Here is a 144,179-nt window from a genome sequence, read left to right as displayed (position 1 = left end):
ATCGGCTAACAATTTTGCAGTCAGAGTGCGTGGGATAACAAAGAGAGCGTTCCTGCTGTCATACGAAACGGGCATCCAAAACCATAACTCCAGGTGTAGGTCCAGTGTGTCTAGCAATGAGACAGGTTGGTTTCAGGCCTTAACTGGCGTCCCTCTCATCAACACTGGCACAGAAGAAGAACCAGCTTTCATCAGAAAACAAAACAGATCTCCACCCTTCCCTCTAATTAACTCTCGCTTGACACCACTGAAGTCGCAATTGGCAATGGTTTGCGGTCACTGAAAGGCACAGTACAGGGCGTCTGGCTCTGAGCTGTCCTTGAAGTAACCGATTTGTGACAGTTCAGTGTCTGAGTGCAGTGCCAACGGCGTCTCAAATTGCTGCTGCATATGCAGTATGATGCGCCAGAGCCATACGCCGAACACGGCCTTCCCTCTCGGTGGAAACGTGGCTGTCCGGAGCCTGGTCTTCTTGCGACGGTGTAGTCTTGTGACCACCGCTGCCAGCAGCCACGTACATTGTCTATATTCCTGCCAAGCCTTTCTGCAGTATCACAGAAGGAACATGCAGTTTCTCTTTGTCCTTTCGCGCGGTCTCGTTCAAACTCAATGAAGTGTTGATACTGGCGTCTTTGTCGCCTTAAGGTTTTCTTGGCTATCATTAAGTCACCACGTCCAATCTCAAAGCGAATAAAGGTACACGACCGTAACACCATGTAGTTAAACCAAACTTGATTGCATCCGCATATTGGCGTTACTAGAGCCACTCTTTTACCACTGGTGCGAAATTGGAATAGACATCATCTTTCAGATGTAGAAACATGTCTTCCAAGTTTCGTTTAAGTTCAGTGTGTTTCGGTTCAGTGTATATTCTTGCAGCGCATACACTGTCGAAACATTCCACAGAAAAACTGTCTGCGATTATGATTTGGTTATTGCGTCAATCAATACAAATTGTTTGACAGTTCAAAGCCGATTCTCCGCCAGACTTCATGTTTCACAGACTCTCCCACCCACGACGTAGTCCATCGTCTGGAGCGCCCTCTTCCGTTCGATCAATCCGAACTGTCTATGCTATCAGACACATTGGAGATAGCTGTTAAACTTTAAATGAAACGCACGTTGAACAGATATTACAGATTCGTTCTTTGCAAACTGCAGAATACAAAACACTTCACGCTCACGAGTCGCCACTTTGCACAGGTGTCGTGTGTGACGCTGCAAGTGGAAAATCTAGAAAGCAGTACTTGCGCATGCGTTTATGTAAAAATGTTTGAGATATTCTTTAGTTGTGACTTTGAACCAACACACTATTACGCTTACATCTGACACAATTAAAATTTGTAGCTGAGACATTCTTTTATGAACACCCTGTATATATCAGGAATGCGCTGGTTCACAAACCGTTGCCTCACATATACTACTTTGAGACTGGGCGCATTGTCATACTGATAATTAAAAAGGCATTGTCTCCGAATTTTTCTGTATAATTTCTTTTTCTCCTCAAATAAAATATTATAGCATAATTACTTTTTTTCTAGTAAGAATGAAAGCGAAATTATTGCAATGAGTTGAGCAAAGGGATAAACCAACATAATCAGTGATCGCTGATTCGTTATTAACGGGATGATCATGACTTTGGATCAGTATTACAGAGCCCGAATGGACTCTGAAATTCAGTCATTATGTGTAAGGCTTCGGACTTCGCGTGATAAATTTACAATGAAGGCAGGTTCTATTACTCACCATGCGATATGCGTTGAAGGGTGCTGTAACGGTCGCCGGTCAGTGACAATGACTTTATTAGCACTGTCCAGCTTAACTCTTTGTTGTCAAAAAAATCTGCAAAATAATTCAAAAAAATGGTTCAAATGGCTCTGAGCACTATGGGACTCAACTTCTGAGGTCATTAGTCCCCTAGAACTTAGAACTATTTAAACCTAACTAACCTAAGGACATCACAAACATCCATGCCCGAGGCAGGATTCGAACCTGCGACCGTAGCGGTCCTGCGGTTCCAGACTGCAGCGCCTTTAACCGCACGGCCACTTCGGCCGGCGCAAAATAATTCAAAAATCAGTGTTAGAACAAGGAATCATGATATAATTAAATAAAAATACCCTTCCAGATTGTTTTATTAACCTAAGAAGTACAAGATCTAGAATATCACCATCTTATATTACCTGCTGTGACAGAAGGGGCGCGAGAAACACAAACAGTTGTCCAGTTTCCACACTCGTACCTTACAAATGTTTATATGTTTATGTTATGTGGGAATTCGTAAGGCTGTGCAAGATATAATGTTTTATTATACCTCCACTGTACTCAGAACACAATACTGCAAAACACCTTTTCATTGCCGGCCTTGTAGCAGAGCGGTTCTAGGCGCTTCAGTCCGGAACCGCGCTGCTGCTACGGTCGCAGATTCGAATCCTGCCTCGGGAATGGGTGTGTGTGATGTCCTTAGGTTAGTTAGGTTTAAGTACTTCTAAGTTATAGGGGACTGCTGACCTCAGATGTTAAGTCCCATAGTGCTTACAGCCATTTGAACCACCTTTTCATTCTACCGCTTTTACCATTTTCTTACGTGCAGTAAGGGGACCACATCATAATCAACCAAACACACACCATGTTGTAAGACCACCTCTTCCGTACTTCAGTACTAACATTAAACCTGAAGGCATGTAAGTTTCCTTAGGCATTCTTCAAACCCAAATTCTTCCGTCCGACTGCCACAGGGTGTAGCGTGATTTATCGCTCCAAATCACTTGTGTGCAGTCATCCAACCACAGTCTACACCACCTAAACTGTCGCTTAGTAATGACTACACAAATGTCTGGCTCACAAGCAGCTACTCGGCTGTTGCACCACATTCCTTTGAACTCCCTGTATACAGTAGTTGTGCTAGCTGGGCTTATGGTAGCACTGATTTCATGCGATTTCTTACAACCATTTCCAGCTTTCAGTTCATGAGCCGTGTGGTCCTGATTTAGCTGGGGTTTTCCTTCGTTCATTACCAGCAATCGACTTGGGCGGCTTCAGAAGGGTTCTCTCGTGGATTTGTTACTCAGTTGACATTCAGTGAAATTGTAAGTAGGCTGTTTAGGTTTTTATGTTGGCAACGCCACGTAGGGCTCTGTATGAAAATCGCTGGCTGTGCTGTGTGGAGTCTGTGGCTGGTTGGCATTGTTGGAATATTCGCTATTGTAGTGTTGGGCAGTTGGATGTGAACAGCGCGTGCGCATTGTGTAGTTGGAGGTGAGCTGCCAGCAGTGGTGGATGTGGAGAGAGAGATGCCAGAGTTTTGAGCGGACGATCGGGACGTGTCTGTCACAAAAAGGAAATTTGTTTAACTGGATTATCAAAGTCTTTCATTTGCTAACTATGTCTATCAGTACTTTGTGCCTTCAGTAGTTAGAATCTTTTATTTAGCTGGCAGTATTGGCGCTCGCTGTATTGCAGTAGTTAGAGTGACGAAGATTTTAGTGAGGTAAGTGGTTCATGAAAGGTATAGGTTATTGTTAGTCAGGGCCATTCTTTTGTAGCGATTATTGAAAGTCAGTCTCCGTTGCGCTAAAAAAATATTGTGTGTCAGTTTAGTGATGATCAGAATAAGTAAAGAGAGAACTGTCTGAGTATGTTCAGTTTTACTCAGCTGTCTTTTTATCAAATAACGTTGAAGTTTACCAGCACAGTAATTCATAATTTTTCTAAGGGGACTTTTCTAAATGTCCACATTCGAGGTCACTAACCTCTTCCGACCAACTCATCAAAAAAATTAATATTTTGAAAAAGAACACATCCCGTTTGCATTGATGGTGGTTGGCATATTGTAAGCTATTATTTTCTGCACAGTCATTTTCTATGATAGAATTATAAGTGGTTTCGGCCTTGAAAGGACATCTGAAAATGTTGTGGGCAGTATTTGATAAACAAGTCATCATGTGAAACTTCCTGAAGATTAAAACTGTGTGCCGGACCGAGACTCGAACACGGGACATTGGCCTTTCGCGGACAAGTGCTCTACCATCTGAGCTACCCAAGCACGACTCACCCCCCGTCCTCACAGCTGTACTTCCGCCACTACCTCGTCCCCTACTTTCCAAACTTCACAGAACCTCTCCTGCGAACTTTGCAGACCAAGCACTCCGGGAAGAAAGGATATTGCGGAGACATGGCTTAGCCACAGCCTGGGGGATGTTTCCAGAATGAGATTTTTACTCTGCAGCGGAGTGTGCACTGATATGAAACTTCATGACAGATTAAAACTGTGTGGAAAGTAGCAGACGAGGTGCTGGTGGAAGTAAAGCTGTGAGGACAGGTCGTGAATCGTGCTTGGATCGCTCAGATGGTAGAGCACTTGCCCGCGAAAGGCAAAGGTCCCGAGTTCGAGTCTCTGTCGGGCACACAGTTTTAACCTGTCAGGAAGTTTCATATCAGCGCACACTCCGCTGCAGAGTGAAAATCTCATTCTAAGTCGTCATGCGTTCTCAGCTGAAACTGTAGTTCACAACGCATGTTCACTCGTTCTTCAAATGCCGCTCATAGCAACCAAGGATGGTTTTTGAAGACCAAAACCGATTATAATCGTATAATAAATAAGTGGTTGTGTCAAAAATAAATATAATGCCTTAAAATAAATACTTTATCTTCAAAATTTTAAAGTATAAACTACCTGACTAGGTTACAATATTTACTAAAGTTTGGCTTTGTAAGTAGGCTGTTTAGGTTTTTTTATTGGTAACGCCACGTAGCGCTCTTTATGAAAATCCCTGGCTGTGCTGTGTGCAGTCTGTGGCTGGTTTGCATTGTTGTTCGCTATTGCAGTGTTGGGCAGCTGGATGTTAACAGCGCGTAATGTTGCGCAGTCGGAGGTGAGCCGCCACCAGTGGTGGATGTCGGGAGAGAGATGGCGGAATTTTGATAGCGGATGATCTGCTCAGCTGTTTGAAAATCAACTAATGTAAGAGATTTATCTGCATAGCAATTCATTAATTTTTCTGAGGGGATCGTTTCAGCTTAAAGTACCTACAATCCCCCCGCACCCCCTTCCTCTCTACACCATCCACCTTGGTGTAGCGAGGATGAAGTCCAATAGCCTTCTGTTGCTGATAGCTATTGTCTTTGAAAGCGAGACAGATGGCTGGAGTTCGACGACGCACTTTCTCCAGTTATCTGCTTTCTAGTTATGATACGGCTTAGTCACATCCGTCAGAGTGTAAACACTTCACATCGATCAATGTCTGCTAGAAGTGTCTTATTATGGTTCAAATGGCTCTGAGCACTGTGGGACTTAACTTCTGAGGTCATCAGTCCCCTAGGACATCAGACACATCCATGCCCGAGGCAGGATTTGAACCTGCGACCGTAGCGGTCACGTGGTTCAAGACTGTAGCGCCTAGAATGTTTTATTATGGGTATGGTTATTTAATCACTTATAAGATGCTTGGCGCGTGTTAAAACACGAAGAGTATGGACGCTTCCACGCACTCCAGGAGACACTGGTGAGAAATGTAAGATTTAACCCAGGACACTCCTTCACAGTGTTGTGACCAGGAACTTGATGCCACTACCTTTGCCTTTTTTCCCGCAAATATTTATAGTGAGGGATAACACGATGATTCCGTCTCCCGCCTGTACTCTTATTGTTCTATACCGGTAAAATAAAAGGCTATTTATTTCATGTGTAGACAGCCGAGGAAGAAATATACGCTTTTATCCGTTGCCAAGTACGTAACGGCCCAGGAAGCCAGCAAAGAGCAATTGTTAGAGCTGGTAAAAAGTTCTTGCATGATCCGAAGTGGCCACCTATATGTTTAGGGTCATATTGCCCGAGTGTGAAATAGGAAGAGGAGGATCAAATGACCCTTCGACGATAGGTTTATTAGAGACGAACCGGGGAGGGAGACCGACTATATCACTTTGAAAGAAACTGTCCGGTTACGAAAACTGACAACGGCCGGGAGAGCGGTGTGCTGAACACATGCCCCATCCGTATCCACATCCTGTGACGCCTAAAGGCTGAGGATGACACGGCGGTAGGTCGGTACTGTTGGCCATTCAAGGACTGTGCGGACGGTGTTTGTATTTTTCGTTTCTTTTTTTTTTGCTTTTTTTTATCGTGGCATTTGAAAAACTGAATATGGGTAACCAGACTAGAATCTGAACCGCGGTTCTCGCGAACGAGAAGCCCAGTCGCTTAACGACTACATCACCTCGCTCACTACGAGCTTCATTTAATGGCCCCAAGATGATGAAGCAGGTGTGATACTTATTTACCTATTGCTGAAGATGGCGGAAGTGTCGCTTTCAGAATGTTCAAGGCATATAAAGAATTAGCTTTTTGCCCATGCTTTCTCTTCCGTACGTATGTCACATATACTTCACACGTATCGTGCATATCACATACATTTAACGTATTTCATCCGTACCTCTAGCGAATTTTGCCTGCAATTCCATCTGAATTCTGAGGAAACTTGTAATTCTGCCAGTAACTGATCGTCGCTTCGAGACAAAGGATTGTCACTGCCACTGACATCTTTTATGACGTTTCTACATGTCATCATTCCTCATCGGTAGCAGGGATACCGTACTCCTGCAGTATTTTTACACAAATAACGAGTCGCGTGTATGCCAAATTTGCTTTAAATTGATGCAGACGTTCCTGAACTATGCTTTTATGTCACGCTTTCTCACCCCAAACTCTTCGTCTTAAGGTGAGTCTTATTGTCACAGTAATTTTTTCTAGACTAGTGGGTGTCGTGACGAATACAGGGATTAGCGACCACAAGGCAGTTGCTGCTAAGCTGAATACCGTAACACCTACAACCATCAAAAAGAAACGAAAAGTATATCTATTTAAAAAAGACGACAGAAATACTCTTAGAGACAGTCTCCATTCCTTCCGATCTGATCACGTAAGCGTAGAGAAGATCTGGAATGATTTCAAAGAGATACTATCGACCGCAATTGAGAGATATATACCACATGGATTAATAACTGGCGGTACTGATCCCCAATGGTACACAAAACGGGTCATTATTGCAGAAGCAACGTAAAAAGCATGCCAAATTTAAAAGAACGCAAAATTCCCAAGATTGGCTAAGCTTTGCAGAACTTCGAAATATAGCGCGTACTTCAATGCGAGATGCTTTTAATAATTTCCACTACTAAACTCTGTCTTGGAATCTGGCAGAAAACCCAAAGAAACTCTGGTTATGCATAAAGCACATGAGTGCCAAGACGCAGTCATTACCTTCACTTCGCAATAACAACGGTGAATCACTGATAAATCTAAATGTCGTGTGACGACAGCGCCACTAAAGCTGAGTTATTAAACACGATTTTCCGAAACTCCTTCATCAAAGAAGACGAAGTAAATATTCCAATCAAGAACAACTGCGAAGATGAGAAACATAGCAGTAGATATCATCGGTGTATCAGAACAGCTTAAATCACTTAATAAAGGCAAGGCCTCCAGACCAGATTGTATACCAGTCAGCCTCTTAGAGTATGCTGATGAGATAGCTCATTATTTAGCAATTATGCGCTCACAAAAAGTTCCGTGCCTAAAGACTGGAAAATTGCTCAAGTCACACAAATACCCAAAATGGAAGTAGTAATCCGCTGAATTACTGGCCCATAGCATTAACGTCGATTTGCAGTAGAGTTTTGGAACATATACTGTATTCGAACATTATGAATCACCTCGAAGAAAACGATTTACTGACACATAGTCAGCACGGATTCAGGAAACATCGTTCTTGTGAAACACAACTAGCTCTTTATACTCATGAAGTAATGAGTGCTATCGACAGGGGATGTCAAGTCGATTCCCTCGACACCGTTCCTCACAGGCGTCTTCTAACCAAACTGCATGCCTATGGAATATCGCCTCAGTTTTGCCACTGGATTCGTGATTTCCTATTAGAAAGGTCACAGTTCGTAGTAATAGACGGAAAGTCATCGAGTAAAACAGAAGTAACATCCGGCATTCCCCAAGGAAGTGTTATAGGCCCTCTATTGTTCCTGATCTCCTGATCTATATTACCGACATAGGAGACAATCTGAGCAGCCCTCTTAGATTATTTGCAGATGATGCTGTCATTTACCGTCTTGTAAAGTCATCAGATGACCAAAACGGATTGCAAAATAATTTAGATAAGATATCTGTGTGGTGTGGAAAGTGGCAGTTGACCCTGAATATAGAAAAGTGTGAAGTTATGAGTACTAAAAGAAATCCGCTAAATTTCGATAACGCGATGAGTCACACGAATTTGAAGGCTGTAAATTCTACTAAATACTTAGGAATTACAACTGCGAGTAACCTAAATTGGAATGATCAGATAGATAATATTGTGGGTAAAGCAAATCAATGACTGCGATTCATTGACAGAACACTTAGAAGGTGCAACATATCTACCCAAGAGAGAAAGAGACTGCTTACACCCACCACACTTGTCCACCCTATTCTGGAGTATTGCTGTGCGGTGTGGGATCCGCATCAGGTGGGACTGACGGATGACATCGAAAAAGTTCAAAGAAGGGCGGCTCATCTTGTATTAATGCGAAATAGGGGAGATAATGCGATAGACATAATACGTGAATTACAGTGACAATCATTAAAACAAAGGCGTTTTTCGTTGCGACGGCATCTTTCCATGAAATTTCAATCACCAGTTTTCTCCTACGATTGCGAAAACATTCTGTTGGCACCTACCTACACAGGGAGAAATGATCAGGGCTGGCACAGAAAAATTTAAGTGCTCGTTGTTCCCGCTCGCCGTTCGAGAGTGAAACGGTAGAGACAGCTTGAAGGTGGTCATTGAACCCTCTGCCAGACTTAATAGTGAATAGCAGAGTAATCACGTAGATGCAGATGTAGTTAGCAGATAATACATGTCTTCAGGGTTTCAAAGTGTTATATCGATATACGTATTTGCATTTCCTCCCACTGTTCCAAATATAGAGGTGAATCATCATGATGAGTGTCATCAATAAGTCTAGTGACCAAGAAAGCTGTGGATTCTATACTAACATCGATCTTGACACCATGAAACCTGCAGGGCAGTCCACAAATCGGTAAGAGAACGATGGGGTGGAGATTACTTCTGAACAGTACGTTGTGAGGCATCTCAGATATGCTCAATAATGTTCATGTCTGGGGAGTATGGTGGATACCGGAATTGTCTAAACTCAAAAGAGAGTTCCTGGAGCCACTCTGCAGCAATTTGGTACGTGTGGGGTTGTCGCATTGTTCTACTGAAATTGCTCAAGTCCGTCGGAATGTACAATGGACATGAATGGATGTACACCTACATCGACGAGTCAGACAGGATGCTTACGTACGTGTCACCTGTCAGAGTCGTATACAGACGTATCGGGGGTCCCATATCACTCAAGCTGCACACGCCCCATACCATTACAGAGCCTCCACTAGCTTGAACACTCCCACCTGACATGCAGGATCCATGGCTTCATGGGGTTGTCTCCTTACCCGTACAGGTCCATCCGCTCTATATAATTTGGAACCAGACTTTTCCGATCAGACAACAACCTTACATTCATCAACAGTCCAATTTGACGTATCAAGATGAGTGGTAAAGCTTTGTGTCATGCAGTCATCAAGGGTAAACGAGTGGGCCCTCGACTCCCAATGTCCATATCGACGAAGTTTCGTTGAATGGCCCGCACGCTGACACGTGTTGATGGCCCAGCATTGGCATCTGCAGCAATTTGCGAAAGGGTTGCACTTGTGTCACGTTGAATCACTCTCTTCAGTCGTCGCTGGTCCCGTTCTTGCAGGATCTTTTCCGGTGCCAGCGATGTCGGAGATTTGATGTCTTAACGGATTCCTGAAATTCACGGTATACTCGGGAAATGATCGTACGGGAAAATGTCCACTTCATCGCTGCCTCGGCGATACTGTGTCCCATCACTCGTGCACCGACTGTAAAACGAAGTTCAGATTCACTTAAATCTGCCACTGTAGCAGCAGTAACTGATCTAACAACTGCGCCAGACACTTGTTGTGTTACATAGGCGTTGCCGACTGCAGAGCCATATTCTACCTGTTTATGTATCTCTGTAGTGAAATACACATGACTACACGGGTCTCTTTGGGCCTTCAGTGTGTAACGTGTCACGTATACATAAAATTTGATTGAAACTGTTATTGGAGTTCCTGAGTTAAGCTTCTGTAGTACCTCGTTTTCACTCCCACCCCTACTGGTTGTAGGTGTTTCTTTTCCCCGCGACTCACCATCTTTCATTGTATTCGTATGAATGGTACAGGGACGCATAGAAGAGAAACAAACGAGAATTCGTTTTATATATTCTAGATCTGTGTGTGTATAAATGGATGTCTCCAGTAGTCTCCTCCTTATCCATCTCAGTTTCTACAGTGACTGTGTGTATGTGAAGTAAATTTGCCCATGATACTTTTTTTTCTTTTTTTTTACATTCTAGTGGTGAGTTCGCCAATATCTTTATAGGTTAGCTGTTGTTTCATGAAGTCAAATAAAATCGTCAACACGATCGTCACCCACAAGATGTTAAACGATTCACATATAGGGCACTCGACGAGAAGGGCACAGCGTTTACAAAACAGTATACATTTTTATCCCGATTTATACACAAGGTAGATTCTCCCTTTGGAAGAAATCATTAAGCGATATTTTCAGCTTTCTCACAGCAGCACAGAACTAGTATCCTGTATACCAACTGGGAAATGGGCATTAACATCAATCATCGTGTCATCAGCTGTAAATTTCGATACATGAAAGAATTTTTTAAACATAGTTTCAGGTCATAGCACCGATCCATGAAGACGGTGTGTCAGCTAACTCTACTATGTTCTTTGCCGAATATAGCCGCCAAATATTCTTCTGCTTCAGCAAAGCTTCCTGATTCTGTTTTAGTACAAGGATTAGATGAATTTAAGGATCTATTTTGCATTTTGTAACCTTTGTCTTCTTTTGCAACTCTTTACTCCTCTCCTGCATTTTCAGTTTCAGTATGTGCTCGGCTGCAATTTCCTGTGAAGCTGCCAATGGCATTTCTAGGTATGCTCGTTCGTGCTAAATGTCTTAACAGCACGAGACATGCTGCTGAGCCTGTCATGTTTGGAGATTCGTCGGATAACCTTCAAAAATTATCGGTCGGAACGATAAAAGACAGTACATTTTATGATTCATATACAAAAATCGGAAATCAGTACCTATCATTGTAACCAAAGAGTACAATATTTCTGAAAAACGGTCTGAGTTCAGAAAATGGCACACATGAAGGCCACCGCAAATTGAAACAGAAAACGTTTAATCAAAAGACTTTACTGGCCTGTGGCGTTTGTGAATCTCTATTTCGAGCTACAAAAATAAAACCACAAAATATACATACAATCAATCAGGCGGGGAGTACAGGTTCTTAAATGGTGTGATTTTACAGATCTTCTGCAAATGCAATAGGCCTGAGAAAGAGATCCGAATCACACGAAGGCACAGAAACTTGAATATCTTTACCATGAGGTGAGTTTTCCTGAACTGTACATCTTCTACATTTCACAATTCCTAGTAAAGTAGGTCGCTGATGTGAACGAGGAAGAATATATGCCTCGGTTATGAATCGAAGAAGCATACTTCAGGCTTCACCGAAATGTCTTTTCGTAAGTACTTCGGGAAAAGACGCAAGTGCTAGATGTACCTCCAATATCCTTTAACGGATTGACGCTAGGCGAACAAGACGAGCTCTTTCCAGTTCAAACTTTGCATTTCCTGTTTGCCATTAATCTGTCATATATTCGTCTCATAGATTTTCATAGGCTTCCATTTCTTCCAGTATCTCTTTAACGTTTTAGAACACTACATTTCACCTGCTTCCAGATTTTCTGATTTCCCCGTGACAGAAAGATTTTCTTCCATAGGTAAGCATTTAGTAGTATCTTTCCCATCGTATGACAAAATTTGGTGTCAGCAAACCTCTTTTGCTGCTGATATTTATTTAGGCTGTACCTGTCTGCGGTCGATGTCGCCCCGTTGCAGCAGCTATCTTCCAAATTATGTTTCTTAATAACAGCAGAGTTCTTCTACCCCTTGCATGCTTACTTTCCTAACCTTGGTACGCAAACTGTTAAACATACGAGTATTTCGTAAGCTGTGAGTAGCATATGCTTCAAATAAAAATATCAAACTGCGCAAGGAAATCTTGCACAGTGACCGAAAAACAGGACTCAAAAAGTTGTGAGGAAAATGAAGCATGTGAATGAATGCAGTGAAAGTTCGGTCCCAGCTTCAGGTAACATGAAATAAGAAGCACTTGCGTTAAGAATGTGGAATTACAAACACAAAACGCTGACATCAGTGGCTAGAATATGTCATTCCTAACTGAAACTCTCAGTCTAGGACAGCCAAAGGACCGAAAAGTGTCATCCCTTTGTAATGATTACTGTGTAACTGCTGAAGATGCTTTGGGAGTGAAAGAGAAAAGTTGAAATTTATTCCTAAAATACAACTTAACTGTGATAGATAGAGATGTACTGCCTAACGCAACATATTAAACTTTGTATCGTACCAGAACTCGAAACCGGATTTACCGCTTATCCCAAGAGGTCGCAATACCAATTATGGTTCTTGGTTGGGTTGTTTGGAGGAAGAGACCAAACAGTGAGATCATCGGTCTCATCGGACTGGGGAAGGATGGGGAAGGAAGTCGGCCGTGCCATTTCAAAGGAACCATCCCAGCATTTGCCTGGAGCGATTTAGGGAAATCACGGAAAACCTAAATCAGGATGACCGGACGCGGGATTGAACCGTCGTCCTCCCGAATGCGAGTCCAGTGTGCTACCACTGCGCCACCTCGCTCGGTTTTCCAATTATGGTATCCGAGCACGCTGTCTGGCTCGTTTCATACTTCCATATGTCATACATCTTCCTGTTTCTTCTGACACATTATTAATTCATTTACCCACACTCGCATATCTTGATTCCTGTAGAGAGTTTTAGAATCGATACCAGACGAGAAGTCATTGACTATTGCTGTAAATTTCTATATTTGACACTATTATTCATCATCAAACATAAATACATATATATATAAGATGAAGACTGGCCCGTGACGAACATGACAACGATAGTCTATGACGTCTCTCTGTCTCGATTCTAAAACCCTTATGGGAATCACGAGATGTGGGAGTGTGTGTAAATGATTATAAATTTATGAGAAGAAATAGATAAGTGTGCAAAATATGGAAGTTTGAGTCGAGCAAGGGAACGTGCTCTGATAGCCTAAGCCATAAGGTGACCGCTAACAGGAAGTGGAAAATCCGAGTTCGATCCGAAGTCCGTCAAAATTTTCATATGTCGCTTTAGGTAGTACGTCTATACCTATTATAAGTATATTTCATTTCAGAATAAATCTCAGTGTTTGAAACTGTAGTTCGTGATCGCACATAAATAAAGAGAAAAGTGCCTGATGAATGAGCATTTCAATTGTCTAACAGCTTAAGACAGAAACGCAAGTAGTGGGAAGACGTTCAGCTAGGTGAATTTGGTAAGGAATTTCTATCAACATCTCCCAGTTGGCGAATTTTCCTCTTAGTTCATTTGCTGACTTTCTCAAACTAACGTCAGCTCTAGGCTGTCAGAACATTCATATGAGAACTATCGAAAGGTAATTGTTAGAACAGAAAATTACCTTAAATTCTGGACTGGGATTTGAACTCAGATCGTCCCTTTCTCGGGATTTGACCCCTTTTGGATGGTGGAGTTCCATTGTTTCATTGCTTTCCCAATTCCTCAAGGTCTCCACGAAAGGTAAATGTCTGGGTCTGAAACCTGTTGTCCACAGCGCATGGTTTAACGGCTAGCGTTGCTGCCTCTGGATGACGGAGTCCCGGGTTCGATTCCCGGCCGGGTTGGGGATTTCCTTTGCCTGGGGACTGGGTGTTTGTGTTGTCCTCATCATTTCATCATCATCATTCGTGAAATTGTATACACTGGACTGTGTTCATATTGAGAATCTGTTCGGGTGCTGATGATAGCGCAGTAGAACGCCCCATAAACCAAACATCATCCTCATCATCATGAATCCTGTTTTGCCTCAAAACTTTAGGTTGTGTCGTTTCAAGGTTTAGTAAGCACACATCTAACTACAGGTGAAAAATAATTATTATTCTTCACATCTCGCTGTGCATTATGAGCAATAATTAATTATTGGTGTTGGTGTTTCACTGCCAGTCAGCCACAGAGCTGATCATCATATCTTTTGAGGTTCAGAGATGCCAGTGACAGCCACTGGTGAAAAGGAGTTCGATAGCTAACGTCCTTGTGTGTGCAGTCAACAACGATATGTTATGCGTGTCTTCGACTCCCAAACAGCTGAGGGCTTTTCTCTCACGTTATTCTCAGGTCTCACACACCTACGTATGTCCTTACTGGTGAAATGAAGAGATATTATTTTAACGACTGTTCATCGCCAGAAAAGGACAGCGGTATTTCCGAATTCGAAACTTCTTAAGGCAAAATTATTTCGTCTCGACATTTCACTTTCGATCACGTCACTTCTGGTGAAAAATTTCGATTTTTAATATTTTATTGTGACATTTCACAATCTATTAGGAGCTGGATTCTAATCTTCTTCCGCTACCCAACATTACGCCACGTCAAGTTCAGGCATTCGCACAATTTGTTGTTTGTGAATGAAACTACTTTTAAGATCTGTAATGATTAGTCTGCAGGGACTATAGGTCCTGGGTGGGAGTCCTAGATCCCAGTCCAGTAAGAAAATTTTCAACGTGTGATTTCAAGCCGGCCGGAGTGGCCGTGCGGTTCTAGGCGCTACAGTCTGGGGCCGGGCGACCGCTACCGTCGCAGGTTGGAATCCAGCCTCTGGCATGGATGTGTGTGATGTCCTTAGGTTAGCTAGGTTTAATTAGTTCTAAGTTCTAGGCGACTGGTGACCTCAGAAGTTAAGTCGCATAGTGCTCAGAGCCATTTGTGATTTCAAGCTGAAACTTGCTTTTCGAAAGGTCACTTATTGTAATAAATTTGAGTTTACAAGCGATGTAGATTGTCTCATCTCTAACAACGGTTCCTAATATGTGCAGTACTGTAGTATTAAATTACAATTGGGTTGATTATCACATAGATCAGTGTTCCGTAGTGGTCTCTTGTGGTGAACAAGTTTGTGTAGTCATATCTCCGTAACGAATAGAGATTAGAGGATCTGCAAGACAGTCACGTTATGCGGGCTGCGAGAATATAAGACGGAATGCAATTCAGATACTGATCACATACTATAAGGTGTCCTTTTTCTGATCGATGCAAGTCCCCCGAGTTCCGGCCGCTTTGGAAAATTTATGATCGTTGTCAACCTTAGCTACGTAGCAATATTGTATCCCGTAGCAATAAGCAGCCATTGCGAAAATAGTGTGTACGGTTTAGCACAGAGGAAAAACGAGCGAACGGTTTCTACCTTGTGCTTCTAGCGGCTCTCCATCAAATACGCATTAATTAATGACATGTATATTTCTTTTATAAGCTATAAGTTAGCTACCCTGGGAGGAGAAGGCGAGTTTTGTCTCAGCGGCCAATGTGCTACGAGTCGATAGCAAGTCCTCGTACCCTGCAACCTCCCCAAAAAGATCGCCTTGAAGTGTAAAATAAGAAGTTCGGATACATTTGAGCATGATCGTACCTCTAGTTAATGACTTATAACGGTCTAGATAAGTAATTGTTAAAAGTATGGCTCTGAGCACTGTGGGACTTAACTACTTTGGTCATCAGTCCCCTGGAACTTAGAACTACTTAAACCTAACTAATCAAAGGACATCACACACATCCATGCCCGAGGCAGGATTCGTACCTGCGACCGTAGCGGTCGTGCGGTTCCAGACTGTAGCGCCTAGAACCGCTAGGCCACTCCGGCCGGCAATTGTTAAAATGTTTACAAAAAATGCAGTATAGAATTGCACGTTATGGTAGTCGTGTTTGAAATGTTTACAGCCAAATAATATAACGTAGTCGTTCTACTCTGTTCCACGTTCAGAAAGGACGCTGTTAATTTCTAACCGTGGTCATTCTTTGGCTGAAGACATCTTAGGTTCCACTGCTAGTGCCTCAGTTCTCTGGACTTTGAACACTCCTATACACAGTATCTTCCGCTCATCTTTCAACCTCCCCCAGTAGGCCGTCGACACTGCCTTCCTAATAATGTGTTCCACAGCCCGGAAATCCTATAACTGAGTCTCAACCAAACTACCTCCAGGTGCAACCAATGGCTTCAGTGTATCAAATCCTCGAAGTCCCAAGCAATAAGTAAAGGGCGAACCTCCCGAAGCTTTCACCCCACCCATTTAACTAAGACACTGAAATACCCAGGACTAAACTTCGAACGTTAACTAACGGGGCAACCGCACCTACTAACTGTGCAAGAAAATACCCACAATGGATTAAAACAACTAATAATCCAAATTGTTTCTTTCCATCATACGCCACTGCTGCTAGACCACAATTAGACTCATCTTCTCGTATGTCAATGACACCAGAATTTCCGCACGAACAAATTTTTTTCACTCTCCCCACATCGCGAAACATAATGCACTCCGTCCGTCCTTCATTGTCCATTTACTCTCCCCTCTCTAATCCTTATTCATTGATTTCACCCTTGTTTTCCATCACGTTGAATGTCTTTGAATTTCCATCACGTCCTGACACCAACCACTCTACAGTTTCATCCGTGATTATGAAACCTCGAATTCCACTCCGGTTGTAAAAACATCCCTCGCCCTTCCCCCAACGTCACGATAATATCCCAACGAAACTTAGCCACATCCCCACACATCACAGCGAAACATACCTACATACCTGTCCATTCTTTCACTGTTGACATAACAGAATACCCCTTTTCCTTCTCACATCAGGTCTAAAGCCCCGTCTTTCCAGTCCCACGTTTTTCTCTGATCAGTCTCTCTTTATAACCCTTTTCACATACTGTTCATATATAACGTTAAAGCGTCAACTCAATCAGCTGTTTTTGCTTCATCAATTTTCTGACTAGTTTGATACGGCCTCCAAGAGCAGCACTTCATCTCAGAGCAGCACTTGCAACCTACTTCCTCAATTACTTGCTAGATATTTTCCAATCTCTGTCTTCATGTACAGGTTATTTCGTGATGTTGTGAGGGATGTTCTACAATCCTGTTCCTTCTTATGTCAGTGTTTTCATTTATTCCTTTCCTTGCCGATTCTCCTGAGAACCTCCTTATTCCTTGCCTTATCAGTCCACCTGATTTTCAGCTGGCCACCGGCCGCTGTGGCCGAGCGGTTCTAGGCGCTTCAGCCCGAAACCACGCGACTGCTACGGTTGCAGGTTCGAATCCTGCCTCGGGCATGAGTGTGTGTGATGTCCTTAGGCTAGTTAGGTTTAAGTAGTTCTAAGTTCTAGGGGACTGATGACCTCAGATATTAAGTCCCATAGTGCTCAGAGCCATTTGAACCGTTTGAATCCATCTGATTTTCAAAATTCTTCTGTAACACCACATCTCAAATGTTTGTGTTCTCTTTCTTTCTGGTTTCTCCACTGTCCATGTTTCACTACCTGGCATTTCTGTGTTCCAAACATATATTCTCAGAAATTTATGCCTCAGATTAAGGTCTATGTTTGATACTAGTAGACTTCTTTTGGCCAGGAATGCCCTTTCTACCAGTGCTAGTCTGCCTTTGATGTCCTCTTTGTTCCGATCGTCATGTTATTTTCCTGACTAGGTATCACAATTCATTAACTTCATCTACTTCTTGATCATTAATCCTTATGTTTCTCGCTGTTCTCATTTCTGCTACCTCTCGTTACTTTTGTCTTTCTTCGTTTTACTCTCAGTCCATATTCTGTAACCATTAGCTTGTTTATTCTACTCAGTAGGTCCACTCTTATTGTTCACATATTATATATTAAACATCTTTCTCTACAGTTTGCCCCTATTTTACTGAGAATTTCTAACATCTTGCACCATTTTACATTATCGAACGCTTTTTCAGCTCGACAAATCCTATGAACGTGTCTTTATTTTTCTTTAGTCTTGGTTCCATTATCAACCGCAACATCAGAATTGCCTCGCCGGTGCCTTTACCTTTCCTAAAGCCAAACTGATCGTCGTGTAACATATTCCCAATTTTCTTTTCCATTCTTCTGCATATTATTCTGGCCAGCAACTTGAATGCATCAGCCGTTCACCTGATTCCTCGATAATTCTCGCACTTGTCGGCTCTTGCTATCTTCAGAATTGTGTGGATAATGTTTTCCGAAAGTCAGATGGAATATTGCCAGCCTCATACATTCTACACACCAACGTGGGTAGTCGTATTGTTGCCACTTTACAACACGATTTTAAAACTTCTGATGAAATGTTACCTATCCCTTGTGCCTTATTTCAACGGAAGTCTTCCAAAGCTCTTTTAAAATCTGATTCTAATACTGGATCCCCTTTATCTTGTATCTCGACTCGTTTTTCTTCTCCTATCAAGTCTTCCCACTCGAAAAGGCCTTCAGTGTACACTTTCCGCCTATTTGCTCTCTCCGCAGCACTTTACAGTGGAATTCCCTTCCCGCTCTTAATGTTACCACTCTTGAGTTTAATTTCACCGAAGGTTGTTTTGACTTTTCTATATGCCGAGTCATTCCTTCCTACAATCATTTCTTTAAATTTCCTTTACTTTACATCCATGATCACAATTTTTTTGCCAACAGACTACCGGTTCCGGTCTGTAATGACAATCTTAACATCTGTTTTATAAAAACTTGTCCTAATGTACTGCAGCTATAGAGGCATCGTCAGCATTAGGGCATGTTTTTATAAAACATATCTGAAGATGTCGTTATAGACCGAAACCGTAGTCTGATCAGAAAAATTTTTTGATCATAGACCTAAAGTAAAAGAAATTTTTTAAAGGAAATTTATTCTATATTCGAGTCACTGTTTTATTCGCGACCATGTCGCAACTGGTGAATCATTTCTTTTTAGATTTCTTCACTTTTTCCTGGAGCCATTCCATGTTAGCTTCTCTGCACTTCCTATTTATTTCATTGCTAAATGACTTGATTGTCAGTGTTCCTGAATTTCCCTGCACATTTTTGTACTCCCTTTTTTCATCGATTAATTGAAGCTTTTCTTCTGTTACCTATGGTTTCTTGGCAGTTACCTTCATTTTGCCTACCGTTTTCTGTCCAACTTCAGTGATTGCCATTTTTAGAGATGTCCATTCCTCTCCAACCTCTCCAACTGAACTGCCTACTGAGCTTTTCCTTATAGCATTGTCTACAGCCTCATAAAACTTCAAGCGTATCCGCTGATTCCTTATTACTTCCGCATCCGACTTCTTTATACACTGAATTTTCGGACTATCTCTTACACTTCAGCCTATTATTCATCACTACTAAATTATGAGCTTAGTCTATATCTGCTGCTGAGTACGACTTACAATTCAATATCTGATTTCGGAATCTATGTATCACCACCTAGCCTAACTAAAGCCTTCCAGTATCTCACGGCATTTTCCAAGTATACCTCATCCTCTTCTGATTCTTGAATGGAGTATTCGCTGCTGCTACTACCTGAAGTTTATGGCGGAACTTAATTATTCTTTCTCCTCTCTCGTACATAGTAACATGTCCATATTATCACTTAACCCTTTTCATCTACTCCTTCATCTGCAACGGCTTTCCAGTCCTCCATGACCATAAGATTTTCATCCCCCTTTACGTATTAAATTACCGGTTCAGTATCCTCATATACTTTTTACATCTCTTCATCTTCGTCTTGCGGTATATCTGAACTATTGTCGTCGGTGTTTGTTTGCTGCCGAAAATAATGAGAACAACGTTATCACTGCACTGTTCAGAGCAACACGTTCTCTGTCATATTTTCCTATTCATAAGGAATCTTACTCCCATCACACCATTTTATGATGCTGTTGGTATTACCCTATACTCATCTGACCAGAAATCCTTCTCCTCTTACCGTTACACTTCATTGGCCATCCACTACATCTAGATTGAGCCTTACCATTCCTCTTTTCAAATTTTCTATTTTCCCTACTATCATCTGACTTCTGATATTCCGCCCACCGACTCTTTGTGTATTATTCATTCGTTGGTTATTCAGTCTTTTTGTCATGGTCACCTTTCCCTTGGCAGTCAACTTACGGAGATCCGAATGGGGGACTAGTGTGGAATCTGTTGCCAAAGGAGAGATCATCATGACACTTTTTCAATTACAGGCCACATGTCCTGCCCATAAGTAGTATGTGTCTTTATTGTAGTGGTTTCCAATGCGTTCGGCATCCTCATGCCGTTAATCATTGCTGATTCTTCCGCCTTTATGACAAGAGAGTGCCCTGAATCTCTGTCCACTCCTCTGTTCTCTTCGACGAGACCGTCAGCAGAATGAGGGCGACTTCTTATCCCGGAAGTTTTCAGCCGCCATTCCTGAAGATTTTTTTTCAGAATTTACGCGGTGGTGGGATTCAAAGCCGGGATCCAAAATATTTCGATTGGTAATCAAAGACAGTACCCCTAAACTACGGCTGCAGCTATGTTGTTTTTGTGGTCTTCAGTCCTGCGACTGGTTTGATGCAGCTCTCCATGCTACTCTATCCTGTGCAAGCTTCTTCATCTCCCAGTACCTACTGCAACCTACATCCTTCTGTATCTGCTTAGTGTATTCATCTCTTGGTCTCCCTCTACGACTTTTACCCTCCACGCTGCCCTCTAAGGCTAAATTGGTCATCCCTTGATGCCTCAGAACATGTCCTACCAACCGATCCCTTCTTCTAGTCAAGTTGTGCCACAAATTTCTCTTCTCCCCAATTCTATTCAATACCTCCTCATTAGTTATGTGATCTACCCATCTGATCTTCAGCATTCTTCTGTAGCACCACATTCTCTTCTTGTCTAAACTATTTATCGTCCACGTTCCTCTTCCATACACGGACACACGCCATACAAATACTTTCAGGAACGACTTCCTGATACTTAAATCTATACTCGATGTTAACAAATTTCTCTTCTTCAGAAATGCTTTCCTTGCCATTGCCAGTCGACATTTAATATCCTCTCTACTTCGACCATCATCAGTTACTTTGCTCCCCAGTTAGCAAAACTCATTCACTACTTTAAGCGTTTCATTTCCTAATCTAACACCCTCAGCATCACCCGATTTAACTCGACTACATTCCATTATCCTCGTTTTGCTTTTGTTGATGTTAATCTCATATCCTCCTTTCAAGACACTATCCATTCCATTCAGCTGCTCTGCCAGGCCCTTTGCTGTCTCCAACAGAATTACAATTCTTCTCGGGTATGCAGCCGGATCATAACGTCTTCATGACACAATATTTCCGCGGTCCAACTGGCCGCCATCTTCAGGTGAGAGTGCTGGTGCAGGAACTCGCCGGAACTGACTTCCTAGCGAAAGCTGCGGCCCCTATATAGGCCGCAGAAGACCCACAACGCGTGCGCGAGAAGGTGCCGTAAGTGCCCCCTAGCGCAGTAAACATACCGCGCCGCCAGTGGTGGAAATAGGCGAAATCGAGATATCGCTGTCAAAAATTAAAAAAAAATTTTTATTCCGACGATCGAAACAAAGACCGTTGTTTTTTGATGTCAGATAACACCGGGTCCCAAGTCTTACTTAAAAGATAGCCCTTGTCTCTATTAAAAAGATTGTCAGATAAACGAATCTCTATATATTCTTTTAAAACACAGTCCCAATAGCGAGATGCAGGGGCAACCATTTGTGTCTTGTCATAGAGCATTCTGTGTCCCTCGGTGAGACAGTGCTCCGCCACTGCAGATTTCTCAGGTTGAAGCAGCCGTGTGTGCCGCTGATGCTCAACACATCGGTCCTGAATGGTCCGGATTGTCTGCCCAATATAAGCCTTCCCCCAGTGGCAAGGGATCTTGTACACACCGGGCTTCCTCAAACCCAAGTCATCCTTTACAGAGCCAAGGAGCGCTCTAATCTTGGCTGGCGGACGAAAAATACTTTTGGTATGGTATCTTTTCAGAATTCTTCCTATCTTCGAGGAAATGCTCCCAGCAAAAGGCAGAAAAGCCACCGATTTGGAGGTATCTTCTGGTGGTTCAGGCGAAGGTCCAAACTGGAAAGCACGACGGATCTGTTTATCTGTGTAGCCATTCTGCTTGAACACAATCTTAAGATGGTCCAATTCTTGTGTCAAGCTTTCTCCATCTGAAATGGCATAAGCTCTTCTCGCCAACGTCCGCAGGACCCCCGTACGCTGGAACGATGGATGACAGCTAGAAGCATGCAGGTAACGGTCCGTGTGCGTAGGCTTTCGATAAACACTGTGTCCCAGTGTCCCATCATCCTTTCTGTACACCAGAACATCCAGAAACGGAATCTTTCCATCACTTTCCACCTCTATGGTAAACTTGATGCTAGGATGCAGGGAATTAAAATGATCTAGGAGGCAGTCAAGAGCTTCTCTCCCATGAGGCCACACCATAAACGTATCGTCAACGTACCTCCAGAAACAAGTTAGTTTTAAGGACGCCGTCTTCAGCGCCATGTCCTCAAAATCTTTCATAAAAAGATTGGCGATTATTGGGGACAATGGGCTCCCCATAGCCACTCCGTCAGTCTGTTCAGTCATTAAATAAAAAGTACGTCGACGTCAGCACGTGGCGACAAAGCCTGGTTGTTTCCTCATCCAGTTTCTCACCAATTAATTGCAAGGATTCTTCCAGAGGAACCCGGGTAAAAAGCGACACGACATCAAAGCTCACAAGTAAATCCGAGGGACTAAGAGACAAGGACTTCAATCTCTGAATAAACACCATAGAATCCGATCGTGAGTAATTTGGGTGCTCCTACCTACAATCTAGCCAAGTATTTAGCATCTGTTCTTGGCGCCCATGTCGGTAAATGCGAACCATTGGAAATGTGATGTTCGTAGCTACATCAGAATTACAATGTAATCGACGGACATCAAAGTTTTTATTTCTTCTCCATGGATTTTAATTCCTACTAGGAATTTTTCTTTTGTTTCCCTTACTGTTTGCTCAATACACAGATTGAATAACATCGGGGATAGGCTACAACCTTGTCTCACTCCCTTCCCTACCACTGCTTCCCTTTCATGACCCTCGACTCTTATAACTGCCATCTGGTTTCTGTACGAATTGTAAATAGCCTTTCGCTCCCTGCCACCTTCAGAATTTGAAAGAGAGTACTCCAGTCAACATTGTCAAAAGCTTTCTCTAAGTCTACAAATGCTAGAAATGTGGGTTTGGCTTTCCTCAATCTATTTTCTAAGACAAGTCGTAGGGTCAGTATTTCCTCACGTGTTCCAACATTTCTACGGAATCCAAACTGATCTTCCCCGAGGTCGGCTTCTACCAGTTTTTCCATTCGTCTGTAAAAAATTCTTCTGCAGCTATATACAGTGTTAAAAACAATGAAATACACATTTCGGTGGTCAAATATGCATCAGAATTGTTATACAGGAATATCTAAAATAGCAACTCTGATGATGAAGGCTTTACGTTCGAATCGAGTATTTTAGTGCTGTTTACACTGTAAAAAGCTGACTTATCTGATATTTTAACGTTGACTGTGACAAGCATGACCCCATACTCATTGTGAATTAAGTGAATCTGCTCATTACCTACAACATTAATTTTTACATCTGAAAATAGAAATGAAAATCTTCGATATAAAAACTACTGTTTTAATAATATTTAAGAATTGTAAATATTTTTTTATTTTATGAACCAGACACCACACTGTGCCAGTATGTTTTATAAGCGCTCTCAGCTGAAGAGCTGAACTGTTCCACTTCCGAACCACACTCGCCGTGACGAGGGACGAAATGAATTAACGATAGCCTAAACATAAAAGTTAGTTTGAAGATTACGACTGTATAGCAGTCCCAGAAGATTGTGCGACCGACGATATTGTGACAGCAGTTCACAATTCCCTTATCAACTATCGCCCTCTGAAATTATGAGATCTTGCTGACATTGTAAAGATTCCGCGTCCAAAATATTTTACATGAAGCTGTGTGTGGGATTAAGTCTACCCCTCAACGGGTGCTACATCTTCTGACAATAAACCAAATACCCATCCGAATTAGCACTGTCCACGAATGCTTGTGTGATCTCATTCTGATGAATATTTGCAATGTTTTATAACACTATATGAAACATGGATACATCCTTATTCGTTAGAGGCAAAGAATCAGTAATTGGTGGATAACAGAAATTAAAAGTGCACAAAAAATTATCCTCGCATAAACCAATCTACTGTACGCGAATCTCTTGATGTGTCATTCGCAGAGCCACCGTCGACTATTACACTTCACAAACAGACAAACTGCAGAATGTTATTCACACTAACTGCTCACTTAGTAACGAAAAGAGGTTTCGTTCCGTCAGCATAATGCGACGTAGTTGCTGATAAACTCACTGGTCGTCGAAGTACATTTACAGTCACCATATTTGGTTGTCGCTGATTAACTTTGCTTCTAAAACGTAGAAAAATGACTGAGTGAACAAAAATTCCTATAACGTGATGAGGATAAAGTTAAGATAGAGGATTTTTATATAAATGGACAAATTTCTATATTTTGAAGGTATAAAAAGTTTGGTAATGCTTTAAAATTAATATATTATTTTAGAAAGCGTCAAAAAGCGAATATCAGTATTTTGTATCGTTTATTTCCTTTTTCATACAGAAGCTTATCGAATGACCTCTGTGTAACCGCATTCAAATCATTCCTTACATTTTTGTCACCCATCACCTTGATTACCATGCAGAGTATTTACGATACAGGCGCTTGAAGACTGCCCTGTGAAGTGTTACAAGAATTCATTTTAAGAAATTATACATATTTTATTATTTTAAGAACCAGACAAAATACTGTGTTTATATATTTTATAAATACTCTCAGCTGAAGAGCTGAACACTCGCACTTCCGGATGAACTGGGAATAAGTCTAACAAAGAGATCCTGAAATTGAAAGCAGCTTCACGATTGTATAAACAGTCTGCTGCATGTTTTTTCGTTCAAATCGACAAAGTGAAGTAATGCACCAACATATTATACGTCTGCTATATCAGTTCAGAAACACATGTTTGGCATCTAATGAAAATGACCCACATGAAGTACGTCTCGAAACTGCATACTTGGGTGAAACCATCGAGAGATTCCTCGATACGGAATTAAGACATCGGTGATAATAGATGTTTGAAGTAGTTAAGCTAACGAGCATGTCACAATAAGAATTACTGTATGCACCTTCCGTATAATGTATTAGTTACAAAGAATCATTGTGCAAGTTAGTGCTCGAGTTGTTGGGTACTATGAGCAACGTGAAAATCAATTTTACAACCATTTTTACGCATTTGTACGGTCGTGGTTTTCTATCACTTCGCATTGGGAACGAAGCAGATTTCAGCCCCCGAAAAAACCTGACCTTTTATTTATGGGATGCGGAAGCGGTTGTTGTTACTTATGATGTTGGGAAGGATAAACCCAAAATAAATGAAATACAACGCAAGACTTACGGGCGAACTGCATGGAGAAAATGTGATTAAGAGGCATGCATTGAAAATAGAACATATACACACAAATTATTGGCGTTAAACGTCTATGGTCGATAGATCACATCATATTGACGCTTTCTGGTGACGCTAATCGCCTTTTATTATTGGGTATGTCCTGAGAGGCAGCAGGGGGTGGGCACTCTGCGACGTGGGTACGTGATGTGTTTGCCTGTGACCCAGTCATCTACTCCGTGTGAAAGAGCGCATGGCGAGTGAAATTAAAGCTCTGGTTCTTCTCTGAAATATCTTCATTCGCTTAAAGGCATTCATCATTCTCAATGTTTTCAATTGAAAGTCACTCGATCAGTTTACTGAGGTGAATAGTAAGCAGAACACCTAGGTAGTAGACTCGGCGGGCTCAGTGAAATGTCGTCGATCCACGTCTGACGAATTCTAAAGGAGAGTCTAACGTGACAGAGAGGCGTCAGCGAACATTTGGACTCTATCAAAAGTTGTTCCTCATTACGTGATCTATCACCCACAGACGCTTGCTACATAAACTTTGAAGGACTCTATACTTACAGAGTGTCTGTCCTGGGAGTCGTCAGGCGCATTTTCTATGGCAGGCTCGTCCAAACTGTGCCCCTGGGGCGCTAGCACCCGCGCTCGCACACGGCCAGCGCCCCGAGCGAATTCGTGCCGAACCGTGTCGCTCAGCTGGCCGTGCGGACCGCTCAGCCGCCCGGTGCGCCTCGCCATGCCCCTGTACGCGCACTTCTTACGGACGACAGACCGCAGCGCCATAGACTCAAAAAATGGTTCAAATGGCTCTGAGCACTATGGGACTCAACTGCTGAGGTTATTAGTCCCCTAGAACTTAGAACTAGTTAAACCTAACTAACCTAAGGACATCACACACACCCATGCCCGAGGCAGGATTCGAACCTGCGACCGTAGCGGTCTTGCGGTTCCAGACTGCAGCGCCTTTAACCGCACGGCCACTTCGGCCGGCGCCATAGACTCACACATCGCCAATTTAAAGAATTTCTGGATGATATCGAAGCAGAATACCCGGACATCCCCTACCACACCGAAGTAAGATGGCTGAGCAGAGGAAAGGTGCTTCATTGGTTTTTCTCCTTGAGGGGGGAAATAAATACGTTTTTGGAAATGAAAGGACGTCTAGAAAAATTACTTTGTGATCCTAAGTGGGTGGCGAATTTGGCTTTTTTGGCTTTTTTGATGAGTGACCTTACTGGTCATTTAAATACTTTGAACATTTCATTCCAAGGCGAAAATCACTCTGTTGTTGATTTAGTGCAGACGATTCAAGCATTTAAAAAAAACTTATTTTGTAAGAAAAACAGTTGCTCGAGAAGAATTGTGGACGCTTTCCTGCACTAGACAGTGTTAAAATGGTTCAAATGGCTCTGAGCACTATGGGACTTAACATCTATGGTCATCAGTCACCTAGAACTTAGAACTACTTAAACCTAACTAACCTAAGGACATCACACAACACCCAGTCTTGACGAGGCAGAGAAAATCCCTGACCCCACCTGGAATCGAACCCGGGAACCCGGGCTTGGGAAGCGAGAACGCTACCGCACGACCACGAGCTGCGGACAGTGTTAAAGAAGATGTGGATTTTTCAGATTATGTTCAAATCATTTGCCAATTACAAGAACAGTTTGAAAACAGATTTTTGGAGATAAGTGAGCTTCGGTCAGTCTTAGATATATTTGTTCGCCCGTTTTCCCTTCGGGCAGAGGACGCGTCACAAGTGCCTCAACTAGAGCTGATTGACCTGCAGCGTGACATCCGCCTGAAGGACCGCTTTCTTACGTGTAAAACTTTGAATGGCTTTTACAGCTGTCTTCCAAGAGAGAAATATCCTCATTTGCACAAGCACGCGGCCAAAGTTCTCTCAATGTTTGGTTCCACGTATATTTGTGAGCGTTTTTTCTGTCTTTTAAAGCTTGCTAAAACTAACAACCGTTCATTACTTGGCGATAAAAATTTGACTAATTCTTTGAGGTTAGCAGACTCACGGAATATCGTACCAAACCTAGACAAAATCGATTCCTCGAAAAAGAAAAACGTGAAAAATGATAATTGTCTTCTTTATCAATATTGACTGTAAGAATTAAAGAGCTTTATAACCTTAATTCTATTTTTAATAAGTTTTCAAACTTGGTCAGTTAAAATTATTACGTACGAAACAGCAAACTAAGGATACGATATCTAAACTCGGAAAAGGGATACAAAAAGCTGTACCACGAAGTACAGGGTGATTCAAAAAGAATACCACAACTTTAGGAATTTAAAACTCTGCAACGACAAAAGGCAGAGCTAAGCACTATCTGTAGGCGAATTAAGGGAGCTATAAAGTTTCATTTGGATGTACATTTGTTCGCTTGAGGCGCTGTTGACTAGGCGTCAACGTCAGTTGATGCTAAGATGGCGACCGCTCAACAGAAAGCTTTTTGTGTTATTGAGTACGGCAGAAGTGAATCGACGACAGTTGTTCAGCGTGCATTGGGAACGAAGTATGGTGTTAAACCTCCTGATAGGTGGTGTATTAAACGTTGGAATAAACAGTTTACAGAGAATGGGTGTTTGTGCAAAGGGAAAAGTTCTGGACGGCCGAGAACGAGTGATGAAAATGTAGCACGCATCCAGCAAGCATTTGTTCGCAGCCCAGGAAAATCGACTCGCAGAGCTAGCAGAGAGCTGCAAATTCCACAATCAACTGTATGGAGAGTCTTACGAAAAAGGTTAGTTATGAAACCTGAACGTCAACTACCCGAGGCGATGGATCGGCCGCCAGGCAGCCCGTGACAGAGCACTTCATCACTGGCCTCCAAGAAGCCCTGATCTTACCCCCTGCGATTTTTTCTTATGGGGGTATGTTAAGGATATGGTGTTTCGGCCACCTCTCCCAGCCACCATTGATGATTTGAAACGAGAAATAACAGCAGCTATCCAAACTGTTACGCCTGATACGCTACAGAGAGTGTGGAACGAGTTGGAGTATCGGGTTGATATTGCTCGAGTGTCTGGAGGGGACCATATTGAACATCTCTGAACTTGTTTTTGAGTGAAAACAAACCTTTTTAAATACTCTTTGTAATGATGTATAACAGAAGGTTATATTATGTTTCTTTCATTAAATACACAATTTTAAAGTTGTGGTATTCTTTTTGAATCACCCTGTATAACAAAAAATATTTATTTGTAACTACTAACAGTAAAAATGAGACTCTATATCCCTTACATAAAATTATTTCTATAATAGAATTACGTTTGATCCGACCGCGGAACAGTCCAGCGTAGAGCAGTGGTGTGCCGTCTCACTCGCTCCACAGCTCCCTCTCTCGCTGCTATGCCAACACCAGCACACGGTGGCGGACGGGGCGCTGAACTACACTGCAATGCGCCCGCGGGGCGCAGTTCTTGGATGAGCCTGTTCTATGGTGTTATTCAGATATACGCAGCTTAGCTTTCCCAGTGTGTAGCTAGAGTCAATCCAAAGAAATATTGCTCGTCATGTCTTTTTCATGCGACGCCTGGGTCGACATTTTCCCTTTACAACGAAAATGATTTAATCAACATTTTACGTTCCCAATTAGATACGACGGTCCCAGACTAGTCTACTATGATATTCCCTTTAAACATACATATTAACAGGGAAAGTAAAACACGAGAGATAATCAGTACTTCAGCTGCCACAGTGTAGCTAAGTCGCTGCTGCATTACTGGTTACCTTTCGTGTTTTACGTTCCCTGTTAATGTTTACCACTAAACTGAATATCGCACTAAATTAATTTGGAACCACTCTATAAAATGTGCACGTCAAATATCAGCTTAAGAATCACTTTATTTGTAACGGGAAACAAACCAACGCTTTTCGTCGACGCTGCAAGTTACATGACTCCCAGTGGGAAAGTGAAACTGCAAATATCTGTCAAACACCAGAAAAAATGCCTGGCGCACACACGCACACAAATTGTGCTTGATTTGTGACCGCACGCATCGGTACACCGTACTTAAAAACGATGTGAAACAAACGTTCAATTCACGCTTTTTAAATGCAGAGAAAAGAGTTTAAATAACGTTTTAAGAAGTCTAATTTCAACACCCTCTGCAAGGACACAGTGTCGTAACCTCATTTTTTACAAATAAAGCATCAGTTTCTCCGTAACGAAGTTCCAGTTTCGAAGCTCCGTAGTTTAAGAACCACTGCTCAGAATGACGTCAAATTTGAACAGCATATTAGTAACTCAAGGGGAAACATCATGGAACTGAAAATAAAGTTGAGGAACATTTTACCTGTAGATGGTGCTGTAAGCGTCTTAAGGTAAATGGGGTAGGCTGCAAATGTCAGATGTATCGCAATACAACGGCTATGGTATGAGTTGCGCATTACATCAATCATAATGTTCAATGCGCATAATTGCTCAAGTTCAGCAGTTAACAATTGTAGCACTGTTAATTAGGTAACCCCAGCCACCATCAATGTCTTGTCATACTGGATGGGAAAAAAAATCATTCTTTGATTATCTTAAGTCCAAGAACCGCATAAAAAGCAAAATGACATCGGTTTCTAATTGTCGTGAGCCCAGCGCAAGACATGTTCACTATGCTGTTCACTGTTTCCTGCCAGGAGACGAAATAGCGAAACCGCACGTTTCACAACAGGTCCTAGTGTCTCGAGGGTCATGTTTGTGTAGTGCGTACATTCAATTCAACTGAACTGCTGAACACATCTTTCACATAATCCTACAGCCACAAGTCACACGGATTAAGATCAAGTAATCCGGATGGCTATGTTGTAGGGAAATGACGGCCGACCATTCTAGCATTTCTGAAATTCCTCTGCAGTGCTCTGGCTGTGCAATGAGCGAACGCTAACCATCTTCCATAAAAATGATTCTGCCCGCACATAAGCGCTGTTGAGGGGTTGGAATGACGTTGGTGCGGGAACGACTCTCATAGCGTTTACCAGCGGCTGTAGAGTTTACAGGATCCACAGGACCCATGTCCTCAAAGAAACCCGGCCCTACAATAAACAATGCCGTCAACCCGCACCACACACTCACTTTTACAGAATGAAGTGGTACCCGATGATGTACGTTCGGATTTTCCTTTGCTCTTATTCTGCAATTGTGTGAATCGACATGTCCTTGGAGATGAGAAATGGCTTCGTCTATCTATAGGACGTTCCATAGCCATTTACTGTCATTTTCCATGCGAGCGAAAAATTCTAAAGCTAACATCTGTCTTGCTGGCAAGTCAGCTGGAAGCAGCTGCTGATCATGAGTAATTTTGTGTAGATAGCAATGCAAAATGTTTCGTATGAATCTGTGCAACGTGCTGGCAGGCGTGTCTAAAGTTCGGGCAATTCGACGTGTGCTGATTGGGCATCTTCGCTCGACCACTCCTGTAAAGCTGTGGCCACGTCTTTAACATCGGGTCAGATCAACTCTTTCCTCTCACTGCCACACTGCGCTTCGAAAGAACCTGTCTTTTCAAATTTAGTAATCATTTTCTCCCAACCGTCAACAGACACCGGAGCAGTGCCTTTTTTCAAACCCTTGTTTGTCCGTAACTACTTCAGGGTTACTAGAGCACAGTCAGTGTTCGTGTAAAAGAGCTTTACCAGTAGCATACTATCCTTCATGGAGACAATCACGTTGTAAACATAGTAGACAAACTCAGGAACAGCCGTGTGCCATACGTCTGTTGGTGTGCATACTGTGACGCTTACAGCGCTATCTATTAGTCCAACTTCCGTTAGTTTTCTCGTGGTGTTTCCCCCTGCGAAAATAATTTTATGTTCAAATTTGACCTCAGCAGTGGTCCTCTCTCAACAGCATTTTGTAAGTGGAGCTTTAATTATCAGTCCCCTGTCTGTTAGCGTGTCTCTGTCTTTTTGTCATACTGACTGAAGTAGAAAATATTTACTTTCTGTCTTCGATGATTGCCTCTTATAAAATTACGTGTATGATTTATTATTCCTTCCAGATGGACACAAATCTTTGTAAATGTCGTAAATGAGTTAAATAAAGGAAATAGACCATATAAAATTAAGTGACACAAACATAAAAAGTATTTTTTACCTTCAAACAACCATATTTAACAACTTGTTTATAACTGATTAACAGAGAGCCCACTGTTGTCAGCATGGCACTTCAGTTCGTGATTTAACGCAACGGAAGGACCAGATTTTTTCCCAAATAACTACTAATGTCATGAAGAACTGAACATAAACACATAAATGACAACTCCAAATGGATATAGGTTTAACTAGGCGACAGCCTCTCCGTCTGAAAGAACAGGATGGAAACATTGCTGGTGAATTTGGTGTAGGACATCGTCAGTGTCAAATTGGAAGAATAACCATGAATTAATTGAAGACTTTTGTTTCAAAATGATGTCAAAGAACAGTATAGAGACCATTAGGCAACCCGTTAATGAATAAATGGATAACTCAACGATGAAAATTTCATCTGATTTAGTGCGGCGAAGGAGACTAGGGGACAGATTTCAAGACAAGTATTGCAGGAGAAAGAAATAGGTATCAATAAGAAGTTTTGAAAAATTAATTCTAACTTCATGCCGGTCAAATTAAGCCACAAAGGTAGGAAGACCTCAACGAACATATCAGCTATCAATGAATGGTGAAATTCTTTCAGGAGACACAGAAGTTGATGAAAATTTCAATTACAATTAGAAGTTTTGTTTTCTTTGACAAGTTTCCTGAATTTCCAGATTATCCCATGGTGTCATTTGGACCGAATAAAGGAGATTGCACTGTAATTTTAATGCCTTATTTATGCAGAAGCGTAATATCTCTCTTCAATACTTGATTAAGAAAAACTTTTTCGCTACTATTGTTAATTCTAATGATGTAGCTTTCGCTATATAATGGGTAGGCTCCATTAAACGGAAATTACTAATTGTCTTCTCTGTTTCTGTGTTCAAGTCAATATAGAGACGATGTAATATGGTTTTCCCGATTATTCATAAAAGTAATAAAAACTGAGACAGATGATGTTCAGTGTCCTAAAATTTCTTTTTTCGACTATCCATCTTTGAAGAGAGGAACGAATATGGATCAACAACAATAAGCTTTGTGGTTATCAGGCTTAACAGTACAAAACATCTTGCTGACGTGGGGAACTCTAAAATCCTGTGTTAATTTTTCACTTAGATTTTCGTTTTAATTTTTTGTGTTTGTAGTTCGAATGAGGCAAACGACGTTGCGCCTATCTTCAGACTACCGTGAGGCAGCAGAGTTTGCAGTGAAGAGGAACTTGCAGGCGCACACAACTTGAAATACGCTTCCTGACAAAAGCATTGAAGCGCCAAGAAAACATCGTCGAATGTCAGTGTAATTTCGCACAAGAACACAAAATCGGTGCGGTTTATAGTTGATAAGAGTTACAACTCTCTGTGACAGAGCATTATTTTCTTTCGATCTTAATGTTGCTATCAGGCCTGGTAGACTGTGCAAGGGATGTAGACAGCATCAGATGCTGAGTGATCATCGTGAAGCACACGAAGATTGCACGTACTTATGTAAGAACTTATAGAATTTGAAAGTCACCTCATTGTGGGTCACCATTTCGTGGTCTGGTCAAATCGTTCAGCAAAACGATTTGTGAGGTATTGGTATTCGACGGTGGTCCGATGATGGACTACATGGAAATGTGATGTCTGGCATGATCGTCGCAAAGGTTCCAATTGATCACGTCTGATTACTACAAGGGAGGATCGCTGCAATGAGCACCGAGCACTTCGTAACCCCTCCACATCTGCTCCTGGCATCGAAGTAATGGACGCCCTGCCGCATTCTTTGTCATCGCACCATTGGTGAGAGACTAGCAACAGCCATACTAGGGAATTAACGTTCATGTGAAAGCTGCCGTTAAAACCACAGCATAGAAGGTTGCGTTAGGAGTTTGGCAATTAACCGCGGTTCTGCAAAACCCTGGATGTTCATCATTGGTGATGGTGGTGGTGACCTAGAGAGACGTTGCATTCATCTATAAAGGTACAGCGGAGCTAACGCTGACATCTTTGTGTGAGGAGTCGTCAATTATGGCTTCAAGTCATGGCTGCTAATGATAGAAGAAATGTGAGAACCTTCGTTTACTCCTTGAATATACGAACAGAATATTCACTGACTACCTTCAGCCGTACTGGAAATGGTATGCTGCAGAGGGACTGTATTCCATGGCCGTACAGAAAGACTCGAATTCTTCACTGGTGAACTGGGTACAATTTTCCTTAACGATGGCTGTAGGCAGACCCTCCACGTCGAAAAGCTATTACAGAACATGGGCCATTTGTTGTGTTCCTGTGCTGTTCATCCTGATGACGTAAGAGTAGCTTGACGGGGTGTTCATGAGAATTAGTTTGTACCCAGGAAAGGTCCAGTGGAATAGAGATGGAGCCTACTTCAGACCAAAGCAAAGGAGGTACAACGGCGCTCAGTTCACATTTTCACCTGTGATCTGGACGTGTTTACCTGAACCTTGGATCGCGAAGCTCAGCTGCCGGAAAATATACAATCCCATGAGGTTAACGATTGTATGTAATTCGTTACTAGAAGCAAAGCCTGTAGTTTTTTTGTTTTTGTACTTGACAGTCACAAGACAAAGACTTTTGATTTGAATTACCTAATCATTAAAGCTCGATAGCTTGCCTTGAAAAGTGGATAGTTGTGGACCACCAATAAAAGCATATGTACCGCTGTTTATGATACTTTTCGAAAAATTTGTGTCAATTTGACATTCAATGTTGCGCCCATACTAAAGTGCTATATTGCCTTGAGATAAACTTCGTGTGAATTCCTAAGGGACCAAACTGCTAAGGTCATCGGTCTGAGAAAGAACTCTGGAAACATTGTTTTCAAAGTTTGATTCAAACACATCCATCATACGGTCATCTTAGTGTCAGGTGAAACTAACTCTCAAAATAGTAAGACAATACACCCCTCTTTACCCATATCCTTATCCAGCAAGAGTTGTTCCACCATCCTACATACCAGAGAACCAGCACTTCGTAATAGGAAAACATGTTTCGTTACATCACATCAACAATTTCCAATCCCAATAGTTAATAAGCAAAGTCTTTTATGAAGATTTGAGAGTTTACTTAGTTTACTCAGCTTTTCATGTTGAGAGGGATCCAGTTCTTCTTGTCTAGGGTCTGTTTCTCGAAGCTGAAAATTTCACATCAAGTCCTTATGGCTGATTTTAACTAAATACATTTGAAGATTGTTGTTGCAGCATTTTTATGTAAATATATTTTCTCGCATTTTAGTACATCATACAGTATTTTCATACAAAAATACAGCAATACGTTTTATTACATCGTACGCATGCTTACGACTCAAATACTCTGCGGAAATCACATTATCCCAAAGGGTTTACAAATTTTATTAACAACTGAACTTCTACTAGTTTCCGCTACATTATAAATTACAATTACTATTTCATAAGTGAATCCAGAAATAAAGATAGTACACAGTACAGGATTCCATAATTAATAACAGAAATTTTAAGTGTGCCAATAATTCGTAATTTCAAATGTCTCTAAGAAAATATTTTAACTGTATATTCAGAACTAGTACTTATCGACTATAACATCGAAACTAACATATTTTATAAAGTAATTCATTGTCATAAATTTTAGCTTGAATATAACATACTGTGTATAAAATTGTATGAAATTTTCAGAAAAGCAACTGAGGTAATACTGACCTGCCAAAATTTGAAAAATAATACTGGCATAGACAAGTGCTGTTGAGGGAAAGTAATGCTAGAGGAGGATGTCCCGTTAAAAGTTGTACCTATTTTTATGGGTAGCACACAACTTTTCATTTTATTATCAGTAATGGAGTGGAGTACGTTCCATATTGGCAATGAAAAATTGGTCTGCTGCACCATATGGAATGTATTACCAACAAACTGTTTTTCTATCAACTTAATAGCGTAATGAGGTAAGGCATTACTGAAATTTCCAACAGAAATTTTCGAACAAGAAAAGTTAAAAAAAAATATCCATATGTCCAGTTATTACCTCCAGAAGTAAATAACCGTTCAGGGACAATCATTAACCATGTGGCTGCTCAGCATGTGGTGGTCCCTGTCCTCAAGGGCAGTTTACTTGCGGAGGTAGATTCTGGGCCACTGGCATCTCTTTTCCGGCTGTTGCTAATTTGAGTTCAGACGGCGTAGATGATGATATATGAACGAGAACTGGCTGCCAGCGTTAAACTACTGATTTCTGAAGAAAATTGAACACTTTGCTGCACCGATGATGAACTGTGCTGAATTGGCAATGAACTTCGCCGATGAACAGTCACTGACTTGCTGGGTTACGAGTTACTAAGCCGCACACATTACTACATAGAATCCATGCGACTGGCTGGTGCTGCAGGCAATCACGTGCACGTGGACCCCGTAAGAGGTATGGTATCATATTTGTCATATTTGTGTGCGATTCTCGCAAGGGGAGTGGTAAAATAGTGCGGTCGCTGCTGGTAGGCACAAGAGCAGAAGTCCTCAACGGTGTTGGCCCACCTCGATGGAGCCAAACTGGCACACAACTGTGTCCGAATGATGGGCTACCCGGCGGAGGTATTGACATGGGATGCAACAAGGTGTAATTGTTTATAGAGATTGTGTGCACCACAATCTATCTCTCTCTCTCTCTCTCTCTCTCTCTCTCTCTATATATATATATATATATATATATATATATATATATATATATATATATATATATATATAAATCACGATTGTAACTTCCTGACGACGTAGCCGGTCAGAGTGGCCGAGCGGTTCTAGGCGCTACAGTCTGGAACCGCACGACCGCTACGGTCGCAGGTTCGAATCCTACCTCGGGCATGGATGTGTGTGATGTCCTTAGGTTAGTTAGGTTTAAGTAGTTCTAAGTTCTAGGGGACTTATGACCACAGCAGTTGAGTCCCATAGTGCTCAGAGCCATTTGAACCATTTTTGTAACTTTATGAGTCCTACCGTATGTGAAAATAACAACAACTAGAAAGAATGGCGTAACTGCGTGTATGTTGAGCATTTTACAAGTCGCGGGTGTATCCGAATGTACCAGTGGGCTGCATGATGTGTGTCTCATTCTCAGTGAAGAGCCGTCAAACGAACTTAAAAACAAAGCTTGCCTCGTCGACCTCAAAGACTGCAGTATCATCATACGAGTGGATTTCTATACCAAAAATCTGTTATGTCGTACTATGATATTTCTGTCGGACAAGGTTAGGATGCTGTAACAGTGATGCATATGCCGGATCATAAAAAAGTCAAAGAGAGCAACAGCCCACTGCTGGATCATGTGACAAGTGCAGACCGTGCTGGAATGGTTATCACCTGTAGATATACCATTGAAATCATTGCAATCCATATGAGTTTGTTTTCATCCACAGTTCTATAAAATCTGCTACACGCTGGATTGGTGCCACTCGTGTCGTTGCTTCTACCTACCGTTACTGGCGAGCCACAAACATCTCAGATTAAAATAGATTCGTGAATGCTCTCTCAGATGTCGCGAGTAGAGAGACATGCAGTTCAGAGGAGCCCCCATTCAGCTGGATCTACTTGAAATACCTGACACGCGTGTACTCTATCCTCGATTTGGCAGCAACATAAAAATCAAAGGCAGCCATGGTACAGAGGAACAGTGGACACACTGTGTGGTTGGCTGCAATGTACTCTGCAAAATCTTAAAAGCTCCAAACGCCGTTTTTCAGCAGGATAATGCTCAGACACCCGCTGTTGTAGCCGAGCGGTTCTAGGCGCTTCAGTCCGGAACCGCGTATCTGCTACGGTCGCAGGTTCGAATCCTACCACCGGCATGGATGTGTGTGATGTCCTTAGGTTATTTAGGTTTAAGTAGTTCTAAGTCTAGGCGACTGATGACCTCAGATGTTAAGTCCCATAGTGCTTAGAGCCATTTGAACCACTGATAATGCTCAGACACTCTTGGCGAAGAATCTGAACGTTAGTGTAATTCTTATGGAGGAATATTCCCTATAAACATCTCTAGGACATTTATGATATTGCTGCTGCATGAGCATTAGCGGTCGTCTTCACAGTACGTGGCGTTTCCACAACACACGGAATGGTCATATTTAGAGTTCGTATGTAGCATATCCCAGACTACGAAGGTCGAAATTATGCAAGTGATTTGCATTCTGAACTGAGTACTTCCAATTGAGAAATGAACGTTTTAGTGGGTCAATTTCTTCAATGAACAATGCAAATAAGTACATGGGAGGAAACTGGTTATGTTTCAGAATAAACAACTGAATGCTATATTGGAATGTAATCGGGTATGAAGTGTTCACAGCTTCTACATTTCATGGCGGTTATCGAAAATGTAGCATTACGTGTTACAGTAGCTTGCAGGCATGCATTCAGCTATTGGCGCAGCAGGATTTAGTGTCAGAATCCAATTTAAAGAGGAAAGTTTCGTAATCGGGCGCAGTAGTCACTAAGTGGCATTGTTGGGGTCCTAACTGATGTGTCGTTGCACACAAGATAACAGGAATATTAGATGAAATTCAGAGAGATTTTATGCATTGAGATTGATGATCGTCATTTAATAAAATATTACGAGCTTAAATTGTTTTATGGATTGGAAGGAAGAAAGTGCTAGTCTGTCACGGCATGTAGGAGTCCTGCAAAGCTTCGAGTGCAGAAGAGATACCAGTAGAAGTAAGGCCATGAAGGCGGCTTGTGAGTCTTGATTGGATAGTTCAAAGGGCAAGACGCTTGCTCACAGACGGGAAGGTTCCGTGTTCGAGTCTAGCATACAGTTTTAACCTGCGAGAAAGTTCCATGTTTTCACTACTCGTGTCTGCATCTATACTACAGTCTGAGGCTACAACAAAGCTTGTCTGAATGTATCACTAAAACACTGAGATTGGTCCTTCGAATATTGTCAGACTTTTTGATCTAATGATTGATTTCGATTGAGTGGGCACACCAGCCCTATAACTTCAAAGAAAGACATTATTTCCAACAGACTATTTGTCTGAAATACGTACTACATTTTTCGTTACAGGCTTCTTTCTAACTTAACTTGATTTGAAATGCATAAATCTATGTGGAAACTTCCCCTCATAATTTTTTTTATCAGAAACGAAATACTACAGTAATTCACACACGGTATTACAATCGAAGGACATTACTCCGAACTGTGGTCAACCATAAAACTCCTATACGCATCTAGGACCAACAACTCTGTACTCTGCTTACACTTCTGTGGCCTGCAGATTTTAGAGAACGCAGCGAGCACTTCATTCTGTCAACCTCAGATTTGTATCCCCAAATTTAACGCATATGCCCAGTATTTACTCTGTCAAATACTTAATCAAATATCCTCCGTCTTCTCTCAGCTACATGTCTTTCTTCTTTCATTTTTTCTGTCAGTCACGCCACATTCTTTTCGTATGTCTTCATTACCTTTTTCTGTTTCTAGTGCCTTTATCCAGCGTTTGTGTAAGGTGGCATTGTTATTAACGGATTTCGTATGGGTAGTTTGAGGGACAACCGGACAACCTTGATGTCACCACCCTATAATCCCCCGGGTACAGAATACGTGTACCTCAGCTATCTGCATGCAGTGATGTTCATGTGAAAGTGGGTGGAAGTTGTCTAAATGTATGGGGATCGTGTAACTGGGGCGGAACCTGGGTGCCAGCCCGGTATTCACCTACTGCGATGTGGGAAACCGCCTAAAAACCTCATCCAGGCTGGTCGGCTCACGGTCATTCATTAATACTTCGCTGGCGGATTCGATCAGGGACTGGTACACTTATGCATCCCGGAAATGAAGCTTCAGCTGGCACGGCTATCCGGGCATGTCGTTTGCCTTCTTTACATATGTTTTAATCACATTACCTTTTCCCTCCATCTTTCACTCCTCTCCTCGTGGTCATTTCTTATAGAACCTATACTTTAAATATATTTGCCTGCAGTTTGTCTTCACTCCTGTCGTAAATGAAAATAAACTGTTTGAAGTGTGCCTCGGATGCTATGCCGAGCTGTTGTTTCCATTTTGTGAACAATATTTCGAAGATCGAGAGCCGCCTGCCAACTAGTGTGGTTGGAGTCAAGGCAAGAAGTACATGTAACAGCATAACTCGCAGCACCGAAAGATGACGGCTGCCGGTCGTCAAATATAGAGCACAAAACTGAAACAACAATTCGGTATAACATACGGAAGTATGGTATTAAAAAATCCCCCGAAGAAACCTGAGATATCGAGGGTAAACTGTGTTTTTTTTTTCCTGCAATGTTTATTTCAAGGGACTTTCTAACTGCTAGATTCCGCATTAATTGTAACTTACAATATAGTTGTCATAATGAAAGTGAGATTAAATATTTGGAATGCCTGGTTAGATGTGAGATGGGCTGGAGATCCTAATCTTACTTTAGGTAACTCAATAGATACACAAACAAAAGAAACCAATAAATAGATTGATTTCTTCGACTATCTTTTCATGTATAAATGTGCGCAGCATGTGACTTTCGATAGATAGTTACGAGAAGGAATTACCCAAGTCGATCTGTGCTCTTGAAACTGAGCTGAAGTTGCAGAGTGGGTAATAAGGGTAGTGCTAAGGTAAGCTCTTTTTGTGAAAGAAAATATTCTCCATAGTAGGCTGCATAGCTCTCCTTTATTTATATGTAAATTGAAGGGGGGTTATTGCTGTCGGCTGCAGCGGGACATATCCGAAAGAACAGACACCATGCATTCATGTAATTTCCTTTATTCACTCTGCGACTTGCGAATTTCGACTGTAAATTACTTTCTAGCACTTATTCGTAAGTAGTACGCCATATTCCCTACGTTTTGTGGCATATAAGCGAAGAAAACATTCCATGCATTCATCCAGCACTGTCCGTTACAGTGTAGTCACAAAGAACGCCTGGAAACACACTTCCCAGCAGCACAGCTACGACAGAATGGTTGTCGGCCTGCCAGTCTAAACATTTCACACACAGGGTCGTGCACAGTACATGTAAATAAGGTGGATCGCTTTTGCAAACAAACTATTTATTTCCTGCAGTATTATCATTATTGCCGACTGGAAGCTTATAACTGCTATTCTTCAAAATTGTGAAGTTGTTCAGGTTGATCAATTTGAGCTTGTCTGCAGTTTTCCAAGGCGCTGAGGCGTTTGCCATCCAGTAAAGTCTGCAGAGAAGGAAATAGGTGAAAGTCGGAAGGGGCAATAACTGGCGAATACGGTGATGGGATTTATACGTCCCACTCAAAAGAACACAGCTTTTGATAGATCACTAAAGAGGTATGTGGTCAGGCGCTGTCGTGGTGAAAGATGACAGCGTGTCCCAAACCCAGTAGTTGGAGCCTTGAGATGATCCAACAGCGAACAGTATGTCTCGGATCTTGGAATCCAACCAGATACGCAGCAGAACGTTTCTCGGGTGCAGCCCTGGCTTAGGAATCGATAATGGTAGTTGCCCTGTCTTGCGACATGATATACTCTTCTGAGTGATATTGCTCAGGATCCACTTCTATCTCCATTTACCAACCGTTCCATAAAGGGACTATCTTACTGTGTGTCAATAAGGAATCACAGATGATCATGCACTGAATCAAATTCGCTTCACTAAGCTCATGAGGAACCCATGCATTACGAATATTTAAATAACCCAGCTTCTTCTAAATCCAGGCTAGAGTAGCACGAGCGACATTGACCTCCAGAGCGAATACCCGCGTTGTCATTCATGGGTTATTGACTATCAAGTTATTAAGCCGTTCCACGTCCCTTATCGCTGGCCGTCCAGATCGAGGTTTGGCTGTTGGAGCGAAATTTCCAACAATAAATCAACTAAAGCTCTTTTGACAGGCTCTAGCCGTTACGGTATCGTCCCCGTATACAGAAAAAAATCTTCTGCCGTTATCGCGTACGATAGTAAGGCAGCATAAGGTGTTGGAAATGTTCCTTCTTGCTTTCCATAACTTGTAAACAAACGTTCGCATTGTTCCATCGAACGCCAGGCACAAACACACAATGACATATCAAATGGCTTGTCAGGTCGTTTATGTCTGTCTAAAATGTGTCTGACATTTGATTTTTCCGCGCGAAATAGAGACGATAGCGTGGCGCCACTGTGCACAGTAAAGGAAGAGACCTTTATGCGCATCCGTGAGTTTTGTCCCCGCCTTCCAGCTCGTCAGTCGCAGCCAGTCGGTCGCTGAGTGAGGTGCTACACAACGTGTTCGTCGGATTACCGATTCTCTGAAGATGACTGAACGTGTTGAGCAAAGTCACTGCATCAAATTTTGTCAAAAGCTTGGTGATTTCTAAGTGAAACAAGTCGTAAGATTCAGCAAGTGTTTGGTGAAGATGCGATAGGTATAATTAAGGAGTGGTTCAACCGATTCAAAAATGGCCGCAAATCAGCGGAGAGTGACCAAAGTTCTGGTAGGCCCCAAAGTGCTCATAGTGCAGCCGTCATTGAGAGGGTGCAAAATGTGATGATAACAGTGACAAAGGAGTACTATCAAGAAGTTCTCGGGCGACTCCGTGACGCTGTTCGGCGCAAAAGACTAGACATGTGGACGGCGAAAAACTGGCAACTGCATCACGACAGCGCTCCCGCACATTCATCCTTCTTGATCCAAAATTTCTTGGCCAAACATGGAATTACAGCCTTTCGCCAACGTCCCGAATCTCCAGACATGGCTCCTTGCGACATCTGGTTGTTTGGAAATAGAGAAGAGATAATGCGAAACACGACGACGGAGCTGAACACCATTCCAAAAAGAAGACATCCACAGGTGTTTCCAGCAGTGGAAGGATCGGTGGACTAAGTGTGTGCATGCACATGGAGGCCTACTTTGAAGGGGATTAGGATCCCAACCATGTCAGGTATTCGAAATATTTTTTTCTGGCCAAAGGTCTGATACTCTTTCGACAGGCCTCGTACGTCTTAGGGGCGGTTAGGCAACTCTGTTACCCTGGGGAGCACAGCGAGTGCAGGGTTTGCAAGTGGTATAGATGGAACGTGTGAGTAAAACGAACTAATTTATGAGACAGCTCAGTACATCTGCTTTGCTGACTGAGATCGAAAACAACGCATTAGAAGCAGATAACTTTTTCATATTATGTGTTAACTACAAGATTAACATTCAGACTGTGTCAATCGCCCAACAAATAAAGGATAGCTACATAGCCTACAATGCACAATGTTTTCTTTCACAAAGTTCTTGGAGGCTGTGGGCCCACATTTAAACTAAAGAAAGTGCTTCTTTTAGCAAGACAGCCCAGTGTAAATGGTATCTTTGTTTGAATTATGTTGTAATTGTAGTCTATTTTACTAAAGAATTATATTTTTATTTATTTCACGGAGATGTAGGGAATCCGATGTTGGTGAACGACGCACAGATAGTCTCGTGGCCAAGGAAGCCAGCGTATCCAAGACCTCTCCTGGCGGGTGAGGTGTACTGTTATGTCGAAGGGATCGAAGAGAAGACTGTTAGGAGTTAAAAAATTCTCACCAGTGGCTGAAATTCTCATTTGCTTTGCCGTGGTAGACCCCTTCGGTCGCAGGTTCGAAACCTGCCTCGGGTATGAATGTGTGTGATGTCCTTAGGTTTAAATAGTTCTACGTTCTAGGGGTCTGATGACCTCAGGTGGTAAGTCCCATAGCGCTCAGACCCATTTTAACCATTTGCCGTAGTAAACACTGATACCTGTACCAGTGTTCAGCTTAATTAGCTGCCTAGGACAGCGGATTTAATCACCACAAAAATTAGTATCCGTTTTTATACTACTATTGTAGGGTTTATATATGCTTAAGGACCCAGTAAATCTCAGCATGTGTTTAAGATAACGTTTTTAAAAAACTATTGGAATAATCGATTTAAACATAAATGATCGCTTTAGCATTTTTTAGGTGGTTGACTGGAGTTCAATGTCAAATGATTGACGCGTTCTCTGTTCTTTCAGGATCCTAGTCACTACTTCCCTCTCAGCATTTTGCAATCTGTCATATCGTCGTCTACCACTAGGTCCAGTGCAGGCTAGACTAATTGAACTACATTAAACAGTACATTTAACCGTATGGGATGGAAATGTCTCTTCGATTTGTCAGTCTCAAACCTTTCCCTGAGCAATATCAGTTTGTATACATCTATATTCATGCACCGGAAATGTAGCCATTCAAATCGTCGTGGTTATCGTGTCTGATATATTTAATATCTACCAGCCGCGGACAGCCGTATGTTGCGAAGTCACGTTCAGAGATCTTAATTTTATTTTGTAGCCAACAAGTTCCATGCCCGGCTCAGATGGTGGCGAATGTTTAATGTGATACACAATACGAAGGCGTCTGAAACATATGGAATAGTTCATCAAATCCGTTATATTCGCCGGCCGGGGTGGCCGAGTGGTTCTAGGCGCTAGAGTCTGGAACCGCGCGACCGCTACGGTCGTAGGTTCGAATCCTGCCTCGGGCATGGATGTGTATGATGTCCTTAGGTTAGTTAGGTTTCAGTGGTTCTAAGTTATAGGGGACAGATGACCTTAGAAGTTAAGTCCCATAGTGCTCAGAGCCATTTGAACAATTTTCGTTATATCCGCAGCAAAGGTGCACCAGATTGTAAAATTAACCTTAAACTGAACCATTTGACAATTATAAAATGACATTTCTCGTCCTGGATTTACTATGACAAACATATATATAGTCATGTAGATCAGCAACACATTGGTTTTCATATTGCGTATTAACGTTACTATTAACAGAAATGTTTGCTGCTGGTATTAGTGTTAATAAATGAAGTGGAGGTTTTTATTCCATATTGATGAAGCAAAATTTGGACGTACATCCACCAAGGTCTCCTGGGGTGGAAAAATAATGGAAACAATAAAAACACACTACATTGTCATATCCAATACGGTGTAGGAAAACCGTTGGCATTCAAAACGGCTTGAAATCGTATTGCAATGGATAAATACTGGTCCCGTATGGTTTTTAAGGGAATCTTATCTCATTCTTCGTGCAACATAGTGGCAAGTTCGAGAGTTCGAGCAACGATGATGCAAGCGGATAGCGGTCACGCAACCTTCTCTCCAAACTAGACCACTAAGATCTGATGCCCGTGGTGCTGAAAGGAGATGCGACAATTCAGCATGCTCATGAAGCAAGTAATGGAATATTCGTGCTGTGGGAATAGCGGCTCTGTCGTCTTAGATCAAAAACATCACCACTGGAGAACAAACATCGTACCGTGGGATGGATTTGATCAGCCAAAATAGAGTCACATGTACCTTGGCAGTAATTCGAATTTGTTGAATACATATGGGACCCATGAAATTCCAGGATATGCCTACCCAAAACAGCAACGAACCCTCGCCGTGTTTTACTCATGGGACGCACACTAGACCTGGAGTTGGAAACATTATAAAACAAGACTCATCCGACAAAATGACGTTCTTCCATTGCTCCGTAGCCTAGGTTTTATGGCTTCGTGCACCATGTTCTCCTGTTACTGACATTCGCGTCACTGATACTTGGCAGTAATTCTAATTTGTCGAATAACTATGGGCCCCGTAGGAGATGCGACAACATTGCGAAAATATTTTGTTGACACCCACCTACGCAGGGAGGAATAATCATCATAACAAAATAAGAGAAATCAGAGCTCTAACGGAATGATTTAGTTGTTCCTTTTTCCCACGTGCTACTCGAGAGTGGAATGGTAGAGAAGAAGTATGAAAATGGTTCAAAAAAATGGTTCAAATGGCTCTGAGCACTACGGGACTTAACATCTATGGTCATCAGTCCCCTAGAACTTACAACTACTTAAACCTAACTAACCTAAGGACAGCACACAACACCCAGTCATCACGAGGCAGAGAAAATCCCTGACCCCGCCGGGAATCGAACCCGGGCGTGGGAAGCGAGAACGCTACCGCACGACCACGAGATGTGGACGAAAATGGTTCGATGAACCCTCTGCAACGCACTTAAGTGTGAATTGGAGAGTAACCATGTAGATATAGATGTAGATAATTGGTTTTGGAATTCCAGCTATCCCCAGCACGTGGAGCTCCCTTCATGTTGTTTTGAGGCTGACAGTTCGTGAGTGCAACATTCAGTTCTGCAAGGACTTTTGCCACTGTCGTCCTCTCATTTTTCGTCATAACCTTCTTCAATGATCGCCCGTCACTATCACTCAACGCACACTTTCGTCCACGCTGTGACTTACCGGAAGATGTTTTCCGTTTTCCGTGTGTGCGGCACAATTCTTCGATATGGTATCTCTTGAAACACCAAACACTTCGGCCCCCTTGGTTACGGAGGCACTCACCAGACGAGCATCAACAATTTTCTTACTTTCCAATTCACTTATCTCCGACATAATCCACTCACAATGACACATAACACTGTTCCTACCACGACCCACACTTGAAACGTGCTGAGGACACTGCACAGTTACAGTTCGCGGTCAGACACAAAACCATAACTTACAGGCATTTGCGTTCAAACATTCAAAAATTGATTTCTTTCGGTGTTTTCACGATTTTGTCCAACCACTGGAATGATATAACATTAGCAATAAACGCTAGTACTAGAAATAAATAATATGGTTATGTGGACTCTAAATGACTAATTTTATGTGATTTCGAAAATAATTCCCTTCTTCGTCAGCATATCCATTTCGTTTAAATGATCAACAGTAGTCTGATTGGTCTGAAACAACAGTATAGATGATTTTGTTTTCTTAAAGATCGTCGGCCAGTGTGGCCGAGCGGTTCTAGGCACTTCACTCTGGAACCGCGCGGCCGATACGGTCGCAGGTTTGCATCCTGCCTCGGGCATGGATGTGTGTGATGTCCTTAGGTTGGTTAGGTTTAAGTAGTTTTAAGTTCTAGGGGACTGATGACCACAGACGTTAAGTCCCATAGTGCTCAGAGCCATTTGAACCATTTGTTAAGTCCCATAGTGCTCAGAGCCATTTGAACCATTTTTTTTTCTTAATGATCAAGGAACACTCTCATTATATTTGAACCAAATATTTGATGAAACAAGCAGTTGAATAGCAGTCGAAGGGCGAGAATACGACAAGACTTTTCATCTATGTCAAAATGATACAAATTTTGCACTCAGTGTAGAATCAGATTTAATTACCAACAGATATTGGGTATTACGAAATTGATTACTGAAATTATGCGTAATCTCCAGTTCCCACTGCTGCAGAATTTCGGAAATGTGAATTCCTTTATAAAAGCATTCTAAGCTCAAAACTGAAATATTTCGAAACTGTATATAACATCTACTTGATATCTGTAATTAATCTAGTCGTTCTGAAAAATTCCTGAGTATGCAGAACGCTACGATGCCCTTCAAGCCGTTAAAATACGATACCGCAATCATTATCTCAGCCAGGCACCGAAGCCGAAGACGTCACGACTTTCCTCTCTTTATTGTCGTTTCGTTCCGGCAAAGCAGGACAGGCTATCACCAATGCGTAACTGATTTTAGCCATACAACTATTTTATAAATTCGGTAGATTGAAATAAAGATTCAAGTGTGCCATTGCTGATGTGCAAGAGTGCGATTACAGTGCTTCTGCGGATTGACTGGAACATGATGATAAATGGATTTATGACCAATTGTTAGAGTGTTATCCTTAAAACTTGGGTGGAAAAAACCTGAACGGGGAGCTGATGCTACGATTGATGCCTTGGACAATGCAATATGTCAGGTGAGTGTTTGCAATTATTTGGGTAATAGGATGTCTTTTACTTTGTGAAGGGGTTAGTTGTAATAGGATTTAAAGATGCTGCACATGGTATGATTAGCGAAAATTGTTTAAAGGTCTCGGGAATGGTGGAAGTGAAATACGAGTATGCAGCATTGGCAACCCAGTGAAGCGCACTTTCGGTAGCCTGTGTGATTTGGCGACAGACTTTATATAGAAGGTCAGAGAAGAGGATAGCTGGATGGCATCCTTCGCACTGTGGATTCAGGCGAGGGTTTGTATGGAGTGTCAGGTCATTAGGACAGATGGGGACAGTCATTTTATGTTTTTAGGATCGGGGTTTTAGTTCGGGTGGGTTAAGTTGAAAGTATTACTTTGTAACCGGATTACAAGTTAGGATATTGTTTTAGGAATGAGGTTAGTTCATTTCCTCCAGTTCTTGTTTTTAGTAGTCATATGTCCTGACTATAGTGAACGTCTCTTAAGCACTGAGGTTGCCTTCAATGATGCTGTGTACGTTACCAACAGGCGCTATACAAATGATACCATTTGTCAGAATAGCTCCGAAACAATAGTGTTCTTACATAATTTAGGGTACGACGAATTTCTTTCTAGTTCTACAAATCAGAATGTAGTTCCACCGTAATACAAGACAAGAAAACGGCGCATCACGAAGGAATAAATCAAATGGGACAAAAATCGATAGATGTGATTTACGTCTACAGACCAAAAAATGAGTAAAATATGAGGAAAACTGGGTGACTTATGCAGGAGAAAGAGCTTGGTAGATTGAGAAAGTCAGTAACACGTTGGTCCATCTCTGGCCCTTACGCAAGTAGTTAGTCGGCTTGCCATTGACTGGTAGAGTTGTGAATATCCTCCTGAGGGATATTGTGCCAAAAGACGAAGAACACTAACGGATGTGGAAAAATTTGTTTCATTTTGTTGAAAATGCTTCTTCATTCAAAATGAAGCAAATTAGTCGTAGTTTGTAACATCTGAGACCTCAAACCCGGAACGAGTTTATGTACACTGTGACTTGCCTAAAATGGTAACGAAAGTGCAAATATGCTGGTAAGTTGGAAGACAGTTAGATGATGATATCTGTATGTGATCATATAATTAAAAAATTTAACCATTTCTGCTAAAGGGCCTGAAAATAAAATCTTAGATCATTGTAATAGTTGGTTTTGTACTTTCTTTTGTTTTCCAAATTGCTACACAAAGATAAAGAAATGGAAGGGCTAAATATAGAGATTTGTAGTGGGGTTCATGCAGAGGTTCAGAAGCGGTGGATTCACAGAAAAAAATTTGTCTGCGTTTTCACTGAGCACTGCTCGTTGGGTATAATTGAAAACCTCACGAGATTCGGAAAATAAGAGGTAACATTGTGATTGTTCAACAAGAACAGCAAGTACATACCTAGCTTCCAAATGTGTGCCATATCCTCACTTTTATGACTTATTTTAGTTTCTGTTCTTGCTCCCCTTCTTCTCAGCAGCCTAAGCACTCTGTAGTAACTCATACAGTGGATAGTTTCTGTGATGAAGAGAGATTATTTCACATTTGTCTTCCCCCCAAGGGGCTCACGGTTTATTCGTGAGTTCATGCGTGGTGCACACGGGGACCTGAGTTATTGCAGCCCAGTCTTCTTTCCATGGCTGCATCTGCTTCATCCCGCCCTCCCCCCATTCTCACTCCTTCCCCATTGCCCCCTCCTTCCCCTCTCTCGGCGTTCTGATTTATATAGACCTGGCTATCCACCTGGTTCATTGTATTGCTTGCAATTTTGTTCCTTCTGCCTGTTGTTTCATCCTTTTTGGCGTTTAGGTCCCACTTGACGTTAGTTTCTGTTTTCAGTATGAGCCATTCAGAGAAAAATCCCTCCGTAGCATCTATGGTGTGGATTTCTCTCCCACCTTCCTTCCCTCTCCCTGCCCCACTGTAGCCCCCTTCCACTCTAGCGTGTAGCTAGTCCGTGTGATAGGGCTGTTACGTATCCATCTGGATGAGCTCCCTCGCAACACATGGATCACGCTATTGACACCTGAACTGTTCCCTCCCAATGTATGCCAAGGGCAGGTTGCTTGTCTTCATGGAGCATAGGAATTCCCAACAATGGCTGCTGTGCCAGATGGCCTTGCTGTTGTTGGGTAGTGCACATGGGGAGAATCCTTGATGGGAGTGGGTGGTATCAGAGTGGATGCTTGGCACATGAAGGGTATCAAGCTACAAAACTCTGGCCATTCTCAAACGGCCATCTTCTCAACAAGAACAGCAAGTTACACCATGGGAGGAGGGCCAGGCTCACCCTCTTTGAATGAAATACTTTCACCGCTACCTCATCTACACCAGGACGGATGGGGACACATTCACCGACATGAAGCCACTGTTTCCTTTTTTTTTTTTTTTTTGGGAAAACATTGAGCATAAGTCTCGTCAAGTAGAGTCTCTTAGTAATATGTGGTTGGGCTCCCTGTTGATCAACTCCTCTTCTACCGCCCAATCTGCAGCTTTTCATGCTTGTGGTCTTCTTGGCAATGTCCCAATGTCTATTACTTCTCACCAATCTCTGAGTATGGTCCAGGGAGCGATTTTTCATAGGGACCTCATCTTGCAAACTGATGGGGAACTCCAGGCTAATCTGGAGCGATGTGGCGTTCATTTTGTTAGGCATGTGCAAAAGGGTCGCAAAGCCAAATGCTTCGATACTGGTGCCTTCATTCTGGCTTTTGAGGGGGGTATCCTTCTAAAGAAGATCAAGGTTACGTGTGACAAATGTGAAGCCATATGTCCCACCACCCAGGAGGTGCTTTCAGTGCTTTGGGCATATGTCTTTCCATTGTACAGGGTGGTGACTGGACACCCTCTCTGTGAAGGAAGCCTCCACATTGCGCCACCTTTGTATGTCAATTGTCGTGACCGCTACTCCCCTCACTCACCGGATTTCCTGAATTGGAAGAGAGAAGATCCAACAGTACAAGTCCCTGCAACACCTGTCTTATGCTGAGGCTTGCCAATGGTATGAGGGACTCCATCCAGTGTCACTATCTTCATTTTTTGCCTCTGTTGCACTGTTACATCCTTTCCCCTCTTCCCTCTTCCTCACGCCAGCCCCGTATTCTCTGCCCTGTTCCCCCCCCCCCCCCCCCCCCAGCTATGCAGTACCCTGTAGGTGATGACCACTGACTGAGTCACATGACCACCTCTCGGCTTCTTTACTCTCCCATCCAGGCGCCACTCTCTCTCCCTGTCTGAAGAAGTGCCTGCATTCATTGGCACCTGCCAGTGGTGGGACTCGCCTCCCTGGGACCCCTCTCCCTCGTGTTTCCAAGGCCAGAAGCTTCCTACCACAATTTAGTCACAAGATGCATGATCTGTGTGCCCCAAGATCGCATGCTGTCTTTCGGTTCTGAATCTTGCAGACACCTGTACACCCTCTGTGCACTGCGCTCCTCTACGTCTTCAAGAGAAGAAGAAGAAAAGTGTTCCCAGACAAGGTCTTACCCCCCCCCCCCCCCCCCTCACTGGCCCCAAAGGTGCCACCTGCTCCCCTCATAACCTGACATCTTATTTGTGGACGTCACCCTGTCCTTGTTGATGATGACCTCTGACCGAGCGACAAGACCTCCTCTCAGCTTCTTTATTCTAACCTGTACTCTCGCCACATAATCATCCAGTGGAACTGCAACGGATATTGTCGTCACGTACCGGAAATACAGCGTCTTGTCTCCTCCTATTCTGTGTTCTGTCTTGATCTTCAAATGGTTCAAATGGCTCTGAGCATTATGCGACTTAACATCTGAGGTCATCAGTCCCCTAGAACTTAGAACTACTTAAACCTAGCAGTGGCATGGTTCCAGACTGAAGCACCTCGAACCGCTCAGCCACACCGGCCAGCTCATTATGTTGAATTGTCTACCTTAATAAAGTTGCTCACACCTCTGTTTCTCCTCCTTGTGGACTTCATTGTCCATCAGCCACTCTGGGGAAGTGCCACTTCAGAGGGTACGGGTCTCCTAAGTGACCAGCTTATAACAGACTTAGATGTGTGTCTCCTCAGTGATGTCTCGTACCCACTTCAGTGCTGGTCATACCACCTTTACTGCTGTCAGTGTCATGATCTCCTCCGCTGCTCTCGTTGCTTCCCTACATTGGTCATTCCATGATGACATTTGTGATAGTGACCACTTTCCAGTGATTCTACCGTTCTCCTGCTGCCGCCAGGAGGCAGACCACCACGTTGGGCATTCCACAGGGGCAGTTGGCTTTTATATATGTCTGCCATGCACTTCGACACCTCCCTCTCGAATTCCATTGATGCGGTCATGCAAAGCGTCTCTCCCACTACTCTTCATGCTGCTGGCACTGCTGTCCCACTATTCACAAGTCTCCCTCGTCGTAGACTGGTAACGTGGTGGACCGAGGATGTAGCTGTCGGGCTGCAGCGATTTGAACGACACCCTTCACTTACTAGTCTCCTCGTTTTTAAGCGTCTCCATGCTAAGGCACGTTACATTCTGAAGCAGAGTAAAAAGGAATGCCGGGAGCAACATGTTTCCTCTCTGGGGACGTATGCCTCTTCATTGCAGATTTGCTCCAATCTCTGCAGTCATCTGGGTCGACAGCGACAGTAACTGTCCACACTCTTAACCTCCAAGGTGCACTGTGCACTGATCCAGTGGTCCTTGCAGAACACCTCGTGACACACTTTGCGATCATATCAGCATCCTCTTTCTATCCTGCTACATTTCTTCGGCAGAAACGCCGAGTGGAATAGACCCCCCTCCCGCCCTCTGTTTCAACCTGCACCATCCTGAGCCAAATGAACCCTTCAATGACTGGCAACCCTCGCCGGCTCTTACCTCTTCACGAGACACAGCCCCAGGCCTGGGTTCCATCCGCAACCAGATGATCCAACATTGGATGTTCCCCAGAGGCAACATCTCCTCAGAGTCTTCAACCGCACTTGGTTTACGGGTGATTTCCCACCGCAATGGTGAGGTATTATAGTTATTCCCACCCTTAAGCCCAGGAAGTACCCAATGACTGCTGACAGCTACCGCCCGATTAGTCTGACAAATGTACGTTCTAAACTGCTTGAGAGGATGGTCAGCTCCAGATTATACTGAGCACTCGAATCTCTGGGCCTTTTGTCCCTGTATCAGTGTGGATTCTCGGCAGGAGGATCTCCAGCTGACCATTTACTCATATTGCAAACAGGAATTCCACAGGCTTTTACTAACTGCCGGCACCTTGTCACGGTCGTCTTTGACCTAATTGAGATACGACACGGCTTGGTGCCATCACATTTTAGCTACCCTCCATGACTGGGTCTTCTTCGGCCCACTTCAAATTTTTATCCGCGAGTTTTTATCTCACTGGCTCTTATGGGTTGGAGTTGGCACTTCACTCAGCGTCTCTCAGATTCAGTAGAATAGTTTCCCACAGGATTCTGTCCTAAGTGCTGCACCCCTCTTCATCGCCATCAATGGGCTTTTACCCTCTGTTACGTCTGTGGTTATTCCGGTGTTGTATGTCAAATCTCTCTTTGTGCAAACGTGGAGTGACATCTGGTGCGGTATTGCTCCTAGTTATAAACTCCGGACAGTCAAGGAGTGTACTGCAGTTTGGCATTCTTCCTGCCGCTCCTTTCGGAAGGAGTTCGCTGTTTTATGCCGTCTACGCATTGGTTGTACTATGCTTACCGATTGTTTCCTACTGCGTAACAAACTACCCCCACAATGTGGTTGTGGAGCCAGACTGATGGTATCCCACATAGTGGTGAATGTCCTCTTCTTTTGGCGCTTTATAATATCGTCTTCCAGATTCCTTAAATTTAATATTTGAAGATGATTCACGGATGGTTGAACTGGTTCCGAGTTTCCTTGCTGAAAGTGGTTTTTATTTCCAGGTATAAGGTTTTGCTTCACTCCCGGAGCAGGAGCAGGGTGGTTGTGGTTGGAACCTTTCTTCACGTCTTCTCGGTCTGGGACCCCATTACCACTCCCCCAAGGAAACACCTTCCTTTTTCCCATTTTTTAGATTCGGTCTCACCTTTTATACCTTCTACTGTGTGTGTTTTAGCTTCATTATTTTATAATTTAACGCCCCTGACTGGGTCCGTCCACTTCTAGCAGACCTTATTTCTTCTGTGAGCAACTTCGGAATCGCGGGACCGATGACCTCGCCGTTTATCCCATGCACCTTCTCAATTAATTAATCAGTCAATCACTGTTATGTCATATAATTATTTGAAGACCTGAATACCTAAGAGCAGAGCACTAGCGCATGTTATTACACTTTTGTGTAATCTTTGATGTGGTTTTGTAATTAACACTAGTTATCATATGGTTGCTTGCATGTCGTGTGCCTACGTACCGAAAAGAATCTGTTTGTACACCTGAAGATGCTCAGTTATGGCTGAAATCATAGTTTTTGTAAATTAAATTATGACTGTGCGAGTATCCGAACATCTTAGGGTGTAAGTTTTATTGATAAAGAGTGGGCGGTTCCATTTTCAAGTGTCGAAAGTTAAGGCGTTTTAAATAAAAGTGCAATATGCGTTTTACCGTAGTGTACATAACCTTAAAACTAAGTTTATCATGTAGAAGATTTAAATAGGATTTTCCTCAAAACTTTCATTAAGCACATGTGTTTCGAGATATAAATTGCGGAAAATGATTTTAATGTTACCTAACGTGAACTTCTTCAGAAAATTTATGTCATCTTCAATAACTGGTTGGAAACATAAATGGTTTTGACTATAAGAATAAAAATGAATTCTAGGCATTTTGTTGTTACTAATTTCATTTTAATTTTTCAGCTTATTACTATTTTGTTTTGTTTCTCCAAGTCTCATTCATATTAGTTGGTAGCTTGCCATCGCTATAAACATGATACTTTTATAAGAGAAATACCTAAGGCTTCAGTACCGAACTATTATCATTCTGATTTTAAAAATATAACACATTAGGGATGAAATCTGCTCGGAATAATTTTTATGCAGCAGCTCTTTCAAAAGTGTCATCTAGTGAGGCCGTAGAGATTATTATACATCTTTATAAAACTTTGTGTTCGTAGTTGTTCTCTGTTCAGTAATTAGATGAGCTGTTACACGACAACGTATAGGTAATGAATATTTCATTTAATAACAATACTTAAATATCAGAATCTTTGTTTCTCAACTGAAACAACATTTTATTTGATGAAGTAGGGCTCTTGGTTCCATCGGCCTGGAACTTCAGCCACTGGTTCGTGCCACTGTGAATCAGACATGAAACATGAAACCATAGGCTGAAGCGGAATTAGTCGGAATAAAAAAAAAATTGCTAACGGGTATCGTTTTTTTAGCAGTTTCTACCAGTTTTTGAACGCAAAAGCCACAACAGCAACAGCAGTTCCTTTCTACGGGAACGCTGTAATGGTTAAAGGTCACTAGAATTTATTGTTAACACGAATATCTTTCGTTGTAAGCTGGACTAAACGTGATGTGGAACGTGTTTACTAATAATACTACATTATCCGAGACGAAAAAAGCAGTTTTGGAGACAGTATACAGAAGACTGACACAGATAAAATACATTATATGCTGTTCTGTCTTTAAAAAGTGCTGAACCTACAATTAGTGCTTTTGAGTTTACATGCGTACGTGTTAATCGCACTAATAAAAGACGTATATCAGCGGCGTTAAATTAATACATACATACGATTGACAACTTAGAGAATAATTCTGTCACTGTAGCAAATATTCCTACGAGCTAGTTGTTAAAGCAGAGCTGGGATAAAAGTTTTACAAATATCTGTGTAGTTCTAATACACGTCAAGTATTAAATAGTGACTGAATTTTTTCAAATTCGGTGATCGCCGCAGAAGTTATCATAACAGTACCAAAGATGTAGAATTAATGATAGTACAAAGTATTACATTTGAATTTGACATATAACTCAACAAAGAGTCCCACGTGTAATATGGTACTGTGGAGGCAATTTCCTTTCCTATTTGTCTCTCTCGTTTTGTGGCATAAATATTTACTTTAAATGACAGTATTTACAGTAGTAAATGAAGAATTCTTTTGCTGTAGTAGAACACTGTCTGACACATAGAAAATAATCAGTTGAAGCAAATTACAACTACGTAAGTGCGTTTTTACAGTAACGGACGATTAATGTCTTCCTTTGCAATACATACAACATTATACTGTGTTTGAAATTCGAGAAAATGTAACATACATATAGCTATAATAGCACTCTCTCAGATCTTTCAAGGTGACACGCAAGTTAAGTTTTCCAACAAGGATTTTGCGAGACGGAATAAGATCTTGTGATTCCCTAGTGGTACGTAATATCATCACTTTTGATAACAACAGATTAGATTATTTTGTTATCATCAGGAGAAATGTCGGCGGTATTATGTATACGTAGACGGAAAAGTGTCACAGAAGAAGACGCAGTTCCTGGCATTCACTATGATTTGTGTGATTGGGTCCGTGTTACTATTCCTTTCAGCCAACCTGTGTTATGGTATGTACTGTGTAGTTACTCCTATTACATAACGCACTCGTGTCAAAGCGTTTTGACGATCCTGCGTATCTTTAATGTGTTTGAGCTAATCTGTCCGTACCAACAAGACTGACGTATCAGCAGGCAAACACTCAAATCGTCATCCGCAAAGCAATCCACTCTGTGCGTACAGGATATTTAGTAAGTGAATTAACATTTTTTTGGTTTTCCATGTTTATGAATGATACCATCCGTAATAACGAGGGTGAGGCAATTATTGTCGGCAATTTAGTTATATTTTTGATTATTTTGGTAGTACTGTCGTTTTACGTTGACGACGCATGCTTTGTTTATTTGTTGTTATATATTTGCAATTTTCAATCTGCTACGTTAGTTTCGTTATTACTGCCGTGCTGTTAATCATGGCAGCTTCCTGTCTGTTTCCACCAAAGAAGAGCAACGTTCGGTGAACCTTTTTTTGTGGTTGGAAGGGGTATCAACGGCCGAAGTTCATCGAAGACTTTCGCTACAGTACGGGAACAGTATTTTGCCACAACAGAGTGTCTACGAATGGATTGAAAAATTCCGAAAAGGTCGCACAAGTGTTACACACGATGAAGGAGCCGGACTACTGCAAATAAAGAAACCATTGAGCGTTCACGTGAAATGATTCTCTTAGACAGACGATTAACTATTGATGAAGTGGCACATCGTCTCCAAATTAGTCACAGTTCTGCCTACAAAATCATTCACAACAGACTTGAGTTTCATAAAGTTTGTGCAAGATGGGTCCCAAAACAACTCACACAGTTACATAAACAAACGCGCATGGACATCAGCAAAAAACATTTTGGATCCCTATGGTAACGAAGGGGACAACGTCTTACAGAGGACCATTACTGGTGACGAAACTTGGATCCATCATTACGAGCCGGAGAGCAAACGGTAGAGTATGGAATGGAAACATCCAAATTCGCCGTGCAAGAAAAAATTCAAGACCCAACAGTCCGTAGCAAAACTCGTGCTTACGGTTTTTTAAGAGTCACAAGGTCCAGTACTGGAACAGTGTGGAGAAAGGGGCGCAGCAATAAACAGTGCACGTTACAGCGAGATACTTATTGCCAGGCTAAAGCCTGCATTCGAAGCAAACCCCGATGATTGCTGTAAAAAGGTGTTGTTGCACGACAATGCTCGTCCGCATACTGCTGCCCGCACTGCTGAAACGCTCCACAAACTCAAATTTGAAGTACTGGATCAGCCTCCATATAGTCCCGATCTTGCCCCATCTATCACTTGTTTGGCCCACTCAAACAGGCATTAAGGGGCCATCGATTAGCCTTGGACGAAACAGTGAAAGAAACGGTGCATTCCTGGCTCGCAGCTCAACCGAGAACCTTCTTGTATGAGGGCCTCAAGAAGCTTGTACAACGATGGACCAAGTGTGTTGAAACGCAAGGAGACTATGTCGAAAAATGATGTTCTTGTAAGTTTCCTACTTGATTACAATAAAATTTTATAACTACTCTGCGGATAATAATTAACTTACCCTCGTACTTTCAAGTTTATGTTATACATTTATTCTTCGCTGCAGTCGTAGAGGCAAATAATATTCTTACACTCATACCTCCAGATGTCAGACACTCAGTTCGGTACCAAACGTTGTATGTCGATAGATTATCAACCAAAAGACCTATTTACTCCGTGCTATGTGCTGTCGTTTTGTAGAATATTCGTAAACGGCAATTAAAAGTAACACCAGAACTACGAAGCACAGGAAAAGCGTATTTGTGAGAAGTCATTTTGTAGATCTCTCGTAAGTGAGTTGGTTGAGCTTCATACCAAATGTCCTGCGTTTGAACCTCTGCAGACGACAAATTTTTTTAACAGTTTACGCGTGAAACTCTTATATGGGAGAACATTTTCCTGGCATGTAAAAGAACTTTCGGAGTTTGTAGCAGTGTTCATTTGGCAGTCTGCTTTCACTTCGTTAGTTGAATGTAGCAAACCTGTAGAGTAAATTTGTATAGATAGGTGTGATGTTCTGTCGGACTTGTGGGGCAGAACAGACACCATTCATGATGAAGCAAGTAGTGCATTTGCAGTTTCACAGAATAAACGTAAGGAATTAGAAAAGTTGCATCACACGTGCAGAAGTATGAATAATAATAATAATAGTAATAGTAATAATAAAAGACTGGAGATGGCAGCGCCGCCGTACATCAGATGCGCACGTTATGGCTAGAGTCCCGCGTTTGTGCACACAGACAAATGGGTCTGCAGTTGCTACCAGTTTGCACGCAACAGCTACAGTTGTTGTGCGACATGAATCCATGGAACGTTATTGACAGTCCGGTCGAACTGTTACATAGCAACTGTTAGGTATGTTAGACAACGGAAATAACTCAGGATGAGAGAAACTGAACGGCATTCCTACTGGGCGTAGATGATCAACGAATGCGTCGAACGTCATCGAGGAGGAAACATTAGATACTGACGAGCTCACACCAGGTAAAGCGGAAACGTTCATTTGTGACCAAGTGAATGGACTAGAGTTGATGTCTTGGATATTGTCACTAGAAGGCTCCTCAGGCGATGGAAATGATGAAATACCACAGAATGAGAAAATGGTAGTGTCTTACTCAAGAAACGATGAAGTTAAAATGCTCAGATATTGGCTTAACATCAAAATGCAGTCGAAGCCAAGCCAGAAATTGGCACATCACACTATTCTGCAATGAAAAGAAGATTTCTCAAAATATTTCCTTGCACGGTGTATGTTGTATGAATGGGAACAGCAGTGAGCAAGTGGACAATTAATGTGTGTGAAGGAGAAGTACAAACATTTTACAATGCATGTGATGGAGACCTTCGAACACCATCGCCAGGTAGATCGACGAGTTACGATGTAGACATCAAATTGCGGGCTAAAACAGAAGCAAGCCATTTACATTTCAGAAGATTTGACACGCGTGACATTTGTGTCTTGAGCTGCAACGCTAAAAACAATATTGTAAGCCGTAAAGTCAAATCTTTTTCCGCAGTGAACATGTGTCACAACTGAAACCACATGCAGAAAACGGTAGAGACATGGCAACAAGAATCTCGTGCACTCATGACTGCCTATACAGAGGCAAATATCTACAACGCCGAAGAAAGTGGATTCAAAAAGGAGATGGCTGTTGGCCGCACTCTTGCAACTAGATGTTCTACAGATATTGTACGAGTAGGTGTTGTACAGTCCGTTCACAAGTAAACGCATACGTACACAATTATTCATTGCTTCCACAGACGGGTAAAATTGCTCCAAAGCTGTTTTTGGTCCTTCACGACTCTCGTTCTTTGAGTACTCATACACATCAGTCCATGTTCCCAGCACCAGATTTAATCGTCGACTCTCTCTCCTCCGGAAAAATGACGAAAAAACTGTTCAGGACATTTCTGCAAGAAGTGATAGTGGAACAAACCAGTGGAGAAAACTTCTGCAAATGCTGGACTCTTACGGGGTACACACATACCCAAGTGTTCTTCAGGACCTGCACGCACAAAATAACCTACTGGAAGACAAAATCACAATTTACGTAATTCCAGCAAACAAAACTTCCATTTTTCAACCACTTGATCTTCATGTCTTCAGAATGTACAAGCATATGACTCGTAAAATGTCCGTTGCTGCTCGAGATTCTTCGGAAAAGATTTGTCTATAACAATGGAATAACGTTCTTAAGCTACAGTCCCTCACATGCAATCAGTTGTCTGCTCCAAGTTTCTATAACTGTCACCGTCACGGTTGGATAGTGGCTAAATCCGTTGATGAACTCAGAGCCTCTGAAACTTGGACTAAGTTCCATTTCAGACACTTGCTTTCACTCTGCAGCCTACAGGATGGATGCCCAAATGTGGGATTCATCAAATGTGTTTGGTGTACGAAAGTAATTTGTTTCATACACTTCTTCGTATGCAACCATTATTGCGAAGCCTTTGTTGGTGAGTGAATGACAGTGTGTGTGAGTGTATTTGTCTGGTAGTGTTTGCATTGATTTTTGAACCTTATGTTCTTATTATTCATCTTATTAGTTTATTTATTATTACGAGTATTAGTTTTATTATGTGCATTATTGGTTCAAATGGTTCTGAGGATTATGGGACTTAACATCTGAGGTCATCAGTCCCCTAGAACTTAGAACTACTGAAACCTAACCTAAGGACATCACACACATCCATGCCCGGGGCAGGATTCGACACTGCGACCGTAGCAGTCGCTCGGTTCCGGACTAAAGCGCCTAGAGCCTCTCGGCCACAGCGGCCAGCCTTTATGTGCATTATTATTAGTGTTCTTATTACTATTACTTCCAGACAGCCGACCGCTGTCACCGAGCGGTTATAGGCGCTTCAGTCCGGAAACGCGCTGCTGCCACGGTCGCAGGCTCTAATCCTGCCTCGGACATGGATGTGTGTGATGTCCTTAGGTTAGTTAGGTTTAAGTAGTTCTAAGTGTAGGGAACTGATGACCTCAGGTGTTGAGTCCCATAATGCTTAGAGCCATTTGAACCATTTGAATTTCCGAACATATGATGCAATTGTTTTCTTATTTTTCTGTTCTGATTGTATATTGTGTGAAACTGCAAATGTACCCTATAGATCTTCTACTTTCAAGGAACGGAGCGAAAGCACACTGCCAAGAGAACATCGTCGCAAACTACAAACAGCCCTTTTACATGTCTTAAGCATGTTGTACCAAATAACGCTTTCATGCACAATACAGTAAACAAAATTTTTTTCACAGGGATTTGAACTTTGCACCCCTGGTAGGACGATCTAACGCTCTACCAACTTCCCTACGGAGTCCCTACAGTTCAGTAATTCACAGATTCACAGATATTGGAAAATTGATTATTCTGTTCATATCTGTTGTTGGGATTTGCACAATAATATCCTATTTTCCTAATGTGATTTCCTGCTTATAGGCTGGAAATTCTGTCCGTTACTGTCTCTGTATCTATTTCACGAGTAAAATTCCTCACCGTCAACTTAGAATTCTTGCAGTAAATTTTGAAAAGCCTCGATGTCACCTTTACAGCAGTCAGCCAAAATAATGGGTCGCAAGCGTGTCGGTAGTTTAGTCAAACGAATTGTTATTAATTCTTGTGCAGCATGTGCTGAAAATAGTCTACCAGTTTACAAAAGTCCGATTGTTCAAAATGCTGTAGCGCAATAATACTGTTTTTGACTCTGTCTTGTGTTGTTTCAGATCGGTATGCCGACAAAAATGAGTGATAAAATTCACCTTTCGTTTGGCCTACTTGTACGACTGCTCTCGTTCTTGTGACTGGTACAGATTCTAAAAAGCAACATACATAATCAAGTTTATGAGCAATTGACCATGAAGTTGGGAGTCAATATTGAAACTGATGTAGCCATTCTTTGGCCTGCATGTCATTAGGACAATTTCGAAAAATTTTAAACTTTCTAACTGCAAGAAATAATTTGTAATCAAATGAATCATTCTGGTGGGAGGATAAGATATTTTTCGCTCTGTGTGAGACATCCGCACTATCTTGTCATAGGCGGAGGTTCGAGTCCTCCCTCGGGCATGGGTGTGTGTATTAGTCCTTAGGATAATTTAGGTTAAGTAGTGTGTAAGCTTAGCGACTGATGACCTTGGCAGTTAAGTCCCATAAGATTTCACACACATTTGAACATTTTTTTATCTTGTCATAACGCACTGTGTTTACTTCACAGATCATCTACATAGCACAAATCAGAAAGTTCGTCAGGAGTATTAAAACACAAAGTATGGCAATCGGTATCATCATTCCCGTTACTGATTTTCCGTTCAGTGGGCGATAATCGGTCAACGAGTTTCTTTACAACAGACTTGTGCTCTTGATTAATGTTCATCTGTCACTGTTTAAAACGTTGAAGAGAAAGACATTCTTCTGAATCGGCTAAAGGAACAGGCAGTGTGACATCAGAATTTTTGTCCGCAGCTGTCTAGTTGGGTCACGGTTACAGGAAGTTCGCCTACGTGTTTGGTAACTGTATTTACAGAGTGACCGTTATTTAACTACATGAAATATAATCTTCGTAACTTCTGAACGGCTTGCGTTAGGAATTTCAAACTGCACCGTTGGGCGAGGGGTATGATGGGAATTAGTATGAGCTGTATGGTTTGGTTTAGCGACGAAGCTGACTTTCATTTAAATGGGTTCATCAATAAGCAAAACTGGTGCGTTTGTGGCGCTGAGAACCTGCATTTCGTGATCGAGGTGTGCAATGTCCAGTCACGGAATAATCGGTGCGATATTCCTTGATGGTACGGTGACTACCCAACGATACGTGAAGGTTTTGGAAGATGATCTCATCCCCATTGTCCAAAGTAACTCTGATTTCAACACGATGTGGTTCATACAAGACGGAACTCGACCCTGTCGAAGCAGGAGAGTGTTTGATGTCCTGGAGGAGCACTCTGACGACCGCATTTCTGCTCTAGGGTTCCCAGAGGCCACTGGCATGGGCCTCGATTGTCCGCCACATTCTCCGTGACTCCTTTTTTTGAAGCTATATTAAAGACAAGATGTGCAGCAAAAACCTCAAAACCGTTGCTGAGCTGAAAAGAGCCATTCAGGAGGTCATCGACAGCTTCGATGTTCCGACTCTGATAATACCTTCAGAATACCTTGCAAAAGATCACTGTTCCCATCTGTAGTATTACGTCAAGAATTGGGGAGATTGGATCCGTTTGGTCAATACAAAACCTAAATCTTTAACTCTCAGTTAGAAAGGTGGATCCTATACCACCAACACACAGTTGAAGTGCAGTACACTACACACCAATGCCTGCATCTATCCTGCCTCATTGATGTTCCGTACAAGACCACTACTACTTCGTTGTATTACGTTTCGTTTCTTTTTCACACTTTATTTTAGCTTTAGAACATTTTACAATGAACAAATTAAGTATTTTGACAACGTTTTACCATGAACAACTTATGTATCTTTACAACATTTGACAATGAACACATTAGCGCTTACGTAATAAAACCAACACACACTAAACATCCGAGAATTAGAGAATTAGAGAGGAAGGTTTGGCCGATTTAAACGAGAAAACTAAACAGGTTAAGCAAGATGTTCGTAAGGAGTTCAACCCTGTCAAGAGACGAACTCCCTGAAACGGCCGAAATTCCACAGTTGTAACGGCAAGACAGTCAGTTTGAAACTCACATATAATGTCTAGAAGAGCAGTGTCCATCGCTTAAGGCTAGAGAGGCAGAATTTGCTACCCAAGAACACTTACTGGGTGACAATTATTGAACTATACGAAAAAACAGATCTGTGTTCGTCCTTCGCTACAGTCCTGCCGTCAGCTGGCATGTGCTTCAGCTTCAAGGTCGCAGTAATAACAAAGGAAGATCATGTGTTCGGCGAGACAAATGTATTGACTACAGGTTTTGCATACATAGTTCGTCTTTCTGTCCTTCTTGCGGCCGCACATCCCACACTTTGATTGAATTCTTCTTCGCCATATTTGGGGGAGGAGGTGTGACGGCTTGGTTGCTGGAACTAGGAAAGAAGTCCCAGTCCCTGAAGCGCTGCTGCAACGTTTTATAATGTGCCTGGATGCATCCTGGTGCTTGTAAAGCTGCCCTCGAAGAAGGGTGAGGGCGAAGGTTTTGAGGAACTGAGGACGTGTAAAGGTTACCCGAGACGAGTTTCAGAGACGGATTAATTGCGCATTGATTCCACTGACGTTGAGTATCGAGGAGAACTTCCTGAGTGGCCATCTTCTGCAAGTTTGGCTCACCTCAAGAGTTCCGCACAACTGTCGATACTGCCTTTGCTCTTATTGTAGTGGGCAGTCACCTCAGGCTTCTTTTTGTCCCCAGCCGATTCATCTATATGATCATAGTGGTGAAAGGTGGAGAGAAGAATCACAACCTTCTCCTTTTTTAGAAAGTAGGACGTCAAGATATCTGATTACTGAATCCGAACATGCTGCAGCAGACTGGGCGTTCAGTGGGGTTCCTTTTTTGTTTTTCCTAACCGCTCCAACCAGAGTCATCTTGTGCTTGCGTAGCAGTGTACTTCCAGATCCAGGTATTTTGGTTATGAAGTGTTCACACATCAGATGGGGAGTTGCTCTCATGGAAAGCTCCATCAGGTTGCTCTCCGATGTACACCTCCATGCATGAGGTGCAAAACACCTTTTACTCCCACAGGGCCTTGATGCCGTACCTGGCCGGCTTTGTCAGGAGGTATTAAATGAATATGCGTCGGCCACGGAACCTCTCCAGTTTCTCATCGATCATAATGTTGCTAGTGAAGATGTAACTGTCCTGATAGTTCCTCTTGAACTGGTAGAAGACTTCACAGATTGGACAGAGCTTATACTGTTCCCTCCGAGTCTGTTGGGTACTGAGATCGTGAAACCTGAGACATCACAGGAGGAATCTGACTCGAGTCACTGTCATCGTCAGGGGGAAGATCTCAACACCATTTCCATCGGTGGTTCAGAAGCTTCCAAGCTCCTTTCGTCCAGCTTTGAATCTCCCAATTAGATCGAGAAGCACTAGGAGAACCATGACCTCAGATTTGCCCGTCTCCCCACACAGGCTATCTGTCTTGTAGTTTTCGATACGCATCGCTATTTTCTTTTTGGTACAGTCGACGATGATCCGGACAGTAACTGGTGTAATTGAAAGTCTTCGCCCTCCTTGCGTTTCTCGTCGGTCCAGGAGCTTCTTTGGGGTGTTCCAACATCTGGTCCTAGCATTCTGTGGGCCTGGGGGATTCTTCATCATTTGGTGGCCCCATCCGCTCCGACATAGACGTCGTCACATTTAATATGGCAGTCGATTCCATCGTCGCTGGCGTCCTCATGTGAGTCAGTGTCGTGTTCACTCTCTGCAGTTTCACCGTCAGACTCCTCGCACCTATCAACAGGTAGCGGTTCTTGTAGTTGGTGACGCTCCACTTTTTCGGCTTCCTCCTGCCCTTCCTCCACGTTTCGCAGTAGCCTCTTAATCCTAGCTCTTTCCCATCCATATGACGGCATCCAAAATACATATCTTGTAATACACTATAATAAAATAATTATAATATAATATTATACAACAGTGGCCCAGTTATAAAACAACAATTGTTATTTTCATCGGAAAGTATAAGACTGTTGCAATAATGTATTATAGTATTACAGGTCTGTAAAGTATCTGTCACTTATTCTAAGCGCAATATTACACTACAAGTGCATAAAAAGAAAGAATATCACTTGCATTACACACTGTAGTGTTGAAGTTGTTCACAATTGAGAATATAGTACTTTCCGTAACATTGGTGTTCAAAGATGCACAGAATACACAGTAGTTCTATTCCTACTCACCAAAACTTTAATTGTTCTTCAGAAAACTTAACTAAAGTTTGCCTGGTAATAGATATGTAAAGTGAACTGTGTTGCTGTAAAGGCACACAGTGTATAATTACATCAGTTGTCTCACATATCTTGGAAGTAACTGCTAAGTCAAAGCCTATAATTCAAATTTTAGTATGTATAGTTGCAAAATAAAATTTTATCTGACTACAAAAATCTGCAGACTAACATGTAATTATGCATCCAGATCGGATCAACAGGTGAAAATTTCTTACATATTTTTAAGATGCGTGTTCATAAGTATCAGACTGGTATCTGAGGAACGCGTGAAATTTATTTTGAGAATTCAAATACGTAAATCTCGGTGCAGGACAAGAGAACTATGTGAAAATTTAATTTTAGGAGGAAATATGTCAACTCATGCTACATGATGAGAAATCCTGACTAGCCGATGCATCAAACAATTCCTCTGTGAGAAAGATTATTGCTAATCTCTATCTTTAGTCCTGCAAACGATCACTGTATCACGACTGTTAACGTTACTGCGTAGCAAATGAACGTAAAATTTAATCCATCGGACTTTCTGATAAAGCTCCTTAAAAATTCACAAGGTTGCACATTCCTGAAATCTTCTACTGTATTAAGCATCTGAATAATATGATACTTTTTTCACAAATACGCTCCGACAGTCACTGTGCCCTACAGTGGACCTGAACTTTGATGATAAATTTATTGGTCTACGTCTGCGCACCGAAAGCTCCTCTGCTCTGTAACTCGTTGCCATTAGAAATAATGAGGTGACCATCAAACAATTAAATTTTATTTACCGTAATTCCCAAGTGCGATGCGAGACGGTATCTTACCAATTTTCATAAAATGCTTCTCATTACACAACCCGCGAAGTGCAATGCGAGTGCGCAAACAGAATCATGAAACTAAAAACGAAAATGGGAACTAATCTTAACGACTTATAAATGAGAATGACTCCAAGTTAAACTATGCTTCATGAAGCTATGAGAACAGTACACCTTTTCACAAAGTTCTCACACCTAGACAAGTTAGCAAAAATTTCTAAATAACTCTCCTGTGTGTAACTGCTTTCCTTGACACTTGTTTCAACTAAAAGACAACGCCCTATGCTACGTTACAGAATTAGACAACGCCCTATGCTACGTTACAGAATTTCTACACCAAACTTCAATCATCCACAATGTTCTAACAATAAGAAGCTACACAGTTACAAATATTAAAAAAACTGGATTATCTTAAAAGCTGACATTTATCATTCTTCCATTAACATAACCTCATTTGCTCAATACCTTACCTCAAAACTACTATTACGAAACCTTTTTAAATATTGCTGTCTCCGCTACATGGCATGCCAGCTTCCATCCTTTATAAACCAAATACAATCCCAGTCTGCCCAACACACACTGCAGCTGTTCTCTGACCAACATCGCTGTCGCAAACACAGGCTTACTAAGAATATGGTTATATCGACACTACAGAGACTGAGTACATTATCAAATTCTCAACTTCATTCTCCTTTATGAGCAAAACTTCCTGAACATCGTCGTGGCAAATAGGACAGCCCCCTTTCAAACTGTACTTCGATCCCGCGACAGAGGATGGTATCCTGTGGCTGGGAAATAGCAGAGTGATCTCCGTGAAAAAAATTAATTTTTTTGGCTCAGAAGCCTTCATTCTTTGCCTTGTCCGCTCGTGTGTTTTCTGAGTTAGAAAGTGTAATGATATGCAAAGATTTTTAATGGAATCCATGGTCATTGCAGCAGCAAGGGTAAACGTTTTGGGTAAATACTCTTACTGCCTGCTGAGAGTAGTAGTCTTGTATACTTCAGTAAACCGACGGTTTCTGAAAATCACACGCAAAAATATTATTGCTTGACTTGAACGGAAGTAATGGCCTCAAACTGCTTACAGTTACTTTTTTATAGCGTATCTGGGTGATTTTGGCGATGGACGCAATGACAGTAATAGCTGAAAATAAAAGAATTCGGGAGGCAGAGAATATTCTCGGTTGTTACATCCTGACGGCGGGATACAAGATATCGCGCGCTATTGCTCACGGAACCTATCGTAAATAAAGTGTGTTCATACGTCACAGGATAGAGTAATGATTTCTCAGATGTTACCCAAATTAACTTCGTAGTTTTCTTAACATCTTTCTCGTTGGAAGTTTCTAGAAGTTCCAACACAATGCAAATTCATAAGTGACGATATTTTTCGTTCCACAAGCAGAATAGTTTCAATCCTCTTACGGTATTTTATTTTCTACCTCGGAATGCTTTCACCTTTTCACGATAAAATATATATCTCACCGATCAACAAACTTGGAGAAATATTTTTCTTCAAACTTGCTTGCAAAGTTAGTTTTTCTCCTTTTGGTAGCTACTGGCTACACTGTTCTTTTGTAAAATTCTTCATCATATTCTAGACTGATCATACAGGTGTCTAGCATTCTTTACGCGATTTTTACTAACATTTTAATTAGTACTAACTGAGAATGATGTAGGACGATGAAATGATCTCGAGATGACAGCAGCTAGAGTAGTGGTACAAGGTGCCTTCCACCATGCACCATACGGTTGCTTGCTGAGTGTGTACTTAAACGTAGACGTAGAGTCTCACATCCCGTTTTATAACATGTAACTATCCCCGGAATATTATATCAATGATGCAAGAATTATGTTACGTATATGATTCTCCATATATGTTTCTTCTGTTGCAGGTGCACCTCCAGGACAGACTGACTCAAGAGTTGTGAACGGCACAGAGGCTGGAGATAATGAATTTCCTTTCATGGTAAAATGTCAGCGTTAATGGGCTATTTATTGCCTTCATTTAAGCGTTCAAATGCAAATCCCAAATGGCTGTACTTACAAAGCTACTGAGAGAGCACCCTGTAAGTGGCTAATTTAAACGTGATGGTCTGCTCACGTGACATTAGTGATAATCAAAATCACAGGGCAAGGTTAGAAGACTAGTCAGTCAGCAGAGTATCATCCTCTCAAACGACACCACTGCAGGAGTGACTGCAGCTATCATAATTACATAGCCCATGATTAGGTGCCAATCTTGATAGAAATTGAACGTCAGCACTATAATAATAATCCACATTTGACAGTTGGTACTAGAGGCGAACGTGCTATAATCAGTCATTACTACGATCGTTCAAACTGTATTTACTCCCTCTATAAATTGTGTAATCACGGGACCGTGCATTTACTACGCTCTGACACACCATCTCCTTAAACACTAACTCCCGAGTCTTCATAATATTTCTCACATTATCTGGTGTAATTATTGAACTGCGCTTATCCTGAGTGTCAGACTACCGTTTCCGAGACAGGGAGGTGCACTAGCCCTGGATAGAATCCGCCTGGCGGACTAACCACGAGCGTCACTGAGCTGATCAGATTGGATGAGGTTTCTGAGGGGTTATTCGCAACCCCCAAAAGGTGATTACCTTGCTGGTACCTATGTCCTGCTTCAGTTACGCGATTAGCAAACATTTGGAAAAATTTGCTCACATTCCCACGAATTACACTACATGCAAACAGTTTGGGTACATATATTTCATCCCGCGGAGTACAAGGGTGACGACAGGAAGGATATATAGTCACCCATTAAACTAACCATCCCAGATCCGTTAATAATCACGCAGACCCTGCCCCAATGTGGGACAATGGCGAAAGAAAAATAAATCTATGAACCTATAGGAGAGGCATTCAATAAGTAATGCAACACATTTTGTCCTGAAAGTAGGTCTGTTTTATTCAGGATTCCAATACACCATACGATTTCTAGCTCTCTTGGCTACAAAACCCTATCTTTCAACACAATTTCCATCCAGTGCGACAGCCTTACGCCACCTTGCTGTGAGGGCCTGTATGCCCGCATGGTACCACTCCTGATTGATGTCGGAGCCAACGCGCTGCTGCTTCAATAACTTCCCCATCATTCACGTACGGCTTCCAACAGAGTGCATCCTTCATTGCACCAAACATATGGAACTTCTTCAGAAATAAAACTCTAAAATTGGCATGTCACGTATTAAACTATTTAATCGTTTGATTCTTAGTTTAATACGTGACATGCCTATTTGAGAATTCTATTTCTGAAAAAGGCATTCACAGCAGTGGCGAAACCTGGCTCAAAAGACTCCTTTTCGCAACCGAGGATTGCTGTTGCTGTTAATTTCACAGTGCTCTTGTTCACTGTCAGGTCTCCGCACACAGTCTGCAAGTGCCTATGAATATCTGCGATGCTCTGGTTTTGCGCCAAAAGAAACTCAATGACAGCAGTCTACTTAGAACACACCTCCGTCACAGACACCAATTTGAAGGCTACTCATAGCGCCGCTACCTATCGAAACTTCATGAAACTATAGAGGCCGAAGCGAAAATATTCCACGATGTCCCACAATAAATTCTGCATTTCTTAACGAAACTCGTCATGAAAATAATGTTTTGATTTACATATTGAACGCCCCTTGTATCCGCATGTACTTCCGTCAGTGCTTATTCATTATAAACTTCAGTTTGCTGCTTAACATTTCTCTTCAGTGGTTTCTTCTACTTTGCTCCTTTTTCTAGGATTTCTTGCTCTTCGATAGACCTTGGCGATTCCTTTCCTTGGGTTTCACGTATTAGGCCGTTGTGTGATTTTGTCGACTTGCTTGTTCGAGGCAGGAGGGACTGATGACCTCGTAGTTTGGTCATTAAGTCAATTAATCAATTTTCGGTGGACTCACATTTCATTTCCATCCAGTTCCTGTTTTGCTGTTATCGATTGGTTTCAATGTCTTGCTGTGTTCCAGGATTATACGAGGTAAAAAGCGTGAGTCCCCCTCTACATATTCGCCGTTCAATAGGACAAATTTTCCTCGATGAACGATGACTTGGTGGAAATCATCGTGGTCGATGGATGTATTTCCGCTCCTCAATAAAAGTTTTACTTCAGAAAAGTCACCCGTCGTCATTTTGAAATTGTGGCACGGCAGGACTGTCATACCGTAGCCAAGGCAGCCTCTGAGGGCCGGCAACCCATATAACACCACAGAGGACGAGGTTGTCTATGCCCAAAGGCGTACCCAAAACAATCATGGTAAACACCGGCTACTTACTCACTAGTTAATGGAAACAAACATTCCGAGCACTACTTCCTGCAGGAGGAGCTCGAGCCACAGCCTGCAGGAAGTATCAAAAAATGGTTCAAATGGCTCTGAGCACTATGGGACTCAACTGCTGAGGTCATTAGTCCCCTAGAACTTAGAACTAGTTAAACCTAACTAACCTAAGGACATGACAAACATCCATGCCCGAGGCAGGATTCGAACCTGCGACCGTAGCGCAGGAAGTATCACCACACCGAAATCTGATTGGCTGGGGACAGCTATTTAAGGGCTAGAACCAGGCCTGAAGTTCAGTTCACTCCGGATGCCGGCCTCGAGTACTGCAACCGTCGAAGGTTGCGTCTTCGTCTCGGAATTGGACGGTTACTAGTGTGTGAGCGTGTTACCACCAACCTTTGAGGAAAATAAGAAGTGAACTTCTGTTTGCCTCAATTAGAAGACATTTTTCTTTATTGTTACCTATCGTTTGTATGTTCAGTCATCAACCTTGTGAACTTACATCAATAAAAGTTGTGTTGTGAAAAATTGCGAAATGTCAGTCACGACAAGGACAATACGGGAATGGGCGAAATTTGATATCCCAAACAAGTATAATATGACGTCGTATCCTCTACAGAATGAAGTGGGGCGTTATCGTGGAGCAAATCCATCCCATATGACGGCTTTCCGCTAACCTTCGTGTTTACAGCCAACCGTTACCTTGTTAGTAGATTTCCAGAGTTTTATCCTATGATAGTTCGTCACTTGAATGCATTATCTGTTAGCATCATACCGTGTCAATCCTCATCTTCGCACAAAAATAAGAAACAGAAATCACAGTATCAACTTGTCCGGACGGAGATTATTGCGCTTTCACGCTTTTAGGCAGTGATGAATAAACATGTTTTTACTCCTTGCTTTTTTCCTTTGTCTGGGGTCACAGTGACACACGCAACGTTTCCGCTGCCGCTTCGATTAGCCGGCGTTTTGGGTGGATGTGAAAAGGGCAGCAGGAGTGATCCCCGATTTGTTTGACGCATGGGAGAGTGTCATGACGGTCCAGAAGAGACTGAACTGACATACGCATGAAGACAGTCGCAAACTACCACATTAAAATCTAGTTGCAAAATGCAAAGAATCACCATTAAACCGTGAATCTATGTTTATGCTACAGCTTCTATTCTTGCTCTGTAGATATCGTGAGGACAAGATTAGTATAATTACAGCGCACACAGAGGCATTTCAGCAAACATTCGCGCGCTCCGTATATGGTTGGAAAGGAAACAAGAGCTAATTCGACAGCATTCAATAAATACTGTAACATTTCTTGCTCTTGGCCAGTTGCAATTGAAACAACGTGCTATTCACTGTAAGACATCGTCGGAAACTCCCGCTTCAGCGTGTAGTTTAATGAAGCGCCGATAGGTGGCAGCGTCGTCAAAGCGGCGTCTGTGACGGACGTGCGTTCCAAGCCGAGAGCTGATATTCATAGATGCTTTCAGACTGTCTACGGAAATCTGTCAGTGAACAAAAGCTCGGTGAATCGTTAGGTGAGGCGCCTGTCATCATCCCGACAAGTTCGCCAAAGTCTGTCCGATCTCCCGCGTGCCAGCAGGCTTCATGCAGCTGAGACTCCTCAAATGCTGGAACGTGTGAACCGTCTCATTCCAGGTAATCGACGGATCACGATAAAACACCTCCTTGCACAAATGGACGTCTCTGTTGGTTCTGGAGATACACTCTTCCACAATTTGAGGTAATCGAAGGCGTACACCCGCTGGGTTCCTGGCCGTCTAGCAGAGGACCATAAAGAGCAAAAAAGGAATATCTACGTGGAAATCCTTGCACGTTTCGAGGTGGATCGTGATAATTTTTTGTCTAATGTTGTCACAGGCGATGGGTTCACCACTTCGAAACGGAAACAAAACGACAGTCCATGGATAGTCGCCACATTACACTCCTCGAAGTTCAAAACCCTTACCCTCAGCCGGTAAAGTCATATCACCGTCTGCTGTCCTCCATCATGTAACAACGATCAGCTGGAAAATGTATTGTGCTGCCCTCAGGAAACTGAAGAAACGACTTCAGCATCTTCGTCGCCACAAAAGTAAACCGACCTTCACCTTCTCCATGACAAGGCAAGGCCTCACACAAGTCTGAGCACCCGAGAAGAGCTCACAGAACTTCATTGGACTGCTTTCCTTCACCCACCCTGCGGCCCGGATTTCGCACTTTCCGACTATTATCTATTTGGCCGAATGAAGGTTGAACTATGCGGCGAGCAGTACGTTGATGATTTAGAGGTTATTGATGCACCAAGACGTTGGCTCCAACGTCTAGCAGAAGAGGAGAACTATGTGGACATACACCCCCTCCCAGTAAGCTGGCGTAAGACCACTACTTTGAACGGAAATTATGTTGAAAAATACAGTTTTGTAGCCAAAAGGGTGAGGAATAATATGATGTATTAGGATCTGAATAAAACCAACCTGCCTTCAGAAAAGAATGTGTTGCATTACTTGTTGAACGCCCCTTGTAGTTTGTGAAGTGGGAAGTAACCTTTGTTATGGACTTCACGATGGTTAACGGAATATGTACGTAGATGAAGACGTCGTTGTAGATCAGTAGTTGTGGAAAGTAGTGTGTGGCGACCTTTATTGTCTTTAGAATGCCGTAAAAGTGGTTGAAAACTGACCCTTGACTGATTTTCACTTTCTCAACTATCACCTCGATTGTGATACATTGATCTAATGGCATAATGGCCTCCACTTCTCTCGCGACTCCATGTTCTCTATGGAGGGACGGCCTGCCGTTTCGTTCTTCGTTGTTCACATTTGCCTGACAACACTGGAATGGTCTGCACAAGCTAACCACCGTGTCATATGATGATGCATTAGTGCCACACTCTTCCATCAGCTCAGCATGGGTCGATGCACCGTTGTTCCCCTTCAATGCGGGAAACGAATTACCACACAGTAGCGCATTTTATTAGTGAGATGCGCCATTTTTTCTTCTCTAACGCCATGCTACCGTCCTGTAGCGTGCGGATTTCAGTGCATACCAGGACCGCAGATACGTATCAACGAATAATTATTAACTTCATTTTATTCTTTCGATTATTAGACCTTTATTACTTATCGCTTGTATCGGTAGTCACCTGATGTTGGAAAACCAGCGAAAACGTAAATCTGTTTGACCAAACGACGATTCGAACCCTTGTCCTGCTGCGTGCATGCACAGCACCGTAAGCTCTGCGTCACCGTGTTCAGCCACACTCCCTTTGTGAGGGTACAGGATCGATATCAATACATTTCTGAAAGTTTAAATCTCGATTCTGTGCTCATTTCTGAAGAACTAATGGCGCTTTCACTCATTACAACAAAGTTTTGTTTATTATATATGACGACCTGATTCATACGATAATTTTCGAAGGTGTGTCCCTAATTTCCGAGAGTTACATTGCTAATATCGAAGTCTAATACCACCTGACAAAGATTAAAAATGATTCACGTCTACCTCTCCTGCCGATGCTGTTACTTCCTCTTCGAATTTGGTAATGATTCACTAGAAACTGACTTGTACGATGATCTGTCACGTTAATCATGCGTCCATACAGATAAGTGTAAATGTTGTCAAGGATTTAAAATAGTGATAAACAGCTGTATGTGTCTAGTGCACAATTTAAAATCAGCAATGGAGTGAAGGGTATGGCATACATTTCAACGACTGCAATACGAAGGAGCAGAACGGGATACTTAATGTTTAACAATTTTTCTTAAATAAAGGAGCACATGCAAACACTTCTTAAAGGTATAAAAATCACCTTGTACTGTAACCTAACGCATCTTACTTGAAAATCACATAAAACTGCATCTTGTGAACTTTTTACATTTTTTCAAAGAAATGTTTGCATATTTCCCGATATGTCACACCCATGGAACAGAATGGAGTAACGAAAGTTTTTGTGAAATTGTTGAATAACTGGTGAAATTATTAGGAATATCATTTTAATACTAAGATATGAATTTGTTTAATGACCTGTTTCGACTAAGCAATATGGAATCATAAAAAAATCATTAACAATAATAAAATATTGTAAATTCATTTTAAAATGCACAATATTTTAATGTTTAATAGCAAGTTACTGTTACTGTTACTTTATTTAATATTTATTTTGTAGCTTACGTTTAGCAATGTAGGACCACTAGTAATAGATCCTACAATCCAGTCCTGCCCAACTAGAGAAGTTTCGTTGACACATCTGTGTGGTAAATTATTTCTTTCTCCTAGTTGATAGGCCAATCATCTGCCAATGAGATCGTTCGCTGTTGGACTAATGAATCTGCTCCCCATTGACTACAGGTGTGCTAGCAGCTTGTCTTCCTGTTCTGCAGTGAACACATTTTTAAATTTTCCACCTGATTCGTGAAGTCCGTTGTTGGCACTAGTCTTACCTTTCCGAACGTATCTTTCCATCGTTGATTTGAGTGTGTTAAACGCCTTAAGCGCCTTTAAAACTCCCATTTCAGAAGATGAAAAGGCTGAAACTCTCATTTTCATTGATTTAATCTGTCATTTCTGTTTATCAGTATTTTTAATGTAAGTCCACACCATCTGGAAAAACAAGAAAAGAAAAGGGATACATAGTTCGAAATCTACTCGCATCAAAAGAGGCTGGGCAGGACGGAACACGATTTTATTCTGCGCCCTCCTGTTCTGCAGCAGGACTACGTTTCAGGTAAACAGCTGTTATGGAGCATAATAACTGATGCATTTAACCGTATTATTTAACTACCGAATGGTACATACTTTAAGATTACATTTTATTTAAGCGAGTTGCGTCGAGATTCACCAAAAGTTATAGAAATACAACTGGCAATATGAACGATAACCCTTCTCTCAGTAGCTGGACTCCAGACCGTCAAAATGGCTGTCACACCTTTCCATCAATTCATAGACGTAGTTGTATACCACTACAATAGGTTGCAGCACCCTTCAGTTTAGAAAGCAGTAAGATCCCGGTGTGTCCCGCTGTCCCGTTCTGCCCTGAGTTCCATATCTATCGTGTGGTTTTACAACCACACAAAAGTATCTACAATCACATGGAAATGTTCGAATTTGATAAACAATCTCGAGCACTTGGAGTCGATATAGAGCCCACCCAGCTACCGTCAAACACTCGAAATGGTCACTTCATAACAATGTGATCTACTTAAGACATCTCCGCACCACAGTCGCAGTCAGCAAATGGAGGGAAACTCCGTTCCTTTATGGTGCAATCATTTCTCCCTTGGCCGTCCTATTGCGGTTCGACTTCGACCAGATTTGGCAAAGTACTCTGATGGCTCAGTCATATCTATTGCATCTTGGAGCACGTGACCATTGTTGAATGGTTCTTTCCAACGTTGTCACCGTCTTAAGCCACTTTGAAAGAAGTGATACTTTTTGAGTCATTCGAGGGTGGTTTCATTGATATCAGACAAGTTATTAATGGCTCTTGTAGGGCAACGTACAAGGAAGAATTCTCATAAGAAGTGGTTTTCTTGAGCAAGTTTAACCTAGCTGCTTAGCAATTTTAGCTAGGACATGGTAATAAATCTAATATTAATTCTCATAGCTTCACTAAACTCCTGTTTTATTTGTTCCAGGCTCAATATGTTCGTTACGGTGTACCAGAATGCAGCGCTACAATCATCAACGAATACTGGGTCATGACTGCTGGTCACTGTGTGGATGGGTGAGTAAAACTAGAATACATCACCACCATAAAAGAAATTATGCACATGTGATTATTTCTACGTAGCTGTATTGAATAAAACATTGGTGGAATTCGAAACAAAGTTTTGAAACTGTTTACATGTTTTAAATACAACTGTGAAGTGATTATTAGGTTACGAGTATGTTTCACTGTGTTTATGCCTGTAGCTTCACATTTGATCGATTTTTGAGTAGTGCAATATTTCAGTCATGTGAGAATGACATACGACAAGAAGCAAGGATAGAAGGCTAATATTTTGTCCAATAATTTCACTTGGAGTAATATATTAGAAGAATAGCTATGGGGGTAAAAACATCCATTGTCTATTTCAGGAACCATCTTGATATGCCCGACCGATGACCGGACGTTACTGAATCTCAATTCTTCAAAACACGAGTTTAACGTTCCGTTTGCGACAGACTGAATTAGAGCTTGGATGATCTAGAAATAAGGCAGAAAAGCGACAAAGACTTTCTCAAACGATTCATTCCAGAATTCGCCTTTATCTGTCGAAGGAAACAACAAACAACTTACATCCCAATGGCCAGATGGGACATTCAACTCTTTCGAAATGGATTCTATTAGTTAAAGCACTTTGACCAAGAGTAAACATGTACCACTGACCGGCGTTCCAGCCTGTCGTCCACAAGCAGGTTCTTTTATCTCTGCAGATAAACTGTGAACTGTCATAAATGTTATAATAACATCTAAAGCGAAATTTAAGAACATAAGTATAGTCGATAATGGCAGACAGTCATGTTGCAAACTATTACACTTCATAGGCGACAGCGATTTGCTCTGACGGCCGTGGTGCTAGGGTACTGAATGGGGCTGGATCCAATCATTTCATGTGCATGTTTCGGTCCTAGCGAGAAGAGGGAGCGCCACCTGTACGAGTCGATATATTTACAGTGTTTACGCTCTCCACAGAACGCGCATCCATATCACTTTTTAACGGGTATACAAGACAAATGAGTACCGAACTTGTGACACTGTAAGTCTGACAGTCATTCTTTCATTTCCTAAGCAGCGTATCCTGAATGTGCTACTCTGATTACAGGTTGAGCCTCAGACATTGTCTTGCTGTCACCGCTGATGGCTGTATTTCCTATGACTATGAATACATACTTAGCTTAAAAACGCTGAGAGTATAATAAAGCATCAATATAGAATTTAACGACACATACTCTCTTACATGTCCTCTTACATACTGTTGCACCGCAGGCAAATGAACTGAGATGTTCTGGCTGCTGCCCAGTTCTGATAAATATGTATCCTCCTCCTTAGTATGCATGTATAGTTCACGGACGGCTGTGTACAGTTCATTACATCCTGCACTTCATAACGTGATTACTAATTTTACGAAAGTTGAGAGGTGTGCAAGAGTTGGTAACACCTACCGTTAACCACAGATGGGATTAACTTGATAGTTCATTATTTACCTCTGTCCTATCATCCTTTATCCTCAGTATCTGTAATGCCCATCAGATGTTTCATTTCAAATATTTACGTTTCTCGTAGAGGTGAATTGAAAAAGAACATGACAACTAGTTAGATAGCTCGTTACATGTCTACAGATCATCTGAATGATACTTTTCCCAAAATAACCCGGAAAACGAGGGTATTCGACATATGTGCACATGATTAATGTTAATTTTAATGAACATGCCATTTTTTAGTCCTACTCATTCAAATACACTTAAAAAAGTTGCTAAATTTCTTTATATACAGGCTAACAGTTTTTAAATACAAATTCTTCCAAATTTAAAATGTGTCTTGACACTTGTCGGTTATATTATGTAATTGGGCAAATGATCAAAAAATTTTGGTGCCATATATTGAACTCTCTTATGAGCCACTGTCAGTATTAGCAATGGGAAATAAAGGTCACTTTTATCTCTACGGTTGTAGGTAAGGACAGCACTGCTCTTCTCAAATGAATGAATTACGTATGCCGAATTTAACTAGCATATGTATTACTGTGACGGCACATTTAAAATGCCTACTCCTTGAAGAGTTACCTACGTGACTACTGCGGGTGAACAGCTATTATTCTTGGGGCCCGCATTTGTACAATCAATAATTTTCTTTTCCAAGTGATGAGTTAGCCCAGAAAATTGTTCCATAAGACATTATTGAGTATAAATATGCAGAATATGTCTGGAGGTTGATTCGTTTGTCTCCAAGCCTAGCAGTTATAGGAAGGACAATAGCAGCTGTATTTGATGGGTTGAGGAGCTCAGTAATATGCTTCTTCCTGTTCAAGGTCTCAACAATACAAATTTGAAACATTCTACACTATTTACTAACTCCTGTTCATGTGCTGCATCAACTGTCGGTATGGCTCCGTTTGTTGTAGAGTACTTAATACAGTGTGCTTTTTCGAAATTATTGGAGAATTCATTTTCAGAGAACCACTTAGTAATTATTTCAGACACATCAATAATAATCTCTTTTGTCCCTGTCTGTCTAATGGAATTTGTTACAACAATAGTATCGTCTGCAAAAAGTACCAATTCTACTTGTTGAATGTTAAGTGGAAGCTGATTCACATATATAAGGAATGGGAGTGGTCCATAAATTGAAGCCTATGGGATTCCCTTCGTGTTTTCTCCCCAGTCCCAAAAATTTTCTACGTTCCCAAGATTTTCGGAATTATTCAACACCAATTTCAGCATTTTGTTGGTTAAGTGTGACTCAAACCAGCTGTGTGTAAAGCTACGAATTCCAAATTTTTCCTGAGAGTATAATGGTCTGCACAATCAAACGCCTTGAAGACATCACCAAAAAATAACAGCTGGTAATATTTTATTATTTAAGGCTTCTAATATCTCATGAGTGAAAGAGTAAATAGGATCATCTGCCAAGCAACCATTTTGGATTCCGAACTGTTATAAGCTATGTAATTATTTCTACTTAAATGTGAGACTTCTCTCGAGTACGCTACTTCTTAGAGTATTTTGTAAAACGATGTCAGTGCGGAATTTTTTTTATGAAAACGTTTCAGAATTGCATATTTCGAACTGTTGGGAAAAGTTCCATGTGCCAGTATTACATTATATTCACTAAGGACATTATTTATTACGTTTGAAAAATTTTTCAAAGTTATGTTTGCAATTCCATCAACACCATAGCACCTTTCGTTTTTCAGAGTTTTTGTAATTCTGTTAATTTTAGTAAGGGATACTGGTGATATGTCTAGTTGTTTAAAGTTCTGTGCAATGACATTTTCAATATATTCTCTGTCTCCTTCAACTGAACCATGTATTTTTGCTGCTACATTTAGAAAGTATTTTTTAAAAGCACTCACAGCTTGTGAATTGTCAGTGGCAACATTGTCATTTAGTTTAACTGTTACGGTGTCTTATACGCTGATTGGCCGGCCTGTCTCATGTCTGTCAGTGTGGCACACACTTTCAGTCTTCTTATCTGCATTATTTATCTGTCACGATGTGCATACTTCTTGAGGTTATAATGGCTTTCTTAAAATAGTATAATATATTTTTGAAGTATGCAAGTAACGTAGAAACTTGGATTATTCCGACCCTTATGTGTATTTTCCTCGTACATGAGATTTAATTCCCGTAATCACCCACGGCGTACTTGTTTTCTTAATGAATTTTCTGGATAATTTTTAGCAAAGCTACTTTCAAATATGGACACAAATTTACTATGGAATAAACTGAATCTGACATTAGCATCTCTTTCTAAGACAGCTCACCCTGTAATACCTCTTTTATCTTACTGTAACAAAATTGTATCCCATTCTCATCAATAAGCCTCACAGATTTTTATGAACCTGCCTCAGGGTTGCATGATGCTATATTGTTTATTTCCTGTAATTGTGCCTCATGAGTAGACAGTCCATTAATAACTGGGTACACGTAAATTGTTCCAACATGAGCAGTCTAGAAAAATATTATCTCAAGAATGCATTTAGATTTCCCATAGCTGAAAGTTCCGTATTGGGGGATATGTAGATTACTGAAATTACCACAGAATAAGGTTCTGTTTCACACAAAAACTATTTCTTTCCGTATTTTCAGCTTTTTGTCCAACATTTACAATTCTTGCAGCTCTCTTTCCCTCGTCAACTCTGATACTTAACTTCTCCGTACCTGCGGCTATATGGCGTTCAGAGAGGCGCAGAATATTAACACCCCAGAAATTTTCACATCTTCTAGTCGTACAGAAGCTCATCTATCTTGTTTTTTCACCTCCTAATGTTTTGATGAAACAAATTTCAGTTTTGTGGATATCGTTACATATATAATGGTTCTGTTCTGCTATAACTTCTTTCAATACTTTATGTCTGTAAGCTAACCCTAACTTAGAAAATATGTCCCTCTGACTCCAGTAAGAACCGGAATTTTGTCTTCTGCACTTGTGGCTCCGTTCACATTTACTTCATGTTGCTCAGCTAATCTTTCCATCCCCCTGCTTTTCAGGTGCAGGCAATGATTTTTGCATCCAATTGCAGTACTAGACACGATACAAGTACCAGAGTTCCTCTGAAATAATCCACTCAGCTATTTGAATAAAAAGTTCTAGGTTTCCCAGCCGCGTCACGTGATTACAATACACGACCCTTCTGCCACTGCCAGACACTTCTTTCACGCCATCAGGTGGTTTGGCTACCAGTACACCTTCACGTACACTCGCTGCCAACTGTGACGTCACTGATGTTCGCAGCATCGCTCATGTGGGCATACGATGACTTGGCGTTCGAAATACCCGCTGCAACCACGCGATAGCTGGATCCCATGCCGCTTTGAGCTGCAGGCCGCTGTCTCTATTAAGGATGTTATTACTGATTTTTGTGTCAATGGCTTTCATAACTTCACAGCCCCTAAAGTCGTCAGGGAGTGTCGTTAAATTTCATCCGGTTACCGCTTTCTAAATCATGCTCAGCTAAGGTGGATTTCTCGGCGTAGCGTGGGTGATAAAACCTTTCTTGTTTCTTCCCGCGTTGTTCTATAGTGCGTACTGTTTGTCCGATGTTAGACTGACCACATTCTCAAGGCATCTTGTAAATCCCAGCTGTTTTGAGACTTTGTACATCTTTAGCTGGACTCAATAATTGCACGATTTTTATCGGAGGTCTGAAGATTTGCTTGATCTTGTGTCTTTTCATCGAGCGGTTTATATTTCCCGACACGGAGCCACAGAACGGTAAGAAAGCAAGTTTCTTTTCCTGCTTCTCGTCCGTGGTCTTACTTTGATTCTTGTCTGAAATCACTTCAGTTTTTGGATGAACTATGTAGCTCTTGATCCTGAAGACCGTGCGTAGGTGTCTCAGATCAAGGGGCTGGTTATCAACGTCTAATATCATTCTTGAACGATGAACAAGTGTTTTAACATAGCGCTCTTTTGTGCTGGGTGAGGTTTACTTAACTCCACAACACATAATTACCACTGTTGCACTTTTGTTGGTCATCTTTTAAATTCTATTCAAGACAGTATCAGCTGCGTTCGACTGGTATTCCAAGTTCTTTGCCGTCCCAGACAACATTACCGTTTTGGTTTTTCTCTCTGAAAGTTGTGGTTTTTCTGTCTGAACTTTATTTTTCAAATTTCTGCTCAGTTTCTTTCACAGCTTGCTTAGTGGGTAGATGGTTGTAGGAACGCCCATTTTGTTTTTCCTCATGATAACGCCTTCCTCAGGAATGGAAGACCTTTTTACTTGCGAAATATTTTACACCACAGTATTCCATCACTATTACAGCAAACAGCTGCACTATTAACCTCGAGGAATATAAAATCTATCGTTTCCCCTACATATAAGTCGTTCCCAGTATTAACACAGCAAGGTTATATTGGCTAACGTTTCAAGGCCAGGTCAGTAAGTTATCTAAATTGTTGCTCCTGCAATGAAAAGATTGCTGTCGCTCTACGGCCACCATATGTTAACCTGGCCACTTCATTTCCATTTCTTTTATTGGGGGTGTTACTAGTTTTTTATCGTAAATTCCGCTAGTAGAGTTTCGTCCTTATACGTATTCCATACTGATAAATCTTCACTTCGTCTCCAGCATATTTTAATAGATCGATAAAGCTATTGTCCATTCCTGTTAGTTTCTTGTTTCTCAAGTCTTTCTGCTCAATAACTATTGAATTCTGGTGTGATAACTGCTGTTCCTATGAATTAATTTTGTTACGTCTTGTACTATCTCACTATTTATTTGCCTCATCGAGCTACTTTTTCTGCCACAATTTGTGGTTATTTAGGTTTTTATTGGTTTTTATCGGTAAAAATGGAATTTCTAAATCACTCATAGTTCACGGAAGATTAGTAATTATGCGAAGTGACAAAGCACAACAACACCGAGGAACTTTTTCCTAGGTAGCTGTAAAGTTTCCCGAGAAATCTTGTTGTTTCCGTTTCAGGAAGGAGATCCGCGTGTCCGACGTCCGAGCCGGTACCAACAGTGTGCGAAATGATACTGGTGTACTCATCCACGTCAGCGAATTCGTCTTCCACGAAAATTACCATTACGACTACATAAACGACGTAGCTCTGATTAAGGTAAATGCCAGAGTCCTGTATGTGTATCAAGTGATGATGTATATTTCTGAGTACGGCAGAATATCAGTATGCGGTAATAATCAACAACTGTTATCATTTCAAGAATTTCTTATGTTCAGTGTTGTATGACTTTTCATAGGATGAGGTTATGATACCTAGTAGCACGTATTTCCTCAACAGAAATTGCACTGGCGGAAAAAATAGCTACGCCAAATAATAATTAATATATAGTAATGAAATTTCAGGAATAATTTTCTAGGTAGCACAATTAAGTGATTAACATTGCGACATCATAGTTTAAAGTAAGCAAGAGATAAGCCATTGCAAACGTGAAATGCTGGTGCATTAATAACTGGTGTAACCGCCAGAATGTTGAATGAAAACATGCGAATGTGCATATATAGTACGTAATGCTGGTTGAGGGGGATAGTGGAGTTGTCATCCCATAATGTCCCATATGTAATTGATTGGAGACAGATATGTGATGGAGCGGGCCAAGGCAACCTATCGACACCGTGTACATGATGTTGGGTTGCAACTGCTGTATGAGGGCTATCATCATCCTGTTGGAAAACATCCCCTGGAATGCTCTTCTCGAACGGCAGCACAACAGATCGAGTCACCAACTGTCCGTATTTCGATACCATACAATGCTGTGCTCCGAACATACATTCTCAATAATTTCATCCTCAAATTAAGGTCTATATTTCATACTAGCACACTTCTCTTGGCCAGGAATGCCCTTTTTTCCAGTGCTAGTCTGCTATTTATGTGCTCCTTTCTTCGTCCATCATGGGTTATTTTGCTGTGTAGGTAGCAGAATTCCATAACTTCATTTACTTCGTGGTCGCCAATTATGGTGATAAGATTCGGTTACTTCTCATTTCTTTCGTCTTTCTTCCATTTACTCTTAATCCGTATTCTATATTCATTATAATGTTCATTCCATGCAAAAAAACCTATAATTCTTCTTTACTTTATTCAATACTTCTTTTTTTAAGTAAAATCTAGACCAAAATTTTCCTACCACAATTACAGTGCGACAGCTAGCTTCGGTTGCTACCTGCGAGCATCTTCAGATTTGTAACACATGGAGGAAATGTAGCTTAAGAAAATTATGCACAGTCAAGCAAAATAAAAAAACACTGTAGAACAGCTAAGCCAAAATATGAATGTGGAGGCATTTCTAAAGTGAGTGTGAACATTTCACAAATCTATTTAACAGAGTAACACAAAATTTGTTAATGTTTATAAGATAACACGCCATTCAAAATGTGGTAAAGCGGGAATATGCACTGTAAAGCATTATTGCGTGCAGTCATGTAAGGGCACAAAGTTAAAAATGTAAGCCAAAGATCTGCATTACATCCTTGAGTGGCAACAAGCCGTTTGCAGGAGGAAAATTCTACATGACAGGCATTAATTTAAGACTAAAATTCAAGAATATTGTGCCTAAGTCCACCTAATTTTAAAATCATAAAAATGACTGGAGAATATAGTTGAAAACTATCAAACAGGGAAGCTGCCTTTATAGCTAACTGGCAACGTGCCATATGTTAAAGACGGATCATACGTGAGAGTCAAATGATAAATACATATAAGTAGCGCTAAGTAGGTCAATAAGGGGATAAAAAACATGCCATACGTGAGAGTCAAATGATAAAAACATCGAAGTACAGAGTAGCGCCAAAAATAAGAAAAAACGTCATCTCGCAAACTGACAATAATATAGGAAAATTTCCAGTTGTATGATTAGAAGTTGCATCAAAAAATCATTATTTGCGATAGTTCAGCCGGTATTTTCTCGAGAAAAGTATATGCAACTGGTGCAAAAATTGTCAGTTGTTCCGTACCTGTAAATACACAAGCGAAAGAGGTCACTGTAATTTTATAAAGAAGATATGTGATCAACAGTTGTAGAATGAGAGGGTACTGTCATACCGCACCTTAAAGAAGAATGTTCCTGCATGGTGTTCGAAGTCATCATGATTATAAATTGTGTACAGGTTGAAGGATAAAAGTAAAATACTGTACGCCCTCCAACCTGACAAGACACTTGAAAACTAACTGAGTTATGCAAGGACTCCTATTGGCCAGTCGAAGTACTCGAAACGGGAGACAGGTGGCGTGGGAGCGCTTGCACTTTCAAAGATTGACACTATTGTTTCGCATGTGTACTGCAAAGGAACATAGCAATGACGACTAAAAATGACGTAATGTCTAATTTATACCTAACATAATAATGCAAGTGAATAATAAACGACCAGAGATCGAATAGACATATAAAATATAGAGCATCCAAAACAGCAGGGACTTCAGAGTTGTTAATCATAGAATTTTGAGATGAAAGATGAGGCGGCAGCTGATGGTGAAGCAGGAGGAATTCCGCTAGCAGTATTACAGGCAGGCGCAGATAGCGGCATATGTTCCGAGAGACGTGCGGTCGCAGATAAGCGACGGCTGATCGCTCTATAACATTTTATGGAACATTTTGAAGAAATAATTCTGACTCAGTTCTTTCTGGTCATTCGAAACTTTATCTGGGGCCTTCTTCACGGTGGAACAAATCCTTAACTCTTCGAGTAAATTAAGTCATCTTCCCACTGGAGCATAATGTAATATCTCTAGCCCTTGATCAATGTCCTACACCGTACGTGTTTCAGAGGTAATACGCGAGCCAAAAGCTGTTAAATTATGATAACAGTTACGCTCTCTGAAACGTAAATCAAAAGATCGGCCTGTATGGCCAATATAATAACTGTCGCAGTCGACAGAACTGAGCTTGTACTCACGCAATTTGAGCTTTGGCTCTACCCGGCGTCGTAGTAGCGTTGTAGTTTGCGTACCAATCCTAACATCCGTTCTGCGGAAGCACTTCTCAATCTTTTGTGACGCAAGACCATTGTGGGTCATTGCCGTAAATTTAATTTTATTTGTACGTTTACTATTGGCATAAGGAACGGTCTTATTCTGGCCTGGTTTAAGTATGTCAGCTTCACACTGCTGTAAAGGAAGCCGTAGTAGGCAATGAATCATGCAACGGAAAATAGATATTTTATACCACTGAGGGTGTGACGAGTGGGCGTTAATAATTACGTCAGAACATGTAGGTATGTTGTAAATACCGAATATATGCTTATTGTTTCGTGTAGTAATAGGAAAGTCTAAGTAATTGATAGCACAGTTCTGCTCCAGTTCCAATATAAAACCGGTTTTCGGGTACATAGTATTTATTAATGATGCGAAGTTATTTATGTCGGCCTCGTCCTCATTAAATAAAAGAAGGACGTCATCCACGTGTTACTTGTAGTATACTGTTTTTCTCTTATAGGACAGTGTGTTCTTGGGAAAAAATTATTTTCACGATCATTGACAAAATTATCCACTAAAGTCCCGGCGAAGCTATTGCCAACTGCAGGCTCATCTTCGTCATAATAAAATTTTTCCATTAAGGGCAAAGTAGTTGCAGAATAACTACATCTCTAGCAGCTCGATTATAATTTCACCTACATTCACTTTCTCATGTTAGTAAATTTTACCGAAGAAGTTGCTGTATCCAGCAATGCAAGTTTGGTGTTATTAGGTATTTTAACATGTTAGCAAGTTCGGAACTATTATCTACGAGATCTCAAAAATGAAGGCCTCTTTCAATAGACGATTCATCTCGTAATTTGGGGATGTAGTATTTCTAACTACAGGCCTAGAAGATTTTTCCATTTTGGGCACCTTAATTTGTGAACGTATTGTGGAGTAGTACTATTTACAGATCTTTTTCCTGGATCCGAAAATAGGAAGATAGAACTATGGGTTCCTTTTTAATGTTTGTGTGACACGTCTTTACCTCAATGATACAACTGACTGCGACATTATCCTTGTATGCCCTACTGACTATAACTTTTCGGTTGTAAGTTTCCTTACTCGATGCGGTGTTTGACTTTATCTGCGTAGCCAACGAATTTTTCGTTTTGATAGCAACACTAATGGCGTTAAACTTGTTCATTTTAGCTAGCTCAGTGACCATTTCAGTCTCCACAGTTATTTCTTTTACCTTATTCCGCCTAAGTGCAGGGAGACATTGAAATTCAGACCTTCATCTAGCAATTCCTGTACATATTTATAAAAAACTATGTGGATTAAATTAACTACTCTGTCATGAAATTTGAGTACGTTTTGGGCATCCTGTTGCTTAACAAATTTCTGTTCCACGCAAATATTATAAATCTTTTTATCATGCTTATTAGGAATGGGATGTTGGTTTCCCTCACAACGTTGACCTATATTAAGAATAACAAGCCTGAAATTGCCACATGATATAGTGTTCTGTTATCGGAGTTCTACCTGTTTGTCTTTCTTGTTTAAGGTGTCTTCAATTCAATGCCTTATTTTCACTCAGGATAGGAACGTCATTAGTGAATTTTATTATTGACATCCTTTCATCTTGAATTTTAACCACACTCTTGAAACTTTCTTTCGTTTACGTCATTGCTTCTTCGTTGCATAGGTTGAACAGTAGCGGCGAAAGACCACGTCCTTGTCTTACACCCTTTTTAATCCGAGCACTTCGTTCTTGTTCTTCCACTCTTAATCTTCCCTCTTGACTCTTGCAAATATTATAGATTACCCGTCTTTTCCAGAAAGACTACCCCTATTTTTCACAGACATTCAAATATCTTGGAGCATTTTACATTGTTGAATACTTTTTCCAGATGGACACCTCCTAACAACATATCTTGATTATTCTTTAGTCTTGCTTTCATTATCAACCGCAACACGAGAACTGCCTTTTTGGTGGCTTCACCTTTCCTAAAGCCATAGTGATCGTCGTCTATCAGATCTTCACTTCTCTTTTCAGTTTTTCTATAGATCATTCTTGTCAGCAATTTTGATGCACGAGCTGTTAAGTTAATCGTACGATAACTCTCGAACTTGTTGGCTTCTACAGTTTTGGGAATTGTGTGGATGATGTTTCGTCGGAGGTCAGATTGTGTATCGCAAGATTCATATATTCTACCCACCAACCTGAAGAGTTGTTCTGTTTTCGCTTTCCCAAGCACTTTTAGAAATTGTGATGGAATGTTATCTATTATTTCTGCCTTATTCGATCTTAAGTCTTCCATAGTTCTTTTAATTTCTAATTCTGATACCGCATCCCCTATGTCTTTTATACCGACTCTTATTTCTTCTTCTATCACGTCATCAGACAAGTCTTCTTCCTCATAGAAGCCTACAGTGTACTCTTTCCACCCATGCACTCTCTCCTCTGCATTTAACAGTGGATTTTAGAGGCGAGCTGCTAGATTTGTTACCATCTGGTTTCAGCGACACGTTAAGTGATACGGAGATGCTTCGGGAACTTAAACAGGAATCCCTGGAGGGAATGCGACGTTCTTTTCGAGAAACACTGTTGAAAAAATTTAGAGAACCGGCATTTGAAGCTGACTGCCCAACGATTCTACTGCCACCGACATACATTGTGCGTAAGGACCATGATGATACGATATGAGAAATTAGGGCTCATACGGAGGCATATAGAGAGTAGTTTTTCCCTCGCTGTGTTAGCGAGTGGAACGGAAAGGAATTGACTATTGGTACAGGGTACCCTCCGCCGCGGACAGTATGGTGGCTTGAGGAGAACCTATGGAGAAGTAGACGTAGATTAGAATTCCCATTGCACGGCGACGCTAATTTCAATTATGCCTGTAGCGATAGCAACTATATTACAGCACTTTTGCGTCTTTGCATACGCCCCTACAAGAAAACGGACTGTTTCGTGTTAGAACGGAAGATATTGGCCGTGTGGGATGTTCCAGCACACCGAGTTGGAAGAGGATGTACAATGACAGAAATCAATCGCAACGCCAAATAATAATTAACGTAGAGTAATAACATTTCGGAATATATTTGTCCAGGTAACTTATTTAAGAGATTAACATTGCAAATGCGAAATGCTGGTGCATTAAAAACTGGTGTAACCACTGGAATGTTGAATGCGAGCACGCAAACCTGCTTGCATAACGGCTCCTTAAACTTCCCCGGCGTGGTAATTTATGATATTCCTACTGCGTCTCCAGCCGGAACATAACGTCACCTTGACATTTACGGAGCCGCATAAAGAGCTTCTACGGGGAGGCGATGTTTAAACTTGTAAGGAAGTTTGATAAACTTCGTAATAAGAAGGGGAAGTTTCTGAGCGCCCTCTCTTTTCTGCTGAGATGCCGGAAAGAATATATAATACCTAACTTTGCCAGAACTGTTCATTACATTGGGACAAAAGTTACCAATATCATTAAGAAACATGCTGGTTTTGCCTAGTAAGGAAGCGCATTCGTTTTACACTCAGACAGCTGGATTTCTTATCGAAGGATTTATTTTGTTTGCATTTGGAAGTATTGGCACTGCTGTCCGTTGCATACTGGGAACAGGTTGACAGTTCGTTTTGGGCAATATCAGACTGGGTCGATACAACGCAGTCAGTAGGCAGTCTTCGAAGGTTCATCGGCTTTCTTCTCAGTCTAACGGATACACCGTCGACATGTTGTAATTAATCTCACAACCATACAATTAGACGATGCTACGCCGGCAGTATTGGAAAAGAGATTAAATTTTGCCCCTACACCCAGGAATTTTCCCATCACTGAATTCATTTCAGAGGGCAAACAAGGGGTGTCAAGGTTCCCCTTGGATCTAGATGATGAATTTAGGCAAGAGATGTCGCGTACGTTGCGCCGTGTGCCATCCCCGTGAAGTAACATCTTCTCACATGAATAAGCCGCGATCCGGTCCACAAGAGATCAGGATTTAGTAATTCTACCAGCGCACAAGGCCAGTGTAATAGTTCTTCTTTCCCGAGACTATTATTTCTATAAAAAATATCTTTTACTTGCAGACTCGGCATACCAACAATTACAGAACCATCAAACTGAGCGTATAAAACGCAAGACGCTTCCACTTTTGAAGAAGAGTTCATTATTTGACGATCTTCTTAAAAAACTTCGACCTGCTGCTGCAGTCACGCCGAAATTATATGATTTGCCAAGGTTGACAAGCAAGAGTTTCTTCTACGGCTTATTTGTTAGCAGTTCGGATGCTTCTACCTACAACTTGGCCAAGTAGTTAGCATCCATTCTCATTCCCCATGTCGGAAAATGCGAACGTCATATTTCCAATTCTCTGGTTTTTACTCAGCCTTTGATGTTTTTGGTATCAGTGCCATTGATTTGCTCGTTAGTTTTGATATTGTGTCACTTTTTACCATGCTTTCTTTTGAAGATTCGTTTCAGTTAATTGGAGAAAAATTGTACCGAGAAACAACTGAGCTTTGTCACCATGTGTTGACGTTGGTGTATTTTTTACTTAATGACAAATACTTTGAATAAACTGTCGTAGTGGCAAAGCGGAGTCCATTATTCCCCATAGTCACCAATTTGTTTATGGAAGATTTTGAAAACACACCACTGAAGACGGCGTTCTTAATACTAACATGCATTTATATACACGTCGGCGATACGTTTATGGTGTGGACACATGGGAGAGATGCTCTGGATCGTTTCCAAGATCATTTTAATTGTCTGCATCCCAATATTACATTCAAGATGGAAGTTGAAAAGGATGGAAAACTTCCATTTTTAGGCGTCTTGGTCTACTTGAGGGTGGTGGGACATTAGGACACAGTGTTTATCGTAAGACCACGCATACGGTCCGATATCTTTATGCAGCGTCATCTATGTCACCAACACAAAGGGGCCCTACGTACACTGGTAAAAAGAGCCTATGCCATCTCAGATGCAAATAGTTTGACACAAGAACTGGATCATCTCAGAGCAGTTCCCTAGAGGGAATCAGCGGAAGATACAAGCAAATCGGCGCGTTCCTACCATCCGCGGGAAGCGTATCTTCAAAAATAGGAAGAACGTTTAAGACATTTGATATTAAAAGTGTATTCATTCCAGCAGCTAAAGTAGAACGCTGCTTGCCTCAGTGGAAGATGATTTGGGTTTGAGATGCCCGGTGTCCGTAAAATTCGCTGCTATTGCGGGAAAGCCCATATTGAATTCGTACGGTCGAGGATCTGTGCGTGGAGCACCGTCGCCACAGAAGGAAAAACCTGCGGTTGCGGAACTTGTCATACTGAAGGATGTAATACGTTGCACGACTGGTTGCCTCTGTGTCGCGTTCTTGGGACTGTGTAGTGAAGGACGCTATTGAAATCCGGATGACAATATTATGAACAGAGATAAGGGATATTCTTTAATTAAGAGTAGGAACCTTATTTTGTTTGGCATTAAAACACAACGGTCCTTGCTTCGGTCGTCAAAAGGTAGCAACAGTGTTTGATATCGATTTATCGTTTCCACGAGTTTTCAGCACCGGTGCGCTGTCGTACTTTGCGCTAGAGGGCAGTTACGTTCGCGTTGTTTGATTTCAGTTCCGGCGAATTTGTGGGACGCTGTTTTCATCTGAAGATGGCGGCCGGTGTGGCCGAACGGTTCTAGGTGCTTCAGTCTGGAACCGCGAGACCGCTACGGTCGCAGGTTCGAATCCTGCCTCGGGCATCTATGTGTGTGATGTCCTTAGGTTAGTTAGGTTTAAGTAGTTCTAAGTTACAGGGGACTGATGACCTCAAATGTTAAGTCCCGTAGTGTTCAGAGACATTTTTTTCGACCGCCGAAGTACTGTGTCACTATGACGTTATGTTCCGGCTGGAGACTCGATATGAATATCGTGCATGCATTGTGTCGTACAGTTGGCGGTGTCAGTTTGTGGGATGTAGTTCCATGCCTATTGCACTTAGTCGGCCAATAGAGTGACGGTTAAAGCTGTTTGTGGATGATGATGGAGTTGTTGCCCCATGACATCCAATATGTGCTCGAGTGGAGGTGGTGATCGAGCAGGCCAAGCCAACATGTCGAAATCTGTAGAGCATCTTCAGTTTCAACAGCGATATGTGGGCGAGGGTTATCCTGTTGGAAAACATCCACCGGAATTCTGTTCATGAATGGCAGCACAACAGGTCGAATCTCCAGGGTGACCTACAGTTTTCAGCGAGGGTACGTGAGACAACCGCGAGACTATTCCTGCTGTCATAGGAAACTGCACGCCAGACCATAGCTCCAGGTTGAGCTCCAACGTGTCTAAGCAAGCAGACAGGTTGGGTGCAGGTCCTCAACTGGCCTACTTCTAATCACCAGACGGCCACCACTGGCACCGAGCCACAATCAGCTTCCTTCAGAAAATACAACAGAGCTTCACCCTGCCTCCAGTGAACTCTCGCTTTGCACCAGTGAAGTCACAAATGGTTTTCGGTCAGTGAAACGCACGCCTCAGGGCTTCTGACTCGGAGTTTTCCGTGAAGTAATCAATTTGTAACAATTCGTTGTATCATTGTGGTGCCAACTGCTGCTCAAATTGCTGCGTCAAAAGCAGTACGATGCCCCAGAGCCATACGCATAACATGGTGGTTCTTCCCAAACGGTAGTGCCACGTGGCCGTCCGGAGGCCAGTCTTCTTGTGACTGTACATTCTCGTGACCACCGATCCCAGCAGTAATGTACAGTGGATACATTCCTGCCACGAATCTCTGAAACATCGTAGAAAGAACGTGCAGCTTCTTGTAGTCCTATTACACGACCAGTTTCAAATTCAATGAGGTGTTGATAATGGCGTCTTTGTCACCATGTAGTCGTTCTTGACTGACATCGCCTCATCACGTCCGATCTCAAGGGTAACTAATGCTCACGACCGTTCCAACGACATTTAAATAAAACCTAATTTACATCCTCACAGGGGTGCTACTAGCACCAACCACTCTTATGCGAGTGGCGCGAAGTCTGAATTGACCTTTCAGGTACAGAAACACGCCTACCAATTTTCGTTTTTGCCACACAACTCCTTCTTGGTGTTGCGATTTTTTTTCGTCAGTGTATCAAAAGTAGTCGGAGCTTTATACAAGTTCTGAACACAGTCCACACAAATATTTTGAGAATTGTCCACGAACAACAAGACCTACCCACCTCATCCGACTTCTCGTGTAGGGTGAAGTTTGGAAGTTGGTTCATACAGCAGTGAGAGGAAAACCACAATTCTTTTGCTTTCGCGTTGTTCTCAGACGAAGCCGTTTTTACAAGACAGGGAAAGTTCTACATTGGAATAGCTATGCAGGGTGAATGTCAATAAAGCCGACAAACTGCAAGGACGAATTCCTGACTGGAAATGGAGGGAAAAAGATCCTATGAACATGTTTCCGGAAATGCATCGTTGCACAGTACACGGCGCTGACGAATGAAATTTCCTCTCACCACTTCCTCTTTGTTCCTTGTTTGTTGCAAGCTATTTAAATGACGCAGCGTAATTTAAGCAGAAGAATGGACCTGTATTCATGTCTGAAACAAGCCGAGACGGTGTTTATGTACGGCCAAGCAGATGCAAAGGGTCGAGAGGCAGGACGGCTGCACCAGTATCCTGTAGAACTGGGTCCTCAATATCTGGTGTATGCACAATCCGCCGCCTCTCTGCTCATTCGTCTGTCTGAAAGGATTCATGATCACACAAACCCCCAAAAAGGGCTTGAGATGTTGCATGATGTGGCTGGTGTCTGTTACAGTACTTGTTTTGGTGTAGTCATGCTGCTTCTCGACCATTTACATCTGCTTGGCCCTACACAAACACTATCTCGGTTTGTTCCGGTCATGCTGCTTACAGTAGGCGGCGTCAGTCACACAGCCTGCAACACGCAAGTAACACAGGGGAAGTGGTCAGAGGAACTGCCGTTCGTCAGTGCCATCTACCGTGGAAACGATTCATTTCCGAACATATTTTGGCAGGACATTTTTTACAGGACATTTGTTCTCCATTTCCAGTCTGGAAACCGTTCCTGTAGTTTGTCTGTTTTATTAATGTTCACACCGTACATGGCATGACGAAAGCCCACACGCGATCACTATTAACGGTTATGGAAGTGAGCCTCACGTATTTCCCGATAAACGAGACGCAGTCGTGTGTAAAATGTTACTTCAACATTTTATCACTGTTCCTAAAAGAAGTGCGCAGAGATTTTGTGAGTTTATGTGGTTCAAAAATCAACACATTTCGATCTCTATCTTACGCTTCTTCCGAAACAATTGGCATAAACTCAGATTTGTAACCAAGTCGTCATAAATTTTGAAGGTGCTCTTGCTGCCGATTGTAATTCATTGGCTAGGTGTGTCATACTCCTTATATGCTGATATTTCCAGAATAAATTTAGCAAAGAATCTAAATTGTTAGCTATATCAAGTGCTTGCAATCACCCGACAGGTCTTTTCCGGGATAATGTGATGCGCATGCCGAGCGATGCCACAGGTCGTTCTCCTCGAAAACTATCCATTGTGTTGCCGCTTCAACTGGACTGATTATTGGACAACGGCGTTTGCCATTTCTTTTCTAACCCATGTCCTGCTACAACCATGAACGGTTCATGGGACTGATTCGAATGACACTGAAATAGAATCATTGTTGACGTTGTGGTCTTCAGTCCGAAGATGGTTTTATACATTCTCACGTTACTCTGTCCAGTCCAACCTTCTTCGTTTCAAACTTCTTCATCTCCGAATAACTACTGCAACCAACATTCGTTTCAACCTGTTTTTTTGTTTTCATCCCTTCGTCTCGCTCTGCCTCCCCTTTCCAAATACACAGTACCCTCGAATACTAAATTAGCGTTTCCCTCATGTCTCAGTAGGTGACCTATCGACCGATCCCCTCTGTTTATTTCCTTCCCAGTTGTCATCAGTACCTCCTCATTGGCCGTGGGATCTACACATCTAATCTTCAGCATTCTTCTGTAGCAGCAAATTACGGATGCTTTTATTCTCTTCTTCTCTGTACCGCTTATCACCCACGTTTCATTTCCGTACAAAACTCAATCCAAACTAATACTTAAATTTATATTCGATGTCAACAAATTTCTCTTCTTCACGAACGTACTTGGTTCCATTGCCAGTGCACGTTTCATACACTCTCTACCACGGCCATCTCCTCTGTTGTACTGTCCAAACAGCAAAACACAGCTATTTCTTTTAGTGTCTCATTTCCTAATCTAATTCCCTCAACATTGCGTGATCCAATTCGACTACATTGCATTAGCCATTGCTTTTGTTGGTGCTCGTCTTACATCCTCCGTTCAAGACAATGTTCACTCCGTTCAACTGCTATTCCATGTCCTATGCTGTCAGTGAGAGGATTACAATTTCATCGGTAAACTTATTTCTTCTCCAAAATTTCTTTGGTTTTCTTTAATGCTTGCTGAGCGTACAGACTGAATAATATCAGGGGTGGGTTACAACCTTCTTTCACTCCCTTCTCAACCACCGTTTCTCTTTCACGCATTCCGATTGCTTTCATTGTCATATGGTTTCTGTACGAGTTGTAAATAACATTTCACCCCCGCTGCTTTCGTAATTTCAAAGAGTGTATTCCAGTCAGCATTGTCAAAAGGTTTCTCTAAGCCTACAGTTGCCAAAAACGTACGTTTGCCTCTTTTTAACGTGTCTTGGCAGATAATTTGTAGGGTCAGTAAACCCCTAATACCTTTCGTATTACTACAGTTCTCCGGTACCCAAATTGATCTTCCCCGAGGATGACCTCTACCAGTTCTTCGACTTTTCTGTAAATAACTGCAAACATGATTTATTTAAGTGATAGTTCGGTAATATTCATATTATTCAGCATCTGTAGAGCCAATAACCCAACCCAAATAATAGCTTCAAGGTCAGAAGGAATCCCACAATTTTTTGAGAAGTCGTGAGTGTACGACGTTTCCACAGTTGTGGCACTGAGTAAAAATTTGATGTACCTATCTAGATTGTCCCCAATACATTTCAAGGGCCTATTTTATTTCGCCAATTGCTACGGTGGGCTTGTGCAGTGACATTCAACTCAGATGTAGCTGGTTAGAACCCTGGTGATAGAAGAAACTACACTCCTGGAAATTGAAATAAGAACACCGTGAATTCATTGTCCCAGAAAGGGGAAACTTTATTGACACATTCCTGGGGTCAGATACATCACATGATCACACTGACAGAACAACAGGCACATAGACACAGGCAACAGAGCATGCACAATGTCGGCAAGAGTACAGTGTATATCCACCTTTCGCAACAATGCAGGCTGCTATTCTCCCATGGAGACGATCGTAGAGATGCTGGATGTAGTCCTGTGGAACGGCTTGCCATGCCATTTCCACCTGGCGCCTCAGTTGGACCAGCGTTCGTGCTGGACGTGCAGACCGCGTGAGACGACGCTTCATCCGGTCCCAAACATGCTCAATGGGGGACAGATCCGGAGATCTTGCTGGCCAGGGTAGTTGACTTACACCTTCTAGAGCACGTTGGGTGGCACAGGATACATGCGGACGTGCATTGTCCTGTTGGAACAGCAAGTTCTCTTGCCGGTCTAGGAATGGTAGAACGATGGGTTCGATGACGGTTTGGATGTACCGTGCACTATTCAGTGTCCCCTCGACGATCACCAGTGGTGTACGGCCAGTGTAGGAGATCGCTCCCCACACCATGATGCCGGGTGTTGGCCCTGTGTGCCTCGGTCGTATGCAGTCCTGATTGTGGCGCTCACCTGCACGGCGCCAAACACGCATACAACAATCATTGGCACCAAGGCAGAAGCGACTCTCATCGCTGAAGACGACACGTCTCCATTTGTCCCTCCATTCACGCCTGTCGCGACACCACTGGAGGCGGGCTGCACGATGTTGGGGCGTGAGCGGCAGACGGCCTAACGGTGTGCGGGACCGTAGCCCAGCTTCATGGAGACGGTTGCGAATGGTCCTCGCCGATACCCCAGGAGCAACAGTGTCCCTAATTTGCTGGGAAGTGGCGGTGCGGTCCCCTACGGCACTGCGTAGGATCCTACGGTCTTGGCGTGCATCCGTGCGTCGCTGCGGTCCGGTCCCAGGTCGACGGGCACGTGCACCTTCCGCCGACCACTGGCGACAACATCGATGTACTGTGGAGACCTCACGCCCCACGTGTTGAGCAATTCGGCGGTACGTCCACCCGGCCTCCCGCATGCCCACTATACGCCCTCGCTCAAAGTCCGTCAACTGCACATACGGTTCACGTCCACGCTGTCGCGGCATGCTACCAGTGTTAAAGACTGCGATGGAGCTCCGTATGCCACGGCAAACTGGCTGACACTGACGGCGGCGGTGCACAAATGCTGCGCAGCTAGCGCCATTCGACGGCCAACACCGCGGTTCCTGGTGTGTCCGCTGTGCCGTGCGTGTGATCATTGCTTGTACAGCCCTCTCGCAGTGTCCGAAGCAAGTATGGTGGGTCTGACACACCGGTGTCAATGTGTTCTTTTTTCCATTTCCAGGAGTGTATTATTACCAGTATATGGCTGAACACCAAATCGTTGCCTGATTTCCACAACTCTGGTCAATGACTCATGGAATGATTCTGCTGTTGGTAACCAGTCCGCCAGATGGGGACTTAAAGCCCAGAGGACCCAAAAGTTCTGTTCAGGACGTGCAGGCTACTTGCCGTTTTGTCATCTTCATCACAATTGAAGACACAAATGCTCACTCATCACAATTTGCCACGCTAAATGGATTTGAAATACCTATATCTCTAATGCCGTCTGTTACAGATTGGCACTATGTTAACAGCCAAACGAGTTTGTATTTTATGTATTATATTTCAAATATCCGTTTCATCTGATCACCAGTTAACAGTAAGATGGAAAATGTATTAACAGCGATTCTTTTCACTGATTCCAGCTGGTGCAGCCTCTCACTTTGGGTCCCAGAATACAGCCAGTGCCTCTACCGGAACAGGGACAGCAGACAGCCGGCGGGACCATAGCCACCGTGGTCGGATGGGGAGCTACAGAGGTGAGCCAGCGTCAACTCACAACAGCAGAAAAACGCGATTATCAGTGAAAATCCTGTACATAAGAACAACACGGAATGAATTTCTATGAGCTGTACTGTTGCAGCGTATCTCAGCGTGCTGCTCTACAGATTATAATATGCATCAAAAACAGTAGTTTCTGTACAAACTGCTCATCAATACTATCACAGCTAATGATGATGATGATGAGCTTAGAGAGAGTAAACATCTTGGTTACGAGGCCTTAGTTCGACTGGAAACCGGCGTAAATGACGTGCAAAAGGAAAGGTAAATGGTTAGATCCAGGCTCTCTGACCTTTTCATCGTGTTTGAAAATCTGCATGACTCTAACTTCCGTCAGATGGTTAAAAGCGAGATATAACCCTGGCACCTAGAAATGTGACCAGTCACGACGATCGGATGCCAGTGCGGAAGCAACCGCTACTGAAGGCTCACCAACGGCAGACGTCTGTTGTGAAGAGCGCTCCCTTCCGTCTCTCCCCCCCCCCCCCATCCTATCCCCCCAACCCCCCCCCCCCACCCCCACACACAGACCCACAGAATCCCATACCAACATCAATGAAGCGTACACTGGGAAGCCTCATCAGATTCATTACGACTAAAATGGGGTGATAAATAAAGATTTATGCGGGCTAGAAAGATTATTAGCTTAAACAGTTAAATTAATACAATTTGTACGTAAAAATTTAAAAGTGCGTGACGATACTGAAAAAAAAACAGCTGGAGGCCACGCAGGGTACATACCACAACGAAAACTGTAATCTGAAGAAAGGTATACAAGCTCAAAAATACCATGGAAACTCAGTATGCTAAAGTCAACTTCATGTTACAGAAAACAGTTCAATAACACCCACCCCCTATCCGCCTCCCCTCCCCCCCCCCCCCACACACACTCTCTCTCTTCAGGACACCGATTTGAGCAAGTGTGCCGAAAAGATCTATGCATCTCAGTACTATGTATGTATATCAGTACTAGCGTAGTGATTTTATTTCTCAAATGGAAAGCGCTATAAATATTCCAACTGAAGAGACAGTAATGTAAGAAATTCTCAGTAAATATAGCAATAAATTACAAGTGTTGTCATTCCGCTATATCTGTAGATCTGTAATGTCACAGTATGTTCTGTTCTTACAACAAATGAGAAAAGACCATCGACAAATTCAGTATCTGGACAAAATTTCTGTGAAGAAGCTGGATTGATATTTCTTTGTGCGCGCTGATACGAAATTGAACTGGAAAAAGCGTAAAGCTGTTGTAGAATATACTAGTGACCCACTTAAGTAGCACATTGGTTGCTTTGGAGTGCTGCGGAGGGTACAGATCTTATACCCGGCAGTTATGTGACACTAAACCGCTGACTTAACTCGTGGCGTGTGTGTGACAGTCGGTTGTATGGAGCTACTGGAGTCACATGGGTCGAAGGGAAGACGTGAACTAGAATTAGAGACGCGAACTCCCACAGAGGCTAACCAAAAATCGTTCTTCCTTGGCATCATTCGCGACTGTAATAGGAGACGAGGGACGTGACAGTGGTACATCTACATCTACATCTACATACATACTCCGCAATCCACCACACGGTGCGTGGCGGAGGGTACCTCTTACCACAACTAGCATCTTCTCTCCCTGATCCACTCTCAAACACAACCAGGGAAAAATGACTGCCTGTATGCCTCTGTACGAGCCCTAATCTCTCTTATCTCATCTTTGTGGTCTTTCCGCGAAATGTAAGTTGGCGGCAGTAAAATTGTACTGCAGTCAGCCTCAGATGCTGGTTCTCTAAATTTCCTCAGTAGTGATTCACGAAAAGAACGCCTCCTTTCATCTAGAGATTCCCTCCCACCCGAGTTCCTGAAGCATTTCCGTAACACTCGCGTGATGATCAAACCTACCAGTAACAAATCTAGCAGCCCGCCTCTGCATTGCTTCTGGTCCTCCCTCCATCTGACCTGATAGCGATCCAAAACGCTCGAGCAGTACTCAAGAATAGGTCGTATTAGTGTTTTATAAGTGGTCTCCTGTACAGATGAACCACATCTTCCCAAAATTCTACCAATGAACCGAAGACGACAAACCGCCTTCCTCACAACTGCCATTACATGCTTGTCCCACTTCACATCGCTCTGCGATGCTACGCCCAAATATCTAATCGACGTGAATGTGTCAAGTATTCAAATGTTACAGGATTCTTTTTCCTATTCATCTGCATTAATTTACATTTATCTATATTTAGAGTTAGCTGCCATTCTGTACACCAATCACAAATCCTGTCCAAGTCATCTTGTATCCTCCTACAGTCACTCAACGACGACACCTTCCCGTACACCACAGCATCATCAGCAAACAGCCGCACATTTTGCTATCCACCCTATCCAAAAGATCATTTATGTAGATAGAAAACAACAGCGGACTTACCACACTTCCCTGGGGTACTCCAGATGATACCCTCACCTCCGATGAACACTCACCATCGAGGACAACGTACTGGGGTCTATTACTTACTTAAGAAGTCTTCGAGCCACTCACATACTTCGGAACCAATCCCATATGCTCGTACCTTAGTTAGGAGTCTGCAGTGGGGCACCGAGTCAAACGCTTTCCGGAAGTCAAGGAATATGGCATCCGCCTGATACCCTTCATCCATGGTTCTCAAGATATCATGTGAAAAAAGGGCGAGTTTCGGTTCGCAGGAGCGATGTTTTCTAAAGCCGTGCTGATGCATGGACAGCAACTTCTCTGTCTCAAGGATATTCATTATATTGGAACTGATAATATGTTCGACAATCCTGCAACAAACCGATGTTAAGGATATTGGTCTGTAATTTAGAGGATCCGTCCTTCTACCCTTCTTATATACAGACGTCAACCGCGCTTTTTTCCAGTCGCTCGGGACTTTACGTTGGGCAAGAGTTTCGCGATAAAAGCAAGCTAAGTAAGGAGCCAGGGCAGTAGAGTACTCTCTGTAAAACCGAATTGGAATGCCATTCAGGACCTGGCGATTTATTTATTTTCAACCCATTCAGCTGCTTCACAACCCCAGGGGTGTCTATCACTACACAAAGTACCCTTCGCCACACACCGTCAGATGGTTTGCGGAGCATAGATGTAGATGAACACATTGTGAAAGGAGATATCCGATTTGTTGGTGCATCGACACGGACTGTCCAACACCTCTAGAAGAAACTACGTACCATTTGCAGCCATGTAACTTTGTGTACTCGACTTAACCGACAAGGATCGGACACGGGTGTAACACTTCATCAACGACAATCGGTTTCTAACGCGATAGGAATTTTTGCTGTCAGTGATTATAGTTCCATTCCAACTGATCTCCGAGGAAAGTTACGCGGGAAGTGCATTCAGTGGATATTTGAAGTCAGATACCTCGAAAATGTCCGTTGTTCACATTGGCCCCAAAAGCTATACATCTTCAATGGCCAGCAGCTGACAGAATTCAAGTTGTGTGATTCTTATAACTGAGATTTTGCCTCTCACAGTTAGTGCGAGGCGATATCGCACCAACAGCAGAATGAGCCCTTTGAACCACTGTGTGTAAAGGCTGCAGTTCCAGTTGGAAATGGCTCTGTGGTCATATGGAGTAAACCAGGACGTTTATTTCAAATTTATCATCCTTCAAGTGTTGATCCCCTTCTAAATCTTCATAATTGAACGTGCTGTTGACTCATTCGTCTTTCAAAACAACAGCCTTGCCACAGACGTGCACGCATACGTTCTCACTTTGACGAACACTCAGGCATGTTATCACATCCCAGCTGCCCCGCTACACTGACCGATCTTTACCCCATAATAATACCTCGGATTGTATGAAATAGCTGAGGAAACATAGCGACAGCCTCACAGTTTAGTGGCTCCACGGGATCTGATCAGTTGTGAGTAATTTTGGCTGGATGTAGAACACCTGAAGGGATTTGTGTACCCTCTTCCCCGCGCAATAGAGGACAATATGAGGGTTGCAGTCGGTGCTAGACGGTGTTAGGGTGATATTGTAGTGTGTCGTACAACTTAGTGTTAACAATACTTGTAAGATCTGTATTTTCATAATAATAAAGGTAATCTTGGCTATCAGACTCGTAAAGAAGGTGCACGGTCTAACTAGTGTCACTAAACAATCAAGTTCAAAAATGTTCAAATGTGTGTAAAATCTTATGGGACATAACTGCTAAGGTCATCAGTCCCCAAGCTTACACAGTAGTTAACCTAAATTATCCTAAGGACAAACACACACACACCCATGCCCGAGGGAGGACTCGAACCACCGCCGGGATCAGCCGCACAGCCCATGACTGCACCGCTCGCCTAATCCCGCGCGGCAACAATAAAGTATTTTGTATATTTTACACACTATAATAATCTATATGCACCATTTTGTAAGATGTGCACAATCGGTAACTAACTATTTAAATGCAACTCTAAATAAATTGCAGTAGCTGTGCGTCTCCTGCAGGTGCTGGAAGCTACGAAGTCAGAATAATTCACCCTTTGATGTTGGAACGTTCTGTCGATCTGAAGTAGGCCTCCCTATGAATCTTTGTGCTTACCATCTCTTGCAGGGACACCTCTGAAGCACAGACTTTGCTACGCTACTAAGATACGTCGAAACCTAAGAAAAAATCACGGAAGAATTTATCAACAGCCCACAAGCAACAGTCTATTAAAATATGTTTTAAATGTAATTAATTCCTAAGAAAAGATGGGCTGTAAACAGATTGCAAGTCAGAAAAGTAATATCATTGAGTTCCGTGTCTGGCATCATATTACAAAGTTATAAGAGTAAGCCGTATGAACGTGTTTTGTAGTACGCTACCAAACCCACTGATATGAGACTTATTCAGCCTTGAATGTTTGCATTTGTGAAAGGATACGATGCTACACGAGTCGTTAAACCACTTCAGCGAAATTTTTGTAAGCCAGTGCTGAGGTTGTATGCAGGAATGATAGCAGTTAGGTAGATTGTTAGAATAAACAGATCCAGTTAGAAGAGGAGATAACATTATCGGGTACAGCTCCGAGGCGACTTTCAGGAAGAGATAACGCTGTCGATTATCTCCACTGGAAACATATGAAATGAACCCGTAACAAGGTGAGAAGTAGCACAACTCCTACGTCGGCAAGCCAGTGTCCAACGAGAGAAAAAGTTCATCCAAGATCGGTGATGGACGGCTCTTATCGGGCGTTACACCCAATGTAGAACCATGGAGCTGCTGAAACAACTGCCCGCGATGACTCTCAAAGGCCGCGAGCCAACATACTTCCTGCTGAAGTGGAGGTATACAGTGTGGGCAATTCGGGCATGTGACCAACTGGCGAAAACATTCCCACATAGGCTGCGCCTCCCGTCGTCGACTGGAACGCCGCAAGTCGGCGAGAGTAGCTTGTATAGAGATTGCCTACTGTATTTCCATTGATAACAAGCAAGGTTGCTATTGTTGCTTTTCTGCCGGCTTGCTACCCAAAACTGTTGTCATCGTAACTGGGCTGCAGATGCTGATACTGGAAGACGCCTGAAACCACGCTACCTGAGGAACACAGGTGTGTGTGCGGTTGCAGGAAGGTTTGGCTTTATCATCCCGTCGACATCGAGGTCGTTAGATACAAAATACAAGCTTGGATTGCTTCAAGGATGGGGCAGGAATCATCCCAGCATTTGCCTGGATTGACTTAGAGAAATCACAGGAAACCTAAATGTGGATGGTTGGATGTGGATTTCAATAATCATCATCCGGAATGCGAGTCCAGTGTGCTAACCACCGTACCAATTCCCTCAGTGGTTGCAGTGCAGTCAGTGTGTAGGTGCAGGTACAACATGCTAGCATCCAAAGATCCTGCGTCCCCTTTCACCTTGGAGAAAGAAGTAGTAAAGTCATTGAGTTCGTGCTACATAGCCTATACTCCCTCCCTCCGCTGGCGAGAGAGAGAGATGGCAGCACCCACTCGAAGCCCGAAGGTGTGGTATCGATGTATGTTCACACGAGAGTGGTGCCTCAACTGGATGAAAAGGAATGTGTCTGCGGTACAGACCCAAGAACCTGAACCGAGGTTGAGAGACAACACCATACAGGCGTCGGAGAAGGCACTGTCACGGTGACGAACAGTGAAGAGGAAGGGAAGGCTCAATTGAAAAGTACGAGGCTTGCCCAGAAAGTAATGCACCGAATTTTGTCTTCAACTATTCTTTATTGAACATAATGAGAATGACACACACGAAAGAATGGCGTTTTATCTGCACTTTCTATTTTTCCACGTAATCTCCATCCCGTTCTATTGCCATGCTCAATCGCAAAATAAGAGGGTGTATGCCCTGTCGGTACCAATTCTTGTCATGGTGGCGGAGCCAGTGCTTCACTGTGTGAACTTCCTTTGCCGACTGACAGATGCAGCGCCAACTGCCGAGTTGTAATGCGTCTATCCTCGCAAATGATAACACCAGTTCGCTGCAACATGTCAAGTGTGGCAGCCGTAGATGGTCTCACCGACTGCGCAAATCATGGAGCTCCGCCCAACTGCCTTCTGATGGCCTCACCCTCCGTGCCCAGCGACTAACTGTACTTCTGTCGGCAGAATGTGCTCCATAGACTTTGCACAAGCGTTTGTGAATAATCCCCACAGTTTCTTTCTCTGCAGTGACAAATTCAATTGTAACGTACATCACCTACAGACACCATTTTGAAACTGCCCTGCAGCTACGCTATCTGTCGGAAGTGACAGAAAGTTGGCGCGCTCACTCAGGAGACTTCAAATAATACATACTAGCGTTTCGCATTCGTAGCACTGTTTCCGGATGAGAAAAAAATGCGGTGCACTGCTTTATGGGCAATACTCCTAGAAACAAATGAAGGACAGGACATCACGGCAACAGCGATGGCACAGAACAGTCAGAAACAGAAAAGAGCAAGCATTGAATAGGCCGTGTAAAACCATGGAAAAGGAAGAATAGGTTTCATGGACGGAAAGAAGAATAGAGCGCCCTGTTCAGATGAGGAAACTGGTGAAGCCGGAGAGGCCAGGAGAAAGAGCACAGTGCACCTGAGGAGTTGGTTGCGTATGAAATTCCCACAGCTCGCCAAAGCCATGGAGGCAGTCGATGCCAAAGGCCAGACAACCCTTGCGATGGACGGCCCTCTGAGATAGCCAGGCCAGAAACGGACAATCGCACAAACAGAGGGCCCTGCAGACGGACGTTCTAGCGGCCGCATGACCGCAGACTCAGATCCCGGAAATGGATGACCTCGGAGATGGAAAACCTCAGGAATGGACGCGCCAGTGAAAGGCGCAACGCGTATGTGAAATTGTGACACGGAGTGTCAAAACGGAACCAGAAAGTTTGAGGACGGAATTTCTGAAGAAGAAATATTCACGATGACGGAAAAAGAGTAAGGAGCACAGAGACTACAACCACAGTCAAGAAAAGAAGACATACTCAAGGAGACCTGGCCAAAAATATAGGCTCCATTAAGTACAGATCAAACCCGAAATGTCACAGTAAGGCCAGATGCAACAGGAGGCCTGATGCTAATGACACGACAAGAACGGAAAAAGGTGGTACTGGTGCCTAACAGGAAATAGTGGCAGACCCGAGAGGTAAGGATAAGTTTCCCAAGCATGACTGAGACCGAGAAATGTGGTATCCTGTCAGCAAACCTGAGCTGGAACGAGATTCTGAGATGTAGTGTGATCTTATCGTCAAGTACTTTGCCTGTAGCAGTACCATCCTCGAAAAGAGGGCTTGCTGTGGCTGCCACGGGCGGATGTAACAGGACGATTCCACTGGTCGACCAGAGGGGGCAGCCGGCTGGTGGTCAAGTTTGTAATTCCTTCCCAGTGCTGGTAGTGGACAACCCCCTGAAGCTAGGCCACCCACAGACCGTGCATGTGCGTACGGTTGCGTTCCGATCGGAGTGCTGGTGAGCATGCCGCAGTTTTTACCCTTAATGTTAAAAAATGGCTCTGAGCACTATGGGACTCAACTGCTGAGGTCATTAGTCCCCTAGAACTTAGAACTAGTTAAACCTAACTAACCTAAGGACATCACAAACATCCATGCCCGAGGCAGGATTCGAACCTGCGACCGTAGCGGTCTTGCGGTTCCAGACGGCAGCGCCTTTAACCGCACGGCCACTTCGGCCGGCACCCTTAATGTTAAACTCGGGGTTGTTTCTCACGAGTAGTATGAATAGTGTTAAAGACTAAAATGTTCTTTTCCGCAATAATACCTGAACAAGCTTTGTGCTTAACGAAGTGTAAATAGCTAATGTGTCACTAATCTGACAGGCAAATCCTGAACACGTAACCTCTATACTGACACATTCCACATCAATGAGATGAAAATTCAGCTAATAGTCCACGGAATATGGAATTAAATGACTAAGATATTAAGGACGCAGGAACGCTACCAATAATTCGAAAGCATAAAATTTTATTCACAGTTCCATGATAATGTGAGTGAAGTTGTCGATTTAGGGAGTTTCCAATTGTTATTAGTTTCTATAACCCTTTGTGAAATCGATGCACATTATTGTTCCAGTCTGAATCTTCAGCTGAAACACTGCGGAAGGCTGACATCCCGGTGTGGTCAGACGAGGACTGCCAGGAGGCGTACGCAGGCTACGAGTACCAGGTCCTGGAGGAGGACATCTGCGCCGGGATGCCCGAAGGAGGCAGGGGAGAATGTAGTGTGAGTTACGTTCTTCTGTTTATGTACATGTCTGAAGAATATACTGGCTGTTGTCCATGAAAATCAAATCTCGCGGGTGATCAGGTCACGTCATTTTATCCTCGTAACGGTCCGCCTCCATAGCGTAGCGGTAGCGTTACCACGTACCACACAGGGGGCCCTGGTTCGATTCCCGGCAGGGGACTAGGTGTTGTGTGTCCTCCATCATCATTGACTCGCCAGTTACCGAAATGGCGTCAACTAAAAAGGACTTGCAATACGGCGGCCGAACCGCCTGAATAGGGCCTCGCGGCCAACAATGCCACACGATCATCTTTCATTTCATTTTTCATCCTCCTAAATTTCTGAAGAACCTGATTTTTCGACTCCTGTGCTAGTATATTCTTCAGAATCTCTGTGATGCCCATGACTGGTTTAACATCACAAGACTAACAAAGACTACAGCAGGAACGTTGAAACGTCGAGTTTTTGAGGGAATACAAGAGCAAATGAGCCGGCCGCTCAGGCCGAGCGGTTGTAGGCGCTTCAGTCTGGAACCGTGCGACCTCTACGGTCACAGGTTCGAATCCTGCCTCGGGCATGGATGTGTATGATGTCCTTAGGTTAGTTAGGTTTAAGTAGTTCAAAGTGCTAGGGCATTGACGACCTCAGATGTTAAGTCCCGTAGTGCTCAGAGTCATTTGAGAGCAAGTGAAGCAATCTAATTACCCAGGAGATTTATCTTCGTTCGCTTTTATTTGTTTACTGTTTTTGGTTTCCTGTGTATTACTTCGCTTTACAGTTTTACCGACGTTAGGAGCTGAGAGTGTCTGTGAAAAACTTGTTTGAATAGAAAGTTACATAAGACAATGCTCAATACTAGTGTAATTCCGTCTTCTTCCCGTATGTAAGATATTTCTGCCTGCAGAAACCACTGAATATTTCATAGAGATATTTTTATTACTATTGTGCCCGTCAGCTGCAACATGTTTCATATTTATCTACCTGCATCATCAGCTGCCGTGAAAAACATAGTTACTGTTAGTTGGGGTCTATACGTGGACCAGCTTCCGGCTGCTTTCTGGCACTAGTCAAAATATTGGTTATAGCATTTTGTTTTCTCTTGTGTTATGTAAGTTGCCATAAAATTAAGATACATAGGCGAGCCTCAGCGTTAGTTGCTGACATCCAATAACATCACTCATGCTAGCCTATTTAACTTGACGTTGGGGTAACTATATGCACTGCATCAGAAAGCACACTGCCACAATGAACTTTTTTTATTGGTGCCAGAAGTTGGACAAGTGATATGACTGGTGGAGTAGAAGTGTCAGTCGAGGATACACAAAAAACGTATTTTGTTTATTTATTTAATGAGACACTCCACCCTGGCAGCATGCATAGAACAATTAAGGAACTAGTGGTTTTACTGACAAGTTCCGCATGCTGATCAATAATAAGAAATTTCTGGACAGATGTTAATTAAGTCAAAAGTTATTGAAACGATTAAGCCAAATCTGTTTGTACAAGCAGATGATCAGCATTCTAAATAGTACACAGGTTCAGTCCCAGTGTTCAAAGAGAGGCTCAGTTAAAGCATATTAAAACATAATTTAACTTGAAACAACCAAGCAAAATATTATTTTGCAGGCATTCTTAGAAATTTCAGTACCAAAACAGACTCAAGTCCAAAAATCTTAATGGAAAAACAGACTCCTATCCAGTGTTAAAACAGAGCCTAATTAAAAAAGAATGTAACTGAGAATTTTCAGTGCAAAAATGGAGGCAAAAATTTCAGATACTTGAAAATTACTTTTAGATACATCCGTAACTTAACTTAATATTTAGATGGAAGGTTACTTCCACACCATATTAAAAACAATATATGACGTGCTGGTCATGTGCCGGCCCCCTTAACTGACCTATGTGCCGGGCTATGCATGGAATATCTTCAGAAATGTTACACAAATGTGTTGAGGCGATCTAAATAAACTAAACAGAAATGAATACAGTCCATTCTACCAATCAACAAGTTCATTTGTGTCATAACCAATAACAAGAGCGCAAGAGAAACGTTAACATTTGATTTAAACTAATGATTACAAAGGTCACAATTCAAACTCCTCGCTTTCAAAACGTGCACAAAAATCCATTCCAAAATCAAGGTAAGAATTATTCTCATTTACCTGTAAACGGTGGATTAAAATAGAAGAATAAATTACCTTGAGACAACTCTAAAATTAACAGTTTCTCAGGCTTAAACAATTCTCAACAGAGACTTACATCTTTAAATGAATGTATACAATTGAAAATAGTGCGGTTGCAAAGAGCAGTCTTTCAACGAAGATAACAATTTTTCAGACCTTATACAAACAGTAGGATTACACTGATCGACTCTGAAACGGTGAACACTTTATCCTCCCCCCCCCCCCCCCCCTCTGTTCGGGAGCAGGAGCTCCACAATTATAATACCAGCAACCAATTAGCAAGCTGGTAATTCCGCAGAATGTGAGACGCTGCCTGGGGCTAAGAAGACCGGCACAGCCAAGCCATATTAAATAACAACTAAGGTGACGTGGTGGAGGAACACAATACATTGCGAGCAGCGGAGCTTTAATGGTAACCACTAATGATGAAAACTGACGAACAACTAACATGCGGTAACATTCAAATAAAGCGGCTCATCAAGAACGGTAATGGCCAGCAGTGCAGCTCGCATCGACTCAGTGCTGCAACAATCAATTTCGTGAGACGACACACACTGGCCCGCCGAGACTCAGTTGCGCCATACAACGCGAAGCTCCTGTGAAGCATTGCAGCAGCCACTAGCAGCTCCCAAGTCAGCACTCACGCCTGGGTGCAGCCTTCTTCCCCGCGACGCTCCGCCTTTAGTCTACTGCTCCTTCACACACGCGACCGTTCCACCGGCAGCCAAAACTGTCCTTCCTGCGTCGCTCGCGAACACAGGCTGACCACCAGCTCTCTCTACAGATTCTCCTTTCAGTTCTTCCATGGGTCCTATTGAAGACCTCAGTCAAACCAAAGACGCCAAAGCCAGAAGAATACCTGTGAGGTAAACCCCTCTGGCCAACGATACTGGGTTCTCGGAATGCACGTATTGCCAGATATATAAGGCGAGCGAGACAAGTAATGAGTCTGACAACACTGAGACCTGGCAACGCCGCGTTTTAGTTACGAACATGGAACAGTGGAAATTAGAGCAACGTTATGCCATCAGCTTTTGTCATAAGCTTGGGGAATCTGCGAGTGTAACTTTCGAAAAGCTGAAATAGGCCTATGGGGAACATCATCAAAAGCACAAGTTTTTCGCTGGCAAAAATAATTTTTGGACGGCCGAGAACACGTTAAACATTATGCTCACTCAGGGAGACGAAAAGTCTAAAAATGTGCACGCTCTTGTGACATCAGACCGACATTTAACAATAAGGATGATGGGTGCCTTGTTAAACTTAAACATATTCACCAAACATCAAATTACGACCGAAATTTCGCACATTCCAAAGCTTTGTGACAAAACAGTGCCGAGAAACCTCAGAACTGAGCAGAAATAGAGTCGATGAAAAGTGTGCTGGACCTTCTTTGTAGAAACGTCAATGACCACGAATGGTTCAGTCGTGTGGTCCTGGATTTTTGAGTACGATCCTGATCAAAGCGGCAAAGTGAGGAGTGGCACACTGAGACATCTTCTCGACTGAAGAAAAGCTCGAATGTGCAGATCAAATATCGAAACAATACTGCTTTGATTTTTTGACAGTAGGGGCATCTTGTATGAGGAACCTGTCCTTTCAGGTAAAGCTTTCAGCCAAGTATTTCACAAATAGGTCCTTAAATGGCTTCGGAAAATGGTGAATCGAGTGATACCAGACACTGCAAACAAGTGGATGCTACATCAAGACAACGTCCCATGTCACACGACCACTTCCATCACGGAACTTTTAACCTCGAAAGACGTTCCTGTGTTTCCGCTGCCACCCTATATACCTGATCTTAGTCCTTTAATATCAGTTAAAAATGTCTTAAAGTGATGTCATTTTGGGATTCTGGAAAACATTCACAGCATGTTAAGAGTCGTACGAGTTGAAGCCTTCCAGCGCTACTACCAAGACTAGTAACAACGACTCCGCCGGTATATAGCTGTCGAAGGGAAATACTTTGAAGCGCACAATATCGCCTTGTGAACAAAAAATGTTTAGTAGATAAAAAAACCAGTCTCATTGGTTTTCTCACACATCTCGTACACCGAAAGTAGTACCACCTTAACACAGGTTTTGACTCCAGCTGATGAGTTACATAAACAAGCATGTATTTCATCAGTCGCGTAGTCAAAGTACTTACTCACACTATAATAATCCGTACAAAACCATAATCTCATTAGACAACACTTATGCGAAAATTGTACAGAGGGTACGGTATCAGAGCAAACCATGGGGATTTCCCATTGAACCCCCAACCTTGTAGTGTCTGTACCATTCAGTATACATTCTTTTCCAAATAGCTATGGGAAAAAAGAAAGACGTTTTATGACTAACATAAGAGATATATAGTAAATATACTGCTGTCACAAATATGCAGAGACGATTAATTTGCCGGAATGAACAGAAGTCATAAAATTATCCAGTTCAGTTCCGGAGTCCTAGTTCCAGCAAAGTCTCTTCTTGACGTGTACTTGTAAATGCCCCGGTAAAGCCGTAGTACTTTCCCTCCCACTTTAATGTCTCTCGATTCTTTCAGCTCACCCTGCACTCTGTCACTCTGAACAGAGGGTGCACATTCGCACTTCAGGTGTTCACCATTGACACGTTCTTAGGATGTTAGCGAAGGCTAGGCAGCAAGGTACTTGACGTAAGTTTATCGTATTCGATTTTACGGCCATAAATTTTAGAAAGGCATACTAATTTTTCACTAGTGATTTACATATTAGCAAATAACTGACGTATGTATGATCACTTTTGGCCGATTTCGGCTCTAAACTATTTTCGAGAGCATGTATTCACCAACAGTCATTTTTCTCCTCATTTACGCAAATGTATCAGAAGTAACAGTCGACATTTGTGATAAAAGGCAAATCACAGAATCATTATGACCTGATAAAAACATTTGCACTCATCAGAAAATAGAGTAGCCATTACCGTACGATAAATAAACGTAACATAATATATAATAACAGGAAACTGTTCACAGTGCGAGTTAACGCAGCTCGCTTTCCTAAAATGTATCGATACTGACACAAAAGCCTCTAAAATGGATCAAGTGCAAATCCTGCGAATGGTACCAGAGTACAGATTACTGTTGAAGCCTTAAATTGTTTTCTGACATCAAGTTTTGCCTTCCTTGAAATAGCGTCAGATATCTCGCTATTGAATTTCTAACATAGTAACCCTACATCTGTTTCTTTTAATTTCCTTGTGATTACGTTCCTTCGCAATTCGTACAGGTTCCTTTCATTTCGTATCTTCTGCATTCTAGTAGTTGCTTCTTACAGTCATAGACTGATTTATTTCTTTAGTTACCCATTCTCTTCAAAGACAATTTTTTGCATATATAGCATATTAGCTGGTATTAATTGTTTGCTTCTTATGTGCTTATCATGTCAGGTGCAGTGAACACAGGATGCGGAAGCCTGTTGGAGGAGCGACGGTGACATAGCACGGACAGGACGTGTTTACAGTTTACGTTACACTCCAATTAATTTCGCATTTTCACATTTTAAATTGATAGAAGCAGCAGCGCACCACTTTAACGTCTCCGTCACTCGTCGCTGCCGAGCGTCAATCGTGGCTATAAACAACAAATCCTACGGATAACGAAGCAACGTGCCGTGTCGCCACACACCTCTCCTGTGTGTATTGCACCTCAACTATGAGCAATTCTTTTACTTAGCTCATCTGTCTCCACTTTTCAGAATTTCAGTGTGATTTAATAAGTGATATTTTGCTTGATTCCTTTTGCTGCGGCTTATTCTTCATCTTTCTTAAATTTTGATCCAAGACAACGGTAGCCAAGAGTTATGGCATCCGTCCCTACACATTTGTGTTACTCTTATAGTCTTTTTGTATTTAATCATCTTTCCTAAGTCTTCTCTTGTTGTGGTTTACAAAACTTACCCCTGTTGAAACTTTTATAATTAATCACAAAATTTCTTACCCTTTCTCCTACACATCTCCCTAACTTAATTCTCTTTTCTTACTCCAACTACGAAGGTGTTCCTAGTTTCAATTACTGTGCAACGTCCACCTCATTTAACGTATTTGTTCCTACCACTAAATTTCATCAAATTTCACTCGTCGTTGTCGCATGTAAACCTGTACGATATTCGCTGTAGGTAATTTCTTTATATTCCATATCAGTGGGTTCTGGAAACTCAGTCGCACCTTCTATTAGTTAATCGTATTGATTCCATTACCTATTAATCAAATGCACGTACTGTTTGCGATTACCCCATTGCTCTCCGGTCAGAAGTGTTTACTTGTTAAATTTATTTTTCTCAGTTACGTTCTAAAACTTTTATTTGTGGTGACTATATCCGGATTACATTGTCCACTCTCAAAGCGTAGCCTTCGTTGAAAATGTTAACTTACATTTCCACCAGTGTACACACAGACAATAGCCAAAACTGGTATTTTCACACATGTGGAATAGTAACTCTTTTTCAGGATACAGTAGCTTCACAAAGACAAGTAATGAAAGGACCCTCCAAAAGTATATGGTATTATTGCCTGCACGTTTCATTGAGCCCTATCAATTCTGCAACAAGATATTTCGCTTTCAGTATATTTACTGTTCCTAGAAATTAAAACTGCCATTAGGAAATGAGGATTTACTTGCAAGATGTCAGCAAGTTTGCTGCAACATATTGTCACATAAAGGTTTAAAATTGCTCCAGATACGTTGCGTTGTTTAGAGTGTGGCCTTTGAACTATAACAATGCCTTTTTTATGACTTAATGCATTGTTAAACGAATGCAGCTTTATGACGCATGAAGACAACAGCAGAAAAGAGCACATAAATGAAGCAGAAATTGTTGACAAGACTGCACGACGAGCTGCAGTCACAATCGGACTGAGAAGGTTTAAAATCGTGGTCCTCTCTCCGGATCAGTTTTCCTTGATTTCCCAAAACTATTCAGACATTGGTCCTCTTTGGAGATATATCCCGACTTATGTTTGTAAAGCACAATGTCCAGCAACATCGACGTCAAGTAATAATAAAGATAAAACTTACATTTTTCTTCAAGTGGTCAAAGAGTTTTAGTTCAATGGATATTTTCTTCGCTGAAACAATAAATAAAGCCATTAACATTTGTCATCAGTCAGGTAATAGTGTTTGTAAAATGTTCCTCATTGATTAGAAGTATCTTAAAAGATAACTAAAATTACAAACTTACCTGAATTTTCTGATTGATCTGCGTGTGAGCGACGTTAAAGCGCTGAAATGGATGCTTCGAATCATATCAAATGTAGCATTACACTTTTTGCATGTTCAATTATCGAGTTCTCTGTTTCCCTTTTTCAGGGGGATGGAGGTGGACCGCTGTTAGTGAACGGCACTCAGATCGGTATAGTATCGTGGTCCAGGAAGCCTTGCGTTACAGAGGGATCTCCTGGGGTCTACGTCGAAGTTTCGTACTACATAGACTGGATCAAAGAGACGACTGGCAGATCTTAAAGAATTCTCACCACTGAAAAAACAGGCATCCGCTTTAGTGTGATTAACATGTGATATCTGCACATATGTAATTTCCGGATTTCTTTATGTGATTACAAAATATGAGCTATATACTGTGAAATTGGTATTAGTTTCTCCTGCAGGTTTATGAAATTGCAATCAGCCTCAGCATCTTGTGAACATTAAATCGTTTCAAATGTCCGATCTGAAAGCATTTACAAAAAACGGTATTAGATTGCTGGCTACGTAATTCGAGGTAGAGTAGTGTGAAACACTTGAAAGGAACAACTATCTCTCTCTCTCTCTCTCTCTCTCTTTCCATTCATCATTCATCGTTAAGTAAAGGGTGTATGTGAAAATTGGCGACATATGTACTGTGTAAGAGCTTTTCGTTCTCTAACTTCTTATCATGACAATTAAGGTCATCTTCGCTTCCATAGGGATTGCTATCTGCATCCGACGAGAAACATCTGTTAATTTTTCAAGGAAGTTTATAACACTTTCTGTACAATATGTTTGAATGTTACTTTCATCATATTAAACAATTTGCATATTTTTGCTTTCAGAACTGCATTGCAAAAGCAATAAAGCTCATACATCAATTACTGTTTCAAGAGAGCATCTACAGATCATTTTAGACTAATTATATGAACACAATGGTGCTGAGAATGCTACGTCATCACTTGTCAAATGTGTGATATTTTTAGCCCAACATGTTTCGCGACTACGTGATCCAATTAAAAAGTGCTTAATGGTTGGCGTAGCAGCTCTAAGCATTTGATAGTTGGGCATCGTAGTCGCGAAACATTATGTGCTAAAAACATCACACATTTAACAACTGGTGGTGTAGCACTCTCAGCACTGATTCATGAGACAGTTGTATGGAGGCCTCACAACAGATAATATGGACATGGAGGTAACGCCTTAGGAATTTCAGATATCTGTCTTGTGAACACGTTGTGCTTTCACGAGTATGAACTGTTGGTTAAGAGAAGAAGTGCAAAATATTTTTTGACCTGGATGTGTAATACGGAATATCATTGTAAGTTAAAACACTATAGTGTGAAGAATAAATGAAATCTGAGATGTTAACTGTCAATGACACAAGTTGTACAGAACAAACGTACTGCTTCATCCAATATAAGTCTCGTGTAATGTCTATGGCAGTGAAATGTCAGTTTTTTATTTATCCGCAAATCATTTCACAAATTATATATGTCACATTAGCACAACAACAGGGTACACAGTAGCAAAAGGTGGATAATATTTGTTCTTATTTGCATGATAAACATAGCAACAATGAAACATAACTGAAATCATATGTGTGTGTGTGTGTGTGTGTGTGTGTGTGTGTGTGTGTGTGATAACCTGTAGCTCTAGTTTCACAAGGATTCACACAGTGAGTACAATGCGGTTTTGTATATACGTATTCTTATATACTTATTTGCAAATAAATTAGTTTATAATGCCAAAACCAGAATTACACTAAAGTCAGTCTAACACTCGGCAGCGGAGCAAGCTGTTTCCGCAACTTTCTCGCAGATTGAAACTCCCCGATGGGTCAGGAAACTAACCCCAAATCCTGCCTTTATATTGGTCATTGCTGTTACCCACCAAACTACTTTATTGTTTGATTGTTTTTAGATTTTGGACGTTATGTTCATCATACCTACCTTTGGGTCAGCATTTCAAATTTTACTTCACCTATTTTCGTTGCCGTAGCCTAATACAGGATGCTCTTCACGTTATCAATAGAACACTTTGCCCTTAGCGTACGTCGTAGTGTGAATTACGTCCCACGAATAATTCACTGATTAATCCTAAACCAATTCTTTAATGTCTGTTGTAGATAAAAAACATTAGAGTTTGGCTAAAATTAATATTACGTGAAATGCATGTTTGATCATCGGCAGATTTATTGAGAACTGAACATCAACCTTTCCGGACTTAGACCATCATCAACGGATATCTATTTAAAGCTACAAACATCGAAATACGTTAAGAAATTATAAACAGCTAGAAGACAAATGTGAATAGTTAAAAGTTAAGAACAGTTCAAGTAAGTACATTCCCCATGTTATTTTTTACTGTGGATACGTCACAGGTGTTGTAATATCTAATACATTCCAGTATATTAAGTTCTACACAGGACATACAGGGTGTTCTGAGTAGGGATATCAGTTAACAGAACAGTCCCCTAATGAGAAGGCTAGAGAAGTAAGTACTCTTGTGGTAAAAACACTGAAAAATTAGTCAAAGACTTTCAGTAAACCTTTCCATCATATGATACAAACATATCGGTCATGAATTAAGTGCTGATTGCCAGAGACTATATCATGTGTGCGAACTTCTTTGCTAGTTTCTCATGTAAACAGAAAGTGAAAAACGAAAAGGTTCAGTTACAAGTATAGAAAAACACCTCTCCCACTGTAAGAAGGTACAGACCTGGGCAAAATCTAGATGCTAAACAGTAGCGTAATTATTGGATAATAATCCATGAGGTGTGTAAAAAGAAACATCATTCACAACATAAACTTAACGTATATGGTGTGCATAATATAAAATTGGTTAAAAAACAAAGTTCATAAAAATGGGTGCAAATTGTCAGTCTCTGGTTTACAACAATAGTGAAGTATAAGCTTCTTCTTTCTACTGTAATATGTACCAGTAAAAGTTAATGACATTTTAAATTTTTAATGATACTCTCTCGTATTATATGTGTGTGTTTTATTTTTAACATTATATAAGTCTCTGGAGTACAACAATAGTGTGGTATCAGCCACTTGTTTTTACAGTAATACGTACGTATCATAAAAAGTTGGGTTTGTATTGTAAATCTGATTACTTTTATTCAGAAATAGCAAGATTTATGTTATGGTACATAGTCTGAACGTTAATGTGTCATTAGAAGTAGAAGTGTACAGCGTTTTTCAATAATTACGTATCTTCTCTTCTGTTAGTTTACATTAATTATGTCATCTATTTAACAATACTGTTAAAAATTTTCATCTGTATTATTCAGACAAAATTGTAGTCAGTCGGCTGTCCTTTGTATGTCCCTATTGTTTATGATGCAGTTTCTTTGTATCTCAATGAAAAATATGTCATATGTCTCTCCACCAAAAGCATACTGTCAAATTATTATGTACATATCGTAATGACTTGTAAACACTAGCATATACACATGCTAGTAAGTGATCACATATTTGCTTTAGACATTGTGTTAATTTGGCACTTCCTTATTCTTCTAGGACATTGTTTTAACATATTGATTAGCAAACCCTAATTTTTTGATGCAATGTAATATCTGTTGGATAAATCAACTATAGCCCAAACTCTGCATTCCTTGTAGTGTTTTTGGGTCAATGTGCCTACAAGTACATACGTTGTTTGATAATTATCTAATGGATATTAGATATGATTTTTTACTAGTGTGTTAAATATTCCAGTGGAGAATTATTCAATGTCTTATAGCAGCGTTACATTTTTAAAGGAAAATTGTGTGATCTTTATTACTGTTATGTACATTGCTACGAGCAGTCCGTAAAGCCAAATTTGATCACTCGTTTGATTATGCTGTGGTTAGTTTCATATTCGTGATGGTCACGTTATTCTGGCTTCTAAAATAAACAATCTAGCTGGTATAAAAGTCACATGTGATGTGGTCCTTCATACGTAATCATTACATTAGGGTTATCGTCGATTAATGTAAGTAGTGTGTACATGAATGGTAGCTGACGATTTGTGTCTGTTTTTAAGGACTTCGATTTTTTAACCACTTTCATGTTATGAACACGATGCGTTTTACGTTTATGTTGTGACTGGTGTTTGTTTTTACATACCTCATGAATTATTATACAATAATTATCTTACTGTTTAGCATCTAGGTCAGGGGCAGGAAAGATTTTGGCTCGCAGGTCGTGCTTTGCCACTCGTGTCCACGAGTGGCAAAGCACTCAGCCCCGCTGCACTTTTCCCCTAACGCCACGCCACGCTGTCTGAGTGCAAGGAGAAGAAAGGGGCGAAAACTGCAAACGTGCCGCCTTTAAATGGCGGTACTCGTTGGACGTCATGTTATCCCCTTATTTAACGGTCGAGGATATGGGCGCCACGAACTTGTACGTTTGGAGAATGCCTCTCAATATCGACTGTTTGCCTATGTTTCCACGAATGATCTTTATTAATTTCTGATTTGATCCATGTTTTCCTATGACTTATGTGGTGTAGTGACGCACTCCTTGCTTAAGATCAGTCATGTTTCGAGCATGTGTACGGTTACTTGCAAGAGAATGTCTCATTGTTGCAGTTGTTTTTGCTGTAACCAGTCTTATGCATACGCTATCATCGGATAGTTGGACAGGTCCTTTGCATAGATCCTACTACCAAGTCAAATAGAACTAAAAGATGTACTAACACCATATGAGAGAGGCTTTTGCGTAACTGGGAATACCGTTTCCAAGATGAGGCTTGACTTACTCGGTCCATCATATCGTCCTCGAAGACTACGTGACTTACATACGTAGGAAGCTGTTATATATAACGGTTTCTCCTTGGAGTTCATCTTCCTTTTCCATCGAACAACTGACCTGCTAATTTCTTGATCACCAGAAAGTTTTCTTGTGTTGATGCTTAGCAAACATGCCATAAGCATAATGATAAAAATTCAGAGGTAACATATCTAAATTAGTTCCATTAAACTTAAAAGCATTATTAATGTAAAAATTTTCCATAGGGGCGGCGGAGGTACCTGCCTCATTTTCAGCACCACTGTAACTATATGTGTTGAATAGGGAGGAATGGCTTCATTGTGGTATCAACTACAAAACAATCTAAGAAAACTCGCACATGCATGTCCATGGGGTGAAGATCTTCATATAACAATGGATGCTTTAATGATGCGACTGTGACTTCGGAATCTGTGGCATATGAACACTCTATAAAGGCAATAGACGATTTTTATTCCTAAGTTCTCCAAAAATTTTAATTCTAAATTTCTCCCCAGAGAGTTGTAGAACTATTTTTAATGAATTTTTAATCTGTAAAGTTCATAATTAACGTAATTATGCAACAAATTGTTTCTTTGTTCACAATAATGGGCTGTAAAATTATTTTTAATTTTAAGTTTTCCACAGAGATTTTTTCTAATCTTTCATTCCTACTAATGACAATCGGGTTAGCTACTATAGATTATAAACTATTATCGCAGTTGATTTGGAGTAGGGTAAAGCGCCCTAATTGGAAATATTTGGGACGGAATAAATAACCAGCAAGTGCGACAATGCGAGGAACGAATGTGGATTGTAGTGTCGCGTGTAGTCAGAGTAGAGAACATAGAAAAGAATTTAAGAAGAAATTCTTGGAATCGTACTGGAGCTTCTCGGCACCTGTTTTTCCGTGGCTAGTAAGAAACGCAGTTATGGCGGTCTATTGCTACATAAAGATAATACTTAAAGCTCGCTTCTAGGGTACCTAAATAGCAAAACTGTCTGTTATAGTGTGCTGCCATGAGTTCGCATTTTCCCACACAAACAATGTGCGAACTTTTTAGCGTAAATTTCACTGAACGTTTATGAAAATACGTAGATTTCTGGACACTTTGGAACAGGTTACATGTCAGCAACATCTACATCTACATCTACATGACTACTCTACAATTCACACTTAAGTGCTTGGCAGAGGGTTCATCGATCCACAATCATACTATCTCTCTACCATTCCATTCCCGAACAGCGCGCGGGAAAAACGAACACCTAAACCTTTCTGTTCGAGCTCTGATTTCTCTTATTTTATTTTGATGATCATTCCTACCTATGTAGGTTGGACTCAACAAAATATTTTCGCATTCGGAAGAGAAAGTTGGTGACTGAAATTTCGTAAATAGATCTCGCCGCGACGAAAAACGTCTTTGCTTTAAAGACTTACATCCCAATTCGCGTATCATATCTGCCACACTCTCTCCCCTATTACGTGATAATACAAAACGAGCTGCCCTTTTTTGCACCCTTTCGATGTCCTCCGTCAATCCCACCTGATAAGGATCCCACACCGCGCAGCAATATTCTAACAGAGGACGAACGAGTGCAGTGTAAGCTGTCTCTTTAGTGGACTTGTTGCATCATCTAAGTGTCCTGCCAATGAAACGCAACCTTTGGCTCGCCTTCCCCACAATATTATCTATGTGGTCTTTCCAACTGAAGTTGTTCGTAATGTTAACACCCAGTTATTTAGTTGAATTGATAGCCTTGAGAATTGTACTATTTATCGAGTAATCGAATTTCAACGGATTTCTTTTGGAACTCATGTGGATCACCTCACACTTTTCGTTATTTAGCGTCAACTGCCCCTGCAACACCACACAGCAATCTTTTCTAAATCGCTTTGCAACTGATACTGGTCTTCGGATGTCCTTACTAGACGGTAAATTACAGCATCATCTGCGAACAACCTAAGAGAACTGCTCAGATTGTCACCCAGGTCATTTATATAGATCAGGAACAATAGAGGTCCCAGGACGCTTCCCTGGGGAACACCTGATATCACTTCAGTTTTACTCGATGATTTGCCGTCTATTACTACGAACTGCAACCTTCCTGACAGAAAATCACGAATCCAGTCGCACAACTGAGACGATAGCCTATAGGCCCGCAGCTTGATTAGAAGTTGCTTGTGAGGAACGGTGTCAAAAGCTTTCCGGAAATCTAGAAATACGGACTCAACTTGAGATCCCCTGTCGATAGCGGCCATTACTTCGTGCGAATGAAAAGCTAGCTGCGTTGCACAAGAACGATGTTTTCTGAAACCATGCTGATTACGTATCAATAGATCGTTCCCTTCGAGGTGATTCATAATGTTTGAATACAATATATGCTCCAAAACCCTACTGCAAACCGACGTCAATGATACAGGTCTTTAGTTCGATGGATTATTCCTACTACCCTTCTTAAACACTGGTGCGACCTGCGCAATTTTCCAATCTGTAGGTACAGATCTATCAGTGAGCAAGCGGTTGTATATGATTGCTAAGTAGGGAGCTATTGTATCAGCGTAATCTGAAAGGAACCTAATCGGTATACAATCTGGACCTGAAGACTTGCCCGTATCAAGCGATTTGAGTTGCTTCGCAACCCCTACGGTATCTACTTCTAAGAAACTCATGTTAGCAGCTGTTCGTGTTTCAAATTCTGGAATATTCCATTCGTCTTCCCTGGTGAAGGAATTTCGGAAAACTGCGTTCAACAACTCCGCTTTAGCGGCACAGTCGTCGGTAACAGTACCATCGGCACTGCGCAGCGAAGGTATTGACTGCGTCTTGCCGCTTGTGTACTTTACATACGACCAGAATTTCTTCGGATTTTCTACCAAATTTCGAGACAATGTTCCGCTTTGGACCCTATTAAGGGCATCTCGCATTGAAGTCCGAGCCAAATTTCGCGCGTCTGTAAATTTTAGCCAATCTTCGGGATTTCGCGTTCTTCTGAAACTTCGCATGCTTTTTCCGTGGCCTCTGCAACAGCGTTCGGACCTGTTTTGTGTACCACGGGGGATCAGTTCCATCTCTTACCAATTTATGAGGTATGAATCTCTCAATTGCTGTTGCTACTATATCTTTGAATTTGAGCCACATCTCGTCTACATTTGCATAGTCAGTTCGGAAGGAATGGAGATTGTCTCTTAGGAAAGCGTCTAGTGACACTTTATCCGCTTTTTTAAATAAAATTATTTTGCGTTTGTTTCTGGTGGATTTGGAAGAAACGGTATTGAGCCTAGCTACAACGACCTTGTGATCACTAATCCCTGTATCAGTCATGATGCTCTCTGTCAGCTCTGGATTGTTTGTGGCTAAGAGGTCAAGTGTGTTTTCGCAACAATTTACAATTCGCGTAGGTTCGTGGACTAACTACTCCAAATAATTTTCGGAGAAAGCATTTAGGACAATCTCGGAAGATATTTTCTGTCTACCACCGGTTTTGAACAATTATTTTTGCCAACATATCGAGGGAAGGTTGAAGTCCCAACCAACTATAACCGTATGAGTGGGGTATTTATTTGTTACGAGACTCAAATTCTCTCTTAACCGTTCAGCAACTATATCATCGGAGTCTGGGGGTCGGTAGAAGGAGCCAGTTATTAACTTAGTTCGGCTTTTAAGTATAACTTCCACCAATACCAATTCGCAAGGAGTATCTACTTCGACTTCACTACAAGATAAACCACTACTGACAGACACAAACACTCCACCACCAATTCTGCCTAATCTATCTTTCCTGAACACCGTCTGAGATTTCGTAAAAATTTCTGCAGAACTTATTTCAGGCTTTAGCCAGCTTTCTGTACCTATAATGATTTCAGCTTCTGTGCTTTCTATTAGCGCTTGAAGCTCAGGGACTTTCCCAGCACAACTACAACAATTTAAAACTACAATTCCGACTGTTCCTTGATCCAAGCACGTCCTGTATTTGCCATGCACCCTTTGAGATTGCAGCCCACCCCGTACTTTCCCGAGGCCTTCTAACCTAAAAAACCGCCCAGTCCACGCCTTACAGCCTTCGCTACCCGTGTAGCCGCCAGCTGAGTGTAGTGAACTCCTGACCTATTCAGCGGAACCCGAAACCCCACCACCCTATGGCGCAAGTCAAGGAATCTGCAGCCAACACGGTCGCAAAACCGTCTGAGCCTCTGATTCAGACCCTCCACCCGGCTCTGCAGGAAAGGTCCGCAGTCGGTTCTGTCAACGATGCTGCAGATGGTGAGCTCTGCCTTCATCTCGTAAGCAAGACCGGCAGCCTTCACCAAATCAGATAGCCGCTGGAATCCAGAGAGAATTTCCTCAGATCCAAAGCGACACACGTCATTAGTGCCGACATGTTCCACCACCTGCAGCTGGCTGATCCCTGTGCTCTTCATGGCATCCGGAAGGACCCTTTCCACATCAGGAATGACTCCACCCGGAATGCACACGGAGTGCACACTTGATTTCTTCCCCTCCTTAGCCGCCATATCCCTAAGGGGCCCCATTACGCGCCTAACACTGGAGCTCCCAACTACCAATAAGCCCACCCTCTGCGATTGCCCGGACCTTGAAGGCTGAGAATCATCCTCTGAAATAGGGCAGTTAGCTGCATCTGGCTCAGCCAGAGACAGTGCCTGAAAACTGTTTGTCAGACGCACCGGGGAGGATTTCTGATCAGCCTCCGGGGACGTCTTTCGCTGCCTGCCACGCCTTGCAACGACCTCCCAATCAACAACAGGCGAGGGCTCAGCCCCACTGCGGGCAGCAACCGGGGCAACCACAGCGGCAGACCGATCTGGGGACAGACGGGACGAGGTTGACATCCCCGTGATACCCAAGTCCGGCTCCCCACAGTGGTGCCCATTGGCAACAGCCTCAAGCTGCGCGACCGAAGTCAGCGCCGCTTGCAGCTGTGAGCGAAGGGATGCTAACTGCGAAATTACGATGCTTATTAACAGAGTATTAAGCGACAGGAATTCACAGTCGCCAATAACAACAATCGTCAATTTATCACACCATTCTACTAAAGTTAGTGTATCGATTTATCCAGTAAAGCTAAGTGAAGGCTGCAGATAACGAACCAGTCTGGGCAGAAATCGGCTGCTGATGAAAGTGGAACTAACAAGGTAATGACTGAAATCACAGATCCCGTTACATAATCGATATTTCAGCATTAATCTTGATTCTGTTAACTACAACCAACTTTATGCACTGAGATAGGAAGCTGTTTAAAGACATTTACATTACGAAATTGTGGTTCTCGTTGAATCATTTCATAAATTGATAACTGTGGTTGCAGTATTATCAAAAATACACATGTGTCCTTTGTCAAACATGCAAACTGTTCAAGTCCGCTGTGTTTTCATTAAATCACTATATCTCCTCATACAACGATAACGGATAAGGGAAGAATATACGGGAAGAGAGTAACTTGTGTTTTGGAAAATATGTTTTTTCTGCTAATATTGCATGTGTTAACATATATTAACGAACGTGTACAAAGAAGGGCTGCATGAAATGTAACAGGTTTGTTTGACGCCTGAGAGAGCGTCACGGAGACGCTGGAGTCATTGCACTGGCAGATGCTTCAAGATATACGCTAATTATGAAGGCGAGCTCACAAGGTTCCAAGGCCCAAGTTTAAGAGAGAAATTTAGGAATATACTACTTCCTATGTATTGGTCCCTGAGGGACTGCGAAAACAAGATTAGACTAGTCACAGCCGTTTAAGCAACCACTCTTACCGCGGTCCACGTGTGAACAGGCGCAGGACGCACGCCTCCCGTAACCAGGCAGCAGTAGCCATGCATCCGGAACAAGTCTAACACCCAGCGCGCAGTAGCCCTGAGCACTGTGAGCCTCCTCAGAGTGGTAGTTTTGGGGCTCATGTTTCAGCCTATGGCAGATCATTGTTAATAGTGAACATGTCCTTCGTTGCGATTGCAAATACAATGGGTAGAATGGGAAGGAAAATACTGCTTGAGGAATGTCAGAAATGTTAAGTTTCCATGTTTCAAAAAACCTTCGAAGGTGGTGCAGCGTGATATACCTGAAAGATTATAGTTACGGAAGTTTTATTAATACTGCTTTCACTGAATAGAGGGATGCGATCGAGAATCAAGACGACCACAAGCACACAGAAATAGCTGCTGACAAAATTCAGAGGCTGAAAATAGTAGGTCTTCTGAAGGGGTGTGCTCAAAAGAAAAGACGCGAAACAATTCTGTGGGTCTAACGGAAGTCTTGATCCAGAATTAATCACCAGAGGTTTGAGCACGAGTATCCCACTGTTTCACGAGGCGAAGGATTCCCTGTTCCCAGAATTCCTGTGGTTGTGACGGGAGCCAGTTCGTGGTCCGAGTTGAAGCACTTCCCTCTGAAATGGTGTTTTAGCGGACCAAACACATGGAAGTCTCAGGGCGACATGTCCGGCCTGTACGGCGATCGCTCAAGCTGCTCCCACTAGAACTTGGCCATTACATTTTATGTGACCACGCAGACATGTGCACGCGCCTTATTGTGGAGGAGAATCACTCCCTCCGTGAGCAGCCCAGGCCGTTCCCTCCGCATGGACTTGCGCAGGCCACTGAGTGTCTCACAGTACACGTCACTGTTACAGCACTTGGCGTCAAACACACAGCCAGCAGCACACAAGGAACACATGCCACGTGCTCAGAGGAACCATCATTTTCCAGCGTCATTTACCGTGGAAAACATGCATTTCCGGACACGTGTTCATAGGAACGTTTTTTCCACCATTTCTAGTCAGAAACCAGTCCCTTCGGTTTGTCGGTTTTATTAATGTTCACCCTGCACAGCCGCAAACTCACTCTTTCCCCCATCCAAGTGGACAGAGCTAACTTGTAAATAAGCACCAACGGTCGCGAAAATGTCCACGGCAGGTACAATAGTCAGTTCGATGCCTGAGGTCCAGATGTACACAGATCTTTTAGGTACTGAGGTAATGAAGCATATTCTACTCGACAAAATTGTAATCAATTACTCAAAAGTTAAGGAAGAGGGAAGGTGAAGCTTGGCTTCAAAATTCATAATTAGCAAGTGCCGAAGATTTAAGATAGAAAAATTACTAGGGTTTAATATATGAAATTAGTTTCATATAAAATAAAACCTGGTAATACAAACTAAAATTAGAAATATGGCCGGTTCTAAAGTTGTGCATACAGTCTTGGGTTGGCACCCATACTGGCAAGACATTCGTAGTCATTTGTGTAACATTTAAGACACAACTATGAAGAGGCAAATAAAAGAATGAACTGATTTTTTTATTCTCCTGCGTTATTATTCCTACTCTAGTTCCCATATACTCAGATTCGCAGAGGGTTGGGACAAGTTTAGTAGCGTGTTTAAAGAAAGAGAACTTTTAATAAGAAGTAGAACCAGTGTTGTATAATGAATAAAGATAAAGCAAGTGTTAAAAAAAAAGAGGACGTTTTATACCTCAAGAGTGTTTAATACCTTTTGTATATTACCCGGCGTGTTCTTTGACTTATGTAAGATTAAACTGGGCTGAAAAGTCTGCGCTGCAGGTATAAAACGTCAGCAACTTAAATTTAAGTAAAAGGGTGAAAACCGTAGCTGCTGGCCTTTTGAGGTTTCCGTCTGAGTTCGGCTATAAATTTGGCCATATAACCCATGAGACTACATAGACAAATAGATCAGAACTAGTTTTACATCATTTGTCTTTTGCACTGACGTAGATCTACTTTTCTTTTTGCCTGAGAGTATAGATTTAGCGTTGACACTAATGAACAGTTATCTGCAGTTTCACTAATGTTAGACAGATACATGCCAGTAATATGTACGCAGTACGAGTCGGAAGAAAAAAAAATCGACCATCCTACGGTTGTGGTATATTCTGCGGTATCTGTCTAGGCAACATGCTATTAATATAAATACGACGCAGTCATTTGAGTGACGTTAATTTTATTTTTTCTGATGGCGGAACTTCAGGGACTTTGGCGCCAGATGATCTAAAATAAACATGATAAAAAAAATAACAAACGCTTTCCGATAGGCTTCTGGATATTTACGACTATAGATAACAGGAATGTCTCATATTTATGAAGATGTGTGTGTGTGTGTGTGTGTGTGTGTGTGTGTTTTGTGAAAGTCTATTTGCGTGAATGAGCGCGCGTCATAATTCAGCGTGATGAATCAAAACAACCTACAAGTTGCCGAATTTAATCAGTAATAATGTTGCTTGATTACTGTTTTTGTTCTTATGGTAATCACCATTGGCTGCTAATTGTCTCATGGCAATCATACCAAACATACTTGACGAAGATAAATACTGTTGTAGTATTTTAGTGACCTACGACACATACGATTACTGCATGGTTACTTACAAGACCCATTCTCTTTCACGCCGCAAGATAAAAATCCATAAACTGACAAGGAGTGATTTATAATCTTATTTAGTAACACGTCTGACAATGTTCCAAAAGGTTGTAAGGAGTCTCGACATGAACTTTTCTTTTGACGATGACGTTCAGAATGCAAAATGAAATAATTTCCGTGCCAGAATGTGATAGCTTCTTGAGTAAAAGTCTTTACTGCACTTTAGGCAAGTTCATTTTATATTGAAAATGAACCAACAGCAATGCTATTACAGAACTCAGCATTTCCGAGTTTGAAAACAACTAGTGATTATTAATCAATTGTGGAAAATTGCTGTAAGTCCGTTATTCGCAAGGAAATGGTGAATTTGTCCAACCTTACTTAACTTCTTCTGTCACTCAATGGGCCGTTGCTGGATTGTACCGAGAAGAACCCAGGTGGGAGAGAGGTCCGCACTTTTTCTCTATGAATATCAGAAAGACACCCTTTCCAAGAACAATGTATGATTAACAAACACTGTGGCTGTGTTATTTCCAAATTAAGTAATTTTGTCAACTTAGTCATGTGTAATGATGCTGTTCACTTGTGGTTTGAAAAATAATTATTATTTCTTAAAGTAACAGTACCAAAGGAAGCCTTATCAAAAATAATTAACAAGTGTAGGATCTAGTTAAGTGAAAATCACGTACTTTACATAGCTTAAACGATGACTGCATAATCGGAAAAACAACTGGAGCGCTTCATGTCTTTTTCTGTGTAAACTAAAGTATAATTTAATTATTAATTTATTTCTGTAAATATTTTCTGTCCAGATTCTCATCTTCTGGTGACTCATATTGCAATGAATATCAAGTGTCTTATGCTGAGCCAGATAAAGCTATGGTACTCAACATGCAAACACCTCTTGTTTTTATTGTAGTACATTCTACCAGCCAGTATATATATATATATATATATATATATATATATATATATATATATCATTATTATTAAAACTCTACCTTTGGTGCCTATGACGTCGTTTTCTGAAATAACGTAATGCCAATTTAGTCGGTTGTTATACTGACGTAGCGTTTCCCCACATGAATGTTGTTCTGATTGAAAGACGTATGTTATTCCTTAGTACCACTTCGATTTCTTAATTTTATTTCTTTATGCAGGCAGTCGGGATCAGCATCCCCATAAATTAAAGAAAAAAATCAATGTGATTATCGATTCGTTAGCAGAAAGTGTTAAGACGTGGGGACTGATACTGGATGCGGAAATTTTCGGAATTTAAGAGTACATTTCTGCAAGAGTTTTGGTCTATCCAGAAGCAGGTCAGTATGTGTCGAGAATCTGTCATCGCTAGAATGCCCGATCATGGAAAAATAATAATAGCCTTATGCGAATTACTGCAGAAGAAATAACAATGGCGATAATGTCAAGCATTGTTAGCACGCAGAGCAGTTCCAAAACCAGAACTACGAAGGGATTGAAGTCAGTATAAAGAAAGTGGAAGAATAGAAGAAACAGTCGATAGTGGAAGAAGGAGCTAGAAGTACATCGAGCAGAATCACAGGGTAGAAGTAGTGGAACTGAGAGGATTTGGGATAAGCAAGCGGAATTAGAGGAGTAAATGCCAATTTTGGAGCATGTTGCCGTAGAAGACGTCAACTACGAATGCATCCAGGGGTAGGCAGCGAGTGATGTTTAAGAGAATATAGAATTCAATCTGAAAGTCTAAGAAATGCGACAAGGCGGAATCACAGAAGAGAAGAGGGTTAATGAAAAGAAGCATAGCACAGAGATGCATGCATGTTCAGAGATTATACTGTTTGCGCATTATGTTAATCAGCTCGAAAACTGGCCTGCTGAAGAACAGGTGACTCCTGTTGAAGAAACTAATTCTCACCAGAACATGAAGCTAACAGAGAGCCATCACAGTTTCGATAAGTATCTTGTGACAGCACTCGTCGATATCCGCAGAAGCTAATCAATTAGTAAAAAATAAGACGAAGTACGTGACATTATAGAAACTTATAAGCACCAAAGTATTTTTTCAAACGTTTTATGTAAATTTTGGCATTTGCACCAAGTTGAAAGCAGTAGAGATGATGAGTTCATTTTTCTGGGTAAAGAAATAAACCAAATTGATTTTAGCACGAGTAAGTTTTTGAAGCAGAGGCAGGGTGGTGTAAGAAGAATTAGTAAATCATCGGTCATCATTACTTCAAAGAACACCTATGCAGAGTTAGAAGAGGAAAAAGTCTGACACTGTTACTGAGAACTGTGACCAGATGCAGAAGAGGATGCAGCAGTAGAAAATGTAGACACCAGGCAACAGGAAAAAGTGGGGTAAGACGTCCAACTGAAGAACAGGAAGAAAGCTCGATATAACATGCTCAGTGTACAGACGAGATGGGTAACATGGAAAGATCTGGCAGTCGAAAAGGCTGTCTTGTGGGAACATAAATAAAACTGATAGTAGGACAATAGAATGTCAACAATCATTCCCACTGCAATATAAGGACATGAGCTGTTTGTACTTTTGGACGTAGGAGTGCAAATAAGTGCTATTTTGAATGCATTTTTCAACCAAATTAAGTACAAAACTGGGATGGATGTAATGTTCATAAAGGACATTGATGTGATAGGTGCTATGGGTAAGAGTTGTAAGTCCATAATATTTCAAGTGTTTTGAACTGTAATAAAAATGGTTCAAATGGCTCTGAGCACTATGAGACTTAACATCTATGGTCATCAGTCCCCTAGAACTTAGAACTTCTTAAACCTAACTAACCTAAGGACATCACACAACACCCAGTCATCACGAGACAGAGAAAATCCCTGACCCCTCCGGGAATCAAACCCGGGAACCCGGGCGTGGGAACTGTAATATCAAGGAGAGATTTTTAGTTACATGTTTCTTGTAGTTCCAGAATTAAGTGCAGGGATTATCTTAGGAATTCATAATATGACAGGGAGTTGTAATAGACTTTGATGGAAAAACTGTCCGGTGTCACACAGAACGGAAATTATTGAAAATTCCATTAGAAGTAGCAGGTGTTATGGAAGAAACCCAGTTAAAATAATTGGAATATAAAAGAGTGAATTTAGATTTATGATCTAAGTGTAAATAATATTCTAGAAGGAGAAGGGAAGGAATCAGATTTACAACAAGTGGTAGATCAGACAGAGTTTGTCACTAACACAAAAGGAAAATTGTTACAGGTATCAGACGGTAACAAGTAAGTGTTTCAAACAGGCTAGGGAAGGTAATGTTGTGTCAACACCTCTAGGCAGTTGTCAAGCATGAACCATTCTTCAAACCACCACACGAAGTTCTGTTTGAAAGGAAGAGTGTCATGCAAAAAGAAATATATCACATGCTCGAGTGAGGGGGATACAGAAAGATACGCCCAGAGTGCAAGGAAGGGTAGGACGATGAGGTTATACTGAGAGATATAAAGCATGTACAGCATGCAAGTAACACAAGCTAAGGGGTTTGACGTCTGTGAGTGTAAAGCAGACTTACTTAATCTTTATGTAAGATCATGAAACTGCAAAAGTTTAAACAGTAAGGATTCTAGATAGACAGTACAATGATAAAAACATTGTTTCTAATAAAGCAAAAAGTGTGTGGTCAGTTTAACTACAAAATATCTATTTCAACATGAGTTGTGTGAACAGATATTGCAGATGTAAGAGCATGTAAACAGCAAGGAAAACACAATAATATTCTATCTGTGGTCGGCGTGGTGAAGTTTCGTAATTGTGATTTGCTTTGCATATGAGAAGACTGTCGAGTGGTTTCATGAATAAGTTAAAATGTTCTTTCGGATTAGATTCGAGCCAGCGACCTATGGGCATCGTGCTATAACCTCTGTAACAACTGAGCTTCTGAATAACTGAGATGCAGTTAAAAAAACGACTGTTTTACTGGGAATTTATTTTCTCTGAATGGCGCTATGCTTCGTTGTAATAGTAAGAGTTCATACCACGGAAATAAGTTAATGTTAACTTCACATTGCAATACATTTTTAGTTAAGTTAGTGAACTCTTGCGACGACGTGGTGGCAATTTGCCTTTACACTGCAACCACATTTTACGCACCTTCTCATTCTCTGGTCACTCAAAGCAACATTTCAGGAGTTTTTGTAGATGTATTTGTAGAGTAACGTACTAAACATCACTAACTTCCGAAACAAGACATCACTGTGAATTAGTATTACAACAGTTGTAGCAGCGAGCTAGCTAGTGACGTCACAGCCATCACAGGACTCCAATGGAGCGTTTCAGCGGGCATTCTAATTATTCGAATTTCATTTCCATTTTTATAAAAGAAATACTGAAATTCAAGAGGAAGACAAGCATATTAGGAGCATAAAGTGATTATTTAAGACAGTTTCCAGAAAACAGTCAAATACCCTATTATGGCACCATACACATTGTTACTGATACACATACGTTAAATAAAACTTTTTAAAGATAGACAGATCGTCCAGAGAATATGGACAATTCATTACAGAAATTTACTGGTCTAAAGTACCGTATTCATCGAGTCCACGGTAGCATACTTGCAAGTACCCTTAGAGGCAGAATCATGGAAGTGTGCAGCATTTCTGTTTGCTGGTAGACGTTATTAATACGCTGTGGCCCCTTTTCGACTGAAGACTTTCGTTTCTTTGTTCATACATTTATTAGATAAGATCTTAGGTAGCAAAAGCAGTTCAAGATGTTGGTACACATAGATGAGCTAATGACTGCTACAAAAACTGGGCAAGACCATTTGACATGTCTCGAGATGGCGTTCAAAGCTCTAAATAGTGAAGGTATGACCCTGAGGTTATAAAGTGAGAATTTGTCAAGACAGAAATAAAATTCTTGGGACATTATCACGGTATAATGAATAGAGAAGGTCCCCAGAAAGATCAGAGAAATGCAAAATTGTTCATTGCTGTGAACCGAAAAGCAATATAAGTTATTTGTTCAATGATTCTCGTTTTATCGCAAATATGTGGATGACCAGTTATTTAATAGTCCACATTTAGACAACTTATTGAAGAAAAACAGTACATTTGTGTGCACTGACGATTGCAATGTTCTGTTAAATGACTTGAGGAAAGCTTAGTCAAGAACATTAAATCGTGCCATCCCAAGTCAAATGAGCCTCTTCATGTGGCTACAGCAGTTGGCGTCCTCCGCCAATCAGTAAATATTTTCCGAATCTGCATGATACAACTGCCCCAGATTCGTGTTTGGAGCTGTAGAACTAAAGATGGAGACCGAGGAAATCTCGAAACGTATATTGCATCTCACAACCTAGTAATCACTCTATGTTCTGCGATTGGTTAAAATTCTCAGACTTCTTCTATTCAGGCCGTGCAATAAATGGAAAAAAAATATTGAAAATCTGTAACAAAGTCATGTCGATGACGGCTTAGTGCCACGTGGCAATGTTGCTCCTTTTCACAAAAGGCTGAAAAATAAAACTCTTAATACATTGTTAGTTAGCATAAATACGTGGACTGGCATGGCAAGAAAATGTTCGAACGCATTTTATCTAAGGATTAACTTAATGTATTATAATTTATATAGAGCTCAATGTCTACATGACGAGACCAGGATGGCAAAAGACAAAAATTAACAAACAGGCATCTCCTAGTTGCCATAAAAAAAGCTAAAGGCCATGCCTTACTTTACTTGTTCACAATTTAAATGTTAACATATCGATTGTTTGACCTGGAATCATTACACAAAATTTTAAAAAAACAAAATAGTCCTTAGAAATGGGTATTACACTACAGCTAGTTCAGATTGTGGGTTAGGGGTATCGATTTTTCAAGAAATAGATTCATAAGAAGAAGACACCCATAAACAAATTACTTTTTCAAGCCACATCCTAACCAAGTATGAGAGATATTACATGGTATCAGGAAAGGAGCCTCTTTCCATAATATGGGACTTCCGTAAGTTTAACAGATTCATATGGAGAAACAAAATGATCATTCCCATTGATCATATGACCCCAACTCCCTTAAGGACAGCAGATTGCTACGTAATAGGGTAGCCCAATGGGTCTTGTTTTTGCAGCGATTCGACATGGAAATTAGGTGCGTCAAGGGTAATGAATATGCAGTACGAGATGCCGTACCGAGTTTGCCAAGAGAACAGTGAAACTTCAGAAAAAATAAAATATAATTCAATTATTGCAAGACACTAGAGTGTAAACATAAAATACGAGAAATATGTCGTAAGATGAGGAGGCTTTAAAATGACAAAGTATTCTAATCTCTCAAGATCAAATTGGATGATGCAGATGCTGGAAATATAAAAGCTTCATGTGTAAAATAGAAACAGCTATTGTATTAAAAAATATTTGCGTAGTTCAGGAGCATGAAGTGTGTGTTGGCGTTTGCAGCACATAGAAGTAATTACAGGTTATTTTCACTTAGCCTACAGATATTGTGGGACAAGGAAACTTGCTGAAAAGATATTTGAGTGTGTGACATTTAATAATGTGATTCAAAGGGTCGTGCAAAGAACAAAATCATGTAGTCTTTGCCAGACCGCAGAAGTATCTCACATAATCAATCGAGAACCAGTGCAATCCATAAACCAAGGAAAGGTACAGGAGACTGTGGCTTTACACATTTTCTGTCCTTTACCAAAAACAAAGGGTGGTTTTGTGTATATTTCAGTTGCGGTAGAACTACCCTCTAAATATATTAAAGTATACCGTATAACAAAGGCAACATCAAAGGCAGTGCGTGAACAGATGGTTATATTTCAGGGACGCAGAGAAACTGAAGACAATATTGTCGGACAATTTTGTTCAGTTTTGTACCAGAAGAAGAGAAGAAACGGTTGAAAAGCAGGTGAAAGTGTTCCACATCTGTGCAAACCATCTTTCGAGTGATATGGCCATACGAAATTGGGGAAGTTTGTAAATGATCTTGAAGAAATCACGAATTCTTTGATGAATGGGTGCTCTGGGTTCATTACAGAAGAGATCCTAAAACAAAAATAATCTAAGAGTTCAGTAGAGGAGCAACTACAGTTTCCTCCATAGGCTGAGACTGACAGCGTGGTGAATTCAGACTCCAAATTTTTGAAAGACTATCTCATACTCATGAAAACACATGGGACGTCGAGTGAGATAAACAACGAAATCAACAAATTTAAATTAATTTCCGACAGACCATTTAATATAGCAGATATTCCAAACATAAATGCTTGGGTGTTACAAATACAACTGCTTGAATAGGTATGAACCTAGGTTTCAAACAAACCCAACTCAGATTTAATAAAGTACTGAGAAAATAATTGTGTGTGTAACTGAATATTGAGATTTAACAGGAAATAGGGATAATACACACTGAAGCGCTAAAAAAACTGGTATGGGCATGCGTATTCAAATACAGAGATCTGTAACCAGGCAAAATAAGGCACTGCGGTCGGTAACACCTATATAAGACATATAAGACAACAAGTGTCTGGCGCACTTTTTAGATCGGTTACTGCTGCTACAACAGCATGTTATCAAGGTTTAAGTGAGTTTGAACGTGGTTTTATAGTCGGCGCACGAGCGATGTGACACAGCATCTCCGAGGTAGCAACGAATTGGGGATTTTCACGTAACACCATTTCACGAGTGTACCGTGAATATCAGGAACCTGGTAAAACATCAAATCACCGACATCGCTAGGGCCGGAAAAAGATCCTGCAAGAACGGGAACAACGACGACTAATGAGAATCCTTCAACGTGACAGAAGTGCAATCCTTCCGCAAATTGCTGCAGATTACAATGCTGCGCCATCAACAATTGTTAGAATGCGAACCATTCAACGAAATATCATCCATATTGGCTTTCGTAGCTGAAGGCTCGCTCGTGACCCTTGATGACTGCACGAAACAAAGTTTTACGCTTCGCCTGGACCCGTCAACACTGACGTTAAACTGCTCATAACTGGAAACATGTTGCCTGGTCGGACGAGTTTCGTTTGAAACTGTACCGAGTGGATGGACGTGTACGGGTATGGAGACATTGTCATGAATCCATGGACCCTGTATGTCAGCAGCGGACTGGTGAAACTGGTGCAGGCTCTGTAATGGTGTGGAGTATGTGCAAATGGAGTGGTATGGGACCCCTGATACGTCTAGATACGACTCTGACACGTGACATATACGTAAGCATCCTGTCTGATCACCTGCATCCTTTCATGTCCATTGTGCATTCCGACGGACTTGGGCAATTCCAGATGGACAGTGTGACACTCAACAAGTCCAGAATTAGACTCTTCTGAGATTAAACACTTCCGGTGGCCAATCACCAGACATGAAAATTATTTAGCGTATCTGGAATGCCTTGTAACATGTTGCTCACGAGAGATCTCCACCCACTCGTACTATTAGGGATTTATGAACAGCCCTGCAAGATTCATGGTGTCAATTCCCTCCAGCACTACTTTAGACATTCGTCGAGTCCATACTACGTCGTATCGCTGCACTTCTGAGTGCTCGTGGGAGCTTTACATTATGTTAGGCAGGTGCACCAGTTTCTTTGGCTCTTCAGTGTATAATGTGTGTAAGCATTTAGTTTACGTTTGTTTGAAAGTAACATTCATGTAAGCATCTCATACAAAAAGAGTTTCCTAAGTTATAAGGGTGATAAGACTTTTCTAAGTTATGTTGTTAAACCAAATCTGCGTGGAACTGCGAGGAACTGTGCTCCATGACAAACCTTGTGTCAATACCGCGTGAAATACGCAATGAAAGAAAAGGGAGGAGAAGACTTACTACAAAGCCGAGGAAATGGTGTGAAAAAAAAGACTGGCATAAAGGTTAATTACCCACCCAAGGAAGTTCAACGATGAGTTTAAAGAATTACATTATGAAGTATTTTATTTTATAAATGATTTATGATTTAGTAAAGGATTATTTTGATAATTTGTCTTTGATACAAGCATGCCACTAATCGACTGAAAGATAAATGTTTACAACGTTTTAGTAAAAATTTGTACAGCAGATACATGCCTAGAAATGTATGGAATAAGATAATAAGGATTTTTATATATAATTATGAGAAAAAGTTTTTGGTGTAAGTTATCTTGTGCGAAGATCAACTTGTAAGTGTCCAGTTTGTTATGCAGACTGCTGAACTATCTCAAAAAGATACTTCATCAAAATGTGGGGAATATGTGACGTAAATTGAATGTACACTACTGGACATTAAAATTGCTGCACTAAGAAGAAATGCAGATTATAAACGGGTATTCATTGGACAAATATATTATATTAGAACTGACATGTATTTACATTTTCACGCAATTTGGGTGCATAGATGCTGAGAAATCAGTATCCAGAACAACCACCTCTGGCCGTAATAACGGCCTTGATACGCCTGGGCATTGAGTCAGCTTGGATGGTGTGTACATGTACAGCTGCCCATGCAGCTTCAACACGATACCACAGTTCATCAAGAGTAGTGACTGGCGTATTGGGACGAGCCAATTGCTCGACCACCATTGACCAGGCGTTTTCAATTGGTGAGAGATCTGGAGAATGTGCTGGCGAGGGCAGCAGTAGAACATTTTCTGTATCCAGAAAGGCCCGTACAGGACCTGCAACATGCATTATCCTACTGAAATGTAGGGTTTCGCACGGATCGAATGAAGTGTAGAGCCACGGGTCGTAGCACATCTGAAATGTAACGTCCACTGTTCAAAGTGCCGTCAATGCGAACAAGAGGTGACCGAGACGTTTAACCAATGGCACCCCACACCATCATGCCGGGTGATACGCCAGTATGGCGATGACGAATACACGCTTCCAATGTGCGTTCACAGCGATGTCGCCAAACACGGATGCGACCATCATGATGCTGTAAACAGAACCTGGATTCATCCGAAAAAATGACGCTTTGCCATTCGTGCACCCAGGTTCGTCGTTGAGTACACCATCGCCGGCGCTCCTGTCTGTGATGCAGCGTCAAGGGTAACAGCAGCCATGGTCTCCGAGCTGATAGTCCATACTGCTGCGAACGTCGTCGAACTGTTCGTGCAGATGGTTGTTGTCTTGCACACGTCCCCATCTGTTGACTCAGGGATCGAGACGTGGCTGCACGATCCATTACAGCCATACAGATAAGATGCCTGTCATCTCGACTGCTAGTGATACGAGGCCGTTGGGATCCAGCACGGCGTTCCGTATTACCCTCCTGAACCCACCGATTCCATATTCTGCTGACAGTCATTGGATCTCGACCAACGCGAGCAGCAGTGTCGCGATACGATAAACCGCAATCGCGATAGGCGACAATCCGACATTTATCAAAGTCGGAAACGTGATGGTACGCATTTCTCCTCCTTCTACGAGGCATCACAACAACGTTTCACCAGGCAACGCCGGTCAACTGCTGTTTGTGTATGAGAAATCGGTTGGAAATTTTTCTCATATCAGCACGCTGTAGGTGTCGCCACCGGCGACAACCTTGTTTGAATGCTCTGGAAAGATAATCATTTGCATATCACAGCATCTTCATCCTGTCGGTTAAATTTTGCGTCTGTAGCACGTCATCTTCGTGGTGCAGCAATTTTAATAGCCAGTAATGTATATGCAGTACTTTTCATATCATTTTTCCCACTTTTTGAAAGAAATTGCTCCTACCAACGATACGCTTGTCATGGGGATAGCCATGACAGTCACAGAGTGACGTCATGCAAGATATTTAAATGCACTTGTACCCTACAATAGCAGTTAGTACTTTTAAGTTGATTTTGAATTGTCATTTTATAAAAGAAACTGACTGATACTATCTCAGATTAAATAGTTTTCTATCAACAGAACAAAGTAAATGCAGTGAGGATGGTGATCCACGTTAGAAAGGGGACCCACTTTGGGTTTCCTTTCGGCAGACAAGGTGACTCTGCGTGGACGAGCCGTGCGGAAAGCGAGGGAAAAGACAGTTTCTGACAGACAGGCCGAGGTAAAGATGCCAGTCGTGTTTCGTATTTTCAGTGATGTTGAGAATGGTGAATTAGAGTGCGCGGTGCTAATATTCGGAAGTGGTAGCGGAGTATGCTGTGAAAAATTTGTCTCTATCTTTTAAGTTGCGAAAGGCTGAGCTTGGTGCGGCTACCAAGGGCTTAATGCCGACTACAAGCACAATGGCTTATTTCAGTACCGTGGACCCATAATGTGATGTGAAGTTATCTTTCATCTAACACACCAAGTCAACAGCAGCAACTCACCAAATACATTTTTAAGGCAAGAAGGATGTTAACGCTACTTTCCAGTATAACAAATGTAGAGAGCTAAGTCGTTATTGTCATATAATTATGGTCAAATGTGTGTGAATTCCTAAGAAACTGTTAAGGTCATCGGTCCCTAGACTTACACACTACTTCAACTAACTTACGCTAAGGACAACACACACACACACACACGCCCGAGGGAAGACACGAACCTCCGGCGGGAATGGCAGCGCAATTCGTGACATGGCGCCTCTAACCGAGCCCCCACTCTGCCCGACTTAATTATGTTACGCAAATTTTAACAATGGATTAATTAAAACTAATGGTTTAAATGTCTATTTATGCAGACAAGTTTCTGTTTCCAAAATTCAAGTAATTTTACTTAATAATTTGAGTGCATAAATGTGCTTTTTTAAACTTTGCAATTATGTCAATTACTTGCCCTCATAAACATCTTAATAATACGACAATGAACCCTCCGTCGTAGTTAAAGAACAATGAATTGATTCAATGGTCGATTAAGTATTTCTAATAAGCAATTTTACGACAGATTAATATTAAAGTGACTGCTAACATAGTAACTTGTATGACCACATTGCACAGCAGAATTTTCCATTAGTAGCGAATAGGCAAACAAGTTTCGTCAACTTACCCGTCTTGTGTTTGATTTTGCAGAGAGATAACGAAAGAATACGTAAACATTTCAGTAAAAGAATTAATACTTTCTTTAAAGTAAAGAACTCAAATAAAAATTTAATTACTTTCACGTTTCCTTCAGAAACGTTGAATAACGTTTCCTTCTTCATAGCTGGCGACAAATTTTTGTAGTTTTATTTTGATTTTCAGGGGATTTCTTGCGTTAAGTTACCGTCGCTATCGTCGAGCCTCCCTGAGCCTGTTTATTGTCGTAGAGGCTGGTTGGCAACACGAAGCGCAGAGGTAGTGCTTAAAGTAAGAAGTAGGCTATTTCGTGTGGTGATTAAGACAGTGCTCTATCGCAGAATGAACCATCTAATTAGCTGTGCAGATTGGTGACAAAATTCGACAGTATGAAGGGCGATATCAGATTAGGAAAACACCTTAGGGCCGTTCATCAAAAGTTTACTAAATATGTTGTAGCCAAAAGGGCATGAAAGATTTGTATCGTTCAGTGAAGAAATAACTACAGGCTTTAATGGAAGAATAACGGAGTAAGTTACAAGGCAGTGACACACATGAGACCGGGGAGGTAGCTGAAGATTCTGCCGCAGTCGCGTGGCTGGCGGTAGCGGCTAAAGACAGGCTCACACAGCAACCAAAGATGTGGTATCAATAGCTACGATGCCACAACGTAGGTCCACTCTGCTAGGTTGGAACCACAAGAGACACAGACGACAGCGCCCTCTAGCAGGTGCTGTCGAGGTCTACGAGCTCCGCGACTGCTTCAGCCCATTTCATCAGGTGCGGCCAGTCAGGGCACTTCGCTTCAGCATCGCACCTACGTACAAAGTTAAGTAATCGTTTATCACCTTGTTTTGTTTTTGCACCAGTAAACCATTTTCTTGCAGTACCGACTTGTCTTATCTTTTCCCGTTCCTACCCACGCGGGATACGAAAAACGAGACAGTGCAAGGCAGCAGAGTCAATAACCCTTCGTCCAAAAAAAAAAAAACTATTTCCTAGCGTAATACAATCCGAGATAAGCATGTGCCTATAAGCGCACAGGCGCGTAGGCTTATGTCTTTTCGTAGTTAAAATTGATACAATACCACCAAAAAAAAAAAAAAACAAATTGAATCGCTTTTACTTAAAATCATAGTCTTGCAGATATGTGTTCACATACGGAATTATAGGCACAGTTAGGCTTAACGAAGGGACGAACGCATTGATCACAAACAATACTGTACCAATCAATCTATCCATTCTTAATTCCGAAACCAAGCAGCACTGAGACGTATTTTCCACAAAATGAAGACAGTATCACTGATATCAAAAATATAATAAAGAGCTGCACGTAATAATTTAGATACCAAAACATAATGGATACTCAGAATCTCTAGTAACAAAACTGTATAAGAATAACCAGAAAAACAACAAAAGAATAAAAAACACTACACATATCGAGATATCCACAAAACTCACCACAAACGCAGACGCGCACGCGCGCACACACCCACCCACTCACCCTCCCACACACACACATACCACACACACACACACACACACACACACACACACACACATACACCAGTCCAGAAATACAAATGCACACAGAGCAGCAGCGGACACTCCTGCTACCACCAACACAAAAGGAAAGACGGACAATTCCTTCAATGCAAAACTAAAGTACTCGAAACGTTAGACGTCAGTGGACCTTCACAACAAAAATCTATGAATATGTTTCGTGTTAGTGAAAGTGCAGTGTGCTAAGATCTACCAAATATGTGTAAGAGAACATCAAGAAGGACGTGAGAAAAAAAGAACGTGAGTAACAATGATAATTTAATGCTGTTTATAGTAATAAGTGAAAGAATGAGAACTGTTCATGACACTAGCAAACAAGGAAACCCCTGCTGTTAAAGTGACTAATGAAGATGATTTAGAATAATGCGAAATACATTTGGCCTTAAGACCGTTCTTACAGCCCCAAAAGTCGGGACAACCGTCAAAATTTCCTTTCACTAACTCGCTGCCTACTCAACACAGTCAACTTGATCCCATATATTTTGTTCACTACATACACTGTTACTATTAGAATTATATTTGCCATACTCTTAATCACAACAGACCACTTAGTCCTTATGATAAAGTTAAGATCATGGTTTGAACTCTTCTCCCTAATGCACATTCGTCAAAACATTAGTTCAACACTGACCCATTTCACTCCAACAACACTTCACCACAGTTCCTAAGACAGTATCAGTTGCCAACGTCAGTACATCAACGAAATTCGCAAAAGACCTCCTAACCCGGCACTGAAAATCAACATACATCTGCCTCTTTGCCTCAACGCTTTCTCCAAGGATTAGCTACTTTAGTTCGCTGCAATGGACGCATAAGCTAAGAACCACTGTCACAGCTCTGAAGTGCCACCTCATTCAAGACAGACACCCAACTACTCATATCAGAAACACAAGGTAAAATAATTCCATGAACATCCATCTGAAGTATTGGACTCATCAGAACATTTACCTGTTCCTTTCTCTCAGCAGGCAAAATCTCCCTTACATATTCGAAATTCAATACGTTATACGTTTCCCGTTCATACCTATTGTTCATTATATATGCAGCACCTGATTCAACTACAGACTGCAGTTGTCAACTACATGGTGGTGGTCTCTTCACAAGTATGGTTACTCAACAGATCAGCTGGCTCTGCCTCCAAAGTGAGCAGACCTGAATCTTTATGTTTCCATGATCACCTCTGCTGTTACCTCTACTACCTCGTTATCAAAACGTCTACCACACCCAATGTCTGTGGTTGTATGTTGAGTCAGTCCTTTGACAATTATTTCTTTTTCGATTTCTTAAAATTTTTATGCATCCATTTTTCCTTAGCTTCCCTACCCTTCTTATTTATTTCTCTCCTAACTGATTTGTGTTTTTGTATTTATGAATTTCCCTGAACATTATTGATCTTCTTCCTTTCTTCTATTAGTAGAAGTATTTCTTCTGTTACCCAGGGTATCATCACAGTCACCTTCCCAAACCTATGTTTTTCTTTCCACATTCCGTGATTGCCTTTTTTAGAGATATCCATCCTCTTCAATTAAACTGCCTACTGTCCGTCATCGCAGTAATTAAAATACTTCAAGTGTTTCTCTCCAGTCCTTGGAATTTCTATACCCACTTCTTTGCGCTATGATTCTTCCTGATTAGGCTCTTAAATTTCAACCTACTATTCATCATTGCTGAATTATGATCTGAGTCTGGGTACGCCTTACAGTCCAATATCTGATCTCTATCTGACCTTTCCGAAGCATTCAACCACCTGTTGTGGTTCTTCAACAGAGTATTCGCTGTTGATTTGTGAAATTTATTGCGGAACTCAATTAGTATTTGTCCTCTTTCAATCCTTCTACCGATCTCATGGTCTCCCATAACACTTTCTTCTACATCATCACCTACAACCATGTTACAGTTACTCTTGACAGTTAGATTTTTAGCTTGCTTTACATACTGAACTGTCCGCTCAACATCCATAAAGGCTTTTCTTTCTCTTCAGCCTCCGTTTGCGACGTCGGAATGTATACCTGAACTATTGCTGGCGGTATTGGTTGCTGGCGATTCTCATGAGACCAACTGTATCGCTAAACTATTCACGGCAACTGAATCTCTGCTCTACTTTCATATTCATAAGTAATCCTATTCCCGTCATATCTTTTTCTGCTGCTGTTGATATTACTCTGTATTCGACATACCGGAAATCCTTGTCTTCTTTCCATTTCACTTCACCGACCCCCACTACATCTAGATTTCCCTTTTCAGATTTTCTGGCATCACTATCACGTTCAACTTCGGAAGTTCCACACCCCCGCTAGTAGAAAATTACCCTTTCCTTTGTTATTCAATATTTTTCTCATGGCCACCTCCCCCTTAGCAGTCTCCTCCCCGGCATACGAATAAGAGACTAGTAATAAATCTTTTGCCAATGGAGAGATTATCGTCACACTTCTTCAATTACATACCACGTGTCCCGTGGTTACACATTATGTGTGTGTAATGCAGTGTTTTCCATTGTCTTCTGCATCCGCAGGTGTTTATCAAGGCTGATTCTTCAGCTTATTAAGGCTCTTTCCCACCCCAAGGGCTAGAGTGTGCTCTCAACCTTTCTTCGCTCCTCCGCCCACTCTGATAAAGCTGTTGGTAGAACGGGATGACCTGTTGTACTGGAAGTCTTCGAGCCCCATTCCTGATCATTTTATTCAAAATTTAAAGAGTGTCGAGGGTCGAACCTGAGACCTAGGACGTTTTGATTGCTAGTAAAAGACGCTACCCCTTCTTTCCTCACTTTATTTGTTTATCTCGTTTTGTTCGCTATTGTTCGTTGCATTTGTTAGGGGTTGACGTCCTAAGACATCAGTTCAAGTTCATCATTGATCCATATACTCAGGTTTTTTTTTAATTACAAAGAGCAGGTAACCCTCTGACCGCACACGCTGAGCCATCGTGCCAGCACCCCTGGACCACCGGTAACTAGACGGTTCAGATCACTGTATCTAACAGGCCTCTCAGAAAACAAAGCCAACAGCTGTGCGGTGGTTTTAGTACCTCAAAAGATGTTGGCAACGACTTCAGCTTTGAAGGCTGATCATCAAAGGCTAAGGCAGCTGTGTGTATTTCATGTATATATTCGATCAAAATCTCTCCGCTGAACACAAAAGAAATATTAATTAATTGCATCACTCTTGTTCTCAGCTGACAACAGTTAAATAGCTAACTAACCCTACTCCCAAACCAACCATCTTCTGCTAGCAGAAAAGTACGTCGCCAATCATCATTTGTTGTTTGTGGATTGGAAGGACCGGGAAATGGGAAATTGAACATCATTCAAGGTTATAGTATAGTTAATTTGACCTCCCAGTGGTGCGATGAACTGACGAACAAAGTAGCAGTACAATTACAAACATCGGTTGCTTCTGCAAAACAAAAGGTCCGCTCCCTGGTAAAACACTGAGAGACAGGATTCGAACCCCAGCGACGCCCGCTAGTCTGAACGTGCCGCAGCACACACTGGTTGGGTAACGCAAGCACCGGGCACTTCTAAAACACACACACGAGGTATCTTATCACGCATATACCAAATACAAATACATGATGCAACTCAATATGATAATAAGTCAAACAATTTTCAAAAAATAAAGGAGTACCCAGCAGATCAAATGGCATCTCTCTTAAGAAAATTCAGTATTACGATGCTCACACATAGTAAAATCCGATCCCTTCATCGAAATGACACTGTACAATATAATTCAATTAATAGGCGAGGTAACGACCCACGCCTGCAGTTCAATGAATGAACAATAATATTTCTGCAATATTCAGTTTTCAAGATATCAACAAGTTATTAGTGCAGACACAAATTGCTCACCAATAAGCAGAAGACAAATAGCGAAACAATTTATTAATGCTGCACAAACCACGTCGATTCAAAAGTGACACTATATGAGAGAGTACAGTTAACATTTGTTCCAC

General features: G+C 41.7%; 1 protein-coding gene across 1 annotated transcript; it reads left to right on the top strand.

Moving 5' to 3' along the window:
• The first annotated feature begins 55,780 nt into the window (after positions 1-55,780).
• LOC124613938 (trypsin-1-like) lies at positions 55,781-114,509 on the top strand. The gene is made up of 7 exons (XM_047142690.1): positions 55,781-55,871; positions 67,967-68,040; positions 76,000-76,088; positions 82,497-82,635; positions 97,409-97,522; positions 106,085-106,234; positions 113,747-114,509. Exons 1-7 carry the CDS (start codon positions 55,817-55,819, stop codon positions 113,897-113,899), a joined length of 774 nt encoding a protein of 257 aa, XP_046998646.1. The 5' UTR covers positions 55,781-55,816; the 3' UTR covers positions 113,900-114,509.
• The last annotated feature ends 29,670 nt before the right edge of the window (positions 114,510-144,179 follow it).

Source organism: Schistocerca americana, chromosome 4 (genome assembly GCF_021461395.2).
Source record: "Schistocerca americana isolate TAMUIC-IGC-003095 chromosome 4, iqSchAmer2.1, whole genome shotgun sequence".
In the NCBI taxonomy this organism is placed as follows: domain Eukaryota; kingdom Metazoa; phylum Arthropoda; class Insecta; order Orthoptera; family Acrididae; genus Schistocerca; species Schistocerca americana.
Note: the sequence above shows the minus strand (reverse complement) of the source record. Positions and strands in the feature narration are given on the sequence as shown.

What these genes read in the sequence shown, in the direction of transcription:
- LOC124613938 (XM_047142690.1), top strand. Translation starts at nt 55,817, where the DNA reads ATGATTTGTGTGATTGGGTCCGTGTTACTATTCCTTTCAGCCAACCTG. An exon ending in TTCAGCCAACCTGTGTTATG is followed by an intron (nt 55,872 to 67,966) that starts GTATGTACTGTG and finishes CTTCTGTTGCAG; the next exon opens with GTGCACCTCCAGGACAGACT. An exon ending in ATAATGAATTTCCTTTCATG is followed by an intron (nt 68,041 to 75,999) that starts GTAAAATGTCAG and finishes TATTTGTTCCAG; the next exon opens with GCTCAATATGTTCGTTACGG.